The sequence below is a fragment of the Mixophyes fleayi genome, chromosome 3 (assembly GCF_038048845.1).
Source record: "Mixophyes fleayi isolate aMixFle1 chromosome 3, aMixFle1.hap1, whole genome shotgun sequence".
Classification (NCBI taxonomy): domain Eukaryota; kingdom Metazoa; phylum Chordata; class Amphibia; order Anura; family Limnodynastidae; genus Mixophyes; species Mixophyes fleayi.
In genome coordinates, this window is record NC_134404.1 from 258,381,311 (window position 1) to 258,525,489 (window position 144,179).

The 144,179-nt window shown below is 39.8% G+C and overlaps 2 protein-coding genes and 1 non-coding gene across 3 annotated transcripts; 2 read left to right on the forward strand and 1 right to left on the reverse strand.

Annotated features, from left to right (window-relative positions):
* Positions 1-454: 454 nt before the first annotated feature.
* Positions 455-86,997, reverse strand: GALNT2 (polypeptide N-acetylgalactosaminyltransferase 2). Its single transcript, XM_075203492.1, has 16 exons — positions 86,720-86,997; positions 59,654-59,747; positions 55,233-55,386; positions 45,513-45,611; positions 44,370-44,437; positions 43,195-43,260; positions 34,443-34,564; positions 20,164-20,251; positions 17,095-17,182; positions 15,707-15,810; positions 13,782-13,908; positions 12,456-12,548; positions 10,358-10,441; positions 9,279-9,405; positions 6,706-6,825; positions 455-3,869 (listed from the first exon to the last, which is right to left on the reverse strand). Exons 1-16 carry the CDS (start codon positions 86,816-86,818, stop codon positions 3,714-3,716), a joined length of 1,689 nt encoding a protein of 562 aa, XP_075059593.1. The 5' UTR covers positions 86,819-86,997; the 3' UTR covers positions 455-3,713.
* On the forward strand, positions 52,697-52,825 carry LOC142147684 (small nucleolar RNA SNORA11). The gene has a single exon (XR_012690795.1). It is a non-coding gene; the product is annotated as a small nucleolar RNA SNORA11 (small nucleolar RNA).
* A 29,747-nt stretch (positions 86,998-116,744) lies between the features above and the next one.
* Positions 116,745-132,512, forward strand: LOC142143237 (uncharacterized). The gene is made up of 5 exons (XM_075200950.1): positions 116,745-117,493; positions 117,961-118,179; positions 130,381-130,519; positions 131,994-132,106; positions 132,244-132,512. Exons 1-5 carry the CDS (start codon positions 116,806-116,808, stop codon positions 132,510-132,512), a joined length of 1,428 nt encoding a protein of 475 aa, XP_075057051.1. The 5' UTR covers positions 116,745-116,805.
* Positions 132,513-144,179: the final 11,667 nt, after the last annotated feature.

Consider the following 144,179-nt stretch of genomic DNA (forward strand, 5'->3'; position numbering starts at 1 on the left):
TACCAATGGAGGTGGCAATGTGTGGTTTTCTAACTAGACTTAAACACGATGCCTTTGATTTGACGCCTTTCTTGCAATAAATGGTATCACAGGCTATAAATATTAGATGATCCAAGGAAAAGCATCATGATATTAAATTGCCAATTTATTTTTGTCTGCCTTTGTTCGGATCAACATAACTAGAATTTAGAATAATATTAAACTTGATGGATTTGCCTCTACAAATATGTACAGTAAGTATGGAGATCTTTTCAAAGTCAGCTATAGCAAAATGGATATTGAGATGTCATTTAAGCATACTGCATGCATATATAATTTAGCTTCCAGTGTGAAAAATATTTATGCAGAACAACGAACAGAGCATTTCATATTTTTATCATATGGTATTACCTTACAAAGAAACGGATGACAGTTATTGTATCAATTTAAAGTAAAATAAGTGACCACAACAATATTTATCTATAAAGTATTTATTTAAGTTAAACAATTCTCAATGATGCTTTGCATTTATAAAATGAACAAGTACAGGCCCTGTACTGTAGACACCGTTGTATTATTGTAACCAAATTAAGAGAGAATAGTTACCAAACTATACCTTTGAATAAAAAAAATAATGTTATTACATCAGTATTATTTCAATGATAACAATGAGAATGCATTACAATAAAGACTCCTTCATTATCTGCTCACAGCAGTAGGGTCTTTTATGTGAATGACTCCTTTTTTTTTTTATTTCTTCATTAGACTGGGAATAGAATATGCTTTAAATATAACTCACAGCAATTGACTTTGGCACACCATGTCATGTAAACATACTAAGACATCAAAAGCATTTCTCTTCCTGTTACCAAACAGTGTATATCACGATAGGGATGTGCAACTCATGATAGGGATGTAGCACAGTACATTGTTGTTGAAAGAAAAAGCACCGGAAACCGATGCAAAATTGGCATTTAAAGATTCACCAAGTTTAAGACTATTCAAGCAGATGCAACTCTACTTTGCATCACCACAAGGTCATAAGATGGATAGACAGGCTGTTGCAAATATCAGCAAATTCAATGGGGTAATAATGCCCCTAACTGTATTATAGTAAACCATAAGACACTCAATAAATGTTTTATATTAACAGCAAGATTTATCAAAAGAATTGTGCGTCAATTGTGGCTACTAGAGAGAAAGTCCCATTTCTATGGCCTTCCCTGTATGAGTAAAATTTAGTGGTTCACTCTTGCAACAGTAAAATAAACTGGATACCACTTGGTACTCTAAATCAGGCCCTATGTGTGTAAACACACACACATTCACATTACTGTTAGAGTCAATAGTAGATGCAACTAAAAGGTGCAATTTTGTGACCTGACAATACCATGTTGTACTGCAGGGTGGTCAAATTTAAAATGTGAACTCAGATTTAGAGATGGACACCTTCTAGCTAAACTCTAAATCGCAGCGGTGTGCAACTTGCAAAAACAGACAGTCGAAAAGGCTTCATGCAAACAAAAAAAAAACCTGCATTTGCAGCACCCCATACAAGGCAACATGGTTGATCTAGGGGCAAGTTTCCATCCATTCACTCAATTTTCTTCTACCTCTAAAAAAGGCCCAAACTCAGTAATAACATTTATACAGCCAGGGTAAAAAATGAGTTGGTCCATTTTCATGCAGGCTGTGTTATCTCATTGGTGTAGTTACATTAAGGTTTTTTTTCCCTTTTGAAATTATTGGGATTTGCTTTATATGTCAAAATAGATTAGATGTACAACTTGGGTTTCCAGAGGCCCTGTGAACCAAATACAATATTAATTATTATTCAATAATTTTAGATTCCGAATAACAAAATCAAAAGTTTTTTTTGCCATCATAAAGATAAATAAATGCTGATAATGTGCACAAAAAGTGGAGGGAGTGGCTTACTATCACAGCATTCACTTGGGAGCATAGATCTGATAATTTTCCTTTATAGTGCTATACTGCATTTTCAGCAACCTGTTCTTTTCCAGTTATTGAACTAAAGTAACAGTGGCTGGCATGATAGGAGTTGTAGCTCAATACACGGTGAACAACCACAGGTTGCCTACAACTGTTCTACTATAAGCTGTAGATATTCAACAGTTGACCAATTAGAATGTGTAACTTTATCAGATGTAACGGACTGCTCCGGAAATTGAGAAACTTGCTACTCAATTGGAAGCAAGGCACTGTGGGTATTATTTGCCTTGTTGATACTAATAAATAAAGAATCGTTAATTTTTCAGTGCTTCTGGCAACAGGCACTTTACTAGAAACAGTCTGGAAAAGGGTTACCACAAATAAAACGGAGCATTTAATGTAATCATGGTGTGTAATCACTACTGGTCTGTATAGTTCCCCTTCTTTTCTTCACATTGACCTAATTAGAATAGATTATAATTATAAAACATACATCATGATGGTACGATAGAGAATAGTCGCTGTGCTCACGGATGGTAATGCAAACTACTGCACCCCAAATGACTTCACATTTTTTATATATATATATATATATATATATATATATATATATATATATATATATATATATATATATATATATATATATATATATATATATATATTACTGAAAATCACTCCTCAAGCTTAATTTGACCAAATGTGTACTAAAAATGCCTTTGATAAACCAAATAAACTCTCCAAAATGTCATGACGACTCTTCTTGGCCAAAGGACATTAAAAAGGGAGTGGAGGGAAGAGGAATCACTTAAGATTTCAATATCTGAAAGAGAAAGTTAAATTATAGCCATGGGAATTACATTTACAATGGATTGTTACTTTGCTCCATAGTCGCACCTTAAAAATACAATTTTACTGTAGTCCATGATTAATATCAATAAAAAATAAAAATAAAATCACTAACACAATCAAATGCACACACATACACTCAAAGCTCAACTGAAGAAATACAAAACTTCTTCTGGCAGCAATTGAACTGAGTACTCTTGATCGTCTTCATAATCAATACCATGATGTGGACTAGCAAGTTTAAAATCTCCTTACCAAACATAAAAATGGTTCCACTGTACATATTTTCAATCATGTCCCACCTAGAAAGTATTGCATTGATTCAGTCTTTTGATAAGTTGCACATAAATCCTGCGTTACCATGTTAAGATCAAGGGATCTGGACATGAACAGAAAGAAATGATACACAAACAATTTTAGAACATCTTGTAGTGAAATATAGAAATGGGAGAATGCAAACAAACCATGCAACCAGCCCAGAATTCAGACCATTTGTCTCCATGAAAGAAGAAAAAATTCCTGAATAGAAATCGAAAATTAACCGGGAAAAAAAAAAAATGTATACATGCGCACACAAATGCCAGATATGATCTTCCACTTCATTTGATCTTTCCACGCGTCAATCTATACCTCCACTCTTGCAAATTCATAAGAAAGTTTTCATCTAATTGATCGTCTTTGAGAGCCTATGTGCAACAATGCAATACTTTTAAGCAATCACAATAGAGCTGCAGATGGCCCTTTGCCTTGTTTCTTTTATCCCAAGCCACCTCACACATTCATTGTACTCCTGAAATCCAATGCCAAGATGGAATACTGAGGTATATAATTCCGCAGAATGTTGAACAAATACATCTGCAATGCATTCAGAACTGATGTCCATGAAATGATGCTCATTTCCCCCCGCCCCTTTAGCCCAACTCTTCAGACTTCTACTGTTGTAGATTGAGTGAAAATTTCCACTGCTGTGATAAAGATGGACTGCAAGGTTCCACCGTTAGGCCACCACTTTTGGCATTCCGACTGTCTAGGCAGAAGTTGCTCCCCACATGCCTCAGCTTGGAGTTATTCTCAATTTGTTCCCATTTCTAAAGTAAAAGAACACAGTGGGAAAACATCAGCACAAATAACAAATAAATAAATAGTAATTTCTAAATGCACATTCATTTTTGGTAGGTTGATGAAAACCATAATTGTGAAGAATACAATAAATTATTACATTACTAGATATAGGCATCAGTTTGTGTTAATCCAAACAAGGACTTTCTGGAATTCATTTAGCTGCTAAGCACCAAGCGATTGGAAGAACATCTACTTTAGTCAGATCAATCCTAGTAGCACTGAAGATTGTTAGAGCCATCAGAAGATGACTGGTAAATGCAAGCCGGATTAGGTTAATTTTCCGATTGTATTTTCCAACTTGCCTGATAATATTGACAATTCCTATAGTCTTATAGTTCAACCACATATAAAGATTCAGCATCTACTGTACCCTGTTGTGTATACACAGCAGAAAATCATTCACAAGAAAACAGATTTGTAATAACACAATACACTTAGCAAGGATTTTCCTGAGATTGGTTAAATATATGTAAGATAAAAGCCAGTGGGAAAAAATCTTAATTTTTTTTTTTATTGACCTGTTTGTTAATTAATTTTGAAGTTTTCAAAAGGGACATTATCCACTTCCTGGCCTTAATGAAAGATACCAGACCTGGGAGCGTCTCTCGTACTACCGCAGGAACCAGTTTGTCAGTAAAAGCAAACACTCCAGCACTATATAGATATCTGCATTGGGAGTTAGGCGTTGTCGTTAACGTAACTTTCTTGAGTCTGCATTGGGGGGGCATGTTAGGGCACGGTAGAGTTGCTTGAGCTCTCCCATGTAGCTCGCTTTGTATTAATGGATCCCTGATAAAAATGATCTATATTTCGGCACACAAGTCAGCTAGCATTACTATCACTTGTACAGCACTGGCCAAAAGTTTTGAGAATGACACTAGTATTAGTTTTCACAAAGTTTGCTGCTTCAGTGTTTTAGACCTTTTCGTCAGATGTTGCTATGGTATACGGAAGTAAAATAACAAGCATTTCATAAGTGTCAAAGGCTTTTATTGACAATTGCATTAGGTTTATGCAAAGAGTCAATATTTGCAGTGTTGACCCTTCTTTTTGAAGTCCTCTGCAATCTGCCCTGGCATGCTGTCAATCAAATTCTGGGCCACATACTGACTGATGGCCGCCCATTCTTGCCCAATCAATGCTTGGAGTTTGCCAGAATTTGTGGGTGTTTGTTTGTCCACCCATCTCTTGAGGATTGACCACAAATTCTTAATGGGATCAAGGGCTGGGGAGTTTCCTGGCCATAGGCCCAAAATGTCGATGTTTTGATCCCTGAGCCACTTAGTTATCACTTTTGCCTTATGACAAGGTGCTCCATCATGCTAGAAGAGGCATTGTTCGTCACCAAACTGTTCTTGGATGGTTGGTACAAAAACATCCTCCAAGAGCAACTGCTCCCATTCTTTCTTCATGGCTGTGTTCTTAGGCAAAATTGCGAGTGAGCCCACTTTCTTGGCTGAGAAGCAAACCCACACATGAATGACCTCACTTTACTGTTGGCATAACACAAGACTGATGGTAGCGCTCACGTTTCCTTCTCCGGACAAGTGTCTTTTCTTCAAAGAAAATGACTTTACCCCAGTCCTCAGCGGTCCAATCCCTGTACCTTTTGCAGAATATCAGTCTGTCCTTGATGCTTTTCCTGAAGAGAAGTAGCTTCCTTGACAGCAGGCCATCCTCCAAAAGTCTTTGCCTCACTGTGCGTGGAGATGCACTCACACCTGCCTGCTGTCAATACTGAGCAAGCTATGCACTGGTGGTGCACCGATCCCGCAACTTTAGGAGACAATCCTGGTGCTTGCTGGACGTTCTTGTGCACCCTGAAGCCTTCTTCACAACTATTGAACCTCTCTCCCCTTGAAGTTCTTGATGATCTGATAAATAGTTGATTTAGGTGCAATCTTACTAGCAGCAATATCCGTACCTGTGAAGCCCTTTTTGTGCAGAACAATGATAACCGCACATGTTTCCTTACAGATAACCAAGGTTAACAGAGGAAGAACAATGATTTCAAGCACAACCCTCCTTTTAAAGCTTCCAGTCTGTTATTCTAAATCAATCAGCAGTGATCTCCAGCCTTGTCCTCCTCAACACTCACCTGTGTTAACGGGAGAATCACTGACCTGCTGTTATCTGATCATTTTGTGGCAGGGCTGAAATGCAGTGGAAATGTTGTTGGGATAAAGTTCATTGTCAAGGCAAAGAGGGACTTTGAAGTTTATTGCAATTCATCTGATAACTCTTCATGACATTCTGGTCTATATGCAAAATGCCATCATAAAAACTGAGGCAGCAGACTTTGTGAAATATAATATTTGTGTCATTCTCAAAACTTTTGGCCATGACTGTATAATTGACCTATAGCTGCAGAGATTCATGGGAGATATGCATCAGGTGTGCCCTACCCAAGTACAAAATAAAGTTAGTTTTATTTTAATATTTTTTTTTTAAAAAAATGCCCTGTTACTTTTCTAAGTTACACATCATTCTCTGTGACACTGATGGCATTATGTTTGAGCCACCTTTTACTGGCCCCTTAAACGGTATCAAACTTTGTATAAAGTAGGCACACTTGTGTATCCTGGCTAAATTTCAGGAGATGCACTAATGACTTATATGTGTGTGTATGAGGATGGGGGAATACACAAAAAACAAATAACATTTGTTTGTTTAGACTAAATATAGAAAGGTTATTCCCAGTGAAAAATATCTCCAAAACATAAAAGCTAGTATGGTCAATTACTAACTAAACTGAAACCTTATGGGAAGAAAATGAAAAAAATAAATAAAAATAAAACTTACTTGTCGACTGTCATTTTCCCTGCAGCCCTGAAGTTTTATAAGCGAGGCTGGAGCTCTGTCCACAACAGTAAGGCAGAGATCCATGTGTTTAACGGATTTGTCCTTTGTCAGAGCCCATTCCTACAATTAGAGGATTACAATAATCACTTTTTAACTTCTTTCTTGCTTTGTTTGTCATTCATTTTTTAAATTCTACACATGGGTATATGAATCGTATCACGCAATTAAACCAGAATAATAATAATTTCTGACTGCTGTACATTGCTCTGTGTATTTGGGAAGTAAGCATAGACTAGAACAGACTATGGCTATTAACACTCTTACTAATTCTTAATATCTTAATAGAGTTTTTGCATCTTATTCGAGAGATGACCTTCATACATATTGCTGAAAGTGGTTTTATAAGCTTGCTTTTCTTTTTTAGACTAGTCTTGTGACCACCGCACAGATCATAGGACAATGGCAACATGATCATAACACTATAACAGTCATCTTGACCAACCTCATATGTGTTTGCATTTTATTTACTGGAAATTGTTTAATTAAGAGTTTCAATAGTATTGGATAATCACTTAATGTTTGAATGTCACTGGATCAATTCAGGTGTGTATCTGTAATTCTAGTCTACATAAAAATCCTGGTCAGTGGCAGCATCCTCTCGCGTTCCTGTGTGAATACTCGGTACACAGCGGTGGTAGCCTTCAGAGCAACGCTGAAAACCCTGACAGCACATAGCACAACATGAAGACAGCGATTGTGTCATCCCCGGCACACTTCAGACCGACTGCTTGAAAACCAGACTTGAAAGGAGTCCGACCAATACAGATGCTGGGCACCTATGCTGACGTCACTTTGAAGCCAGACTGTATTCTTGTTGCTGTTAAGGTGGTAATTTAAGGAGGCCACGCCTGTACAATGTACTTTACAAAGGCTTGTACATTGTACAGCCGAGGCTAATCAGCTTGAATTGTATTCTGGATTGAATGGGAAGCCAATGGAGGGCTTTGGAGAGAGACACAGCAGAAGAGGAACGTTGAGAGATGAAGATTAGGCGTGATGATGCATTCAGGACAGAATGCAGGAGAAAGACTGATTGCGATAATCAAGGTGGGAAATGACAAGAGTGTGGACATTTGTCTTGGTAACAACCAGGGAGAGTTAAGTGTGAACCTTGGTAATGCTGCGAGGGTGACAGCACTGCACAAGGGACTGGATGTGGGGAGTGAAGTTGAGGGCGGTCAATCATTACTCCAAGGCAACATGCATGGGGAATGGGAAAAGGCCACATTATGAACTTTGAGAGAAACGGGAGGGGACGTGATAATGGAAAGATGACAGGGTCAGTTTTGGTCACATTTGAATGCTACCTCAATCTTAAACATCAAAGTGGAGAGGTCAGGGTGAGAAAAATAGATTACAGTGTCTAGCAGAACCAAATACCCACCACTTATTAATCCAAATCAGATTTGTATTGATATTATAGTGTTTATGGAATTTTATTACAGTGATAAAATTATTCATATGGAATGTATGCATTCATTATCTAGGTTATGGTTTTAAATTATTAATGAAATGTAGGATTTAAAATATTAATTACAGGGAATCGATTGCATTTACACAGATTGGCAATGTTTTTGAAATTCGTATATGACTGACAATATACTATGCTAACCTATAAAGGAGGTATAAAAACATTAATATGTTGAGGGAATATAAATCCTTATATATGTAAGAGCATCACAATTCCTCGTAGATAACTGATACTTTGCATCAAAGTGCTGCTTTTTATCCATTTTTGAAATGGTCTTATATTTATAGGAAATTTCAAGAAATCCCTGATTGCATCTGCTTGGCCTGAATGCTCTCCCTAATTATTAACGCCAAGAAGAGTTTTTTTGGTTTAAATAATTGCAAACATAACCTTGAGCAACACGTGCCTTCCAAATGATGTAGGATGTAAGTAGTGAGGTTCAGGCGTTGGCCCCACAGTGCCATACCACAGCTAATTAGGATAATAGCTCACATTCATCTATATAAAATAAGGCTTATATAGCTACAACTTCGATGTGCATGTAAGTCTAGAACTTGACAGCTTTCTGTTTCTCATTTAAAAAACAAATAAAAAAATATAAAATATTACTCGCATAATGCAAAGAAAAAAGCACCACTGTGAATTCTAAAGATAATTCAAGGCACATTACACATCACTGCCCTATAAAAAACAAAAACAAAAACAAACATCTTGTCCCTTGCCTTTATATGGTAACAGGAATTCTCTGTGACGTCTAAAATCTTTATATTACACAGTAGCTATAAGTATTTAATAGAAACTGCTTTGATTGTTATCCAATACATTGAATTAAAACACTATTATAGTTGAACTCATGGGGTTTCAATAGGTTTAAAATAATGTGCATACGTGGGCGTAATTTGCAGCACCTGCATTAACGTCGGCAACCATGATTATTTACATATAATTGTTTAATGCTCATTGTGTAGAAGATGTGGTAGATTAATGACATCCTCCTATCATGCATTTTGCATTATTTTATTTTTTCATTTTAAACACCTACCTGGTTACCTCCAGCATTATGACATTCATAGACACCAACTACTCCATCTGCAAAATGGCCCAATGTGTCGAGGCAGTTTGTACCTTGCTGCAAAGCTCCAAATGCAATATCTTGATGGTCAGGAACTCTGTAATAAATAGTCAATATTGTAAACTGCTATAATTCCATACATATTTTGAATGCTGTAATAATTTCATACAAACATTTATACATTCCGTCTCACCTGACTAGTTTTCTTATCTATTTTCAAATGGCTTCAAACAGCTACACTATCATATACCCGTCGGAACAGAACACAGATACACCTTTAGGTGATGTGCCAGTTTCACCCTTTTTTTTTCATGACAGGTAGAATTTTGGGTGGCATAAACATAAATTAATTTTATAAGCATTATAAAAAGGGAAGAACGGGATTTATAAAAATTAGAATACTTTTTTGGAGGCTTCCTGTAGGTCATTTCAAGTAACACCAATATTTTTTTTATTATTAAATTGATGGCTAATTTCTGTTCTAATCTGTGTTAACCACCAATATTTGCAAGCCCCTGCCCAAAGTGGTTCTAAACATAACCTAGAGGACTCCCAGCTCTGTTACATAAGTGGGGCAAATTATTGGTAGTCTGGATTACGGTCAAAAGCTTTCTTTTGTCTTTGTGCAAATTACAGATTTTCAATTTAAAAAAGGACCCTTTTAACAACTTGCACCCCATGAGTAAATGCATTTTTAAACTGAGAATGCAAAAATAAGGTTGAGCCTATTTGTAAAGTGGTCGCTCTTTTTTTCTATATTTTTATCATTCACATTCAATTTTATTAATAGTAAAATAAGCCTATTTTCATTTGGGTTTATTTTATGCGATTCTGTTTTCTAAGTAATAAATGTATTACTGTGTTTGTTTATAAACACTGTAGTACTTTAAATATATCTTCGTTTGTTTATTGAATGCATTAGATACAGCATTTCACACAATACTTAATCCTGTCCTGCACTACTTTATATTCGTTTTATAATCAAAAGTGAACATGTATAGTTGATAAAGTTAAAAAGGAACACATTTCTAAAGGACCAAAAACCTCACCTCAATTCAGGATAAACATTTTCCAAATACCACTTAAAGGGTTTGCAGCCCAATTTTTTTTTCAGGTCAGTGCGACTCTGAATGCTAGAATCAAGGAACAAAAAACAGTTAGCAGGCAGGAATTTAAACATTTTTACCTCAAATAGTGCATTTATTCCCTTTTGCCATTTTATAAGGGCAAGTCCCATTCAATGTTTTGCTCGTCAGATCAAGAGGTGTGAATGGTTAAGGAACTCCCACATAGTGATGAGCATTTATGAAGAACTCAGAATCAGAATACATATATGTGCACACCTTTTATGGAGACAGGGAATGGTGCTTTTACCTACAAATAAATGTAATGGATAGGAGCTGGCACAACCATAGCTGCCAAACTCCTGGGATTTAATGCAATATAAACATAAAAAAATACAATTTCTTTGTATGCACTACACTTGCTTGGCTCTGCATAAGATTGGGTGACCACAGACCAGTTTGATCAGATTGAGGGAGTATATGGGGGACAATATTTATTTGTTTGGTTTTTCTATAAAAGAAAATGTATAATGTAATAATGTGGAACTGCCAAGAAGCTGCCAGCGATTCTGAAGGAAATTTAACAATGTTTTATTAAACTTAACTGCAAAAACTATAATTCAAAGACGACGTATTCGCTTTCTTTGCTGCACAATTTATAATATCTTATGGAAGGCTCGTCTCTGGCTTCACAAGCCAGTAGACCCGATAGAGTTGCCTCTGGTTTGCACGCAAAATAAACATGTTGTTATCTCTATATCCAGCAACACTGAAACCTTTTTTTTTTTCTTTTTAGCAAATACAAAGAGTACCAGAGGCAATACATGCTTCAAAAATTTCAGATTTAGAGTAGATTGGTGTGACAGAATGGACTATTACAGGCCTGATCTTCCAGTGTTGACCACCGGGACAAAGGAATGCATGTAACCAAGATTGCTATTACCCAGCAGTCACTCAGAGTATAGGATTGAGTAGTTAGCTATTGTTCTTACGCAGAGCCAGGTGTGAGGTTTTATTCTGGGCCAGTGACTTCCTGTAAAGACACTAAGGACAGCTGGTGAAGCCCCTCTGACATCACAAATAAGTAGAATGGGAATTCCCATTCTACTGAATGACTGGCTATCATACACCATCACCAAGGGATTAATTACATCAAAGATCCCATTGTTCTCACCTAGGACTGGGTCAGACATATTGGTATGAAAACAGCAGGATGGGCTCATCTTGGCCCTAAGACATGACTGCTCTCTTGTACAGCACCTCATTGAACTCCATCAATCGGGGGAGCCATTTTCCTAAGACCTTTGCAGGATGGACTTTGGTCGTGGGACTTGGAACCCCTTTTAAAAGGATGCAAGGCAGCTCCGAGTGTGTGTCATTGCTTCTGAAAGCTACTGTTGTTGGAGTCTCAGATTCTGCCAGTGTGCTAAAAATTTTATTGAGATTGCAGACTTGTTTGCTCTGCCAGGCTTATTCTATAACTGTGGACTTGTGGACTTGTAGACTTGCTGGCTGTACTAAACAGTAACTTCATCAGACTTTCCTGATCCTACAAAATCATATCGCATCCGGATTGGAATCTAGCGGTAAACTGATGTTTCTTTGGACCTATTGGTCTGATTTAGATTCAAATGTTTTTATCCTCTTGCTGATTTAGGGAACTTGCATTAGGCAAATGATAATCTGATAACTGATAAAGATATTGCTGTATCTTTCTAAGTCTCCGTTCTGCATGACTTGACTCAGAAGTCCTGAGGTATACCATGTGAGCTAGGCTCTAACACCCCGGGCCTTCACAAATGGGTATCCTTATTTTTAATTTGTATAAAAATATAGTACTTTTCATTTATGAATATGCAGTATTGTTTAAACCTATAAATCAGATCATAATAATAATAATAATATTATTAATAATGTTATTTCTTAGAAAAATTATTGGATACAATGGTGCAACGTTAGACAAAGGAATTGTATATGTTCCTGCAGTGACTTCCCAATTAAAGTTTATAATTAAACTGCAAAATCTAAAATGTAAAAAAGAAATCCCCACAGGAAAAAAAAGAAGCGTAAAGTCAACACTTACTTTCCATACGGTACATTTCGAGCAGAAGGTACAGCTGCATAGTAGAAATTCTTATATTCATCCATCCAAACCTCTGCAGCTCTCCGTGTGTTTCTAGACCAGAAAAACAGACATCACAAGTGCACTTAACATGTAAACCTGAAGTATTACGGTGTTGATATTGAGAAATAAGGAAATGTGTAATGATTAAGCTAAAATTCCAAACGGCATCCAACGACCACAATGTAGCAGTGATGGTTGTTTATTTAACTAACTGCAATTTATAACTATAATTTTCTGTGAAAGACTAGTATAGATTTCAGTGACTAGATAATGCTAAAGTAACAGACTTCTATATTGCTGAAATGTTCTCCCCAGCACCTATCTCCCTGGTGCTCCACTTGGCTCCCGGTTCTTGGACCACAACAGAATCCTATTATACTAGGAGAAACAATGGGTTATTCTATTATAACAGGCAATATGTGAGCACTACAGCCAGCAGTGTGTGATAGACCACTGACCACCAGTCTTCAGTCCTAGCAGGTGTGGGCAATAAACGCCAACATTTTTCAATATTATTGTAAAGTATTACACTGCCCTCACCTGGCTACTAAATGCCACCCAGCTGGCAACATTTTCAGGGGAAAACACTACTGGTATATGATAAATATGCTACAATAAATGATGTTTAGCAATTTGTGTCTCAATGTCCTCTCTCGACTTAATTAAGTTCACGTGAAAAAAACCCACAATAGTTTTGATGATCTTTTTCTGTGATGATGTGGGTGCTCTTTAGTATGGTTAGCACTTTGAAGGGATTAATATGAATATTTTAATATTTGTTCATCCCAAAATCATATTTATAGATGGCAACAACAAAACAGACAAGCAATTTATAGAAATAAAACATACTCTGAAACATTTTATGTGGTCATCACTAGGATAAAAAAAAAAATAAAAAAAAAAAATTCCTGCACAAAATGTATACATAAAAGTCCTGCAGCTAAGCATTGTGAGTGGAGGCATACCTCTATACAAACAAGTGCACAGCTACTGCACCATTTAAAAATACAGCCAAATGTGACTTATAGACAGTGAGGAGCGAAGACTTGGGGACAACTTAGACATAGATGGGATAGGCAACACCTATTTGTCATGGTAGATTGGTCAGTAATGTTAAATTGTATGCCATATATTTTAATAAAAGAATTGTTACTCTGCCAACTGAAGATTGATTACAATGAAATCAGAAAATCTAAAAAGAAGCATAACCTTAGATGTGTATTGACACACTGTTTATAAAATATATTTTCCAATCTACTACTATATATTGTCAGAGCTCCTTACCTGGCAAACACTGTCCCACTGCCACCTGGAAATGTGTATGGGTGTTGTTTGCGAAACACATGGCCCACCCTACTGCAGGGGATTATTTCAAGACTTCCACCACACTGCCACACGCGGAATGAAATCTCTAATTAAGATTAAAGAGTGGAATCCATGAGTTAGAAAGAAAACACCAACATGTTTGTGCATTTTATCTCCCAGAGAGGTACAGATCTAAGTAGATTACCTTTTTATTACAATGAAAAATAAAAAAAAAAAGTGCTATATAAATAACTGGGGATAAAAAGTGTTGGGAATAGATTCAGACCAGTGTTTTTTTTTTTCTTACTTTGTTTCATAACAATTAAAAATGAAAAACAGTGGATATAAACCCAAGAAATTAAGCTCTACAAAATAAATATTTCACACATTTGGAATCGCAAAAAAATATTTTTCTATATAGTGTCTCAAAATATTTCAGAAATGTAATGGTTAGGTTTTCATTTTAATGTCACAAGCCCTTCAAGCTGTTGATCTCCTAATGTATGCCATCACATTCTTGTTTTGCAACCCGATATACTGTAGAGTTTTATTTCTGGCACACATATAACTTGTAATTAATCTTTTTAACATAAATTCTTTGTTCTTTTGCACTGGATATTGCTCTGCGTCTCTTAAATGCTAGATTTGTTTCACTGTTGTGAAGCAAACACATTTTAGACACCATAATTGCAGATGGCGTATTCCGCATAATGTTTCACATTCATTCTGCACATAAGTGGATGTGAAATACATATTGTGCACTGAAATGGACAAAGGTGCATGTTTCATGTCTGCAACTCTGCATATGTTAAACATGCATCTAAATTCATTTTATTTACAATAAAGATATACAAAAAATTACACATACACTAAATAAGAACAGTACATGCATAGTTAGCATATGACCACTTTATAATATATATATATATATATATATATATATATATATATATATATATATATATATATATATATATATATATATATATATATATATATTATTTTCATATTATTTCCATAGGAAACCTATAGAGTGGACTTTATCTGCTGCATATTTTGATTCATCAACAGGGTGGAAGTTGCCATATTACCTAGTGGCTCGAAGTAAAATCAAATATTATTCAGAAACTCCAATTGGATAGTGCCATCAGTCATCAAATTATCATATAAAGTAGAGAATATATTTGCTAGCTTTTGCTCAGCAGTAAGAAACGAATCCTTGGCATAGGATTAGCATTACTTTGTTCAGAAGTGGCTCATCCACATGGTTCCAATGTTCGGGCACCCCACAGTTCCCAATATATGTACCATTGCCTCTGTCTACAATAGACTACCAGTAAATACCACCGCTTGTTCTTAATGTATATGAAAGAACCATACATTTCTATCTTGCTTGTAACATTCATGGCAAGACAGTACATTTATATTGATTTAGTTGCAGATTTAATGTACATGCAAGTTATGTAACCTATAAAATAAGCATGTGACTGTCAAGAAAGCCAGATAACAGTGACATCACTAAATTTGAAGTTCGTGCAGCAAACACCAAGCTATTTATAGCAGTAGACTGAAGTGCAGTATTGCTTTAGAATGCTTCAATATTCATTTGAAATGTCACTGATTTTGCAGTCTGTTTCTACATGTAGGGCTAGTGCAAGTAAAACCTTTTTTATGGTTCCATGAAAAGTGGTCCAACAGTGCTGTTACTATACAGAGGAAGATGATGTTGTGCCGTCTCCATTACCTATTGCTTTGCATGTAATTTTGGTGCTAAAAGACATTTAAATAGAAATATATTACAGCATGCCTTATAGAATAGAATATCATTTTAATGCTATATTTTGCTATGGAATAAAGGCAAGAAGGAATGCACATGTTTCTTTTCTATAAAGTTTAATACATACCTAAATTTTCACCACCCCAAACATCCATCATCATATCATACTTTCCCAGTTCTTCAAAATATGCTTTATCCATGACAAACAGCCCTCCAGCAATCATTGGGGTTCTACAGATAAAAGTGAAACACATATGATAAGGATTAATAACACATAAGACAAAATAAAAATGTATATATCAAAAAAATAAAATCAGACCAGTTTAAAAAGTATACATCTTAACCAGTAAATATACAAATGTCTCTCTAAAAATTTGGTAGCATACTGTTAAATTCTCAGTGATTTCTAGAAAAGTACAGATTGGTATAACATATTTACTAAGTACAGCCAGTGGTCTTCTGAGGACCTATTTCTCGGGTGATGCACCCAGCAGTTATTACTTATAATAGACTCCCTATTAGACTATTATAATAGGACAAACCATTGTTTGTCCTATTATAATAGGCACTATGTGAGCTCTGCAGCCAGCAGAGTGTGTTAGACCACTAACCATCAATCTGACCAGTCCTGGCAGTCAGTCCAGGCAACCAGAGACTCAGCGGCCAGGCATAAATAAAATTGAATTCTAACAAAATATAAATGTGGACAGTCCAGCGAGCAATAACCTCCAGAGTCTTTATAAATAATATAAGCGCTAGCAATAAGCTCCAATATAATTCATTATTATTATTGCAAAGCATTACACTGTCCCCAACCGGCTACTTCTTAATGCCATCCAGCTGGCAAAACGTTGTGGGGAGAACACCAACAGCATACATTAGCGGATGGAAAAACTAGCTGTGTATGTGTGCTTCAGAAAATAAGTTATACAATGAGCAATGTGTGGTGACGACAGGCCTTGTGTTGTGTGGACTTGATATACAGCCCTCAAGTATGTAAAATATGCAAGTTTGTCACTATACTAATCTAAAGAATTGGCCTTTGCAACGGTTTTACTGCCCCACTGAAGATGACCACATTCTCTGTGCTCTATGTGGATAGCAGGAGACAAATACTATCAAAGCATCACAGCGATGACTGACTGCACTCATTACCGGATACTATGCTACCTGCACACCTCTATGGGGTGTTTCACCGCCACGCAGTGCCTTTTCAACCGGTCAGTGTGCCCTCTACGGCGCATTGAGGAAACTGAATTGCCCCCCATGTGCATTTCACACTCCTGCCTGTAAACCTGGCAATTCCATCTATGCGTGTGGCCAAATAGGTACTTTATCCTGTTGCCTGGCACTCGTGCCAAGCGGCAGGATCGACCTTTGTATCTGGCTTACATGTTAACAGATCACTATGAATGAATTATTAATTTTTACTTTTTCATTTTACTCTACGGGAATTGTGCAAATAAAAATTCATTAGTTTTTCATTTAAGAATGTAGTTAAGTGAAAAGACTTACTTAATTGGTGCTACAGGGTTTCCTTGTCTGGCTCTTCTTTGTTCTGGTGTCATATAGTCCCACTTAAAAACCAAGTTCCAGTCAAATCCTAGTAACAAAAACAAAGCAATATGGAACTGCACAAAAATCACCATATAACTTTCATGGTACTAGGGTGCTATATAAATCGTTATAGTAGAAAGCTGCACTGTAGAATAAACTAGGAACAAGCACTTATGGAAAACAAATTTATAAGCATTTATAATAATGTTGCATGCTTTTATATCTACAGGACCTGCTGCAATACTCAGGTGTCAAATGTTTTAGAATACATATCTGCAAATAAAATTGGTGCACAACCCTAGTTATCTCCTACTAGCAAAATGAACCAGTTTGTTTAAAGGTAATGTGAAAAGCAAGAATTAAGAGAGTCTGCTCTTTAAAATCAACATTTGTTACTATACTGCCGTCTTTATTATTACATGGCTATGCACAATGTGGTGTACTAGCAATATAGGAAAAAAAGTAGAGAAAATGTTAGGGAAATCACATAGTCAACAAAACAAATTCATCACTGTGTATCATGTCATAAAACAGTATATAGTAAAAATTGTGTAAGCAGGGTCAGAGTTGTCATATGCAACATCCTAGGTAAAACCATATAATCCCGTGAGAACCCAATTTTCCACAAATCCATGTGATTCATACGGCTCAAATTCATAGCATGAATGAAGCACCTGAATAAATAGCAAAAGCCTCTGTTGATCTGGGGGGGTTTCAATTAAATTGGGGCTGGTTTATATATCATATTAATTGTAAAGAGAAGGAGTGGTCTCCCCACTGCAGAGTACATAGTACACGTGGTGATACAAAATCTCAATGTTAATTTGTTATTGGATTATTTACAGATATAAATAAAAATAAATTGTAGCGCTCTAAAACTCTCAGGCTACAATAAATAAATTGAGACATTATATAAATAATTATGAAAAGTTGTCACGAATCACCGTAAAAATGTTTATTAACAGCAATATAAAACCAAAGATTATTATAGAATGGATGTTGATATACATGCAATAAACCAGCTATAAACACATAGATATTATATAATATAAAATACTTCAAACAAATAGCCACTACTATAGTGGTAATGACAGTGCACTGTGATCGAACTAGTCCCATATCATATAAATACATTGATCCCCTCTAATCTCTACCATATAACATTCATGTTAGACAGCGGTCAGAAAAAGTAGCAAAAAAAGGTTGGCCAATGGAAAAAGGGAAAAATGTTCCATTCATGTCGCTATAGTAAATCCGATCCAGTAACCACAGGATGTATGGACGTAGACGTTAACACTATATAATATAGTATTAACATTTACCCCCTTAAAAGATAAAGACCTCTTGGTCAGGTTCTGTTCTAGTTATCTTGTCTGGGGTGGAAAGGAATTAGAATTTAAATAGGTAAGAAAATCATCATCATCATCATCATCATCATCATCATATGTACCCTCCCATATAAATAGGATGTCATAGGTGCAAAAACAAGGATTAATCCAAATGTATACACACACTTTAATAATTTCCAATTACTTTATTTATAATTTTTTTTTAACAAAGTTATAATAAATTGGAAGATTTTGTTTATGGACAGTGTTCTCTGACCTGCTTTAAATTACACTCCTATCTATAAAGTAAAGCTGGCAGTCTTAAGGATAAACTAGCACTGACAGTTTAAATGCAGAATATACAAATAAAAGCATTAATGGTACAGATGTGGTCCTTCTTTATATTGTCCTAGCAGTGTATCTGAATTTAAAGTAAAAGGACTCATTACCTGTTCCTCCACTTTTGCACTTATTAAACTGTCCATGCGGGAAACAATATGTTGGGTGCACAATGAGGAAATTTAAAGTAAGACTATATAAAGACTAAAACACATATTAAACTAACTGCCAATACCGCAAGTTATATGGACATTTTTCAGACACATAACAGTGATCCTCCTTTTTTGAACAGTTTTGACAAACAATGTTAAATTGGGATTTAGTGGTGAAGATAAGTACTCTTTACTTTGCAAAAGTGAAACTTATTGCATATAACAAGGACATCCTGAATCCCAGTGGTTTTAATAATGGATAGGATTTTAATTTTTCTTGATCAACAATTAGGTGCATCTATTGATCTGAATAATTGTTTACATGCACATTTGCTTATAATATCTTTATATGACATTATTGAATTATATGCTAATAATTTTAAAAGTGTTAACCACATTCTCTTTCTCTCACATACACTGATACACATGTTTACAAGCCTGTAGAAGAGGGTATTCCATTCCTTGAAATGCAGAGCAAAGGTTACATGCTTCTGATAGACTGCAACATATTATTATTGTGGCACTTAAGGGCACCTTGAAAATGCTAAAATTCATTGCATTATTTACTTTATTACATCTTCCCTTAAACACTCAGTTGATCTATTTACAGTTTTTATTATACTTTGTCAGGCAGCCTCCAACCATCATTAACTACTGGTAAAAACAATTATATTGCATTCTAAAAGGGGGAAATTTAATACTCAAAATATCAGAGCAAGGTGCGTTCGGAACGGCCACGAGACACCTCTCGCAGATTGTTTTTTTATTTACAGAAGAGGTGCGAGCAAATAAAAAAAATTGGAGTGTTACTTTTAATTGCAATAATGGTAAAAAAAAAAGCGTGTCCGCAATGTTCTTAGGAACATCGTGGACAAATGAATCAGCCCCTAACAGTCATTTGAAAAGCTTTTCCAAAATACCCTCCCAGAGATTTGATTGTGCAAAACAACAACTTACTCAAAAAAAGAACAAAATGTTACGCTGCATTCTAGCCTAATTAAAACCTTTTTATTAATGCAGTATCTAACTCATTATTGCTAATGTGACCCAGCAGATGCTAGCAATGGGGGGGAAAATACTCTATTTTATTTTTATATATTATGTTCCATCCATGAAATGGTCTCTTACACGGTCATAATATAATGTTACCCATAAATATATTCTTTTAAAATTGAGTTTAAAACACCAAGGCTCGAAGTGCGGCATACCTCCTTTTAAATCTGCTGATGCTCCAACATACTGGAAGTTGTCCATATTAATCACATCAATTATGGGAGATACAACTCTAGTTTTGTCCTAAAATAAAAAAAAAATAAAAAAATTTTTATTAAAAATAAATACAGTATTGAACATAAAAGCCAAAAGTATTTCATGTTTTAAGAACATGTTCAGCAGCTTAGTATTGATAGCTGAAATGTTAAGTAGATCAAAAACTTCAACATATTCATGAAATATAGGACTGTTTCAAGAAAATATGTACAAACCTATATAGGAAAAACCCCAACAAAATGCAAAAGGTTTACTAATCTTTAAAATCTGAAGAGAAAGGGTGAACAGGTAAAGAAACCTAGACAGTAGATCAGGGGCGGATCTAGAGAATTCTTCTACCCGGGGCGATTTAGGGGGGGGGGGGGGGGGGGGATTTAGGCCCCGCCCCCTTTTTTACATCTGAGGCTGCCGGTGGCTGCATACTATGTGCAGGTCCGTTCAGCAGTGACAGGTGGGGACAGTGTGCTGCCCGGATGCTCTGATTGTGTTTAAAACACAATCAGAGCAGCCGGGCAGCACACTATCCCTGCCTGTCACTGCCGAACGGAACTGCACATAGTGTGCAGCCGCCGGCAGCAAGCCTCCCCCTGGATCCGCCACTGCAGTAGATCAATCTTCATGTAATTTCAGGTATATCATTTGCAATGCTGGGAGCTGTTTGGACATTTTCTACCACCACATAACTCAAATCTGGGTTGTTGAACAACAATTTTTTAAACTAAATATTGCTCACAAACATTTTTATATAAGTCAGTGGTTCTCAAACTTTTGCAGTTAGCGGCACCCTTAGAGTCTCCATAATTTGTTCAAGGCACCCGTCCAAAATAATTAGTGAGCAGTCCCGTTTTATAAGCAGTTGGGTCAAAAAAACGTAATAAGTATTTAGGTCAGGACAGAAATACTTATTTAGTTGTATGCAAAAATACTACACATACATCTCAGGGAAAAGAATATTTTCATATATTTTTTTCAATTGTATTTCTGTCAAAGAATAATTTACAGCCAACTCCCTTTGCATCTCCCCACTCAGCCCCTCCTCCGCATCCCCCCCCACTCAGCCCCCTCCTCTGCAACCCGGGGGCCAGGAAGAGAAAAAAAAAAAAATAAAACAAAAAACAAACTTCCTAATCCTGCGGCGCCCGGGACAGAGCATCCTCCTCTCTCCTGCCACTTGTCACTGAATGTCGGGTGTGATGGCGTCACACCCGACATGCAGTGAGAAACGAGGAGGGAGGAGAATGCTGGGTCCCGTGCGCCGCCAGATTGGTAAGTTTTTTGTTTTTCTCTTCTTGGCGGTGGCACCCCTGTGACAGCGCCGCGGCGCTCACTTTGGGAACCGCTGTGTTATGCAATACTTCTCAGAGTGGAAGATCGTGCAGAGGATTCAGTTGAAAAAAAAAAACCCCAAAAAAACACCTACTGTTTTGTCTCCATACACATACAAAAGTTTTACTGTAGCAAAATTCAGGTGATACTTTGAAAATTTAGTTGAGCATTACATACCCCTAAATAGCAAATAAGGATGTGGTCACAATGGTAGCAGCTTAGAACACTAAGGGAGCAAGTACAATCCAAGGTAGGATTTACAGACAAGGTCTTCTTAGTGTCGGACAGGTATCACCATACATCCTGCAGCAATGACACTAAAATGGGTTAAATTGGGACTGGCAGATTTATAGACATGGGATAAAAATACATGGTGGCTGTATTGAGGGCCAAATAACACCCAAACTGTTGAGATTGTGGTCTACGGTTATCCCTAGCCACCATGGAAAATGAGATCAGGGAAGGAAGTAGTTCCAGTGATGGACTGGTGTTATAAACACCCCACTGATATATCGAGTGATGTTAAACTTTCACGCAACATGATCATTTTATTATAATTAGTGAAAATCAGTGCAGATTAAACAGTAAGAAAAAAATCTACTTTTTTTGTCTCCTTCCACATACAAAGTTCATCACATTTTTACAGACTCGAATTTTATTGTTTCATGTGATACTTTCAAAATTTAGTTCAACATTACATACCCCTGAATAAAATTCACATTATGTGAACACAACAGAAACAGCTTAGAACACGAAGGACATTAGAGTTTGATGTATTTTGCATCAAGTGTACAAATGTGTAAACTTACGCCCCACGTTAGCGTATCGATACAGCTCGACAGTATTCGTACCAAATACAAAAGTCACATTACCCTATTCATACACAATATAACAGAATACAGCGATTACCACAACAGGAGAAATCATTTTAAATATAGTGTAAATCAAGACACCACAACAGTAACACCTCATTAAGTAATTTAATATCTCATTGCATTTACAGAAGTGGTCATTCCAGCACTATATGTATTCAAATTTGTTTGTACTCATTTGAACTTTTATCTTTTGCATTTTGTAAATTGTGTATTCTTAAGCTTTAAAAAATGTAATTATTCTTTTCATTTCCATATTTTCACATGTTGTTGTTACCTATAGTTACACTATAAGGACAACAGTATTTTGCCAAAACTAAAATTGAATTGAGGTGTTTCAATCAGAGGTCCCAGAGGTGTATAAAATCAAGCACCTAGAAATGCAGTCTCTATTTGTCAAACATTTGTGCTACAAAATGAGTTGTTCTGAAGAGTTCAGTGACTTAAAGCATGGTACAGTGATAGGATGCCACCTTTGCAATAAAACGGTTCACAAAATTTCATCACTGCTGGATATTCCACAGTCAACTGTAAGTGATATTAGAAAGTGGAAGCGTTTAGGATCAACAGCAACTCAGCCATGAAGTGAAAGACCACATAAAATCACAGAACGGGGTCAAGGACTGCTAAGGCGCATGGTGCGTAAAAGACGGCAACGCTCTGCTGATTCAATAGCTGAAGAGTTCCAAATTTCCACTGGAATTCACGTAAGCACAAAAACTGTGCTTAATGGAATGGGTTTCCATGGGCGAGCAGCTGCATGCAAGCCTCATATCACCAAGACCAATGCCAAGCGTCAGATGGAGTGGTGTCAAGACACAGACACTGGACTGGGAGCAGTGGAAACATCTTCTGTGGAGTGACGAATCATGAATCTCTGCTTTGCTTTCAGATGGCGAGTCTGGGTTTGGCGGATGCCGGGAGAACATTATCTGCCTGACTGCATTATGTGAACTGTGAAGTCTGGTGGAGGAGGGATTATGGTATGGGGCTGTTTTGTTAGGGTTTGGGATAGATCCCTCATCTCCAGTGAAGGGCAATCTTAATGCTTCAGCATACCAAGTCATTTTGGACAACGCTACCAACTTTGTGGCAACAGTTTGGGGAAGGACCTTTTTTATTCCAACATGACTGTGCCCCAGTGTACAAAGAAAGGACTACAAAAACATGGTTTGAGGAGTTTGGTGTGGAAGAACTTGACTGGCCCGTACAGAGCCCTGCCCTCAACACCATCGAACACCTTTGGGATGAACTGGAACGGAGATTGCGAGCCAGGCCTTCTCGTCAAACATCAGTTCATGACCTCAAATGCTCTACCGAATGAATAAGCACAAATTCCCACAGAAAACACTCCAAAATCTTGTGGAAAGCCTTCCAAGAAGAGTGGAAGCTGCGATTGCTGCAAAAATGGGACCAACTCCATATTAAAGTATATGTATTTGAATACAGTGTCATTACAGTCCCTGTTGGAGTAATGGTCAAGCATACAAATACATTGGTCCATATAGTGTATATACTACTGACCACTACTTGCGCCAGTATCTTATATTTCAAATGGTTGTGTAAATCCTACTCACATTTATAGTTGCTCTTGAGGAAGGCAACCAAACATCGGGCAGAAGAGAATTATTAGCACTGTTGCCCTAAAGTATGATGCTTCAAGAACACCTTGATAAGCATTCTAAGTTCCAGTGGATTGTGAATGCTGTATGTTCCCAAGGGAGACACCCAGTGGTCCAATTCCATTCGGGGAATGTGAGATATACCTCCATATATTAAAAAACATACATAGAATACGGAAAAGGAAGATCATCATTGATAGGTAATTTTTGCATGTACATGTAAACTTAAATAAAAGGACCAGCATAACTTTAGCAAAACCAGACAGAACCTACCTAATCAAAGTGTTTCAGTCTTTATCTCAAAAATAAATACTCCTAGGTTGTTAAAAGCTACAATTCAGGATTAGATGGAATTTAAAAAAATAAATAAAAAAAATATAAATATAAATATAAATATATATATATATATATATATATAACTCACACAGGGGTGTTACTTTAAGTATGCTACACTAGATGTTCCAACTTCGTATATGAGAAGTAGTTTGGGATTCTCTTTCAAAGTAATTGCAAGTCACTTTGGATGTAGAAGATGGTTTCTTCTGGTAATCGGATGTTCAGAGACTTCATTGCCCATCAAACGGTCCTTGACAATGTAATTTGCCGATTACTTTATACTTCCTTTTGCTTAATGGAGTAGGACTCTTGTCATTCATTCTCAAATCCCACAATCCCAGCCAGTAATATAATCACAAAATCCAGGTCTATCCTGCACAACTCCCATAAACTTGTTATGACTCTGTACACAGAGATCCAGCAAAGCATATCATCTGCTTCCTGTCACGCAAGACCTTTAAAGTGATATTAACCTTCACAGCTGAACGCAGTCCAAGATCTCCCTTCCTACTTTAAAGACAATCTTGGCGAAATTAAATTTAAAAAAATGGTATCCTCTTGCCAGAGTAACAACCTGATAACTTCTTTTCCTGAAACTTCTTGCAGATTCTCTTAATTTGATCCATCAAGACGAAGGTCCTACACTCTTTCTCCTCCCACACAACTACCTGTTCCCTTTCAATGGTTCATGTGCTCATTCCAGCCTTATAACTAGCATTTGTAATCATTCCGTCTTTACTGCGATATTTCCATCATTAGTTAAGCAATATTTTTTCCTATTTCAGGGGAAAAACAAATCTTAACTCATATTCTCTATGACTACCCATCATATCTCTCAACTCTCATGCCTCTTCAAGTATCCATCTCACATGCCTCCTGTCCTCACTTAACCAACAGGACCCTCTTCAGTTTTTTTTATTCCTAACACTCCACATACACTACACTAAATAAGGTGGTCAAAAATTTGATCATTGCTAAATGTGAAGGCTGCTACTCTTTTCTAATCTCTCTGCTGCATTAGACACCATCAATCACTCACTTCTCATACAAACGTTGCATTCCCCACGTCTTCAAGACACTGTCCTATCCTGGTTCTCACACTACTGATTAAACTGCTCCTTCAATGTTCATTGCTCTAGATCCACCTCTTTTCAGTTCTCTCTATCAGTTGGAGTACCAGAGAGCTCAGCCCTAGGCGTTCTGCTCTTCTCTATCTATACCACTCTTGTAAATCTAATAAAGCTACTTTGTATTTCAGTACCACCTCTATGTGGATCCCACCCAAATTTAGTTATCCTTGTTTGATATTTTACCATCACAATTCCAATTCTATTTATGTTGACAACATGAAAATAAACCCTAACCCCAAAGCTTGCTGCCATCCAGTCTCCAAGTCCTGATACATGCATCTAAGAAACATTCTCCAGAATATGGACTTGTCACACAATAAAGTACAAATGCTAATTCATACACTTATAATCTCATTGACTATTGCAATTATTTTCCTATTGGTCTAACCCTAATCAAATATTCATAATTAAAATCTATCTGAATCCAGATTCTAAACTTGTTTTCTTCACCAAAACCTTTTTACTGCGCTCAGCCAGTCCCTGCATAAGTTGCTTGTACTTTACTGAATCCAATATAAAAATACTTCTATTAACAAATAAGATAAATTACATCACACAACTCTTCAGTTCTCTCAAAATATCTCCCAACTCAGCCCACTCTGCTCAAAATATAGGTCTTTCATCCTCTCTCTTAAATTGCTTACATTTCTGGTTACTGGACTCTTTTTTTGGGGTGAACGAATGCTGTGGGATTCCGTGTGTTATACTAGACTTTGCTCTAGCCTCTAAACTTGCGAGCGTTCCCTGAAAACATTACCTTCCATACAATTCCCTACCAGATTACCACCCCTGTACATCTTTCACACAAAACTTACATTTACTTTCTATCTATACTCAAACATACTGATCCCCAAAACAACATTGTTGTGTGATTGGATCATATAACCCCACTAAGATTTTTTTTTTTTTTTTAATGGCCCAATCTGATTCAACCAGTATTATAAAAATTGAGACAAATGCCCAAATGCCACAGATTGCACACTTATTTTCCTAAAAATAGTACTAGTGGGCAAGGCTCTCTTTATTTTGCTAATAACCAGTCTAGTTTTATTACTGTAGATATTTACAATTGTAAAGCATTGCTGGGTATGCTGGTGCTTTATAAATAAATGTAAATCACTTATAAAAATAGGCAGACCATTTGCTTTGGTGATTTGCACAACTGGAGCCCACAATATTCTGATATTCCAGCAAAATAGAAAAACAAAAACATATCCCATCACTTCCACAAAAAAAGAAAAAAAGCATATATAGTTACTACACAGTCCATTTCATTATCAATCTCAGTCTGGCATTAACCCCACATTAAAATTTGGTCACGGTGACCTATAGTCCCTTCTATCTTTCATCACAGGAGACCAGAGGAGTCTAAGTAGCAACAGATGTAATTTATCAGTCGTGGAAGTCCAATTAAAATATAAGCCAGGATTGGTAATGTAATTAATACAATTATGTAACAGGATTAGCTGGACAAATCCTCTAATCTGCTCCAACTATGACCAACTTGCTGTTACATATATTTAAAATGAAAAAGGGATAGTATGTTCATAAATTCATGCAATAACAAAGCGTGCGCACGCGTACGTACGTACGTACGTACGTACGTACGTACGTACACACACACACACACACACACACACGAATCTAGAAATAGAAAAGGGTATACTTTCTAAAACACAGGCAGAAAATATTCCCAAAGAACACTTGCACAAAGATATGTTATTTTCTATTGACGGTACATTACAAAGCACCACCGTCCTAGGAAAGAATAAAAGTATCAGAGGCTATGTCAAAATGATTGATTTACCTCTTCTTCCTGTTTTATCACTTGATATTTGATATATATGCTGTATTATATTAGTGTGTTTTGCTATAAGTAACTAAGTAATTTAAAGACTGTCCAATGCAGGAACACAAAAAAAAAAAAAAAATGGTATGAACAGCCAATTGAGGAGAGCAGATGAGCAGAGAAATGCGTGGTACTAAACACCCTGGCTGCAGGTTCCCCTGCTATAGTGCCACCAGCCCCGGTTGACAAAGCCTAGTGCTAGTAAAATCGGGAGGCTAGCCGCACTATGGATGAGGTTGAGATTTGTATTGCTGAAGACCAGGCTTGTCCAACCCGTGGCCCGCTTGCAGCCCAGAACGTCTGTAAATGTGGCCCAGCAGTAGTTTTGGTTGTGGCAAGGCGACAGCGCTGTTAATGGCGCTCCGGCTCCCTCCCTGGTCTCCTCCTCCGTGCTGCGCTCGCAGTGAATGTCAGCGTGACGTCATCACGCCAGACAACCATTACGGTGCGCAGCACAGAGGAGTCACCTGCGCCAACTATCAGCAGCAGTGAAAGGTTATCCAGTATCTTATGGTTGTTACTCTGAATTTGGACTTTCTGCACCATGCAATTATAAACTAGCTGTGTTCTCTGTATGTTTCCAATATAAATATTAAGATGATTGTATTTTTAATATTTTAAACCATTTTAAATGTGCAGTGCTGAATAGGGTGAAAATATCACCCACTATTACCCTCATCGGAGGCTGCTCCATTGAGCCATTTTTCCTGCCACCCTATCTTTAAATCTCTGTACATTTCTATTGGTCCTCCTGATGATACCTATATCGGTGACCATTTCAAACTGGTCAATGAAAAAAAATGATTCATGGGTGCAGAAAGAGAGGAAAAAACGTTTTTTGACATTTAATTCCCCGAACCCCAGTAAGGGGCAGATGCAGGTAAGTTAAATTGTAGCTGTTAATGGGACTACTGCTTTAATCATGATTCTGCAACAGGTTTCCTAACTCTATGCAAAATGCATACAAGAACCACTGCTTTTATGTCACATAATTCCTTAATTACATAGAAAAGCCTTCCTGTAAGACCATCAATTGCCAATTCTCCCAGAAATCCCGGGAGACTCCTGAAATCCGGGTAGGTCTCCCGAACTTCCAGGAGAGCAGACAAGTCTCCCGCATACTGTAATTTGCTAACCAAAATGACGCGATCTGCTGTGAATCGCCTCATTTTGTCACCCCACCCCCCGCAACAAAATGACGCCAAACTGACGTGATTGACCCCGCCTCGCCCGATGTCCGGGATCTCCCAGACTTCACTATGTAACAGTCGGCAAGTATGTGTAAGACTTATAGAAGATTTTTTATTATTATTTCAAGGGACGCTGACCAGTGCATATAAAATCACCTGGTCCTGGAGCATCACAGACCTTATCTCCCAGTCTTAATGGCTACTGTGTTGAAGCCCTTCATAAAATGTTGTAACAATATCACGTGAAATTTGACAGCAGCCATTAGCATGTCATTGAAGCACTGAGCAACAACAAGGGAGCATTACCAAGAAATGAAACCTTTTTCCTTATCATAATAGGCACATACCTACACACAACAGGAGGCAGCATCCTTAACGGCAGCTCTCATTCCAGCATCCATAAAGGCAGAAAGCCCTCAATTCCAGCATCCATAAAGGCAGACCGTCCTCATTCCAGCATCCATAAAGGCAGAGACAGTACTCGTTCCAGCCTTCATAAAGGCAGACAGTCCTCGTTCCAGCATCCATAAAAGGCAGACAGTCCTCATTCCAGCATCCATAAAAGGCAGACAGTTCTCATTCCAGCATCCATAAAGGCAGACAGTCCTCGTTCCAGCCTTCATAAAGGCAGACAGTCCTCGTTCCAGCATCCATAAAGGCAGACAGTCCTCGTTCCAGCATCCATAAAGGCAGACAGCCCTCGTTCCAGCATCCATAAAGGCAGACAGCCCTCGTTCCAGCATTCATAAAGGCAGACAGCCCTCGTTCCAGCATTCATAAAGGCAGACAGCCCTCGTTCCAGCATCCATAAATGCAGACAGCCCTCATTCCAGCAACCGTACTCCCAGTTAAGCCACTTTCTGGTAGTCTCCTGTCGCTCACCTCCATCCACATAGCTCCCTATTTAACCAAGATCCTCTCTCACTCCAGGCCTCCATTACTGAAGCCCTCATTCCAGCATCCATAAAGGCAGACAGTCCTCACTCCAGCATCCTTACTTCCAGGTAAGCCACTGTCTGGTAGCCTCCTGTCGCTCGCCTCCATCCACATAACTCCATTAATTTGAAAGGGAAATCGGCAACATAGTGCACATAGTAATCACATTGATTATTAAACTGTGGTTTCTAAAAGTTATTTAATTTTTTTAAATTCCAGCATGGCTTCTGACATGTCAAAAAAGAAAACCAAACCCCAAAAAAGAAAAATTTATAGAGGAAGGAAGAGTGTTCTAACAAAAGTGGACAGATGAATACTTCTTTGTTGAGGCAAATAGTAAGGCAATCTGCTTAATTTGCAAGGAATTCGTGCCAGTTTTCCAAGACTACAATTTGAAAAGACATTACCTGACAAGACATGCTGAGAAATTTAGTGTGTATGAAGGAATGTGTCGTAAAGACAAAATCACTGAACTGAAAAAAAAAAAATAAAAAAAAAATCGAAACCATATTGCGATGGCGAGTTTATTAAGCAATGTATTGAAGCGTAGCGGATATAATTTGCCCCGATAAAAAAGGGGAATTTTCAAAAATCAGCTGGTCTCACCAGGCTATAGGCAGGCGAATTGATGATATAGGAAAATCCATCGAAAAGGTTTTGAAGAGTAGAGCTGCTAATTTTAAATTTTATACTATGGCGATAGACGAAAGTACAGATGCAACGGATACAGCTCAATTGGCAATTTTTATTAGAGGCATTGGTGACGAATAAAATATCACTGAAGAAATGGCTACTTTAGTTCCATTAAAAGATACAACTAAAGCAAGATATTTATAAGAAGCATTGAAAAATACATTACAACAATTTTCTTTGTCATTTGACAACATATCTGGCATAGCTACTGATGGTGCTACTGCAATGATAGGTAACAGAGATAGACTTGCAAAATTGATAGAAGATGATGCAATTGCCTCCCAAAATTTCCATATGATGAAATATCACTGCATAGTACACCAAGAAAATTTATGTGCAAAAGCTTTAAAGATGGCCAACGTCGTGCAGATTGTCATCAAGGCTGTAAATTTCATAAGGTCCAAGGGATTGAATCATCGCCAATTCCAGGAATTCTTAAAATGTATGGATGCTGAGTATGGGGACATAATTTACTTTTCTGAAGTAAGATGGCTAAGTTGAGGGAAAATGTGGGCAAAATTTTATGATTTGCGAAATGAAATCAAGTTGTTTATTAAATAAAAAAAAAAAAAAAAATGTGTGTCCAGACTGGACGATGAAAACTGGATCACAGATTTGGCATTTTTAGTCGACTTGAAGACGCATGTTTAACTCATTTAAATGAGTGGTCAAGTACACTAAATTGAAGTTACACTTTAATTTATGGACTGAGCCGACAGGCTCTTCTGTGATTTGGCAACTGCCAATTTGTTTATATTCATTTTGATTGCTATTGTAGAGTGATCACTCTTGTGTATTTTGTAATTGCTTTTTTTACAATACATGTATTTGCTTCTGTGTCAACATTATTTACATCCACTATATCCCCCACCTCCCCACCCTCTGCGCCGTGGAATCCTTTATTTAATTATTCCTAGGGGTTTGGGACCATTCCCCCACCACTCTCACCCCTGGCTGCATATATACCTACTCTGGGAAGCGCAGGTCTTCCGTTTCTGTCCATTGACTCTAATGGACAGCAATAAACAATTCACAGCAACCTACTTACAAAAATTACCTACCATTAAAATCAATGATGGCCACACCTTCTCAGTCATGAGGGCGGAAATGGCACCTCTATTTGATGTGTTTGTGTGTCTTGCTAAAAATCATACCACTACTTCTTCTATCTATCCATTAAAGTGTATTTATATTGCTGTGCAGCAGGCACCTTTAGGCCAAGTACATAAACATGGGTAAAACAAGAGCGTATGCTTAATAACAGATATACACTGAGTAAAACACTTTTACGAGGCCTCACATACATGCGAAACGAAGTACAACATATATCCCTCTTTGCCAAGAGGAATTGCGCCTAATTTATGAGATTCTGATTACCCCAGGTACACGTTTCATTCTCTGGCTTCAATTCAGTATTTATCTGAGCAATATCAGAATATGTGGATAGAAAACCCAGAAAATTTCCAACTCATCCCTGTAGTAAGTTATCCACCTGCCCACTTAACCCTGTAGAATCACATTCACTACCTCCCCCTTCCCTGTATGAACACATTCACCTGCCCTCACCCCTATAGTAACACATTCAGCCGCCCTTCCCCCAAAATCACAGTGAGAGTGTGAGACGAAGAAAATACATGACAGAAATGGTGCTGTAGTATTTCTATCCCGACATCCCACATCCCCTGTATACAATAAGCTTCCGCCAGTACATGGCCCCGTGTTGTGCACCACTTATCCATATGAACAGATATACACCAATCAGCCACAACATTAAAAACACTGACAAGTGAAGTGAATAGCATTGATTATCTTGTTACAATGACACCTGTCAAGGGGTGGGATATATTAGGCAGGTGGACAGTCAGTTCTTGAAGTTGATGTGGTGGAAGCAGGAAAAGTGGGCAAGCGTAAAGATCTACGCTACGGAATTTGCTGGCGCTATAAATGTTGATGATGATTGTTAGACGACTGGGTCAGGGCATCTCCAAAACGGCAGGTCTTGTGGGATGTGTGTAGTGGTTAGTACCTACAAAAAGTGGTTCACAGAAGGACAACTGGTGAACTGAAAAGGTCATGGTTGTCCAATGCTACACATAGGAAGCGAAGGCTAGCCAATCTGGTCAAATCCCACAAAAGAGCTACGGTAGCACAAATTGCTGAAAAAGTAAATGCTGGATGAGAGTAAGGTGTCTGACTGGTCTACAGCAATGCAGCAAGCTGCGATGCATTTTGTGTTCTGAGTGCCCATCCCAAACCCTGTCGAAGGCCCTCACAATGGGCATGCAAGCACCAGAACTGGTCATAAAGGACTGGAAGAAAGTGACCTGGTCTGATGAATCACGTTTTCTTTTACATCATGTGGATGGCCGAGTGTGTGCGTGTCGTTTACCAGGGTAAGAGATGGCACCGGGATGCACTAATGGAAGAAGGCAAATCGGTGGAGGCAGTATGATGCTCTGGCCAATGTTCTGCTGGGTCCTGGCATTCATGTGGATACTACTTTGACATGTACCACCTAAACATTGTTGCAGGCAAGGGTATTCTCTCATGGCAGTGGCTTCTTACAGAAGGATAATGCGCCCTGCCACTCTTGTCATTTTCCTCAAACCATTCCTGAACAATTTTTGCAAAGCGTTTAAGGTGTTGACATAGCCTCAAAATTCCCCAGACCTCAATCTGATCGAGCATCTGTGGAATACGCTGGAAAAGGAAGACCGAGCTATGGAGGAGCCACATTGCAACTTACAGGACTCAAAAGGACCTGTTTCCAACGTCTTGGTGCCAGATACCACAGGACACCTTTAGAGGTCTTGTGGAGTCTATGCCTCGACGGGTCAAAGCTGATCTGCCGGCACAAAGGGGACCTACACAACATTAGGCAGGTGATTTTAGTGTTGTGGCTGTTCAGTGTATATGTCTTTAAAACACAGCATTTATGTCCACTTAAAAAGAAAACAAATGAACATAAAAAAATAAAAAAAATGATATAGTGGCCACTGGATCAGTATTGAAGAATTATGTGTACATACTTGACCAAAAATATTCTTTTAAGAAACAAAACAGACAATGCAATTGATAAAACTTAATTTAAACAAACACAAAATCTCATTATGAAGTTCCAAATTTTTTTAGTCATTAGAATCATTGTGCTTAAACAGTGTGAGAAAGCTGTATGTCATTTCTTTATATGTATAGGAGAAGACGTCCCAGCACAATTCAGTGAAATATCATTTGGTTAATGAAATAATGATTACACTTTTCGGCAATTCGTGCAGCTCCAGAAATTTACCCCAAAGTTTAATAAAATAGTCTTCCCAAGTATACACATTGTCCAAGGTCTTATGCAGTTATAGGGGCAAAAAAACAAAACAAAAAAAGTATACATTTTGCTTTAGGAGGCATTAGAGAAAAGAAATCTTCATACAGTGTAGCAAACCGTTTACTCCAATAAGGAAACACTAAAAAATGCTGTATGATTTATAAACAAAACAAAACAGTAACAGTAAGCAAAAGTCCACCTACAGCAGTTTCAAACACTTTATTTAGGTATGAAACAACTTCCTGCCTAGAAGAAAAAAAGCATTGGCAGTTGATTTTAGACTAACTTTTCAGCTAGTGTATAGTTTAGATAGGAAATACCATCAGACTGGACAGATTATCTTTAAGAACAAGGGGAGATCTTTGAAACAAAAAAGTTATTATTTTATAGTTCCATTTTACCAAGTGCAAACACAATCAAACCCCCATTTTACATATTGTTTTTGTTTATAGCCCCCTTGTTTCTAAATGTTACAATACGCCTATTTCACAGATTTTATACTACCATTTCCCAAAATTACCTAGGTACAGCATTCTGTACTGTGTCTAATCATGGCAAAATTTTATTGTGTATCCGAGCAGGTGCTCAGTACAGTAGTTCATGTTTTACTCATGCAAAAGTTAAAAAGTATTGTGCAGTGTACAAAGATAAGGCTTTGGTTTCTTTTGTCTCAAGTTATCATTTTATTTACTATACCGATGTGACATAGTAACTTCTTTTCATGATCAATTCACAATGTGTAAATATTTGACATGTTGTAACAAACTATTTAATATAATGAACCACCATACTCAACTTCAAATGGCTTTATGTGAATGTTTCCTTATGCTACTTAATGTTTTGGATGTTCCCTTATATAGTCTCCTACGTAAATATAGAATGGGAGTTTGCCTGTAGTTACACAGAAAAGTTATTTGCATCCAGTCATCACATCGAGCTGGTTACCTCAGCAACTCTCTCAAGTAGGGGTTCCAACCAATGCTCGTTACATTCACAGTGGCTATCAAGGAACGTGAGTACTTTAGATTGTGCTGCATCTGCTCCCTTAACACGAGAACGCATAAGACCTGTTATAAAAGACAACAGTTTCATTATTAAACCTGTATACACAACAATTCACTAAGTGAAGATTTAACATAATTAAATGTAGAAAAGATATAACACATGGAATTAAAAAATGAAGAAATCAGCCAAAAAAAATCTAAAAATGCAGGCACAAAAAATAGCATACTTAAAGAAAAATTGTGTAGTAGTAGTAGTACAATTATCTGTTAACAACAAACCATGCTAATAAAAAATGGCTTGGTATTCATCCAACAGTTCTGGATATAGGAGATGATTTAGAATTGGACAAGTGCATTTGCCCTGTGTGTCCAATCGCATTGGCTCATTCGGTTCATATGCAAATGCAGTACAGGAAAGGTGTGCAGACAATCATGCCCCTCCCTGTGAGACAAGTCTTATTTTGGGTTACACATATTTTAAATATCTTCCTTATTAAATGTAATTCTGTGCCTACCCAAGACAGGTGCAGTTTTTCAAGTGGATGATGACGATGACTGCTGCACGTGTGCCCCAAACATAGAGAGCACTAAATCGAAATTGATATGTTTAGATAAATGTAACTCAAAATACAGACATGGAAAAATAAGTGTACTGGCATATGCAAACGTCCATCTTTTATACTGTTTAGTTCCTATCTCACCGATATCTAAACCCTTATGTATTTATTTATGACGATGTCTTTGGGTAAGTCCATATAATAATATAGAGGTTTGGTATACACTTATGTTTAAATTACCACTACACTTGTTTTACTAGTATTAATATAAGAATATAGAATAACCTCCAATACTCTGTGTCAGGATTTGCATAATGGAAAATATACCGCTATCTACAACACAACCTCTGTTCCATTATATACTATATAGTATTTTAATATTCAACATCAACATAAACAATTATGTGTGTGTCTGTGTAGTAAAGATAAATAGCAGGAGTGGCTTTAGGTGGTGTCTGAAAGAATATTTAAAAACAGCCCCCAACACTAGAATGCATATATTTATGTGACTGCATAATAGAGCACATTACACTTAAAAAATGACTACCATGACAAATAACCGTCCATCTTCTACACAGCAAATAGCTATTATTAAAAGATATAAAATTGTAAAAATAACGAGTATAATATTGTACAGGGATCACCAACTACCAGTCATTGAAACTGAAAAATAATATTGTATTGTGCGCTCACTGAAATTAATGAGTCTCTGTGTATTATCATTTATATTAATAGCCAACAGGCTCTTGGATTAAATAGTTAGGCAAGATGTATTAAAAGTCCCCTCTCACCCACCATGGGGGTCTCATGACCCCTTAGCTTGCTGTTTAACTCCTACCGGACCAGTCCAGTGAGGTTTACATGCGCAGTTAAGATTAAAACAGAGTAAGACCTATAAACCCCTCATCCAATTACATTTAACCCAAGAGCTTGCAATCTCACATGCACGCACACAATACAGGCAGCCATACACCCTCAGATAGTAGGGCAATGACAATCCAACTTTTCGCTCAATGTAGCTACCACTTTTGAGATTTAGCATAGATCGAGAGAGGGAGAGATCGAGAGAGGAAGAGATCGAGAGAGGGAGTGATCGAGAGAGGGAGTGATCGAGAGAGGGAGTGATCGAGAGAGGGAGTGATCGAGAGAGGGAGTGATCGAGAGAGGGAGTGATCGAGAGAGGGAGTGATCGAGAGAGGGAGTGATCGAGAGAGGGAGTGATCGAGAGAGGGAGTGATCGAGAGAGGGAGTGATCGAGAGAGGGAGTGATCGAGAGAGGGAGTGATCGAGAGAGGGAGTGATCGAGAGAGGGAGTGATCGAGAGAGGGAGTGATCGAGAGAGATTTACATCTATCTATAAACTTATACACACACACACACACACACACACACACACACACACACACACACACACAATACTGTGCAAATGTTTTAGGCAGGCGTAGAAAAAATGCTGCAAAGTAACAATGAAGTGTTACTAGTTTATTTTTATCAATTAACAAAATGCAAAGTGAATGAACAAATGAGAAATCACATCAAATATTGATTTGAGTTAGACTACCCTTTGCTTTCAAAACAGCATCAATTCTTCTAAATACACTTGCACATAGTTTTTGAATGAAGTCGGCAGGGATGTTGTTCCAAACATCTTGGAGAACGAACCACAGATCATATGTGGATGTAGGCTTGCTCAAATCCTTCTGTCTCTTCATGCAATCTCAGACAGATTAGATAATATGGAGATCAGGGCTCTGTGGAGGCCGTAACATCACTTCCAGGACTCCTCGTTATTGTTTACGATGAAGATAGTTCTTAATGACATTGGCTGTATATTTGGGGTCCTTGTCCTGCTGCAGAATAAAATTGGAGCCAATCAGATGCCTCCCTGATGGTATTGCATGATGGATAAGTACCTGCCTGACTCTGACCAAATCCTCAACTTCATTTGCTGAAATGCAGCCCCAAACTTGCAATGAACCTCCACCATGCTTCAATGTTGCCTGCAGATACTCATTGTACCGCTCTTCAGCCTTTCGGCGAACAAACTGCCTTCTGTTACAAATATTTAACATTTTGGCTCATCGGTCCAGAGCACCTGCTGACATTTTTCTGCACCCCAGTTCATCATCATCTATTTATTTATATAGCGCCACTAATTCCGCAGAGAACTCATTCACATCAGTCCCTGCCCCATTGGAGCTTACAATCTAAATCCCCTAACTTACACAGACAGACAGAGAGACTAAGGGCAATTTAATAGCAGACAATTAACCTACCAGTATGTTTTTGGAGTGTGGGAGGAAACTGGAGCACCCAGAGGAAACCCACGCAAACACAGGGAGAACATACAAACTCCACACAGATAAGGCCATGGTCAGGAATGGAACTCATGAACCAAGTGCTGAGGCAAAAGTGCTAACCACTAAGCCATCGTGCCCACAGACGTCTAACTGCCTGATGTGAGTGGCTATGTTTTTGTGCATTGTCGAGTTGCTTGGTCTAGTTACCACATCGAATATAGAATTGAGGCCAAATAAAAAACCTTCCATGAAGACCACTTCTGGCCAGACTTCTCCGAACAGTAGGTGGGTGTACCTGGGTCCCACTGTTTTTTCCAGTTCTGAGCTGATGGCACTGTTGCACATTTTATTTCGAAAGAAAATAAGCATGATGTGTCTTTCATCTGATGCACTAAGTTTTTTTGGCTGACCACTGCGGCTATGGCCCTCAACGTTGCCCGTTTCTTTGTGCTTTTTCAAAAGAGCTTTAACAGCGCACATCTTGAAACCGCAGTCAGCTTTGAAATCCCTGACTTTGTGCAAGCATACCTAGAAGAACTGATGCTGTTTTAAAAGCAAAGGTTGGTCACAACAAATATGGATTTGATCCAGATTTCCCTTCTGTTCTTTCACTTTATAGTTTATTTTTATCAATTAAAAAATGCAAACACTTCTATTTTAGTACACACCAAACCCAGAACAACATTTACACAGTACGCAAGAATAAATAATAATACATATAAGATATATGTATATCTATCATAATACATTTTTCTACAAAAAATTGTTGGCTCCTGAGGTTTTACCCGTGTGTGTGGTCCACCCAGCTATTGTCCAACATTAAATCACTACCAATGCCTCATATAACAGTTTGTGCACCCAGACATAGCATCAATAGATTACATGAAAAGTAATAAAGGAAGCATCTAGCGCTGTGTATCTTTCATCTATAAATGTATATTTATAGATGAGATACACAGCACTAGATAGTTCTTTTATTACTTTTCATGTTTTATGTATTCACAAATTGGTGTATATTGTATTTTGGTTCTGTTTAGTTGCAATGGCCAGTGAAGTGCTTATTCGAAATTCTCTTTGTTTTGCACTTGAGCAATAGATTACAGCCATCCAATACAAATTGGTGTCTGTTTTACGCTAGTGTTCCCACAAACCAATTTGTACTGCAACAGTAAACCAGCAACACACACCAGCCAACACCCCCACATTCCAGCCCCTAACCAAATATGCTAGTGACAGCACTCACCAACTAATGTCCATACAGCATTCATTATGCCACATGCCATCGTGTGCCAAGACATAATAGCAGCACCAATGCCTTCCACATACCAGCGCGAGGCCCCACCATATACCTGCAACAGTGTCCCTAGCAAGCCATCCTGCACCACCCAAAGAATATTAGCAGCAATGACTCAATATGCCGCCACAATTTAACAAAGCCAGTACCCCAAAGCATGTCAACAAATGCCAGAGTACCAACAGTGCCCACAAATACCAACAAGTGCTAGCACAGCCCCAGTGCCTATAGTGCTCTAGCCACTGTCCTCACATACCAGTGTGCTGCACTTTGGTCCTTGTGTGCCATTTAAGGGACACCCTTCATTATTTAAATGGAAGTCACACAAAGCCACTACCAGCTCTTAAGTAAGGTATTTGGCATAAATAGGTTAAATAATCTCACATCCAATCGGAGTGAGGCCTTTTCGTTAAAGTGTTCACCTATTACCACTGTAGGACAGGCTCAGGGTGACCATGGAAACATAAGCGATGTTTGGATCAAAAACTGTCATTTGTAACAGAGAGTGATCACGAATGATGTATCTTCCATTAAAATTCAGGATGTAGATGTGAACACTGACACAGACTACAAAGTGGCTCCCTCTTATACTAGAAAGCAAAGTCATGAGAGTCAAGAAGTTTCACACGAAGTATCTTGAATTGTATTTTGCTGTAAGAAACAGTTTAGCAATCTCCATCTCTACTTCCCATAATTTGATTGATGACATAAAGATCCAATTTTTCCAGGTGCAAGCAGAAGCTAAACCAGGAGAAGCTTCTCCAGTTAAGATCGGAGAGCAACTTCAGCCAACCTCAAAGCTTCAGAAAGTTTTTTGATATAATGAGTCATTGGTAAAGTAAAGATGAACAGGTGAAGCCTTGCCTGTACCAATTTTTTTTAAGCATAGCCTACTTCTTTGATCCACTCCCACTACTTCTCAGAGTGATCAAAAAATGAATATGCTATTGATCAGTAGCAATGCTCATCATTGCTCATATAACCTTTTCTTTTCTAAGATTTAAGTCATATAGTGTCATAGATATCAAGCTTCATTCGATTTAAGGAAATAGAACACCATTTGCAACTCTGAATCCCAAGAGGAGGAGCCTAAAGTGGCCTGATGTTGCAGACGGGCTCATATTACCAGTTGGATGTGGTATTTTGGCAGGCATCAGGTTAACACATACGCCATCAGTCAACTAGTGTGGGTGCCACCACACAACAGGAACAGACGTTGCCATAATGCAAGAGGTGTGTCTATCACTTTAGACAGTGCTAAGCCACCTTCCAACCCCTTGATATAAACTGGCAAAGCTATATTCCATAGTTAGGTGCACGCACGCAGCAAAAACTCCTCCACAATATATTAAGAAATCACGATATCGCTATATATCTCAATATCTATCCAACTACAACACAGAGAGCATCCTAGTGACTAACGAACAATACAGAGAGCACCCTAGTAACAGCCATAGAAAACAAAGAGCATCCTGAGTAGGGCAGGTCAGCCCAAATGAGTTTGTCTTCCTAGCCCCCTCACTCCTCTGGGGTTAAAATATAAAAGTTACAAAAAAAAAAAAAAATACCTTTTATCAAAAGCTACTTCCACCAATCTGCATTATCCAAATATTTTAGTATATACATCTTATGTAACTAAAAATACAAATTATATAACAAACACCAGTCATCATGATCATCAGACCTGATTAAATAGCATGTGTCACTGAATCTCTAAGTGACAATCTCTGCGAGGTGCAAAAATAAATATGACTTTTCTGCATTTTTAAGCACATTTTGCTAAATTTAACTTATTGAAAGAAAACAAAAAAGTAAATGTGGCGCGTGAAGCAACAGAAATATCTTTTTTTTTTTTTACTTAGTGTCTACACACCACTCAACCAACTCTGGTTCAGGGGCTAGTTAAGTAGAAATAAATGACCATTATTTAGCTGGGTGGAGAAGGTAGTCTCTTTTGATTTAACTAGACGAAAACAAACAAAGACAAAAAAAAAACATGACTTGGTAGAGTGGTGTCCCCATGTGCACATGTGTTTTTCAGCTGCTTTTACTTCTGGTCTAAGTTGCTACAAGGGTGCTAGAAAGTTTGTGAACCCTTTAGAATTTTCTGAATTTCTGATAGTCCGCTTTGAAGGACAGATTCTTACAGCCTTTAACATGCCGTCCAAATATGGTACGATTGTTACGCCCTGCGAATGCAGGAGACTTACTATGATGGCCAGAATTTTAGTGAAGACCCTTGGGGCAGTAGCTAGGCCAAAGGTTAAAGCCCGAAACTGATAGTGAGTGTCGTTCATTGCAAATCGAAGTAGATCCTGATGCCCCTTCCAGGGCAAGAGCCCAAAAGAAACATGCCCCACTGCCAAGGCACTAAAATAAAACAGAGAATGGCTCCTGATAGGAGGGGCATAGTAGGGGGCTAGAAGTATCCATTCATCAATTTAAGATTTGAAGTGCCAAACTATACCCGTTTGTCACAATGTCCCCAAATGAGAAGTACATTTTACAGTGAGTAAAAAATACTCTTCTTAGGCTCATCCACCCACAGAATATTGGCAGGAAAGAAATAAAACATTTTGGCTTAAATGAGAAACTAGGTTTGGAGAAAAAAAAAAAAACAAGCATTCAAACATCTAAATTCTGGACTCAGATCTCTGAGCTTAAGCTTAGCATTAGGTGGGTCTTGCAGCAAGACATTGACCCTAAACACACAAATCAGTCGACAAAAAAAAAAAGTTCAAGCACAAGAAATTTTGTATTTTGGCCAAGTCACAGGCCAGACCTTAATCTAACGGAAATCTTGTGGTAGGACCTGAAGTAGGGTGTTTATGCAAGAAAGCCCACAAAAATCCACAATTTGAAGCACTTCTCTAAGGAGGAATGGGAAAAAAAATCCTCCAAGCTGATGTGCAGGACTGAGCAACAATTACCTTGAATGTTTGATCAGGGCCCTCTTAAGAACATCTTGGACACCCGGGCACAACAGTGCACCGGGGGCCCGGCTCCCTCCATGGTCTCCTCCTCCGTCGCGCTCCGCAATGGATGTCGGGCGGGCGTGATGACGTCACGCCCGACATGCACTGCGAGCGCGACGGAGGAGGAAACCAGGGAGGGAGCCAGAGCGCCAGCTGACCGCAAGGTAAGTATTTTCTTCTTTTTTTTCAGGTTTGTTTTTTTTTTTGCTGCCTCCAACGGGCCCCCCTGGGCTGCAGGGCCCCCGGGCACCTGCCCATTGTGCCCAATGAGAAAGACGGCCCTGTGTTTGATTGAAGTCATTACTGCTCAAAGGGGTCATACACCAGTTAATGAAAGCACAGCTTAAATTTGTTTGTCTGAAAAAAATATATCATTGTTGGATCATTTTGATCAATACATGAATAAAAAAGTATATCCTGTGTTTGTGTGTGTTATTTAATTTATTGGGTTCTCTATCGATTTTTATGACTTTATAAAGAAATTCTCAAGGGTCCATAAACTTCCCAGCACCACTGTATAAGCATGGATTTCAAAACACTTTTGAGTGGCAAAACAATACGGTTAAAATGCTCAGTAGACAGCTTATTTCCACTATTTCCTTACTTCCCAGAGTTGTAAATATATAACAAAATGTGTCAAACAAGTAGTCAAACTACAATATTTGGGTCGAGTTTCTTTAATGTACTTTGTTGGGAGAGCAATAGAACAAAAGAAGGCAGCAAAGCTCACAAGTGCAAATGATGTGCCCCCATAGTACACTTCTAATTGCACAAATCTTCTCATGTATCAGGCTCACACTTACATTGTCTTCTTTTGCAGGTCTGCAGTCTCTAACTACTCATATGGTGGAAGTAGTAGGCAGGACTATCAAGTGACATGTTTACTAACAATCACATTGATTTCATTCAACCTCATTTAGGTCTTAAATTAATCATGAGAGAGGAGACAATGGGACTGTGTTTAGTATGTGTCACTTATGTGTGTTCAACAGTTGCATTAGATGAGTATTTGAGCACATATAATTGCCAGAGCTGTATAGGAGGCACTATGCTCACTATACTAAAACTACAGTGAACTTGAGTGACGATATGTGAAGTGGCCATAAAAATTCAACTTCTACCAAGCTACTTTAAAACTGAAAATATAACATGTTTTTAAGCAAACAAGTACGATATAAATTAAAGTAATTGTATTAAAAGCAGCATAAACTGATCCTTTGGGACAGCCAGTTTGTGCCTTTCAAACAGAGGGGTGTGACATCTAGTACACGTTTCCTCTATCAACCTTCAGGAGATTTTAGCACGTTACTGCACAAAAATAACGGGAAGAAAACCAGTAAAGCACAGTGTAAGTTTCTTACAGATAGATCAATGTTTACTGAACAGATCCCATAGAAAAGGCATACTATAGGATATGTGAAGAGTCTCAGGGACCCCCTAGACACCACAATACAGTCTGCCAGGTGTTAACTTCACCTTCAGACCACAAATGCATAAAGTTTTGATCTTTTTATTTTATTTTCAGACTGTAATTAGAAAATGCCTCCCTTATATATAACCAGCATACCTTCTCGTCTGTAGTTTCTGAGTACCCGGACTTTTTCTATCCTGCCAAGAAGAGCACCATCTTCAGCTACAAAAAATTGAAATGGACAAATCACAAAAAAAATAAAAATATGTAACTTTCCTTTTGTTGATTATCTAATTATATAGCACAACAAATCAACAGAAAGTTTGAAGCAGATGAACATAAGTACAGAGACTTTAGGCTATATATTAGAATAAGGAACAATCATAGAAACCTATACAAACATAAAGATAACTATCCTTTAACCCTAGGAGCCATCCCATATCACAAAACTTCTAACTGGAGAATTTTGTTCAGTAGAATATCTGATCTTGTTTATGCTCATTGAGCCGTCTATAAAGATCATAATTAGCAAATAACCAGCGTTTGAAGGTAATTTGGGTGTCCAAATACCTATGAACTTGGTGTATAATTGAAGTGTAATGTTCTCTGGTATTATTGTCATTTTCTTTCCTTAGCCTCAACCTAGTGTAAAATATGCTGTACAGTAGATTCTTCATGGCTCCTATTCTACAAAACTGAAGTGTAATGTCTTGTTTGGTAGTATTTTGAATTTAATATGGGGCTGTGTGGATTAAATATTCTGCACATGCCGCAGCTGGTAAGTGTGCCGCTGTAAAAATGCTGTTAACGGTAGAAATGCTGTTAACAGCTGAATTTTGACATACTGGGTAAATTGTAATAAAAATGCAGATACAACAAAGCTTACTGCCATCAACACTGCACCATGGCTAGGGGTTAAGTGGAAGAGCTTATCAATCTTATGACAGATCTCTGATTAGCTTGCTTATCTGTGAATAGCTCAGGTTATTTAAGTTAACTTAAAATAACATTCTATTCTATGTAATGTCCTTCAATGCAGTAAACTATGCTCCATAGGTATCACTGTTGCTTAAGAGGAAGTAATAACATTTAAAAAAAAAAAATAATAATAATTAAGTAACACTTATCCAAAGGCTAAAAGGTTAATTGGTACACTACAAGAACTAAACTGCTGCACAAAGTAATTGTTGGTTTACAAGGTTTATAAACAATTCGTTAATGTCTGATATACATAGTAATGATACAAATATTAAGTTAAGTTTACAATTTGTAGTAATGTTACTATTCCAAGTGACCATTTAAGTCAATCATTTATAAAGATATATACTCACCACTGTCACTGTAATCATCAACTAGTATAATTTCTTTTATTAGGTGAACAGGACTTTTTTTTAATACACTGAAATTAGAAAAGAAAACATTGCCATGTGAAAAAAAGTCAGTTAAATATAAAGCAATGATGTGGAACATCAAAAGAAAATATTAGCAGCCTTTGGTGTTCAAGTATATTGGAAACTATTTAGCGTGTTTCCCTTACCAACATTTATTAAACAATGCTAACTTATCAGTAATCGTGTTCACTCGGATTTGATCTAGTGAACGTGGAAACAAAATATTTGTTGTCCATTGCTTTTCTACACACCTCTGCTAGACGAGAACAATTTATTTGTTTCTATGCGAGATTCATAATGGCCTCCTTCAGCTGTCCTACCCCTGTACATTTCCACTTAGAGCCAACAACAAAATATGTATCCAGTGTCGTGGTTTATATTTATTCAATGAGCAAGTTTTTAGCGAAAAGAGGAACCTGATTGAATCACAGTAAGATGGGAGTATGTGGATCAGGAGCTGCTTTTAATGTGCGTTCCCCTTTCAAAATTGTGAATCATAACACAGCGGCTCCTACTCCAACAACTATAGGGCTCAGAAGACTGCTGCAGCAGCTTAAATAATGATCATATCATAACAAAAGCATTTTGAGATCTCAACAAGAGTTCTACAGGTTACTTAATGGAAGAAACTCCATTTTTCGAGTAAAGGACTTTCGGTTTCTCTACAGACAACATATATACATAATACATAACCTACTATAGTTAGCAGTACAAACCATTCAGCTTGATCTACAAATGATCTGAGGCAGATTTACTTACACTGTGGACAGACTGGTTCTGGACAGTCAGCCTTCCTATTAAACCAGGGGTCCAAGTCTTTAATCGCTTTGAGATACTGCCAAACAGGCACCAGCAATTGTACTACTAGATTCCAATTCAATCTGATTTTGTTCACTAAGGCAAAACAATCTGATCAGCCATCAACGGCAATAGCACACAAACATTTTAGACCACTTTGCTTAAAAAACAAAACAAAGAAAAAAACAAACCACCAGGCTGGCCAACTATATTGCACTATGTGTAGAAATATATGCTTGCAAACAGATTTGCTATCCTAATTCTAGAAAAGGTAAACACACTCACCTGATAACAGTACGTAGTAAGGCAGACCTGGCCTCATTATGAAAGGTGATCACTACACTGGTTGCTGGTAAATCAGTTAGCCAATGTTTCCTACGACATCTGTAAAAACAAGACATTTTAGTTTAACAGCTTAGCAGAGTCATGTATAGGAAGCAGATTTTAAACTAAAAGGAAACAAGATTGACATTGTCACACCTTAAATTTTCCTTCCATAAGTAAGACAAAATCATGAGATAGTTATATTCTGTGGGTGGGAGGTATGGAGACAAACATTATTATATTTAAATTAAAAAAAAACAAAAAACTGTTGCATTAAGGATGGAAAAACCCATATAATTAGCTTAACTTTGCTTGCATTAATGTTCTAGTAAAACAATTACCAAGCCTACTGAAATCTATAGATTGCACACAATTCACTGACAACTAATATTTACATACACTTAAATTCAGTGTTTTTCCCAGCACCAATTTCCCAGGTGCTCCACCCGGCTGTTTTAACTTGCTATCCGGCTTTTAGGGCCCAACAGAGTCCTATTATAATAGAAGAAAAACATTGTTTCTCTTATTATAACATGCACTCTGTGAGCACTACAGCCAGCAGCATGTGTTAGAAAACGAACCACCAGTTTACAAGTCCTGGCAGGTGTGGGCAATAACCTCCAACATTTTCATTATTATTGCAAATTATTACATCTACCCCAACCCGGCTGGCAAAGTTTTCTGGGGAGAAACAGACAGTCTCAATAGCATTTATGGGATCTCTTACGTAAAAACCCAATAACCAAACAATGGATTTGTGAGATTGTCACACACAGAACAGGTCAATAAGAGTCTTCTCTTACAGTAACTGTGAGGAGCCCTACTCAACAATTTAATGAGGTTAGTAAACATTAATAATTAACAGTCACCGTGTGAAACACAAAAAAATAAGCAGACCACATAAATATATTAACAGTTTACCAGTACAGAAACAACAAATGTAAAATGTCATGGTCTCAACATGAAAGTTGATAGTTACATGGAAGTGAAAGGCTAACCAGCGAATACTTTACTGTTCAAGCAACAGCAGCTATGTGACTCAGATGAAAGAGTTCCTTAGTCATGTGCACTAATTGAAAAGACCAAATTGCATTAAGGAATGAAGGATCTTACGTAAGAAGTCAGCTGGACTCTCTAAACATCCAGACCCATAAAACTGAAACACCCACGTGAAGAATGTCGAGCACCTTGGACCATAATATAATATAATATATATATTTTTTTTTTTAAATCAGACATCAGAGGACTTTGCCCCCTCAATATCCTTAATTCTTCCATTGGTGGCTATTTGCCTCTAAACTTTTGTGGGCGAACTGATGTTTGCTAGAGCGGTTGGACATGCTCTGCTTTTTTCCCCACTTTAGGTATGATCCATGTTTCACAAAATTATGTATGCATGTGTATGTTTCCCACAAGAGTGCATGAATGTATTTATGGGATAGTTTCCTTAAAGTACTTTTAAATAAAAAATGTGACCGTTTCTGTAGGACAGTAGGATTTACTAAAGGGCAGTTGGTAAAAACGCCTATTTTAGGCGACTATTGACTACCAACAAAATGCTAGAAAAACGCCTGAAAGACAGTTTAACAAAGCACCATATTACACGTTGCCCTCCCAATTTTTAACATAAGAAAACAGTGATATTTATTAAGTTGTGGTTTGACAAGTCACTGGAAAAACATCCGGGGGAGGCGGGATAGGTGGCTGTGAAAAGAGATTGCTATAACTGCATGCCATCTGTTCTCTTACTGTACAGAACATATGAGGAAACATCATTGCCTTATGAATTATGGGAGCAATCATTTTTTATTAAGGGGACAAAAATTAATTTATAATTAACTTATGGGGACAAATTAAATTGTTCATTATATTATAGTTTTGCACCTTAATGTGATTTATAAATTAATAATTAATGGGTGCAAAAGAAAAAAATATAATTGCATAACAGCTAGCGATATGGATAAGAGGGAAATTAGATAGAATGGAATTCTACACTAGATGAGTAAAGTAATTGAGTTTATACTCTTAGGGCTAGATTTACTAAGCTGCGTGTTTGAAAAAGTGGGGATGTTGCCTATAGCAACCAATCAGATTCTAGCTTTCATTTATTTAGTACCTTCTACAAAATGATAGCTAGAATCTGATTGGTTGCTATAGGCAACATCCCCACTTTTTCAAACCCGCAGCTTAGTAAATCTAGCACTTAATGTGCATACAGAAACTGCACTTTGCTTTTGATTGTAGATAAAAAAGGGCTGTTATAATTGTCCCTAAGTATGCTCATAGAACATACAAATCAGTAAGGTTGCATAATACTAACAGATAAGATGCGCATAAACTTATGTAGAAGCAATGTACTATACTGACTTATTGATGAAGAATCAAGACGAATCAATAAAACCATCATAACAATACACAAGATCTACTCACAATTTTCAAGTAATGGAGTTGTACTATTAATTTAGAGGACACAAAATATTTCTCTGCGCATTTCACTCATAATTTTGCACAGTAATTGAACATAAGGAACATCAATGTAGGCTTGATGTATGTTGAGCGACATTCTTTGATGCACCTATTAAGATAATATATTTATACCTACACCTATTAGGATAATATATAGACATTTACTACTCTAACGTACTCAATCTGGCCTCTCTTTGAATGAGAAGATTTGCTATGAATATGAGTGCGATATGATTATTCTGATTTTTCATGGAGGATAACTATAATAAGGGATAGACACCTTTAATGTTCAACATTTCATAGCAAAAGAGAAACTTCCCCTTGAAGGACTATCTGTGATCCCACTGTTAAGGAAATAGCAATGGAACAATAAATAAACTATCATATTACACCGTTACAATATTATATGTAAACAAATTGTCTTATGAGATACGATTATTATTAACATCAACACTAATACTGTGAAAAGACATCTATACTTTGAAAATGAGAAAATATTCAAACATCTTTTAAAAAACTATAATGACTCAGCAAAACACCCTAGGTAATATACTAAATGACACATATTGATCTAGGAATATGTGAAACCATGTTGTGCTACTGATAAGCTATACCTTCGAAAAATACTACCTTTAGAGAAACAATAAATGCAATATGCAAAAGCTATAACAAATAACTTTATTGACCAACACATAAGTCACTGCCGGCTCTACTAAAGGGTCAATAAAGATTTTTAACTACACTATTTTTCACTTTCTATAATAGTTTTAAGATATTCGCCTGTAACCTGGTTAAGAAAATAATTTTAATTGTAGATATTCCTAATAAAAACGTATTTTAATTATAATAAGAATACCATTGGAATTAATGGACTGGAGTGCACATACATTCAACTCTTTCCCTTCTTTCTCTTTGTAAACAGTTTTGACTAAACCACCAGTGATCTAGACGTTTTGAAAACACCAGACATTGCTGGCAGTTCAAACAGCCCTTTAGTATATGTAGCCTGCAGTTTTTGTAAAGTACAGATGGCACAATGGCTACCTTTTTTCAATCCATTTCCCTGCTGCCCTCATGTGTGTATCATATGGGCAGTAGGGTGGCTTACCGAAACATTTCTGCCTCACAGCGCTGGGTTCATGATTTCGATTCCAAACCACGGTCTTATCTGTGTGGAGTTTGCATGTTCTCCCCATGTTTGTGTGGATTTCCTCCGGGTGCTCTGGTTTCCTCTCACACTCCAAAAACATACTGGTAGGTTAATTGGCTGCTATCAAATTGACCCTAGCCTCTCTCTCGGTCTATGTGTGTATGTTAGGGGATTTAGATTGTTAGCTCCATTGGGGCAGCGACTGATGTGTGCAAGTTCTCTGTACAACATTGCAGAATTAGTGACTCTATATACATAGCTGATGATGATGATGATGATGATGATGAAGAAAGTGTCCCAAAAAGTAGTGGGTGATGGGAAACATTTAAAATAAGCTAACTATAGGCATTTGGGAATTATATTGGAGCCTAATTTGTATACAAAACAAGGAACTTCTAAGAGAGACAAGGAAGCTGTCAACGAAATAACAAACCACTTCCTTATTAGAAAGTTCCCTTTTCCTTTTCTCTGCTACCTGTAATATCCCAGTTCAGTTTTTTGATATAGGATATATACTGACACTATGCATTTGCAGTATTAAAAAAAATTACCAACTAAAATACAATGACAGCTTTGCTATATTTGTAAGAAACGTATATCCTATAGTCAAAGAATAACTTATTTTGTGAACAGATATTTCTGCATGTTTTACTCACTCCCTGTTACAATGCTGGAATTGTTTTGAGTCCGTTTCTGATGCAGCGAGTTTGAGCACGCTCAGATATGCCTTTCTACTTACTAGTGGCTCATATAACTAGAAAGCCAAGAAACAAAAAAAGAGAAAGAAAAAAAAAAAATCAGTTGCTCAGTTCTTATGGAATCCTGTTGGACACAAGTGGGACAGCAGTGTTTGGTGTCAGTGGCTATGAAATACGATTTGAACCATAGATTACCAGAAAGGGTGCTGTACGGGGCCGAAATGGCCATCTGGCACTTCTGACAAGTGCATCGACACTTCCTGGTCACATGTGCCGCACGCAGCATATTCCAATCTGTACAGGTCCTGGAAGGCAGCTGACGAAGAGCGGGCAGAAGACAAGAAGCTGAGAAGGTAAGTACACAAAACGGGGGATAGTAGGATGTGTGGGCCACTACTGTGTGGCATAACAGGATGTGTGGGCCACTACTGTTTGGCATAACAGGATGTGTGGGCCACTACTGTGTGGCATAACAGGATGTGTGGGCCACTACTGTGTGGCATAACAGGATGTGTGGGCCACTACTGTGTGGCATAACAGGATGTGTGGGCCACTACTGTGTGGCATAATATCAATTGGGGGCATTTACTCAGGCATGAGGGAGGCAGGAGAATGTTAATATAATGTGGGAGGTAGGCTATTAATTTAATGGTGGAGTTTAGGTGGGGGCTAATTATTTCATTGGTGCTATTTTATTTGTGGGGTGATGTGGGTTAATTTAATATTGGGGCCTAGCAATTTAAGATGGGGTGACTGGATCTTTAATTTAATTCTGAGGTGGTTTGGGGGCTATTAATTGAAAGTGGGGCTGTTTGGGGAAAAATGTCTATTTATTAAATGTGAATATGAATTATTTAATGGCAGTGATGGTTGCAGGAAATAGGTATATTTATTAAACGTAAATGCTATTTATTGCTGGGGTTGTTTGGAGGGAGGGAAATAGGTTTATTTATCATCAGCAGCAGCTATATATATTAAATGTGAATACTAGTATTTTAATGTTGGGGCTGGAGGGAGGCCCAATTATAAAACATGGGTTGTATTGATTAAACACCAGGGCTGGTTGGAGTTTTCTAAATTACATGTAACCATTTTTTTTTCCAAATAAGGCCTCCAACATTCCCGACAAGCAGCAACCGAACTAGCAGCCACAGGTGGTGTAAGTGAAAAGACAGGTAGGAGGGAGCAGGACAGTCTGCCAACTGTCCTCAATCTGGTGGGGAAGTCCCGAATTTTGTGAGATTTGGTCAGACTACAAGGACAGTTGGGAGGTATGTCCCACTTCATACTGTACTGCTTGTGAAGTCAAAGCTGCGTGCAACTAACAGTAGTGCACACAGGATTGCCTGTGTATTTGTCTAAAATGATAACCATTTTACATAATAGGGGCTCCTTGTCTTAAATACCCTGGGCCCCCCGAGCGTTAATCCAGTTCTGGTTAGCAGGAGGAAGCGGATAACTGCTCCCAGTCTCTGAATAGGACACAGTCTGCAGAACAAGCCGAGGAGCTCTAAATCTCACATGATTTGGTAATCTCATGAGACTAAGAGCTTCCCTGCTCACTCTACAGGAAGTTCCCACCCTGATGGATGTCAGCAGAACCAGAAGCATAGATAAGTACAGTAGGCCTTGGGGGATGGCGTGATAAATAGGTTTTATTTTAATGTATGTATCATTGCCCCATGTTTGCCATACCCACAACACAATGTGATCACGCCCTTTTCGGTGCCGATTCTTTCCTGCTAGAACTGAAGTTTAATACCAGGGCTGATTTTTAGTCCCAGTCCAGCCCTGGTGTTGTAATAAAGGTTTTCTATAGAACAAGTGTGGTTCTAGATGCTGTATTATCATATGCATGTCCAGCACCCCTTCTATGACTTGTGTCTTATCCCTAGCAGCTGTACTGTAAAGCTGCTAAACAGTTTAAGTCAACATGGTTAAATATACTATGCTTTCAAGACAGATGGATAGATTCATTTGCCTATGTCAACTATCATCTAATCCAAATAGCAGTGATCCACGTTGCAAGTTAATCAGGGCAGGTGCACAGAGTTTTTCTAATCCTGGATTAGTAGTTGACAAGCAGCTCAAGGTATCACGTAATCTTTAATATTTATATAGGAATAGTGCGTGAAATGGAAGTATATGTATTCTGTACAAACAAAAAGAATTAAAATCCATTGTTACAGCTCGGTAGTAGCAGTTTGGTGAATTTGAAAGCAGCTTGAACACAAATTAAAATGCAGTTTGGGTGTAAATCAGTAATAAGTAATAGTCCTTACAAGAAAAAAAATTGAGGTTTACTAAAAAAAGTAAACTAATTTGTATACAAAACAAGGAACTTCTAAGTGACGACAAGAAAGGTGCAAATAATTTTTTACGCTTTAAACACAGATATAAGATATATCAGGAAAAAAGGGTCATGCCACATCAAATCAACACAGTGTTTTAAAGTGACCGTTTCAGATTGCAATGAAATTTGGTATAATAAATGCTGTCATGTGTATAAAGAAAACCCCAAAATATTAGGCTGATATGTACACTGGTTTTGAAGTTATATTCTTTTAAAGTTGCACTTAAACAAAAAAAAAATCAGTTCTTTAGGTTTTTTTAAACTGCATTTTTAGCTCACCTGATTGAACTAGAGAGCTGGGCAATGTCTCATTTTAAACCTATTTTTATGGGCTTTCATAGGCTTCTTTCCAGCAACTCTTCTCCAAGTTGCTGTTCCTCCCTGCTCCCAGCACACATTCTCCCAGTCTGATACTCCAATGAAATTAAACACTCCGCTTTTCAAATATGACACAAATGGTCCAGGATCAGATAATGTTTGGGTGGGCTTAAATTAGTGACCAAGAAGCTTTTCTTCACTAATTAAAACCCACCCAAACCTAACCTGTCCCTGTAAAAGGTGGGCCTATTCAACACAATTGAAGTGTCTTTCCACATAGAGTACCTTTCCACTTAAATTTACACACCTGCACAGAAGTGGGAGCAGGTGCTGTCTGTAAAATCTTGTTCCCAAACACACCTGAAGAGGAACGTGCATTCCCCTAATGAAGTGAACAATTTATGAAACCTTTAAAAAACATGGCTTTATGAGAAAATCTAAATTTTGATATTGAAAACATTCCATTTTAATTTTTTATTGAAACATACTGCGTTATATATTATATGACAGACCATAAAAGGGGTTTAAAATGAGACCTTGTCCAACTCTCTAGCTCAATCAGGTGAGCTACAAATGCAATTTAAAAAAATTGTTAAAAGCAAGTTATTAAAAAATTGCAGCTTTAATGGCACATAACTTCAAAAACTAGTGTAGATAGCCCAAGATTTAGAGGGTTTTTTTTTTACACGCATAGCAGCATTTATTATACAAAATTTAATTGAAATTAGAGAATGTAAGGTAGAAATTTTAAAAATTATGTTGATTTGATGTGGAATGACTCAAAAACCGATGTGTGCTCTTCTATACACATACAAACGCAAAGTGATAAATGCATTCAAATGGACACATACACATAGACACACAAATATTCATACACAAAGTCAAACAAGCATGCACACACATACGTATGTTTACACCCTTCTCCCAGGACATCTACATTGGCACCAGCAGGCGCTGGGAGACTGTGTATCATGTTTTACATTATAAATCTTCAAAGGTAAAGTACATAAGCACAGGTCTATGTACATTAGTGGGTGTGGCAAAAAACAAAAATAACTAGCATATTATAAGACCCATATTCACCAATAATATGCCAGCCCTGAGCTACCATGAAGTATTTACCACCTTGTAAACCTCAGATATCCCAGCTATATAACCCTACTTATTATGCTGCACAAAGCCAGCCAAGTACCTACTCTATTATAACAAGCAACCAGGTGTGGACAGTGTAATACTTTGCAATAATAATGAAAAATGTTGGAAGTTATTGCTCACACCTGCCAGGACTGGTTAGAGTGGTGGTCAGTGATCTAACACACACAGAGCTGACTGTAGTGCTCACATAGTGTCTGTTATAATAGAGCAAACAATGGTTTATACTATTATAGTAGGATACTGTTGGGCTCCAAGAGCTGGGTGGCAAGAAAAAACAGGCGGGCGGAGCACCCAGGAAATAGGTGCAGGGGAGAATACTGCACTGTATCACTCACTTTGCACTAATTTCACTACACAGTATGACATCTCCATTTTTGGCATCCAAATGACGGTTTTTCATCCATAAACCTATGTATTATTTATCTGCACTGCCTCCAAAACTATACAGCACCCATTCTATATGAAAGCCATTCAAATATCATTTGGTCACTGTTCATATTCTATGACCCCTTCTCAACAGGCATATTATGTATTGTAACATCCACAGCACTTCCATTATTAAGCCTTAATCCCACCTTCATGTACTATAACAAGCACTATACAGTAAGGAAACAAAGCATGCCAATACTGAGTCAAGAAGTGAGAGCCTACAATCTAGATGAAACGCATGGGAAAGGACTAAGAAACAATTTCAGGGTAATCAAATGGACCAACAAATTAGCTAGTTTCTGCCTAAATAAGGGGTTAATGGGACTAATAAAATACACAACTTTAAGAATCTTACTTTGTATGCTATTGCAGATTTCAGCATGTCCCTATTTCCTATGCACCTTTTTATGTACTGGAAAGAATTTCCAGTATCTGTTGTAATGTACGAATGGACAACTGCAGAGTTGTAGTTTTCTTCTGTATACATTTCTTGCTTCCTGTTTTTATTCTGTACAATTGTAGGAAGACAGGGATTGCTTCATTATCAGGTGGCAAAATGAAGGGAATTAATTTAAAAATGCAAATTTTATTTTGCCAGAGATGAAATTAGTGGTTTTAACAATCTTGATTTATCTGATAAGTAGTGACAATATTTGTGTTTTATATCTAAATACACTATTTAATACACTAGTAAAAATTGATATATGGGAAGAGGCAGATGAAATTTCATTTGCTACTACAGTAAAATAAATAATGGCTTATTTATAGTGCCCATGCCATATATTCAAGGAGTCTGTTTAATAACCTATCTTTTTTCCCCAAAAAACGGTGGGCTGTCCAATGTGTTTGCAGTGCTATAGATTTCAATTTAAGATAAATCATGAAAAGACAAAGAAAGATTGAGTCCATTAAATTTACTAACATGATAACATGTTGGAATAAGTTCAATCAATTATTGATATCAGTAATCCTATTTATAAATCTTAAAACAAAAAATAAAAAAAAATAATCATGTACAAATAAACATAAACATCATGTGCAATGGTACTTTGGCCACTTACACACAAGATTATTTTCACAGGCTTAGAAGGACTAATTGTTTAAATGCTTACTGGTCATGTCTTGTATCAGGAATGCTTCTGTCCATACGTAATTTGTCACTTTCCACTTGATTGAATTTGTTACGAGCATAAGCATCCTGACCAGGCCGAACTACAGTGACTCCAACATATGCGTCTTGGTCAAAGTCTTGCCACCGTACTTTACCTAAGAACAGAGAGATCATCAGTGTTCTCAGCAGCTATGCATCATTATGTAAAATATTAGTAAAAAATATGTATATAAACAAGATAAAATTCTTCATGTTTGGTCATTTTAATGCACAACAGTGTAAAAAGTGAAAGACAGCACACACCAACTATTTTGTTTTTCCCAAATTGTGTACTTATATTTCTTCAGGGGCATTTGCAGCATGCAGGCAGTATTCTCACAGAATAACTGTTGAATCCGTCTTCCACAAAAATGGTTCATAAATGTTGTACTGCCCTGGGTAGTAGAAAACTGAGTAGAAATGCTAGTGTAATACTTACATTGTAGAATTTAGCATTTCACCAGTGAGGTAACATATGTTTGGAATCCAGAGAAGTGACACATTAAGGATAAAGCAACAATCCCTAACCCCCCCCCCCTCCCCCCAGCATGCTGCTATTATTTATGGCAACCACAGTCACATGATGTAGTGAGCAGAGAGGCTATGGAATGCCCCTCTGAGCTCTGTCTACACTGTACAGTCCTACCTCTCCTACACCCCCCTACCTTCACATGACATGCTAAGATCTGTTAGCCTGCCTGCGACTCCAAGGTGATTTTGAAAAGAATATAAATGATTTGTAGGAGGACAGCTAAGAAAAAGAACTATCGGATGCATGCTTAAAAGGTATTTAACTTTAGACTTAAAGATTCCTAAGTGAGATTGCTGCTTTAATGGTAGATTTTACAACACCTTAGTGCTTCACTTGCAAAATAATGTAACACTTTAGCAGCTGATAAAATGTAATGGCAATACGGTTTCCCTGTCACACTAGAGCAGGGGTCGGCAACCCGTGCCACGCTGACCACTTTTGTCTGGCATGCCGGCGCTGAAGCTGCTTCAGTAAAGCAGCCGATGACGGTCGAATGCACAGAAGCTCCGTTTTGGCCATCACCGGCTGTTTATTGAAGCAGTTCTCGGGTTTCTGGAGGAAGACGTGTCTCCAAAGGTAAGTAAGAGCAGCAAATTGAAGGGCACATATACTTGGCGTACTATGTATTTCTGGGGTTAACTGTGGGATACTATGAAGTGGGGGCACAACTATGAGATATGATGTGTACTGGGTCACTACTGTGCGGCATAACGGTTTTATGCTCGTTTGTCCCTTACTCTAAATGATATTAGCCTTATAAAATGAGATCATACATTTATATATACACACATACTATAATATATATATATATCTCTATCTATCTATCTATCTATCTATATATATATATATATATATATATATATATATATATATATATATATCTATATATCTATCTCTCTCGGGGGCACAGCTGGGGGGGACAGGAGAAATTAAAAAAAAAAAAAAAAAAAATTTGTTAGCCCCTCCTCCGACTCGCGGCACCCCCCCCTCCCACGACTCGGGGGAGTGGGGGTTCGGGTGCCGCGAGTCGGGGGAGGGGCCACATGGGGCTAGTGTGGTGGCTGGTCTCCTCCCTCCCTCCTCTGTGTGACCTGCTGTGTGTCACATGGGACATGCACTACATCACAAGTGCCGTCCCATGTGTGAAGGGGATGAATACTCCACAGCTCCTACAAGGAAAAAGGTAAGTTGAGGGAGGGGTGGGGTAGTATATTAAGTGTGTGTGTGTCCCCACTGCGTCCGTGTATCATGTGTGTGTGTCCCCACTGCGTCCGTGTATCATGTGTGTGTGTCCCCACTGCGTCCGTGTATCATGTGTGTGTGTCCCCACTGCGTCCGTGTATTATGCGTGTGTGTGTCCCCACTGCGTCCGTGTATTATGCGTGTGTGTGTCCCCACTGCGTGCGTGTATTATGTGTGTGTGTGTGTGTGTGTGTGTGTGTGTGAAGGGGGGGGCCCCAAAGCGATATCTTGCCTAGGGCCCCATGAGGTGTAAATCCGGCTCTGCATACATACATACAACTTTGACTAGAGTTTAGCCAGCACTGATAGAAAAAGGTTGCCAACCCCTGCACTAGAGCATGTGTTTCACAGAGTTTTTTTCAAACTAGTAAAATAGAGCACCGAGAAGCCACTGTTCAAAACTGCAATTTGAGATTCTATGCAAAGAATACAGTAGATAGTCTAGTAAAAAAATGTATTATTATTTTTTTTATTTTTTAAGATGACTCCTACCACAGTGATTTGAGAAGATAAACCGTAATTACAGTATACATTAATACGCTGTTTTCATCTCCTCAATTTTTGTTCAACATTTCTAATTAAATTATGCGCTATTGTTCAATTACTAAATTACTCTTGGACTTTTATCTGGCCAGTCTGTGAGCCTGTGTGACTCATGTTTGTCTTAGTCAGAATAAGAGAGGACAGTCAGCAAGTACAGTGTTCCCTCAGTACAGCCACAGCTTTAAACACAGGCCAACACTGGCATTATAGCCAGGTCAGCTTAAAAAAAAAAATGAAGGTTACAGAATGGAATGAATACATTTTAAAGTGCTGTTGTGCAGATAATATACCTGGTTGGCATTATATAAACAGTGCACTGCATACTGTGCAATAACAGGAATCTCGTATAGAACAGCAATGGTGACCCATGCCTTGGATATATCTTTTTTGATCTACAATAGAGGGCTTCTAAGAGTAGGAAATACAGTGGGTTAGAGGTGGGAAGCAACTATTTGCAATTAATATATATATCAAAAAAGGCTGTGTATTATGGAACTGTATAATATATAAGAAATAACTGTAGTGTTTATACTTAACTAAATATGTCCATCAAGCTTTATTTCCCTCCTCTGCAGAAGGTTCCTGTGTTAGTAAGGATGTGCTTTTTTAAGCAGGCAGTTTCTATGTAACAACTTTCCAGGGATGCTGTGCAGAAATGGCCTTAATGGATTAGTGGATTCATATACAGGGGTAATGTCAGTGATGTCACTATCCGGCATTATCCGGTTTTTGACTTGTATGAGATCCTATATACCTGCCCTAAAGATGTGGCATAAGTTTCAGCCTATGCAGAAGGGACGTAGTTCTGTCCAGTAAAGGAAATGAGCCACTGAAATGTTATGTCTTTACAGAACAGTCTTCCTACTGTATGTCATTTCTCTCTTCATTTGTTCCTGGTCTGCTCTGCAGGAGCAGCGACATGCAGGAGGGAAAGAGACACCGGAGGGCAAGTGGTCATATCATATTAACAGAATGGCATGCTGACTTTGGGAACGTTGTGAGGGTATATTTAGGAATTCGACATTGGGGGGTAAATTTATGAAGCTGAGGGTTTGAAAAGTGGACATGTTGCCTATAGCAACCAATCAGATTCTAGCTGTCATTTATTTAGTATATTCTACAAAATGACAGTTAGGATATGAATGGTTGCTATAGGCAACATTTCTACTTTTTCAAACCCGCAGCTCCATAAATTTATCCTCAGGCCATTTTTTCTAATATTACATGAAACTGGATTTCTGATGGAGGGCGGGGGTCAATAATAGGGTTGTATATGAATTCCAGTAGAATACATGTATGGCTTTTATGAAGACAGGAAATTGTAGAGGCTGGGGCACGGAGCTCTGAGGCATTGTAGGGTGTTATGGCATAGTGATCTTGGTGATCTGCAGGGGGAAGGGGGGGGGGGGGGGGGAGGTAACAAAGTATAAACCATACCTGATAATAGTGGATAAAACAAAAAGTGACTAAAACACGTAAACCCACATAATACAGGTGACGTCATTTGGGGACATTATTCAAGTACTGAATGTATTTTCAGCTTTCAATCTGCAGACTTCTTCTTGCAGAAACAGGAGTTTATTTATTACTTACAACAGAGATCCTCAATACTTTGGTAATAGTATCCAACATTGAATTGATGTACCATTAAGGCTAAGGACCATCTATTAATATGGTTACTGTGTCTTACTCGTTAACATTACATTTCAGACACAGTGGTCTTTCAGTGTACTATAGTGTGAACGGTTGAGGTTCACAGGCCTAGGGGTCGCTTTACAAGTGGCCAGAAAAATACACAAGGATTCCTGACCGCTTGTAAGGTGGATACAAAAACCTAATGTGAATGAATCCCAATTTCTGCCAAAAAAAAATAAAAATGCCAGTATTACAGTTTTATTATGTTAGAATTCCATTAGTGATTCTAGCAATGTATGCATGATACTAATGATATATACATATCTCTCCTTGAGACAAATCCAGCCTGTTTCGGAGATAGATAAATGTGTCCCAACACAATGGTTGGACCCACTGCCAGCTTTAAAATCAAAACGTGTAAATAAGTGTACCTGGTGGGAGAGTTTCTAAGTTTTGAGTCTTCTCTTCTTCACCGATACTGTGTGGGTCCCTTTTTTTAAGTGCATCAATTTCATTCCAATCCTCCTGTAAGGAGAAAGCAAAATGGTAAATTCCACTTTTCATGGTTTTTATTTCACAAATCACTTCATCATTTAATTGATGTAGATCATAAAGGTGGAAAATTATCTCCATCTCTTAGGATAGCCCGATTCCTTCTGCATATTTTACCCCTGTAACCCCAACACACACGTATGCCAGCCATGTGCACACACAGCCTATTGCACCAGCCTGGTCCTCTTATTTTATCTCATATGCTCCTCTACACACTGACATAGTACTCATGTACCTACACTACTCTAATGTGTACTTCTATAGTATATTCAGCCATTTATAATCCCATACACCATGTTTAAATGGTAGCAGTGCGAGGGTGATGTATACTGGATGCTAGTGGGTTTCCACCTGGAAATCCCTGTGCTGACACACTGAAGCAAACAACCCGCCAAATAGGACAATTAGGCTGCAAAAACACTTTCTGAGAGTGAGCGCTACAGTGTGACAGGGCATGAGCATTTCACATACCCTTCAATGTGTTATCGCTAATAGCGCTCTAACACTCTCATTCTAACACTTTCATAGCTTCAGCCTTAAGCTGCATATAAGGGGGGAAAGAATAGAAAATGTCCGTCATGAACAGAACTCTTTTGTTTACATTCCTCAGCAATGCTTGCGCAAATCTGAAGACAAAGAAGTAACTTCAAACCCAAGACATTTCCACTCCTCCTTTTCTTAAGATTCTGTGTGCCAGATAGTGTATTGCATTTGTTTTATTGACACAATGTAGTTGAATAAAGAATAAGCATATTAACATGAGTTAAGGAAATCTGTTTATTCCGACGTTTCTGGACACAATGTCCCTAATCAAACCTGTCCAGTACGTCGGAATAAACAACAACAAATTTGCTGAATTCACCGTAGTTCGGAGCTGTAGCAGCTGTTGAGAGCCATGTACCCACATCAGTATATTTAAGGAGTGCTGGCTGAATGTGATTTTATTTTTATGCTACACACATTCCATTAGAGATAAGCAACATTTTCAAAGAATTTTATATTTCATTTAGAATAAAAGGTTAGATAAAAGCATAGCATATTGTTATTCCAAGGTTGCACACATACAAAAGAGCTCCAGTCTTTCCATAAATATTATACATATACTATAAAAGGAAAAGACTATATATGAAAATTGAAAATGCACATTTTCAATATACTGGAATTTATATCATCATCTGATACTGTAGTATTAAAAAAGATGGGTTTGGTAACAAATGCTACACATAGTGTTAATGCAACACTATGTTCTGAAGAGGCTTTATCATCTATGACAAACATGAGCTGGTGGCAATTTCATAGATTTGATGAAAACAACGTTGATAAAACTCATGGAAATGTTGCAGCATGTTGTTGGGAGGTTCGTTGGAAGTGCAGCTACAAAACTTTTGTCCTATAATCCTACACAGAAATGAGGGAAGATGCTAGTGCAAGCGCCATCACCCATAGCAAAATAGCATGGCAACAATCATGTCTAACTAGTTAAATGTATGATGATTAACACTTGTACTACATGATTAATGCTCCAAAATTCCATAGCCCTATAATCTTCAATTGCTGGGTAGAAAAAGATAGACCAGACTGATGGTGCAAACAGATGTATGCACTTCACCTACACCTTCTTCATTAACTTATGAGCTAAGCAACTGCTAAATAATGGCCAGGGATTGGGTTCTACATATATACAACTAATTTTTCTATTACATGCTAATATCTAATTCTAATGTGACTAAAGAACAACAGCTGGGAACACTATGCACAAATAACATCTCCTAAATATGCAGCACCCAAGCTATCATTTAATGTAAAACTACTGAAGATTTATCTGCATGGACATACACCTTGTGACGGGACTAGCCTTTTAACAAGACCTGACATTTGAGGTTTGCTCTCCCATGTATCCTAAGATGGAAGTGACATGTTTCTCCCTGGGCACTATGAAATATTTCTAAGCATAAATCCATGCACCACCTATTGTTCTGTAGACCTGTAATGGATACCTTATTTACTTAAAGGTCATCACCAATTTAATCGATGTCATTCAAGCAATCAAGATCTCCTTCCTTGTCATTTGGCTGACAGACTAGAACATGTTAGGCCAGTGAAAGGATTCACACATTGAGGATTGGTATGCTGTCATTTCATACCACATGTAAATGGCAGAGGGGAGAACAACAACTCGTGTTTTGTAAAGTGAAGGATTGGGGAGGGCACAAATGTGATCTTAGCCTGGGGCGCACAAATGCCTAAAATCCACTCTATAGTACTGAATTGAACATTTGTAACACAATACAATTGTACACTGTAGTCTTTTTTTCCGCTGAATTTAATTCCCGTCAGGGCACCAGTGACCAGATCTTGTTGATTTAAGCACAGGGCGGAAGCAGGCACTGTTACAGAAAGAGAGTACATGTGTTCCTACACAATTCTGCTCTGAGGTAATGGGACAAGGAGGAGAAAGGAAGGTGAGTGATTGAAGAGGACAGCCAGTTGCTAGTTTCTGCAGAGTTGAAAATTACTTAAAACAGCATGTAGGTTGCAAATTTGAGGCTGTTTTTTCACTTTTTTTAAAAAAAATTGGGCTCGATTTTTCAAGAAAAACATTTTATACGCATGTATAGAATTATTTGACTATAAAACAGTTGGAAAAGAAAGAACAAGGAAATCATTGCTGCTGCTCTGTCATTTCATATCGCCAGACATCAAAAGGTAAAGTCAGATGTAGTGTTTAGGCAAGTATTTCAGGGCACTACATGATTTGCCCAGAACATGCATCCCCTTTCTTTCTTCTGTGGCACATTCAGATCTCTGGATCTGTCTACACTTTCAATAATGCCTAAGCCCACTCTATGTACTAAATCAGAGTAAGATTAACAGGAGACTTTGGGAGAGAATAAAAAGAGAAAACAATGGCATTATGCTAGCAGAGGTTATGGTTAGTAACAATAGATAAAGCCCGTCAACTTAAACACTCATTCCTTGATAATTACATTAAACAAACACAAAAAGGAAAAAAACAAATTGTGACTTTAACTGAAACTTTAAAAACACATCTTAAATAAAAAAGATGTATAGGACTTCTAGCAGCCAAATATGACAAACATATTGGTTAACGAGTTTCATTCATGCAGATATCATGTGTGCGCGAGGGTTTGGTCCAATGAAAGGATTAAATGTTCTCACTAAAACAAATAAAACGCAATAAGACATTAAAAGGGGTTGTCCCAGAGTGGACAACCACTTCTAAGAGATTATCTCTTAAAAGTTTGTTTTATACATAGTATGTACGTGTTGAAAGCAAGACAACAACAGGAGTGTGCATATTTTATTGTGGGTGTTCTGTATGCAAGTGCATATGTCAGCTTCAATATCACCATGCTAGTTTCCAGGCACCTTCTTCATCATCATCATCATCATCATCAACATTTATTTATATAGCGCCAGCAAATTCCGTAGCGCTTTACAATTGGGAACAAACATTAATAAGACAATGCTGGGTAATACATACAGACAGAGAGGTAGGAGAACCCTGCTCGAAAGCTTACAATCTATAGGACAATGGGAGTTAGAAACACAAGGGCATGTGCTACATCATATTGCACAATGGACCAGCCAGACTGCAAAGGTAAAAGTACTGAGTGGGCTGTGTGTGTTGCAATGTTGGTCAGAAGGTTGTTGTCTTGCGTTAGCAGTGTAGAGGATGGCAATAGGGTAATCTAGGGAAATTAAGATGATGGTTGAGGAATATCATAACCTTGTCTGAAGAGGTGGGTTTTCAGTGAACGCTTGAAGGTTTGAAGACTAGAGGAAAGTCTTACTGTGCGAGGGAGGGAATTCCACAAAGTAGGTGCAGCCCGGAAAAAATCCTGTAATCGAGAATGGGAGGATGTGATGAGAGTGGAGGAGAGACGTAGATCTTGTGCAGAACGGAGGTGTCGAGTAGGGAGATATTTCGAGACAAGTGAGGAAATGTATGTCGGTGCAATTTTGTTGATGGCCTTGTATGTTAGTAGAAGAATTTTATATTGGATTCGTTGAAATACAGGCAGCCAATGTAGAGACTGACAGAGTGGCTCAGCAGAGGAATAACGGTTTGTAAGGAAAATCAGTCTAGCCGCTGCGTGCAAAATAGATTGTAGGGGTTCAAGTCTGACTTTGGGAAGACCAGTAAGGAGGGAATTGCAATAGTCGATGCGGGAGATGATGAGTGCATGAATTAATGTTTTTGCGGTGTCTTGTGTCAGATATGTGCATATTCTGGAAATGTTCTTTAGGTGTATGTAACAGGATTTAGATATAGAGTTGATGTGGGGAATAAACGACAGTTGTGAATCAAGGATTACACCTAGGCAACGAGCTTGCGGGGTGGGATTTATGGTCATGTTCTCGACAGAAATAGAAATGTCAGGCAGGAAGCTTCTGTTCTTGGGTGGGAATATTATTAATTCAGTTTTTGAAAGATTGAGTTTGAGTTGGCGAGAAGACATCCAAGATGAAATGGCAGAAAGACAGTCAGTAACTCGAGACAACACAGATGGTGAAAGATCAGGAGAGGATAGATAAATTTGTGTATAATCCACTTAGAGAGGATACTGAAATCCAAAGGAGCTTATTAGTTTTCCAAGAGAAGTGGTGTAGATAGAGAATAGCAGAGGACCTAGGACTGAGCCTTGTGGAACTCCAACTGATAAAGGAAGCGGAGCAGAGGTGGATCCAGAGAAATTAACACTGAAAGAGCGATTAGATAGGTAGGATGAGAACCAGGATAGGACAGTGCCTTCAAGACCTAGGGATTGCAGCGTTTGCATGAGGAGAGAGTGGTCAACAGTGTCAAATGCAGCAGAGAGATCCAGGAGAATTAGAAGAGAGTATTGGTTATTATTTTTTGCAGTGATCAAATCATTGACAACTTTGGTCAGCGCCGTCTCTGTGGAGTGTTGAGAGCGAAAGCCTGACTGAAGAGGATCCAAAAGGTTGTTTGCTGTAAGAAAATGTGTGAGGCGTGTGTAGGCAATTCTCTCGAAAAAGCTTGGAGGGGCATGGGAGCTGGGGTGGTAATTTATGAGAGCGTTAGGGTCAGAATTCTGTTTTTTTTAAAATCACTGCATGCTTGAATATAGATGGAAAAATACCAGTAGAAAGAGATAGATTACAGATTTTAGTTAGAGGGGGAATGAGCACAGGAGATAGAGACATACCCATTTGTGAGGGAATGGGATCAAAAGGACAGGAGGTAGAGTAGGAAGATGAGAAGAGAGTAGAAACTTCCTCTTCATTTGTGGGATCAAATGAAGAGAGTGTCAGAGGGTGCTACAAAGGAATTGAGCAGATTGCTTGTCAAGGGAGATACCATTTCAAGCCTGATCTTATCTATTTTGTCCTTGAAATAGGAAGCAAGGTCCTGTGCACTGATGTTAGTTGGAGGATTTGATGCTACATTTCTTGTGTCTTCACCAATCAGGGAAGCTGCGAAATAAGAGCAAGCATGACTGCAACACCAAATATGGAATGTAGCAACGTCATATAGTGCACGCCAATAAACTATGCTCTCACAAATCTGACAGCTCCCTTAAACTCGGACGAGGTCTTATTGCAGAGTAAAACAAAAGTACTTTCATATCCGAAAGATATTTTGTTCCAAAGAAATGAAAGTAAACTACAATTATAAATTGCAATGTCTTCTTAAACTGTATGGATGAAACATATTAACACCTTGATCAAAAATCATTATGGAAAGCCTTTATTAATAAATAAATTAATAAATGTCACTTTTCTTTGTACAGACTTTTTCTTTTGTATTTTTTATTTATTTATTTTTACACGCACCATTTTTGGCAAACTGTGAAATTAAATTCAGCTTGTAAATGAGGAATTATTGTTACTTAAAGCAACATTTTCCATATTTATATACCCAATTGCTGCTCCTTAAATATTTCAACATAGAAAGAACTAAAAAAAAAAAACAAAAAAACCCCCCAAATATCGTAGGCACTCAAGAGTTAAAATGCCCAATGCTACAAGTCAGCTCCTAATAGAGGGGAAAATTAAGTGTATAGTTATATATCTATATATTTATCTCATGACCTAACCATATACAAACAAAACAATAAAAAATAAAAACAATGGCTAAGTAACAATTAAACAAATTTTGGAGTACAGATTAAATGCAACATTATCAAACAATGTTAGAGTATCCAAAGCTGTGTAGTTAATGAACTGAGAGCGTTCTATAAGCAAATAAAGTTAGAAAGGAGGCGAGTGGCCAGCTCACCTCACTACTTGTAGATTTTGTTCTGTAAAACAGCGATTGATGTAGAATGTATTTAACGGAGCACCTCACCCCGTTATGATAATTCGAGCAGAATACAGGGTCTGCTTGCTGAGCCACAATTTTTAGTAGCACCATCTCATGCCCCTTACAAAAGTATGGAGTTTAATGACTCACTTTGCCTGTAGCAGATGATAATGGTGTAAACAGCAGCTATTCCTTCCCTTTCTGCAGGAGTATTCCTTAAGCAGGTATGAGCTCCGCTGATTTAACACATAGCTGGATAGCGAGTCCCTCGTCACATTGCTGTAACATTCCAGGCCAAATAATTCTTGTGCAAGTTAATACAGCAGATGATTCCTCATACAGGGAGACTCCTATATTCTGTGTCTCAGCAGTCAGTTGTAATAGTACATACTGAATTAAACTCCACAATCCCAGTCCTCTGACAGTGGGTACTAATGGTTAAAGTGCACTTAAAGGGTAAATATAAAAGCACAGTATATTGTTAATCTCCAGCAAATGTTCTGCTGACACGTTTTGTCACATATAGTGACTTTATCAAAGATCCTAAAGGTTCTAAATGAGTACCCGAGAGGCGAGACTGAGGCATGGAACCTGAATTTTAAGCCTAGAGTGAGCTCGAAACGCTAATAATAATGTTGGTAACAAACACTTGTGAAACCAGTTTACACCGGCAGACTTTTTCATTAGCGTTAAAAAATGCTAACGCAACATCAGGTGTGCTGGATTAATTTCATTGTGAAATTAATCCAGTACCACTTGATGTTGCGTATGTATAAAATGTGTTCAATGTGAACACATTGTGTACATACCCACGTTAATAAGTGTTAACATATACATTTTTCACATGCGTTTAGCTAAAGGAAGCTGAAAACTTCCTGTGCTGTCAAGCATATCTTAAAAAAAACATAAAACAAAAAAAAACAAAACAAAAAACACTAAATGAAGACATATGAACTGCATATAAAAAGTGGATCGAACACACACAAAAAAATGCCAAAGGGAACGAGTTCTTAAGGGCTTTGCCCAGCCAAACCTCTTCACACAACTAGAAAAATGGCAGGGGTCTAATGCCATGTTTGAAGAGCACAGAGTGGACGGCTATTGCAGCTATCTAATCAGTGCTCTCAACAATGTATTGGGTGTACTCAAGATCAAAATTCTCATTAAGCAGGAGAAAATCCCTTGTTGCCTGTGTATGGACTAGAGTATCTTCAAGTCAACAGGGGTTCTGGAAATGTTCTGCTAGTTGGAGACTGGGAAGGGATTCGAGGAGTCGCATGTTTAACATTTAATATATACTTTGGGTGGACACTATTTAATAAAATAGTATAATATTATATTGTAATTCTGCACAGCATTGTAAAAAGGAGCAGTTAAGTAAGATACCATTACCGTCTACTGCGTGCCACAAAGGAACACATAATATGCAATATTATTCATACTGTTACTGTAGGTCTTAATGTAAGCATAATCCATGTTCATGCAGATCATTCCTTCTATGTAAAATATTTCAGACACACATAATAGCTAGGTGTACAATTCTTTATGTAAGACAGGAAACCAGTAATAACACCCATAACCTGTCACTACCACAGTTACAATGAAATGCCAGTCAGCTTTTTAGAACAGAGCTGTCTGCAGTTTCATGAGGCGTGCATAATATTCAGTTTTAAATCAAGTTATATAATTAAAGATCTCAGGACTATTACATGCTAAAGAAAGAAATGTCTGTAGACCGCATCTTAACTGTCCTAATACAAGGTTAACCCAATTAGAAATGGATACAGACAGCACATTTAGTCTCGATTGGAAAACAGAAATGACTAAGCTGTGTTAATACTTCTCATCTGTTAATCTTCTTAGGGATAATAAAAACATGCATACAAAGCTCCCGAATAATACGTTGCCTTATAATTATACACCGATTGTACCCAATGCCACAGTGCATGCCAGAAACATTTTTGAACATCCTCAAGCAGCCAAATTGCACATAGTAAATGGTTTCCCGATGGCAAAAAACAAAACAAAAACCAACATCTCCCATACACATATACCTTATTTAGAACACTACAGAAATCCAGCTATCCTCAAACACATCACCTGTCTTTCATATCTTTCAAAGTTCTTTAAATGTGATCTATGGAATGCATGCTATGTTTGTAACAAACTTGGCTCATCTCAAGCAACCTCAACCTTCTGGCAATAACAGAAACATGGCTTACACAATCAGACATTGCCTCGCCTGCAGCCCTTTCACATGGTGGCCTTCATTTCATCTACACCTTCAAACCAAGGAGACAAGGAGGTGGGGTTGGATACTTCTTTCCCCACATTTTCAGTTCTACCAAATGTCACATTACTCACGTTCACATCTTTTGAAGTATATGCTATTCGGATTTTCAACGCATTTTCTATGTATGTTGCTGTGATCTATTGCTCCCCCACCCCTGGACCACATCAACAATTTCTTGAAGATTTCTCTGCCTCACTCCCTCATTTCTTGTCATCCGACATCCCCACCATCATTCTGAGCGATTACATTCTACTTGTGCCTCCAAACTACTCTCTTTAACCTACTCCCTCAACCTTTCCCAGTGGACGGACTCCTTTACTCAATGGGATGGCCACTGCCTTGATCTGGTTTTCTCTAGACTATGCTCAGTTAGTGATTTCCTTAACATTCCTTTCCCTCTCTTGGATGAGCACTTTATCAGCCACAAGCTGTCCGCGATTACTTTAATCTTTCTGCTGTCAAACTGTATCCAGCCTCATCATATTGGCAAAAACCTTAACTCTACTACTAGTTTTCAACAGTTTTCTATCTCTCTGAAACACCTTCACTCCCTAATTCTATAGTCTCCTCTCCCGAAATGGCAGAACAACATTTTCACCAAACCATAGCAACAGCCCTTGATCAAGTGGCTTCAACTACTCTTCATACTCCATGTCAACACACTAAAGAAACATAACATTTTCAAGAACTTTTTCACAAAGCAGAACATCATTTTCTCGTACCTCTAATGATTTTGTCACATATAATTCAATCACTCCTATCAAAATGCAAACACACTCACAATTGGTCATCTCTGCTCCGACTTCTAACCCTAGGGGGTAAATGTATGAAAGTCCGATTTCTGCAAGTCGTCGGAAATCGGCGAGTTTGCAGCTAAAATTTAAAGCAGCGATGGCTTGTAAAGGCAAACTTCCTTTTACAAACCATCGCCGCTTTAAATTTTACCTGCAAACTCGCCGATTTCCGACGACTTGCAGAAATCGGACTTTCATACATTTACCCCTAAATGTCTTTTTAATATATTTAAATCTCTTCTCAACCTTCCAACTACTATAAGTGACCAATATCTTGCTTCATACATCAAGGACAAAATTGAGAAAATACAGTATACAATGGTACCCTTTTCCTCGACAGACAACCAGCTCAATTCCTTCCCTACACCATCTGGCACCTTCTCTTCATTTGATCCCACAAATGAAAATGAAGTATTTACTCTCTTATCTTCCAACTCTATGACCTGTCCTCTTGATCTTATACCCCTCTCTTGTGCCCATCCCAACCTTAACTAAAATCTGTAATCTATCTCTACTGGTATCTTTCGGTCCTTATTCAAGCACGCAGTGATTACTCCTGTTTTGAAAAGACAAAATTCTGACCACAATTAACATCCCATCTCTCAGCTCCCATGCCTCACCAATCTGCTTGAGAGAATGGTCTACACTCTTCTCACACAACTTTTGGACCACCTTCAATCAGACTATCGTTCTCAAAACTCCACAGAGACTGCTTTGACTAAAGATGTCAATGATTTGATCACTGCTAAATGTAAAGGCAATTACTCATTTCTAATTCACCTGGATCTCTCTGCTGCATTTGACACTGTTGACCACTCTCTGCTTATACAAACAAGTTAATCCTTTGGTCTACAGGACACTGTCCTATCCTGGTTCTCATGCTACCTCTCCAATTGCTCTTTCAGGGTTAATTTCTCTGGATCCACCTCAGGCTCAGTCCTAGGCCCTTTGCACATCTCTATACCACTTCTCTTGGAAACTATTAACATGATTTGGATTTCATCATCATTTATATAGCGCCAACATATTCCGTAGCGCTTTACAATTGGGGACAAACATAGTAACCTAATAAACAAACTGGGTAAAACAGACAAAGAGGTGAGAAGGCCCTGCTCGCAAGCTTACAATCTATTGGACACTGGGAGATTGACACGAGGTTAAGTCTACATTTGCAGTCGGCCCAGCCAGACTGCAAAGGTAAAAGTGACTCATAAGCTAAATGATCCTGTCACACAATGTTGGTCGAGTAGTTGTATAACAGGTGGTAATAGGGTAATGTAGTGAGGTTAAGAGGGTGGTTGAGGAATATTATAAGCTTGTCTGAAGAGGTGGGTTTTCAGAGAACACTTGAAAGCTTGTAGACTAGAGGAGTCTTATTGTGCGAGGGAGAGAATTCCATAGAGCGGGTGCAGCCCGGAAAAAGTCCTGTAATCGGGAATGGGAGGATGTAATGAGTATGGATGAGAGACGCAGATCTTGTGCAGAACGGAGTTGCCGAGTTGGGAGATATTTTGTGACAAGAGTGGAGATGTATGATGGTACAGCTTTGTTGATGGCCTTTTAGGTTAGCAAGAGTATTTTATATTGGCTTCGGTAGAAAACAGGCAACCAGTGTAGAGACATACACAGTGATTCAACAAAAGAATAACGACTTGCAAGGAAAATCAATCTTGCCGCAGCGTGCAAAATAGATTGTAGGGGTTTGAGTCTGTTTTTGGGAAGGCCAGTAAGGAGGGAATTGCAATAGTCAATGTGGGAGAGGATAAGTGCATGAATTAAGGTTTTTGCAGTATCTTGTGTGAGATATGTGCGAATTCTGGAAATGTTTAGATGTATGAAACATGATTTAGATATAAAGTCAATGTAGGGAACAAAGGATAGGTGCGAGTCAAGGATTACACCTAGGCAGCGAGCTTGTTGGATGGGATTTATGGTCATGTTATCAACAGAGATAGAAATGTCAGGTATACTCTTGTTGGTGGGTGGGAATATTATTAAGTCTGTTTTAGAAAGATTAAGGGCTAGATTTACTAAGCTGCGGGTTTGAAAAAGTGGGGATGTTGCCTATAGCAACCAATCAGATTCTAGCTGTCATTTTGTAGAAGGTACTAAATAAATGAAAGCTAGAATCTGATTGGTTGCTATAGGCAACATCCCCAGTTTTTCAAACCCGCAGCTTAGTAAATCTAGCCCTAAGTTTGAGTTGGCGAGAGGACATCCAGGATGATATGGCAGAAAGACATTCAGTTACACGGGACAACACAGATGTCGAGAGATCAGGAGAGGATAGATAAATCCGCATAGAGATGATACTGAAATCCAAAGGAATTTATTAAATTTCCAAGAGAAGTGGTATAGATAGAGAACAGCAGAGGACCTAGCACTGAGCCTTGTGGTACTCCAACTGATAAAGGAAGAGGAGCAGAGGTGGAGCCAGAGAAATTAACACTGAAAGAGCGATTAGAAAGGTAGGATGCGAACTAGCATAGAGCAGTGTCTTGAAGCCCTAGGGATTGCAGCGTTTGTATGAGAAGAGAGTGGTTAACGGTGTCAAATGCAGCCGAGAGATTCAGGAGAATTAGGAGAGAGTAATGGCGTTTAGTTTTAGCAGTGATCAGATCATTGACAACTTTAGTCAACGCAGTCTCTGTCGAGTGTTGAGAACGAAAGCCAGACTGAAGAGGATCCAACAGGTTGTTTGCGGAAAATAAGCGTGTGAGGAGAGTGTAGGCAAGTCTCTCTAGAAGCTTGGAGGGGCACGGCAGCTGAGAGATGGGGCGGTAATTTGAGAGAGTTTGGTCGGAATCTTGTTTTTTTTAGAATAGGAGTAATCACTGCATGCTTGTATAGTGACGGAAAGATACCAGTAGAGAGCGAGATATTACATATTTCAGTATAATCTCTATCCGGATCTCAAGTGTTTGTCCGAGTTACTGACTGTCTTTCTTCTTGGATGTCTTGTCACCAACTCAAATTTTCAATGGTTCAAAAACAGAGCTAATCATTTTTTCACCAGCCAATTGAAGTTACCTACCTTATAGCAAGCTCACTGCCTGGGTGTGATACTTGACTCAGAAATATCCTTTGTTCCCCACATCGACTATATTTAAACCATGTTGCATACATTTAAAAAACATTTCCAGAATATGCACATATCTTACACAAGGCACTGCAAAAACTGTAATTCGTGCACGCATCATCTCTCGCATTAAGTACTGCAACTCCCTCCTTACTGGTCTTCCCCAAAACAAACTAGACTCTCTTCAATCTATCTTGCACACAGCAGCTAGATTGACTTTCCATTAGTCTTCAAAATTTCAAGCAATCAAATTCTCCAACCACTCTCTTGACCTCCCTAACTGACCTCCCTAGGGTACCCTACTGCCACCCTTTACACGACACATGGCCAATGTGTAGCTTTCCAGGTGTTAAGAAACTATAAGCCTCAGCATGCTCTGCTAACCAATACCCAGACAGTAACTGGCAAGGAATGCTGGGACTTGTAGTTTCACAATACCTGGAGAGGCACAGGTTGGCCAGGCCTGCTCTACACAATTCACACAAACTAACTCTCTGACCACTAACCAACATTGCTGGATCACATAGCCCACCTAAACACTTTCTACCTTTGCAATCTGGATGGATCAATATGCAACATATAGCACTTAACTTCATGGATCAGACTCCTATTGTCCTATAGATTGTAAACCTGCAAACAGGACCCTCCTACCTCTCGGTCTGTCTGTAATACCCAGTCTCATTGTATTACTGCATTTGTTCCTATTTGTAAAGTGCTACAGAATATGCTGGCGGTATATAAATAAATGCTAATAATGATCATGTTATTTCGAACGTCACGCGACAGGGGTGCCCCCTCTCGCCGCTTATTTTTGCCCTTATGATAGAGCCTTTGGCTGCCAGGATTCAAGGTAACCAGCAGATTTCTGGTATCAATGTAGGCACCACGAAGCATAAGCTGGCGCTGTAAGCAGATGACGTCCTACTTCTTTTGCCAACACGGTTACGTCCATCCCCTCCCTTCTGGCCGAACTTGATTTTATATGGCTACAGGATCAACCGAGATAAAACAGAGGTTCTGGTCTTTTATATAATCGAACCAGACAAATCTCACTTTGAAAGGATTTTCCTTTTAATTACCAACTCCAAAAGATAAGATGCCTAGTAATATATATTACTAAGCACTCACTTTTCTAAGCCAATTGCCCTCGCATACTCTTCAAATTTAACCACGTGGTCCCATTATCTCATCTCTTGGTTGTTCGATCAAAATGAACATTCTCGCCAGGCTCTTTCACCTCATTCAGACCCTCCCTTGTCCACGTCCCTTCCTATGTATTTAAATTCCTCCAATTCTCAACCTTACAGTTTATCTTGTCGGGTAGGCGTCCTCAGGTTTGACTTAAAGTTCTACAGAGGTCCTCACAGGGGGCAGTGGACTATCTTTCTGCTCACCTTGCTCAGTGTCTCCCGTGGTGTAGCTCTAACTCCCCTAAGATGTGGGCCAGCATTGAGGCAGAAAGGCTGGGTTTGCTTTCTCCTACGTCTCTCCTCTGGCTCCCACAGGCCTGCCACCCAAAACGGGTTTTGCTCCACGCCATTGTCTCCCGCTCCCAGGAAATCTGGGACTTGGTCTCTGAGAAATATGTCATCACACCGCTCCCCGGTCATTCCAACAGGTCTCACACCTGCAGTGTTCACTCCCTGGTACTCCTGATGGGTTTGATTTTCATGTGACCTCACGCGCACTGACCCCTTCCCTCAATTCTCTGATACCCAGTTTAAAATTAATGTCCCTGTCAAATTTTCTATCAACATCTACAAATTTGGAATTTTCACAACACAATCATGCATCGTCTCTCTGCACGTCCATTCACCTTTTTTGAATCCCTGTCTATGTCAGTCCTCCACAGCAGTTTTGATATCTACACTATATGCGAAACTCTCCCCTACCACACAGGGTCAGAGTGGCCCCCATGAACTGGCCTGGGAAAGAGACATCGGGGAGGCTCTTCATTTAGATGACTAGTCTGAGATTGGCTACATTGCTTCTAGTTCCATATGCATAAAAATTTAAGAAAACGTTGACAAAGTCTTATATCGCTAGTATTACGTGCCAACTCACTTCAAAAAAATTCTACCTGAAGCTTCGGACTGGTGCTGGAGGGGCTGCTCCCTAGAAGCAATGTTCTTTTTGGTGGAGTTGTCTGCAGCTGGCAAGTTTCTGGCTCAATGTGGCTAATTTGATAACCGCTGTCTTACAGATTAGTGTCCCAAATAGGGATCCCCGTGGCTACGCACCTACAGAATAAACTCATCTGACTTATCTTTGCTGCGTCCGTATACCAGCTCGCAGCTGATTGGAAGCAATAACACCCACCCTGCCCCTAACCTATAATCAGTCATGTATGGCATGTACAGCGTATGGAATTTATGACGAGCATTCTCAACAATTCCTCCAAATCTTTCAACAAAATAGGGAAACCATGGTTATCCTTTTTTCAACTTGTGCTCTCCCTTTAGTTGACCGGGAGTAGCTCCCCCTCTTTCGACCTCTCCTTTAGCCTTGATCCCTCTTACTACTAAAACCTGAATCACTCCATCATCAGCAACAGCAGCTATTTATATAGTGCCACTAATTACTCAGCGCTGTATAGAGAACTCGCTCATATCATACTTATACGTTACATCCCCTTGTTGGATATATACTTTGCTATGTTGTTGTGATAACAGATACTATCGCACCAGTCTTCTGTAACTTTAAACTGTTTATTTTTGAAGAGTCAAAACGGTACAAAGAAAAAATAAATAATTATAGTGTTAATAATCCTAAGAACAGTTACACTGCCTTGTGCAGTTACCATACCTTTTTCCATTTGATAACATTTGTGATTTTTTTTTTCAAGGATACAAAGTAAACTAACCATTTTACTCTTGTATCTCTTCTAAGGTCATAATCCTTTTCATATTTCTATCTCTTACCCACCACCCTCACCCTGAAAACTACATCTAACCCCAACCCCAGAAGACGAGTGCCTTTACCTGAGCAGGAAAGCAATGGCAAAGAAGATGCAGTGTCATCAAGGAGCCACCTAGAAATCTCTGTGGGATGCAACGTCCCCAAGGGAGCAAGTACTGACAGTGGGTAGCAGTGTCCATAGAGGAGCAGGTCTGTCAGTGGACTGCAGTCTCAGTAGGGAGATGCAGAGAAGTGTCAATGGGGAGCCCTGTCTGAAGTGAGTGGTAATCAGCGATGAACTACTTATCAGCATAATCATCTGGGAGTGAAAATATATTCTTTATCTGCATACGCTACCTACACCAAATAATTGTAATAGGTGACTTAAGTTTCCTTTCCAGTGTACCTGAAAAATACTCAGTGACGGGGCACGACTTACACACAAAGTGTAGGGTGCTATAGGGTTGATTATTGGAAACATAACAGGGGTTCCATAGCAGGGATTCCCGCAGTTTAACTAGCTGAGGGGAAGAAGCTTACATAAAATATTTCTATCGAAAATACATTTTTCATTGAAAGTGCATAGAATGACTGCCATAAGTCAGCAACAGTACATACAGCATGTCCTCTTTAAATCATGCTTTAATTAAGCAAACATACCAGCATGGTCAGTGACATGTATAAAAATACTCAACTGCAATCTGTTTCCAATAATAATTTCTAGCATGGCTGCAAAAGGAGATCTTTGAAAGAGGCGATTGCTGGGGACACACGTGTCAGGAGTTTCAGTTACCAAGACAGTTCCACTTGCAAACATTTCACAACCAACGATGTCTAAGGTGTTGTCAGCATGGAACGGAGGGAGCATATTTTGGATCGCAATATCTGTGCATTTATTCAAACTGCAAAACAAAATAGATGAGCAACTGCAGATCAACTAACCGTTAATATCAACCTGTGAAGCGAGCATTCAGTTTCAAAAATGGTCAAATGAGAACTGCACAGAGCAGTATACAGCAGTTGGGTCTGCATGCATAAACAGCTCATCACTGGCAATGCATGTTTGTGAGTTCAACGGAGCAAAGTGCACAGACAATATATACGGAGCACCAGAGGAAGGCGATATGGTCCAATGAATGATCCTTAAAAGAAACACACAAAATCCCCCAGTCAGCTAGTAAAAACAACTGGATAAGCTATAAGCCACTTCATATGATTCTCTAAATAGGCTGGTCCAAACACTAAACAGTGAGTATTCAACGTGTCACACATTCATGTGTTTTAAAATTAAGAACAAACTAACTGGGAGAAACCCCAAATCCTCGAACCAGCACTCCCTGACAACTACCTATCTCATACAGGCCTCACAAACCACAATACACACAAGTTGTTTATTCAATTTCTAAGTATCAACAGATGCTCAAAAGGGAGGGGTTATCTAGCAAAGAGTCGCAAAATCCCCCATCACACTGCTGTCAGCAATTAAATAAAACTGCCTTCTACTTCTAAAGAGAATGCAGAAATCTTAGTTACACATACAGTCAAGTCCATAAATATTGGGACATCGACACAATTCTCATATTTTGGGCTCTATACACCATCACAATGGATTTGAAATGAAACAAAAAAGATGTGCTTTAACTGCAGACTTTCAGCTTTGGTTTGAGGGTATTTACATCCAAATCAGGTGAACGGTGTAGGAATTACAACGGTTTCTATATGTGCCTCCCACTTTTTAAGGGACCAAAAGTACTGCGACAATCGACTCAAAAGCTATTTCATGGACATGTGTGGGCTATTCCCTCGTTATTTCATCATTAATTAAGCAGGTAAAAAGGTCTGGAGTTGATCCTTTAACTGCATTCTCAGCTTTTTGACAAGATACTGTTCCAACAAGAGGTGGTTTCAGCAGATGTTGGGTTAGAGTACAGAATACTAAGAATCAGTTTTCCATTTTTGTTTTTTTCACGCATGCATATATGTTTGCTTTGGGAAACTCTCTCTTCAATGTGTTTACATATTCTATCAATGCTGTGTAGTCATAAGAAGAAGCACATTAGCAATTCAATCATTTTGGAAAGTGTGAGCACAAATCCCATAGGAATTAATGTATATGGTTTTATTCATCACTATATGATGGATTTAAAACACCACACTGTAAATGCTTTGCAAAAAAACGCACATTCAAAAAAGCAATGGGTGTAGATAGGCCTATTGAAATACCATTAGAAATATTTTGTTTTCCTTGAGATTCAAAACAACACAGAAAATGCAGAAGTAGCAACGCACTCAAACCATAATTTTTAATACAAAAATAAAGGCACTAACAGTGCCATAAATACATAACAAAGGTTGTGTATCACCAAGTTAAATACTATTTATGAAATACCTTAAATGTTTATATGTAACTACATATGTCTACCATGCTCTCTTCCACTACTCTGCAGGTAGATACCATGTTAGGAGGAAGATGCCTCTACCACTAAATAGACAGACAGTGGCTTACAGCTAGGCAGAAATGAACTGAGTGGATTGGTTGACTCATACACATGGCCTAGGCTAATGACATCACAGGAACTCAATCCCAGCTTTTACACCTGTATTAGATTCCATCAGGACACCAAAGTCATACGGATGTGTTGCAGTGGTCTGTAATAGAGTGCAAATGGAGTGCTTTACTTTTTACCAGAGCTGCAGTGGAATGTCAGGTTAACAGTGAATGTTAATGCATTATATCTTCTCATATCTAATATTTTAATTTTGGCTACATTGTATTTTAATCTACATGTAGATGATAGTACTGGATTGGGTAGCAGGGGGGCTTTAAACTAGTTTAAGTGCCAGAAAGGAGATTTGGACACTGAAGTTTTCTGAACGAATACAAAGCTGCTTAGGCGACCTAGCTAGGAGCCTAGAACAGGTGGATCCACCAACTGCTGTCTGCATTAAGTTTTATTTATTTATTTATTTTTTTTAACATTACATTGAAGCCCTCACTCGCTATGGGTGGGGATAGGGAGCAAACCTGCCATTTCACTTTGTTTGCTCCTCCTCTACTCTGCATTTTAATTAATGTTAAGCAAATCATACAAACATAAAAAAAAGTACATGATAAAAATAAGCTCTCAATATTTTCCCCAAGGGTTACATTTTCATAAACTCATTAATTATCCCAAATTTTAAAATTTGTTTTTGCAAGTAGAAAATTTGATGCTATTCTAGTGCCACAAACCATGTAGAACTTTTAAACCAGAGTTACAGGTATCCCCTCTCCTCCCCAAACTGCTAATGCTTCTAGATCCATCTTATAAATTCAATGCAAATTGGATCTAACCGTAATCGGCAAGCCTACTGCTAGATCCAATTTGCCTGAAAGCACATACCCAATGGCATTTTACATGCATTTTTAACCCTAGTAAAAAAAGCATCTAAATGCAAATGTGCTTGATATGCACTTTTATTAGCATTTTAGAACTCATTGTAGTCTTCCCACTTCTAATAAATGCTCCAAACATAACAAAAAGGAATAAGTAACATTGACAAAAAAAAAAAAAAAATACCGCAAGGTGAGTGAAAATGCTAGTGGGCATGGCAACAGGCTGCTAGTGTCAGACTATTTTACAAATGTTAAAAAACACAAACTTTGAGTAGGAGGCCTTACTTCAGGCTGGCAGATTCTTTTTTCTGGGCTTGTCCTTTAGAAGGGGTTACGTTTGAATATGGTGTGCAGCATACAGACATTGACAGCAACCAGCCACTAATGGCCATGTGCTCTGTAGACAGTGGCTGCCATCTTTAGTGATAAACAGTCAGGGGACATTTAAAAATGATTTACTGTGAAAAGGGGTTAAAAGAAAGATTATTATAAAGTAATTCAACATATATAAATATTAGGGGGAAATAAAATCATGTAGGAGAGGAGGAAAGACTTTTTAAAATAGTATGAGTGACATGTACATTTTTCTGGCTTTTTAGAGAGAGTGTAATTGGCTGCCAGTAACGGTGCAACTGGCTGTGAGAGCAAGTGTGTGACATTCCCAGTCCCTAGAAACATGCTCACACAAACACCCACACATTACTTTTAACATACTACATTGTACTTTATTCCCTATACACTTAAACACTAAAAACACTTATCCTTAACATATTAAATCATTCCCTACACTTTTACACTCACACATCACTAAAACAAAACACGGATTACCACCGCAAAGCGACACACATCACTTAGGCTGGGTACACACTACAGAATTTTCCAAACAATGCTAATGTGCAACGATTGTACTACAGACTGGAAAAAAATAAAAATCCAGATCAGCATGCCGATTATCCGTACACACTATACATGTATTACAAGATATACCCTCAGATCTGTGCTCTTCATCCGTCATAATTGTCAGCTGAAAAGATCATGCCTCTGTAAACTCTATGGAGATCCTGATCGTGAGTGCATACACACAGCAGGACTGGAAGGACGACGTTCCATAGATGAAGATTTATGGTTCTGCTGAACAATCAAATGATGTTCAGTGCTTTGGAATAACAATCGCTCATCGTCTAAGTGTATACACTAGTGCGATATCGGGCTGAATGGTCGTTTATAGTTTGATTGACCCAATACTCGGCTGAAAACACTAGTGTGTACTCAGCCTTAATCACACAACACATTTTGTCAAGCACAAATTCATGAGTTAGATTCCAAACCATGGCCTTATCTGTGTGGCGTTTGTATGTTCTCCCTGTATTTGCGTGGGTTTCCTCTGTGGGCTCAGGTTTCCTCCCACACTCCAAAAACATACTGGTAGGTGAATTGGCCGATATAAAAAATTGACCCGTGTGTGTGTAAATTTAGACTGTAAGCTCCAAAGGGGCAGGGACTGATATGAGCGAGTTCTCTGTATAGCGCTGCGGAATTAGTGGTGCTATATAAATATCTGCTGCTATGATAAATTCTCTCCTGTGATAACCTGCAGCAAACAGGATGTAATACAACAGAATAACAAAAAAACAACAAATAAAATCAAATAATAGTAAGTTGAACAAATCTCATAGTTCACAAGACTAATATATGAAAGACAAAAAAAAAAAAATCTGTCTGAAAGGAAAGTACATATTATCTGTACAGGTATTGCAAAATTCAGCACCTTCCTGATTTAGAACAAGTTATACCAGAATTACAGTGGAGGGGGAGGGTAAGCTAAAAAACTGACCGGGTGAGAGTTAAAGTGTGCATTGTGAGACAAGTAGTAAAGGTTTTTTCTTATTTTTAATAGCATCAAGATGTCAATGTAACCAATAGAAGCACTGAAGATACTGTAAGGCACAGTATTCCCCATTCACATACGTAGTTGAAATAAGTAGCAAGTGGTGACTTAATACGTCTGAAAACGTCTCTTGATTACCAGAAGTGCAACAAGAAAAATATAATTATTTTTAGAGACACCCTTTAATCGATATGCTAAGGTAAACCAAGGCATAATTAAACATGTTTCCATGAGTTCATTACAGTAAACACTAAACAAATCGTGCCTGCTATTCAAGAATTATTGAAGGAACAAAACCAAAATAAAATACATTTGAAAGGCTAAAGTGCAAGGTGAACTGCACCTTTTTACATTCTCTTTAATGTCTGAACTATCTATTTAAAATGTATTCACTACACAGAGCAATGTTACATGTCACAAAGCCCAAGTCACAATGTTCAACCATTTTCAGAAAAGCATCATTTGTAAACAATAGTCATTAATGTGAGAATGCCTTTTCTCATAGTTCTATCTACACTGTGAGTGGTCCTCATGGCCGCTTCCAATCAGGTTGCAGAACTCTTGTCACTATATATTATCCATGTATCACTATCTAAAAGCAAGTTGCTTTAACATGTTTCTTTTTAAGTCATCTGAAAATGACAGACAACTAGTGGCTACATTATCTAGCCGCTAAAATATCCAACTGCGTATTGTAACATGCTTTTCAATACAAAAAAACACGATGACTATGCTAGTTGCAATTTGGTGATGAAGCATCTCTGTCTTCTCGTAAAAATATAGCTTTTTTTTTATCTTATTAACAGCCTGGCTATGGTCTTGCTACACATTGTTGGTTACAATAAACAGTTACATCTTTCTTCTATCATGTACAGTGAGTCAGGGCCAATGACACATACAATTGTAATTCTGGCTCTGCATAACAGAGTGAGCAAAATCATATTGTACTTTGTGCAACATCTAATACACCTACACAAATCTATGACATTTTGACATAATGTAACAAATACTCAAATTTAACCTGTTAAAGAATCATGTCCGCCTGTTCCCCACACTAATTTTTTCAAGCTAAGTATCACCAAGACTATAAGTCTGGATATCACAACACTAACCTACACCTCTAGAAAAGGAATGCGTTTATTGGATATATTTGCTTTCATGTCCATTGTAGGTTGAAGAGCAATTGATTGGTGTAGTTGTCTGGAAGAGGAACAACAAAGTGTAGTGACCAGAGGTGTGAATAACATCAGGGTGGTGTAATAAAAGCCACTTGACTAATGGGATATTACAGGAGATCAAAAAAGAATTACATTTTTTTTTTAAATGACAGACAGGGGGGATAATGGAAGGAAATAGTAACATATTTTGAGCCTCAGCAGAAATAAAATTGAAAAATAACTGTGATGCTCAAGAGACATTAGATAGTTGCCAGCTGGTGGTACATGGGATGGATAGAGCAGCTACAATTGCAGCCAGTTTAAACTAGCGATTACTGTTAAAGTGCAGGAAACAGCTGACTCAGTGCTTCATTCACCTACAAAATATTTTTTTTTCTTCCGTAAAAAAATAAATAAATCCAGAGTTTATCTTTATGCCAAAATGAGATCAATATGCAGTTTATTAGCAACACAATGCTAAATGATTAGCATCATTAACTCTCTAGAATGTTTAGGCGCTTCTACCTTACACTAGATGCACCAGCATCCCCATCTGAATAATTTGTCATAAATGCTGACAAACAATTTATTCAATACATACATATGTGCCTTTTACCCCTAGGGACTACCATTCTGCTTCAGAGGATGTCATTCATTCACCTGCTAGCTTTTAGTGAACAAGAGTCCTCTGTGATGTAAGGGAAACGTTTGCAATAAGGCTAAATGGAACTAGTCGCCTAAGTAAAAAAACTATTAAATTAACAATATCACCAATTAATGAAAAAAAAACAAAAAACATAGCAAAGCAAATCTTGCAAAACAAAGATAGGTCTGCCAAATTCCAAGTGTTGAACTGTGAAAAGACATCAATCTAAAATACAAACCTCTGTGCATGAAATAACTACAAACATGCACACAAATATATATTCAGATGTTGAGCCTGAAATGGCAGATAACAAATGACAAAATATGGCAGTGAGTTACAAGGCAGTCAACTGATGAACTCTTGTTATGGTAAGGTAAATGCCCCATATCAAAGAGTTATTAGCAACATTCACAAGTTAAGCTGACCAGTTTTGGCTGCCAACATGATGATTTTGGGCTTGGTTTGTATAAAATTATTATGTGTGAAACTGTAAATCAAAACATGATTTGATAAGGAAAGTTCAAACATATGGTTGACCAATATCCATATCTACATGTACCAAACTCCAAGAGGGCCCTGGAGATGTAGCAGTTTAACTCAATGTCAGATGGAAAAAAGGCCAAATTAGACATATTCTAAGTTTCCAATGAAAAACTGTAAACTCTGGTTGACCAATTAGTCACACGTATAGACAGCTTTCATATGCAGAAGAGTTTTGAAACATTAAGATATTTAGTACAAACACGTGACCTGTGTAATCTCCCCTTCCAGCATATGAATAAGGGGTAAATGTATCAATCAGTGGTTACTTAAAACAGTAATTTGCCATCATTTTTTTTAAAATGGCAAAGACTTGCATATAATAAAATTGCCATTTTAATAAAGGACAGCAAAACGCTGTGAATCAGCGGCTTTAAGTAAGCACCGATTGATATATTGTTTACCGCTTAGTGTCTAAAATGGCTGATAACAGAAAAGAAATTGCTTGCACTGAGCTGAATAGCAACTGTAACTATGTCAAACTCTTCAATGTTCTGTCAAGCTAGAGAAAATACACATACATATTTTTGAATCTTACAAGATGTCCTTTAATATAGTAACTTGTAAATCTCTGCAATACACTTCATCCACCAACACAAGGACTGTACGGGATTCTGGGAAAATAAATAGTGATCAAAGTCCTTGGAAGTTGTCTCTAGTAGGTAACACATGAATTTTTATTACTCTAATATAGTTGTATTTGATTTAGCATTATCTCATTGCTCAAATGCTGTTGTGGTGTTAAGTGGAAATTGTGCCAAATTGACTATCCAATTGTATGACCGGTGGGTTCCGATTAGGAAAATTATACACTGTTAGTCAATTAAAATGAAAATTTCTTCATGAATTCATATGGTTATACAGAAATATAACAAAGTATGGAGCTTTGCAGATATGTAGTCATGTGGATGTGTTAGATATTTAAAAATATATTGTTGTTATTTTTGCCAAAGGACATCTAGCACTGTAGACGAGTCCACTAAAGCCTCTGCCAATGTAGAGGATGGCTCAACAATTGCCTCAGAAGCACAGCAATTCTCCTGATGAAATCCTAATTATACAAGTTTTAAGAATCACTTCTAAACCATTCACTAGTGCTTATTCAAAAACAATCTTGAAAGGGACACCATACCTAATAAACCCTGTGTGCATGACACTGCCTATCTTTGAAATTAAAATCCTCGTCTACTGCAATCACAAAGTTGACTTTACCAATAACCTGCTCTGTAGCACCCACTTTCTTGCTACAGTGGATCAAAACATGTTTTTCATGCTTGTTAACACCCCTGCCTCATTAAGTAAATGCACAGTTGAAGACATTCAACCGTCTTCCAATTACTGGCTAAAAACATGGCACAACACTAACACAAATCACACAGAGTAGATATAGGTTCACAGGAACTGCTAATCAGCTATATGATTAGCATGAACACTAAGGGGGGTATTCAATTGTTAGCCAGAACCGCTAAAATCCCATGCTCGAAAAATATTACCGTTAATACGGTAATAGCTCGCTGGATTCCAGCTCGCAGCTCCCTGAGCTGCGAGCTGAAATCCAGCGAGTAAATTACCGTATTAATGGTATTTATTATTATTTTTCGAGCGCAGGATTTTACCGGTTCTCGCTAACAATTGAACACCCCCCTAAAACCTCTAAACACATTAGATGTGTAACACACTCTGCACTAATATCATTACACAGTTATAGCAGACACACATAATACTACATCTTTTTTACACCCAAAACCACACTTTTCTTTGTGCTACCTCAAGCACTATACAGCACCCATACTTCAGTTGTGTAAAGAACAATCAACTGTCATGTTTTGTCACTGTCCATATTTCAAGAACCTTTAACACAATTATGGTATGTAATATTCACAACACTACAGTTATGATGCATTACGGTCCAACAATTAGATACACATCTAGAACCACCACCAAATTGTCATGCCTTGGGCAACAAATAGCTCGGTTTTGCTAGTTATCGACTTTAACTCTGGGCCAGTAAGGCTGGAGCAGCAGAGTATCACTCAGCTATCTCTGTGTTCATTAGTACAACAGTCAGGGAAATTTTTTATAAATGTGCCCCTTGGTTATTTATCATGGAACAATCGTTCTTTAAATAAAAAAAAAAAAAAAAAAAAACCTACATTACTACAGCTACAGTAACAATGCTGTTATAAAGCTACAGTATGCTGTATGTGTGAATTTGCTATGCCATCTCTCTCCAATGAACAGCTCAGTGGACATGCTGCACTCTCACAACTAAGCAATAAAAGCAAAAATAAGCATTATAAGAGGACCTGAACTGGTTAATAGAAACTCCTTTAACAAAAAATACTATTTGTGGTGTAACAATTCAAGTAGATTTATCACCTACACTTATGGTTTTCAAGTGTAGTCACCAGACATTTACAGCATTAACAAAATACTGTATGGCATAGACGCTGGAAAGAGCACCCACCCTGTCATTGATGGCAATTGCTGCTTTGTTGAACTTCAAAAGCCAGGGCTCATAGGTTCAGCAAATTTACTAGAGGAGAAGCAAACAATTAAAGCAATTGTAGTCAGTAAGTGATGTATCTAATGGGTCCACATAATGGCAAAGTAGGTAGCTGGTCAGATGGACAATATAACAATCCAGCACAAGAGATCAGCATAACAATTTTACAGCATGCAGGCTCTTCATATTTTAGCAACTACACAATTTCTACTAGACTGCAAACTTATATTTAAAAGGCCTACTAACCGTTCTGGAACAGATGATATATTGTTAACAAAAAATTAAAAAGTTGTGCTTTCAATTAAAATTCCGATTAACTCCTATTTTCTTAAACATTGTTGGCTTGTAAGCATGACAGTTGTTCCACTTTGCCTGTCTGTTAATACCCAGTCTTATTTTATTACTCTTTGTCCTCTAATATAAAGCACTGTGGAGTATGCTGGCACTATATAAATAAATATTAATAAGATTCAAATAAACTGACAAAAGAATAAACAATTGAGTAGTGTAATTTCTTATAAGCCATGCTCTGAATTTTCAGTATATCAAATGTTAAAATAACTTAATACAAAGATTGGGAACAGAAGATGCAACAAGGTACCCTGCAGCAACATTTCAATCTACCAAGTGCCCTTTTAGAGAAGCCCAACAATGATTGGAAAGTGCATTCAGGGACAATTTCAAGTATCCACAAAGCAATCTGTGTCTTTTCTGTAAACAAAGTTTAACTTATTTTTTCCTATCTTAACAGTTTTTTTTAATGCCAACAGCATGTTCATTTCTATCTGAGCATAATCTAAACAAGCTATGAGGCAGGCAGCAATGACAAATAACATGTGTTTTGGGTGTGGGGAGAAAACAAATTAGTGGGGATTAATAACACTGTTAAACATCTTTCACATAATGCTAATATTACTTGACTTTATAATGTAAATCAAAGTAAACATTTGGAACATGAGGAATAATTGAAATATGGATATTAAAGTAAGTCAGCCACCAATACAATCAAGAAACAGTCAATGTGCTGGATTTGATAAAGTATAATATAATGGCAACAAATACCACCCAAGAGTGTGAAAGTGTGTAATATATTACTGGTGCATGCAAATCTATTACAGCAACTTGAACTGGATTATCTGAAATAAATGTTTATATTTAGACAGAAAAGAAACCATACATATATATATATATATATATATATATATATATATATATATATATATATATAATTATTTCTTTCCAAAATCCATCTCTTTCGTTGGTTAATTGTAAATTAATTAGTTTTCCATTTTTTTTCATTCTCCATCAATATCCAAAGCAAAGGCAATAGGTAAGAAGTTGCCACACATTTGACTGTATAATATGAATCCACCTCTCTCTTCACCATCTACGACCTGACAGTTACCGTGTCACACGGACATTTGTTGCATGGAAGGTTGTACTGCAAATGACAGTAGCCGCACCGTGGGCTGTTACCTTTCGGTTGCTGACAGAAGTGCCCGAGTACATATAATAGGCGATCCCGAGCAGCCAGAGAAAGGCGAAGCACAGCAAGATGCGAGATCTCCTCCTCATTGTTGTGGAGTAAAAGAAAAGAGAGCGGCGGATATAGATGATCACAACGTCCTAGGCAGCTGGAGAGGCTACGCTGGCTGACGCTTCCTCCGCCTCCGTGCTCTGTCCCTGCCTGCAGCGCCGATCCCTCCCTCTCTCCCTCTGCCACCGACTCGCTGACTGCAACAAGGCCAATGAACAGGAAACAACGAACATCACCAGGTCATGGGGCAAAGGTTGAGCTTTGCTTGGCCAACCAATCGGAGATCGCTAAGGGGGTGCCGGTAGAGATGGGTGGGATCAGAATGGTCTCCATGGTTACTGCACGCCGTTTGTCTGTGGCTCCCAGTCCCCTCTACCTGTGAGAGCTGTCTCCTTATACTGATGGGAGTAAAGAAATAGGCACTGTGTCTACCAAGTGTGGGGAGAAACAGGAATTAAGAGATTTTCTGGCTGCAATCCCAGAACTATTCATGTGTTCGGGTTTTTTCTTGACGAAAACGGATTTTGTTCGAGCTTTTTTTCCCCCAACAACAGATTGTGCAATTTCAGTTTTCACCAGGTTTATTTTTCTTCCAAGCTTTAAAGGAGAATTAATTGATAGTCAAGATACTCATTTAATATGCCGTATAACTTACAATACAATAGAGTTAGAAATTTAAATTAATGACGTTTTCAAGGGGAGAATAGCAACCTGTCTAAGTCTGCTGTTTAGTGCTCTTACATTTTCCAAATGGCAAAACCGGATAGTGCACAGTTTTAACCTCCTAAATGTAATTGCTTGGGCATACAATAAAGTGAATGAAGGGTGTTTGCGGAAGGGGACACGTGTGAAGAGAAAAAGGGAATTTTGTGTCTAGTGGAATAGAAATAAAAAAACAAGTTGATAATAAACCTTGGTGTAAGGCTTGGGGTTTTGCATTTTCTCAGTGGTTTCTACTGAATGAAGCAATTGCCTACCAGGGACTGACTGGCCAGAGGGGCATCTGCAACCCAGGCCAGACCCATTGTGGACTACCTTGGGCTGGGTCACTGGACTAACTGCATTTTTTTTTCATCTAATATTCCTAATAGGATGTTGAGCCGAGTATTGTCCCCTGGGCTAAAATTTGCCAACCAGTCCTGTTGCCTACCCAATGATTTTATGTATGACATATAAATGTATTGGTCTATGCGGTGTGGGATATGTGTGTGTATTATTAATATTAAAATCTAAATTGAAGGTGGTCACAATCCATATAACCCAGCTATAGGTGCGCGAGAGATAGTGTGCTATTCATTGAATCACTGGATGACTTGACATCCATATCAGATAACCCTATTCACTGTAACTTAAAATATCTTTATCATTGAATAGAATACCCATACAGAGTATTTTTGACAACATTTCAGCATAGCATTAGAATGCGGCATAGTCTGTGAGGGATAGTTAGCCTTATATAACAGTTCATAACTCTGTGACTGGCTGTGTGACTCACTGTTAGAGAAATATCCGATTCATGCATTTGAGGCTATTGTGTGTAACATTATTAGAAACACACAATTAGTATATAATAATCTAGCAGTAAGTGAGCATAATCCACAATTCTTCTTTTGGTACCATATAATTTGTGTCTTACGGTTGATGTAGTATAATTAGTAACTTATTTGTAGAACACCAATAGAAAAATTAGTAATTACCCAACAACTTTATGATTTAAGACCATAACTATTAGCTCCTTAATTGATGATCACTAAGGATCTCATAGCACTATAATTAACCCACACGGATTCTTACCTGGAGGTCATATTCAAACATTTAACTCAAACCAATATTATAATAATGAGACTACTTCCAAAATAAATTTGCTGAAACAATATTTTTCATTTCAAAATGAGTTCATATTTTTATTAAAGATAAATAAAGTTGTGTTTTTAAATTGTAAGCTTCATGAAATAAAAGTCAAATTGTTTAGTGTTTTTGATCCACAATATCACTTGCTCTTTTCTCTCTTGGCTACATGGGTATATCAGGTGTATAGATATAAGAATGATAAATGCCTTGCCATTTTTTAGTCAACATGCCTTTTTATGTCCTTTTGACCACACACAAGCTAGTATGAATAGTTTGTTATGCAGGCCACAGTGACCACCATCATATAGTCTCACTTCACCAGTGTGCAATGCGGCACAACTTGACAAGTAAACTGACCCCCAAAATACTCATTGCTGAAGAAGACTGTTCACATCGGTCCTGTCCTTGTGTGGCTGCACTAAAATCCTAAAAGCATAAGTGACCACAGCAAAATCTGTCAGCCGTATTTGAGAACTGATGTACTACAGTAGTTATTAGAGATGCTCAGGCTCGGTTCCTCGAGAACCAAACTCACCCGAACTTAGGGGATCCAAGTAATGAGCCGAGTCAGCTCGGTACTTTCGCGCTTTTTCGGAAGCGACGGGGCAAAACGTCATTGTTACGTCGTTGGATCTCGGGAGTTTTGGAATCTATAAATACCGCCCTCCACAGTGATGTAGCGCCATTTCAATGAGGGACACAGAAGGGGTAGCATAGAGTGTAAAGCAGTTGGTCAGCCAAGTATATAGAATTGAAAGAGGAGGGGGTAGCAGTGTTCAAGAAAGTCTGCAGTGACTTTCAGGAGAGCTTCATTGCTAATTATCATTGCAGAAATATACAAATACTAGTGCTGTCAAGGTTGGTGTAATTCTGCAGTCAAATTATACTGTGTTATATAGGTAACACAAAAATGAGAGCTCCATTGGTAATTCCATACTTGCCTACTTTCAGTAGGCGACGTCCAGGAGAGGGGCGTGACTAATGGGCGGAGGGGGCAAGGCCAAAATGCAGCGATTTGATGCGCCCCGCCCCCTCCCGCTCATTAGTCACGAGTAAAATGATGTTTTGCCGCGGGGGTCTGGGCCAAAATGACACGATTCAAGGTGAATCGCATCATTTTAACAACGGAATTTCGGGATGCGGGAGAAATGCCAACTCTCGCGGGAGTCTGGGAGAGTGACCCGAATTTCGGGAGTCTCCCGGTCTTTCCAGGAGAGTTGGCAAGTATGGGTAATTCTCATTGCAGAAAAATACAAATACTAGAGATGTCAGGGTTGGTGTAATTCTGCAGTCAAATTCTACTGTGTTATATAGGTAACACACAAAAAGGAGAGCTGCGTTGCTAATTCTCATTGCAGAAAAATACAAATACTAGTGCTGTCAGGGTTGGTGTAATTCTGCAGTCAAATTCTACTGTGTTATATAGGTAACACACAAAAAGGAGAGCTGCGTTGCTAATTCTCATTGCAGAAAAATACAAATACTAGTGCTGTCAGGGTTGCTGTAATTCTGCAGTCAAATTCTACTATGTTATTGTTATGGCTCATGCCCCAGGTATCAACTCCTGGAACTGCTTCAGAGGTCTTCGCCTATAGCAGCCGCCTTTCCCATAGAGCTAGATGTGCTCACAGGTACTCAGATGCCCCCAGGTCTTGTTCTCTAGTAGTAGGAGCTGATAACCTGAGATTATAGTGCAGGTGATTACAAAGAGGAGGAATCAAGTATCCAGACAAAGGTTTCAGGGTCACAAGCAAATCAGCGGAGTCAATATTCAAGAAAGAGGTCAGGGTCACAGGCAAATCAGCAATATCAAAATCCAGGCCAGGGGTCAGTAACAGAAATACGGAAGACAGCAGGAACACAAACAGCAGGAGAAGTATGCTTGGGAGCAGGTACTATAACCGTCAGTGAGGCCCAGTCCTCACTAACTTAAATACTTTGATGGACAAATCAGAAAGGAGGAGAACAGGGCTGACAATCAGCCTCAGGAGGCTGCTAATTAATGACTAACTTAGAACTAGCATAGGTCATATTATAAACCAGGAACATGTATAAATATATAAATGAACAAATAGAATCATACGAGAGCTCCTCCTGGAGTTGGAGGATGTCCCTACACCCTCCTACTCTATGCCACAAAGATAACAGTGCATTGTAACTAATACACGTGCTCGGCTGCTACATCACGCCAGGAAGCAGCGTACCGCCGCGGCACGTGACAGTTATATAGGTAACACACAAAAAAAGAGAGCTGCGTTGCTAATTCTCATTGCAGAAAATTACAAATACTAGTGCTGTTAGGATTGGTGTAATTCTGCAGACAAATTCTACTGTGTTATATAGGTAACACACAAAAAGGAGAGCTCCATTGGTAATTCTCATTGCAGAAAAATACAAATACTAGTGCTGTCAGGGTTGGTGTAATTCTATTGCTAATTGTCATTGCTGAAATACAAATACTAGGCCTTGCAGACTTTTATTCTGAATTTGCAGTCAAGTGTACGGTGTTATATACACCAAAAGAGAATTGCTCCATTGCTGAAATAAAAATACTAGGCCTTGCAGGCTTTTCTTCTGAATTTGCAATCAAAGTGTACGGTGTTATATACACCCAAAGAGAAGAGTTCCATTGCTCCATTGGTAATTGTCATTGCGGAAATTCAAATACTAGGCCTTGCAGTCTTTTCTTCTGAATTTGGAGTCAAAGTATATGGTGTTATATACACCCAAAGAAAAGAGCTCCATTGCTAATTGTCATTTCTGAAATACAGATAGAGGCCTTAAAGGCTTTTCTTCTGAATTTGCAGTCAAAGTGTACGGTGTTATCAAAATGGATTCACAGCAGTACACAGAAGATCAGGAGCACCAAGCAGCTGCTGCCACCAGTCATGATGATAGTAATCCCTGTACGTCATCTAGTAAAGCCTATGTAAAAGTACATAGTGCTTTTAAGTCAGGGAAACAAAAATATCAAAAACCACCTTTTACCTTGGTCAAGAAAAAAAGAGCTGTAATCCAGGCCAAGTTATCTGCAGAAAAAAATAAAATTCCCAACATGCCATTCTGCACATGCAGTGGCAAAGAAAGAATGAGGCCTTCGCCTTTCTCTATGAGTGCTAGATCTGTAACTGTTACTGAGGCATCTTCTTGTAAGGTCAGTCGTGACCAGGCAAGACCTTGTCATTCGAACTCCAAAAGTGGTGTCCAAATGCTTTTACGTGTAAAAGCCGAGCTGGAAGAAAACAGTAAGGCATTAGAGGAAATTGTATGTTCAGATTCAGAAATGACACCAATCCCTGAGGAGAGTCCATCCACTAGTGCTATGTGTAATCGTGACCATTCTGATAGTGTACCCATAAAGAAGGCCCCTTTTAGCATTTCTGCAGATGTGTGCCTGAACAGCCCGAGTGTAGCCGGTGATACACCAATTGAGGATGTCACTTTTAAATTGCAACAGGATGAGGGGGATATTTGTGTAGCCAAAGAGGGCGCTAATGAGGATGTTGATGAGGATGGTGTTGTTTGTGTAAGTCCTGCACCGCTGGAAGCAGTTCTGGCACATGATAAGAAGAAGGCCATTGTAATGCCTGGACATAAGATCAAAAAATCCACTTCTTATGTGTGGCATTATTCAACAGTTGTCTAGCCATTTGTAGTGTATGTAAAGCCACACTCAGTCAAGGGAGGGACCTTAACCATCTAGGAACCTCATCCATGTTACGCCATTTGACGCGAGTTCATGGCAAGGTGTTAGGAAAATCAGAAAGTTATGGTAAAAAAATAACAACAAGCAGTCCATCATCAGCTAGGATCCTTCTCTCACCTACATCCCGACGCCTGCAATCTACACCCACAACACCGTCCTCAATATCCTCAGTAGCGATCGGAGTTAGTCCTGCATCCAAGTTGCTAAGGCTAGATGACTCCTTCACTATCCATGATTCCTCTGAAGAATTATTGAGCGTTAGTAACGCTGCTACTGCTGCTGCCGGGGGTGAATCTTTAACCCAGAAGAATACTACTAGTAGTTTACAACAATTGACTGTTAAACAATCCTTTGCAAGAAGAAGCAAGTATGAAAGCTGTCACCCAGTCGCAAAGCGGATCACAAACGCCATGGCGACTATGCTAGTATTAGATCTGCATCCAATATCCACTATTAATGTAGCTGGTTTTAGACAGTTACTTGACTTAAGGAGAGGTATGAATATAATGCTGGGCACAGCTGTGTTGTCGGTTGTGCTCTCCATCGGCTACAGACACCTTTGTTTCACGGGCACTAGGAGTCTTTGCCCAGGATATCACCAGATGATGATCTTACCAGAGTAGTGTGGGTTACACAGTGGTCCTCTGGTAGCAGGGTGACTTGCGGAACATATGACTCAGCAGATGGTGAGAGGATGCAAATAGAAAAGTCAATGACTAGCAGCAATCTGGTTAATGATTAGGTAGATATGAACACGAGGATCTTGATGGACGTGAAGAAGTGCAGGAAGGTAACAGGGAAGTCAGTGGTCTGCGTACAGCAAGTTGTACCACTGCTTATGGTGAAGAGACTTGTCCAGGTGCAGGTAGGTAGCGGGGAAGTCAGTGGTCTGCGTTTAGCAAGTTGTACCACTGCTTATGGTGAGAGGACTTGTCCAGGTGCAGGTAGGTAGCGGGGAAGTCAGTGGTCTGCGTATAGCAAGTTGTACCACTGCTTATGGTGAGAAGACTTGTCCAGGTGCAGGTAGGTAGCGGGGAAGTCAGTGGTCTGCGTTTAGCAAGTTGTACCACTGCTTATGGTGAGAGGACTTGTCCAGGTGCAGGTAGGTAGCGGGGAAGTCAGTGGTCTGCGTATAGCAAGTTGTACCACTGCTTATGGTGAGAAGACTTGTCCAGGTGCAGGTAGGTAGCGGGGAAGTCAGTGGTCTGCGTATAGCAAGTTTTACCACTGCTTAATAGGTGAGGAGGTGTACAAGTGTTGATGAGTGGAAACATAGAATGTAGACACTGAGAGCACAAGGAACTTGATCCCAAACAATATAAAGAAGTCTATGTTGGTGTGGCAGGCGCTGCTTGACAGAGACAAATTCACTACTGGAATCCAGGCTAATAGCAGAAGGTCAATTAGCATATGTATCTCACGACTAAACAAAGAGGTAAACCTCCCAGCAGATATGCGGAGTAATAACACAGTCTCAAGGAGATAGAGGATTCCGTGGGTAAGTGGAGAACAGTCCAAGCGGATATGCAGTAAACGAATACAGTCAATAGAAAGTAAGCATACCGCGGTTCAGTTGAGCAGGCTGTCCACGAGAGGATACAGGAACAGCTGAGTGGCTGCACGCCAGCACGAGTAAAGAAACCACGGGTGAGTGGTAGCGGTAATCAGGGTCCGGGTCAGCACACAGGCAGAGAACTTGACACGGGTAGAACACCGATGAGCAATGCAGGAATCACTGGAGATAGCGAACATGAGTAGAACACTGTAGGTAATAGCGGACTGGAAGCCGCAGATGATTAGAGCAGGAATCAGCAGGGAACTGAAGACATAGTAGAACACGGGAGACTTGTAGCGGTCTTGAAACCGGCAGGAATCAGCAGGGAACTGAAGACATAGTCGAACACAGGAGACTTGAAGCGGTCTGGAAACCGGCAATGAGTTGAGCAGGAATCAGCAGGAAGCTGAAGACACGGAGAAGTACACAGGAACACCTTCAAAGACTCACAGGGAATGAGACTCCAAGATCAGGCCATGAGGTAATGAACACAGGTGCTTTAAATAGGGAGCGTTGCCTGATCAACCAATTAACTAAAAGCAAAGGTCAGAAGAGTTCTTTAGGAACTGCGCATGCGCAGACCATCAGGATGGCGGGCGGCCACGGTTCAGGATATGTGCTGGCAGGAATACTGGAGAGCCACGCACCAGTGAAGAGGCACTCACGGTCCGGTGAGTGACAGTACCTCCCCTTTTAAAGGTGGGCACAGAACACATGGAGCCGGGTTTGCCCGGATACTTAGAATAAAATTTTCTTAGAAGAGCTGGGGCGTTGAGATCTTCTGCCCGAATCCACGAACGTTCTTCGGGACCAAAGCCCTTCCAATGAATGAGGAAACGAAGAACTCCTCGCAAAATTTTTGCATCTAATATATGAGTGATCTCAAACTCCTCCTCTTGATGAACTTGAACTGGCCGAGGTGCTGAAGGAGGAACAGAGAAACGGTTGATGATAAGAGGCTTGAGTAATGACACATGGAAGGCGTTGGAAATACGAAGGTTCTTAGGTAGTAGAAGTTTGAAACAAACTGGATTTATCACTTGAGTGATCCTATATGGACCAATAAAACGAGGAACGAACTTCATAGATGGAACCTTCAACGAATATTTTTGGTTGATAGCCATACACGATCTCCAATTTTAAGTGGTGGAATAGCTCGTCTATTTTTATCTGCAAAGGACTTATATCTGGCCGATGTCTTCTTTAAACAGGTTTTAACCTGAGACCAAATATTTTTGAAGGTCTGACAAACAGTCTCTACCGCAGGAACTTGGGTGGGAGGGAGGGCAGGAAATTCCGGGAAAGACGGATGGTGACCGTAAACCACAAAGAATGGACTTCTTGAAGATGACTCATGATACATGTTGTTATGGGCGAATTCAGCCCATGGGAGCAAATCTACCCAGTTGTCTTGGTTGGCTGAGGAGAACATCCTTATGAAAGTCTTGAGATATTGATTTACTCTCTCAGTCTGTCCATTTGATTGAGGATGGTAGGAAGATGAGAGTGATAATCGAATACCCAAGGTCTTACAAAGGGCTCGCCAGAATCTGGAGACGAATTGCACTCCTCTATCTGAAACAATCTCAGAAGGACATCCATGAATTCGGAAAATCTCTTTGATGAAATGATCAGCCAGAGTAGATGAAGACGGTAAACCGGTCAAAGGAACGAAATGTTCCATTTTCTATCTACCCAAATGGTATTACACTTTTTACTAGGAGGAAGATCTGTAACAAAGTCCATACTAATATGGGTCCAAGGCTTGGAAGGAATGGGTAGTGGTTGAAGTAAACCCGCTGGTGTTCTGCGGGGAGTTTTAAACTGGGAACATATCTCACAGGCAGCCACAAAGTCTTTGACATCTCTCCTCATAGAGGGCCACTAGTAGCTTCGAGAAAGGATTTCGAAAGTCTTGCGTTCACCAGAATGTCCAGAAAAACGTGAAGAATGAAACCAAGACAAAATTCTCTTCCTAAGAGATGGAGGCACGAGAGTTCTCCCAAATGGTAGCACCTTGGTGGATGAAGCGGCCAGAGAAACACATTTGGGAACTAATATAGAATGGTTAGGACCATCTTCAACGTCTGAGGACGTCTCGAATGCCCGGGATAGGGCGTCTGCTTTTTTATTTTTTGCAGCTGGTTTGAAGGTTATAATAAGTTCAAACCGAGAAAAGAAAAGAGACCATCTTGCTTGACGAGGATTCAAACATTGAGCTGACTGTAGATATGACAAATTTTTATGGTCTGTAAAAAATGTTACAGGATGACGAGCTCCCTCCAGCAAATATCTCCACTCCTCTAATGCTGCTTTTATGGCCAGCAACTCCTTGTCCCCGATGGTATAATTCTTCTCCGCGGGTAGAAGACCCCGGGAATAAAAGGCACAAGGATGGAATTTTTGTTGCTCCGATCTTTGGGATAAAATGGCTCCTAAGCCAACATTAGAGGCGTCTACCTCTAGGAAGAAGGGAAGCGTCACATCAGGCTGTCGAAGAACAGGAGCGGAGGAGAAGGACTCTTTAAGACACTGGAAATCTTGAAGGGCCACGGAGGACCATTGTTTAGTGTTGGCCCCCTTGCGAGTTAGGGCCACTATAGGAGATGCAATAGACGAAAAATCTTGAATGAAGCGTCTGTAATAATTAGCAAAACCTAAAAAACGTTGGATTGCACGAAGAGTAGTTGGCTGGGGCCAATGTAATACAGCATTCACCTTTTCTGGATCCATCTGAAGGCCAACTCTGGAGACAATATATCCCAGAAATGGAATCTGGGGCAACTCGAATGAACATTTTTCTAATTTGCAAAATAAAGAATTTCTTCGGAGTCTGGAAAGGACCTCTGCAACGTGTTGATGATGAGAGGGCAGATCCTGAGAAAAAATGAATATGTCGTCCGGATAGACGACAACACAAACATATAACAGATCTCGGAAGATCTCATTCACGAAACCCTGGAAGACAGCGGGAGCGTTACACAACCCGAAGGGCATAACTAAGTACTCATAATGCCCATCTCTGGTGTTGAAAGCTGCCTTCCATTCGTCTCCGGACCTGATCCAAATTAAATTATAGGCACCTCGAAGATCCAGCTTGGTAAAGATCCGGGCTCCCTTGATACGATCGAAGAGCTCAGTAATTAACGGAATGGGATACCGATTTTTGATGGGAATGGCATTGAGTCCATGAAAATCTATACAGGGACGTAATGACCCATCCTTCTTTTTCACGAAGAAGAATCCCGCTCCAGCGGGAGAGGAAGAAGGTCGAATAAATCCTCGCTGGAGGTTCTCCTTAATGTACTCAGATGTAGCTTGAGTCTCAGGTAAACAAAGTGGATACACACGGCCCCTAGGAGGAGTCTTGCCTGGTTGTAGATCAATCGGACAGTCCCAAGAAGGATGAGGAGGGAGGCGTTCAGACTAAAGCTTATCGAATACATCGGCAAAGGAAGCATACTGTGGAGGAAGACCCGGTGGACACGATGAAATGGAGGATTGCTGTATCTTGAGTGGAACAACTTGAGAAAGGCAACGATGATGACATTCAGACCCCCAGGACGTGACTTGAGGAGTGTTCCAGTCAATCTCAGGGGAATGAAGTTGAAGCCATGGAAGGCTTAGTACGATAGGACTGGTAGTAACAGGAAGAATTAGAAATGAAATTTTTTCCTGGTGTAAGGCTCCAATTTGAAGAGTCAATGGAGACGTACTCTGAGTAATGAGACCATTAATTATACGTGATCCATCGATAGCAGTAACGGTAATGGGTACCTTTAAAGAAATCACTGGTAGGGACCATTGATTCACTAGGGAACTAGAGATAAAATTTCCTGCAGCTCCAGAATCTATAAGTGCTTGAGTGTCAAAGGATTTGGTAGCAAAGGAAACGGTAACATCAAAAGCACAAACTTTCACTTTCGTGGAACATGGAGAGGACTCCAGGGACCCTAACTTTACCTCTCCAGAACTGGTTAGGGCCTGGCATTTCCCGACTTCCTAGGACATGAGTTGAGCATGTGAGTAGAATCAGCACAATAGATACAGAGTCTATTTTTTACTCTTCGTTCCTTCTCCTCTGATGTTAATTTGGAGCGACCTACCTCCATAGGTACTACTGGAGATGGAGCATGACGAACTTGAGGTACTGAGCGAAGAGGTGCTTTATAGGAAGTTACTTTTTCGGAATCTCTCTCACAAAATCTCATGTCTACACGATGGCAAAGAGAAATCAACTCATCCAAGGAGGAGGGTAGTTCTTGTGAGGTCAGTGCGTCTTTAATCTTATCAAAAAGCCACTGCCAGAAGGCGGGAATCAAGGCTTCAGTGTTCCACTGAAGTTCAGAGGCAAGTATCCGAAATTGAATGACATACTGAGCTACGGTGCGAGATCCTTGGCGTAGTCGGAGGATGCTGGAAGCTGCAGAGATAACACGACCAGGTTCGGCAAACACACTTCGAAACGTGGAAATAAACTTGGCACTATCTTGCAACAAAGGGTCATTTCTTTCCCACAGAGGGGAGGCCCATGCGAGAGCCTGTCCGGAAAACAAAGAGATGAGGTAGGCCACTTTGGAACGATGAGTAGAGAAGTTATGAGGTTGAAGTTCAAAATGAACGGAGCATTGATTAAGAAAGCCCCTACAGGTTTTGGGATCTCCATCATATTTAGAAGGAGTAGGCAGGTGTAGCGTGGAAGCGATGGACACCTGGGATGGCACTGGGGAAGGAGATGGAGACACTGGAAGCTCAACGGTTGCTGCTACATTTTGCAAAGGGGTTCCTTGGTAGGCTAAAGCCTGACAAAATTTCAACAACTGTTGTTGGCGAACATCTTGTTGTTCGATACGGGTGACCAGATACTGCAGCATCTCTTTAGCTGTTGGTTCCGATCCTGGGTCTGTCATGGCCTGATCTTACTGTCACGGGCACTAGGAGTCTTTGCCCAGGATATCACCAGATGATGATCTTACCAGAGTAGTGTGGGTTACACAGTAGTCCTCTGGTAGCAGGGTGACTAGCGGAACATATGACTCAGCAGATGGTGAGAGGATGCAAATAGAAAAGTCAATGACTAGCAGCAATCTGGTTAATGATTAGGTAGATATAAACACGAGGATCTTGATGGACGTGAAGAAGTGCAGGAAGGTAACAGGGAAGTCAGTGGTCTGCGTACAGCAAGTTGTACCACTGCTTATGGTGAAGAGACTTGTCCAGGTGCAGGTAGGTAGCGGGGAAGTCAGTGGTCTGTGTATAGCAAGTTGTACCACTGCTTAATAGGTGAGGAGGTGTACAAGTGTTGATGAGTGGAAACATAGAATGTAGACACTGAGAGCACAAGGAACTTGATCCCAAACAATATGCAGAAGTCTATGTTGGTGTGGCAGGCGCTGCTTGACAGAGACGAATTCACTACTGGAATCCAGGCTAATAGCAGAAGGTCAATTAGCATATGTATCTCACGACTGAACAAAGAGGTAAACCTCCCAGCAGATATGCGGAGTAATAACACAGTCTCAGGGAGATAGAGGATTCCGTGGGTAAGTGGAGAACAGTCCAAGCGGATATGCAGTAAACGAATACAGTCAATAGAAAGTAAGCATACCGTGGTTCAGTTGAGCAGGCTGTCCACGAGAGGATACAGGAACAGCTGAGCGGCTGCACGCCAGCACGAGTAAAGAAACCACAGGTGAGTGGTAGCGGTAATCAGGGACCGGGTCAGCACACAGGCAGAGAACTTGACATGGGTAGAACACCGATGAGCAATGCAGGAATCACTGGAGATAGCGAACACGAGTAGAACACTGGAGGTAATAGCGGACTGGAAGCCGCTGATGATTAGAGCAGGAATCAGCAGGGAACTGAAGACATAGTAGAACACGGGAGACTTGTAGCGGTCTGGAAACCGGCAGGAATCAGCAGGGAACTGAAGACATAGTCGAACACAGGAGACTTGAAGCGGTCTGGAAACCGGTAATGAGTTGAGCAGGAATCAGCAGGAAGCTGAAGACACGGAGAAGTACACAGGAACACCTTCAGAGACTCACAGGGAATGAGACTCCAAGATCAGGCCATGAGGTAATGAACACAGGTGCTTTAAATAGGGAGCGTTGCCTGATCAACCAATTAACTAAAAGCAAAGGTCAGAAGAGTTCTTTAGGAACTGCGCATGCGCAGACCATCAGGATGGCGGGCGGACACGGTTCAGGATATGTGCTGGCAGGAATACTGGAGAGCCACGCACCAGTGAAGAGGCACTCACGGTCCGGTGAGTGACACTTTGTTCACTCTTGATAATTTGCACACAGTCTCCAAGTACAACAGTATATTACTCACAATAGATTTCTGTTCCCAAGTGGAAAAAAGATAAAGTACCGGATCCACTTCTTCAGATGTTGGTGTTTTTTTCTCATGAAATCCACATTCTAAAAGGCACATTGATCTTAATTGCAGACACCAACGCGTTTCTTCACCAACATTATGATTTTATAAGAGATCTAGGGCTAGATTTACTAAGCTGCGGGTTTGAAAAAGTGGGGATGTTGCCTATAGCAACCAATCAGATTCTAGCTTTCATTTATTTAGTACCTTCTACAAAATGACAGCTAGAATCTGATTGGTTGCTATAGGCAACATCCCCACTTTTTCAAAGCTGCAGCTTAGTAAATCTAGCCCCTAGACTGGTTAGTATTTGTATTGGAGATGATAGCTCAGGGATGAATTCAACCCGTAGTTAAGGTCACAACCAAATGTCTGGTACACTGGAGAATCAGGATGACATCAAAGAGCATATTCAAGGTGAAAGCCAAGGGTCTGGAACAGATTAGTCAGGTGTTTAGGCACTGCAAGAGTTAAACCCTAAATTTTACAGGTGAACACAAGGGAAGTGTAATTGTCACGGTCAAAGCATAGCCGAGGATGTGTTACACAGAAAATCGGTAACTGCAAATCAGGGATGAGACACTGATGATAAGGATTCACACTCAATAATCTGGGAACTCTGTAATCAGGATGCGAGTAAATAAAGCCTCTGTGGCGTAGCAGGAGACGATGATGATGTAGTTACAGAGTCCATAAGAGACCCCCAGCCACTCTATCACCTGTTTGTTATGTGCAGTGGAACCGCTAGTTGTTGCTATTGGAGCTACAGCCCCCTCTCCTCTTACATATTAGGTTAGACATCAGTCTCTCAAGGGTATGTGACCCATACCTGGATGCTAGTGCTTTATAGGAGCAAGCCCTAACAATATACGAGGTATGTCTATTAAATAACGAGACTGTGATTCCACCTAGTAAACAAAGCCGTCTGAATTGGTTATAACTGCATAAGTAGTAACCTTGAACCTATCTGAACCTACATGACAAGCTGCAACACTTTATGATGGTCAGTTGATTATAAGTCGCCATTTAGTTTGGTTGTGTTTTCTGTAGAGTGTCAAAAAAATGCTAAGTTTAAAAGTTGAACAACGTGTCAATTTGAAATTTTTAGTAAAACTGCACAAAACACCAACAGAATTTTTTTTCAAATGCATACTGCGGCCTATAGGAATGACTAAAAAACAAAGCGCAGTGGACTAACAGATCCTCCACAGAACTGGAAGCGCAATGTGAATTGATTAAAACAGATTTATTAAAACAGTATCATCAATATTTTAAAACATGGATATTTCTCAATGTGTATACAAAACAAGCAGATCTCTATTCATAGGGAGTAGCGAGTAATAGGTGCACCTATATTAATTGATTCTCATCTGATGGTTCTTGTTCCCTTTAGACCATACTTGTCAGCTATCATTCAAACACTGAGTCGGCAGTCTTTTTGAACACACTGACTGATTTTTTCTACATTTTCTTTGGTTCTGAAAGTGCAAGGTCGTCCAGAGCGTGGAAGGTCGTCCCGATTGTGAAACAACTATACCACTCCAAATGGTCCTCTAATATGTACACACGTCTCAGTGTCTAAGAGTGACATTTAAGCCGGTGGACCCGTTGATCGTGGTCATACGAACTGTGTTATTATACAGACTCACTGACAAGGTTGAAAACTCTCCCCGTCCCGGGTATATACACAATTTGGTTATCCATTGTATTGAACACATGGCAACCAATTATATGAGCTTCTAACAAGTATGGTTGCAAGGAATGTTGTGTTGACATTCTGCAGCAACTTGACACAGATCCAAATCTGTTTCATAAAGTAATCATTTGTCATGAAACCTGGATCTTCCAGTACGATCCTGAAACCAAAAGACAATCAATGCACCAGAAAACACTGTCATCACCAAGAATGAAAAGAGCTTGTCAAAGCAAGTCAAAATTCAAGGGATATCAAGGGTGTAATTTTGGAAGAATGGGTTCCAGAAGGCAAAACAGTTAATCAGCATTATTATAATGAAGTTTTGCAAATGCCGTGAGAAAGAGTCAGAAAGAAACGGCCGCAACTGTGGAAAAATAGTTTCTTTCTTCGCCAGGACAATGTGCCTGCTCACACAGCACTTTCTGTGAAGCAGTTTTTGACCAACAAACACATTACTACTCTTGAACATCCTCCATATTCGCCCGATTTATCACCTTTCGATTTTCATCTTGTGCCAAAAGTTAAATCAGTGCTTAAAGGGACACATTTTGAGTCAGTTGATGCTGTAATGAAGAAAACGGCAGATATGTTGAAACAAGTGACATAAATTGATTTGCTCCATGCCTTCGACCAGTGGAAAACAAGACTACAGCAATGTATTAGTGCAAATGGGGAGTATATTGAAGGGGACAAACATTAAATTTGTAACACCAATAAATAAAGGTGAGTTATTTAATCAGTCTCGTTATTTAATAGACATACCTCGTATATGATCTGATGTTGGGACAGAGCAGAAGATTATAGCTTCATCAGTTTCCAGGCTATTCCATGCACAGATTATTACGACATGTAATAACGTTAGGTCCCATATATCCCCTCCCTCTTATAATTAATTTAAACTTTAAGTGAAGCTAAACCAAACAGTACCAAGTCATATGAGGTTTGATATGGTGTTTACACTTTTTCAGTGCACCTCTGCAAATGTTTCTGCCTCTGCACACTGATTGTGAAGGCATCTCCCAAGAGTGGAGGGTATGTGGGCAAGTTAATGTGAGCTGGTCGGGCAATCAAGATGCACCTTTGCAAAACCAAGGCCTTATACGGTGAGCACCAGGTGCACTTGGTAAATGTTCTTCTGTATATACTATAGTATACTGTTCTTCCTGAGATAATGATGTGAAGTCTCATTGCTTCCCATGATTTTTTAATTTTAGTAGTGCAGACTTGATGTCATGAACTGTGTCAGCTGAGAGAACATCTGAGGCTCGAGGCCTAGAGTAACGTACAAAACTAAGATTGCACAATATAAGAACTTTCTTGTGGTTCACAGGCATTTGCTAGCTTGGCGGCTGGTCTAAGCCTTATTAGTGACATCATGCAGGTCTCGGGGTGCATTATTATTATTACCATTTATTTATATAGCGCCACTGATTCTGCAGCGCTGTACAGAGAACTCACTCACATCAGTCCCTGCTCTATTGAGGCTTACAGTCTAAATTCCCTAACACACACACAGACAGACTAGGGTCAATTTTTGTTAGCAGCCAATTAACCTGCTAGTAAGTTTTTGGAGTGTGGGAGGAAACCAGAGCACCTGGAGGAAACCCACACAAACATGGCGAGAACATACAAACTCCTCACAGATAAGGCCATGGTTGGAAATTGAACTCATGACCTCAGTGCTGTAAAGCAGAAGTGCTAACCACTTAGCCACCGTGCTGCCCGAAGCTTTACATCCTGTCAGATTATTATTAGAGATGAGCGGGCTCGGATTTCGCTAATCCGAGCCCACCCGAACAATGCGGATCCGACGGGATCCGAGCACTGTTCGGGAACTTCCGGGCGCCAAATGAAGCCAAACCGAGGCTATGACATCCAAGTCTCGTGTCGGATTTCGCGAGACTCGGATCTCATAAATGCCCCGCTCGTGGCCGCCATCTTCATTCTCCCTGTGGTTAGTGAAGAGGGAGATTGATGTGCTCTGTCCTGCTGATAACTTTACTAAAGTGGTGCTTTGTCCTGCTGAGTGAATTAGTAGTTTGTCCAGTGCTCTGTCCTGCTGATTTATTTAGTCTAGTGGTGCTTTGTCCTGCTGAGTGCAGTAGTACTTTTTCCAGTGCTCTGTCCTGCTGATTCCAGTGATGCTTTGGCCAGTGTCTGTGCTGCTGAGTCCAGTGGTGCTTTTGTCCTGTATTTGTTTCTGATAAGTCCATATCAATTTGTTAATTAGCCAAAAATCTTTTAAAAAATAAAAAAAAAATCTCCAAAAAAAATTATTTTTTTTTTAAAAAAAAATATAAAAAAATAATTGAAAAAGTATAAAAAATATTATAGAGCAATATATTCTTGCAGTCCCAAAATAGAGGACCTACCATTTCTATTACTATGTTCATTATTTCTGTAGTTCCAAAAAATAGGAACTGCCAGTTCTATTACTACGGTCATTGTTTGTGTAGTTCCAAAAAATAGGAATTGCCAGTTCTATTACCACGGTCATTGTTTGTGTAGTTCCAAAAAATAGGAACTGCCAGTTCTATTACTACGGTCATTGTTTGTGTAGTTCCAAAAAATAGGAACTGCCAAGTTCTATTACTACAGTCATTGTTTGTGTAGTTCCAAAAAATAGGAACTGCCAGTTCTATTACTACGGTCATTGTGTAGTTTCAAAAAATAGGAACTGCCAGTTCTATTACTACGGTCATTGTTTGTCTAGTTCCAAAAATAGGAACTGCCAGTTCTTTTACTACGGTCATTGTTTGTGTAGTTCCAAAAAATAGGAACTGCCAGTTATATTACTACGGTCATTGTTTGTGTAGTTCCAAAAAATAGGAACTGCCAGTTCTATTACTACGGTCATTGTTTGTGTAGTTCCAAAAAATAGGAACTGCCAGTTCTATTACTACGGTCATTGCTTGTGTAGTTCCAAAAAATAGGAACTGCCAGTTCTATTACTACGGTCATTGTTTGTGTAGTTCCAAAAAATAGGAACTGCCAGTTCTATTACTATGTTCTTTGTTTTTGTAGTTCCATAAAAGAGGAACTGCCATTTATATTACTACGTTCTTTTTTTCTGTAGTTCCAAAAAAGGGGAACAGTCATTTCTATTACTATGTTCTTTGTTTTTATAGTTCCAAAAAAGGGGAACTGCCATTTCTATTACTATGTTCTTTGTTTTTATAGTTCCATAAAAGAGGAACTGCCATTTCTATTACTACGTTCTTTTTTTCTGTAGTTCCAAAAAAGGGGAACTGCCATTTCTATTACTATGTTCTTTGTTTTTATAGTTCCAAAAAAGAGGAACTGCCATTTCTATTACTATGTTCTTTGTTTTTATAGTTCCATAAAAGAGGAACTGCCATTTCTATTACTACGTTCTTTTTTTCTGTAGTTCCAAAAAAGGGGAACTGCCACTTCTATTACTATGTTCTTTGTTTTTATAGTTCCATAAAAGAGGAACTGCCATTTCTATTACTACGTTCTTTTTTTCTATAGTTCCAAAAAAGGGGAACTGCCATTTCTATTACTATGTTCTTTGTTTTTATAGTTCCAAAAAAGAGGAACTGCCATTTCTATTACTACGTTCTTTGTTTCTGTAGTTCCAAAAAAGGGGAACTGCCATTTTTAATACTATGTTCTTTGTTTTAATCTGTGCAGTGGAATTCAGACCAGTTGAGGGTGATATATTGTGGCCCTGGTACCAAATTGGGTACCGGGGCCACTCCACTACGCAGTCCAGATAGATGCGTATCAACTACATTCAGTGTTGGGTCCAAATCCAAAATAAATGAAAATGACCTGTCATCGTCAAAAACAAGAGGTAATGACGCGCTCGAACTACACCCTGTATATGCTGCAGAGGATGTAGGAGCAGGCAGCTGTGCAGTGGGATTCAGAACAGTTGAGGGTGATATATTGTGGCCCCGGTACCAAATTGGGTACCGGGGCCACTCCACTACGCAGTCCAGATAGATGCGTATCAACTACATTCAGTGTTGGGGGCAAATCCAAAATTAATGAAAATGACCTGTCATCGTCAAAAACAAGAGGCATTGACACACTCGAACTACACCCTGTATATGCTTCAGAGGATGTAGGAGCAGGCAGCTGTGCAGTGGAATTGAGACCATTTAAAGGCGGAGGTATTGTGCCCCCGGTACCAAATTGGGTACCGGGCCCACTCCACTACGCAGTCCAGAAAGTTAACTCGGTGCAACGTTTTGGACTAAAAAGAATATTGTGAGGTGTGAGGTGTTCAGAATAGACTGGAAATTAGTGGAAATGATTGTTATTGAATGTTATTGAGGTTAATAATAGCGTAGGAGTGGAAAACAACCAAAAAACAGGATTTTAGTGCTTTTTAGGCTTTTTAAAAAATAAATCAGAACCCAAAACCCGAAATCAGAACCAAAACCTTTCGTCAGGTGTTTTGGCAAAACAAATCAGAACCCAAAACCTCAAGCTAATCAGAACCCAAAACCCAAAACACTAAAAGTGCCCAGTGCACACCCTTAATTATTATCTACCTGACCAGAGCACTGATCCAGCATCATTTATATTCATTACTTATTAGCTGCCTACCATCCTGATCCTGCTATTCATTCTGACACCCACTTGCCTCTAGACCTATTTGTTTCGGTTACTAACTGCTGATAATCATTTCTGTTTGGTGATCATTTTTGCTTGCTTATTCTGGTGTGGTAGCAGAAGCTGAGCTGATTTTGATTATGTTACCTGATTACTTGCTATTTGCACTTTCGCTGCTCTAGCACTGTATTCCATGAACTTGAATGCTGCAAAGAACCTTCTTGTTAATCCTTCTGATGTGGAGTGTATGCTGCATATAATCTTATCATGCTTCTTGATCATCTGTTGCTTGCACCACGGCCTGTCTGGTGCTATAGTCCTTTGCTGACTCAGCACATGTGTACCTGTTTCCTGGGTTCTGTGAGTCTACTGTGCTTATTATTGATTAATCCATAGTGAAGCACATTTGTAGTTGTTTTCAAAGCATTGGTTGTTCACCATTTGCATAGCAGTTTATCCTGAGCTAAACGCTAGCCGACAAGTGGAAGTTTAATGATATTGTGCTGGATTCAGATGCTATAACTGGTACATGTATTTGTTCTGAGAACTTTGTGACTGTGACTTTAGCTCAAGGCAACCACCGGCACGCATGCCAGACATGGAAGGCGGCACAGTTTAATCTGGGATGCAGGAGCTTCAGAGATGCTTAACTTAAACAGCCGAAGATGGCATCAAGGGCCTCACTGGTTCTGTTGTGGAACTGAAGACGTGTGTGCTGACTCCAAACGTGAGTAGCACGTAAGAAAACAGCTGTCTACTTATGTTTGAAGTTGATATGGGGTCACAACTATGTGGCATAATATGATTTGGGGGCACTGCTATGTGGAATAATTTGAAATGGAGGCATTACTGTGGCATAATATGAATGGTTATTTGTTGGTTCCATTACTATCAATATCTATATATATCTATATATATTTAACTATATATATATATATATATATATATATATATATATATATATATATATATATCTGGCACACCTGAAAACAATGTCTTTAAAGCCATTTGCCGCTCTAAATTTTTACTGCCAACTCGCCGATAAGCAGCAACTTGCAAAAATCACAAGTTACTACATATACCCCCTGGTCTTGACCAGATTTTATACTGCACACTGATAGAAAAAGGTTGCCGACCCCTGCTTTAGCTCGTACTCTGGGCCTAGTCTGTCCTAGAATCCTCTGTGAAATGTATTTGAAAGCTGCTTGCTCCTATTCCTTCTTATGAACATTTTGGGCCTGATACATTAAGGAAAGTAAAGCAAATAAAATGAGTACCTTTGAACCTTAGCAAAACCATGTTGCATTGGAGGGGGAGGCAAATTTAAAATGTGATGTAGATTTATAGGTGGGGTAAGGCATTTTCTAGATCAACTTTAAGTTTCAGTGTACAAATAAAGCTATCAAGTATTTGTGTGCTACATGAAAAAAACAGCCAGTATTTAACTTATGTCCAAATTAATAAACTAATATGTACCCCTTGCATTGTAACATGGTTTTGTCCAGGAGAAAACTTACTAATTTTTTCCCTTACTTTCCTTAATAATCAGGCCATTTATCTATTTATTTATTTATTTATTGATTGATTGATTGATGTCGCTACTTATAAATCAGGCTGTCAATCTGTGATAGCTGATGAAGATATTGTCAAATGTATTCCTGCATTCATTGAGACTAGTTAGTAGGTCTTATCTTGCATGTATATATCCTACAAGTCCTGACATTCAGTATAATACAATTGCTCTTTTCTCCTTACAGCTTGACATGGCCTGATCAGGAATTCACTCCGTGCCGCTGACCTTCCTGGAGCTCCAATTACTACCAGATTACACCTGCAAGTTAGTGGTATGAAGATACAATCTCAAAGGAAGAAACTAGAGCACTATGAGTCAGTAAGAATTATCTATTACATAATAAAAAATGTACACATACTTTTATAGCCAGTAGTTAGAAGTTATACTGTATTGTCGGGAGATCCAAGGATGTTAAAGGAACGTCCAGCAATAAGGGGAAGTTCTCATATTCACCCACAATCCTATAGATGTTTCACACATAGCCATTCTTTCTTTTAGTAAGGGTTTGTTGGAAATGCCATTTACCTCACACTTTATCCTGAGATCATCCAATAAATGGCTGATATTAACTCCATTTTATTGTTGACCCATTGGTTATCCATTATATGTGTAAGCATTTGCACTTATTATTTGAACATAATTCTAAATATGTCTTATATATAGAGTAACATCTGTGTGTGTGTCTGTATATAATATAAATTGTGAAAAGCATGCCAAACGAATGCTGCTGACATAGGTTTGTTGAACCACTTTGCTATAGTTTTATTCAGGAGTGCCAGGATGGTACAGACAGCAACTCTGGTAGTTCCAGCAAGCAAACAAACAAAAGTATTTACAATTCAATGTGACCTTGTTGCTGCCTAGACTCACAGTCCCCTCACTAGTCACCGGCCACAGGCTGGCGTCGGTCGCCCTGGCCACAGCACAAACCCAGCTTGTAAGCTTCCTCCCCAGCACTAACTAGCTAAACCAGGGTTTCCCAAACCCAGTCCTCAGGGCTCCCCAACAGTGCAGGTTTTCCATATCTCCTTGCTGGAGCACAGGTGTATTCATTACTGACTGACACATTGTAACAAATCCACAGGTGGTCCTAATTACGTCACATGTGATCCAGAAAACCTGCACTGTTGGGGAGCCCTGAGGACTGAGTTTGGGAAACCCTGAGCTAAACCCTCATTTAATCACACCCATGTGCTCCACCTGTGAGCCTGTGGGTGGGAGATTTAACCCTGTCTGCAGCATGAGCCTGCAAACTGCCAGAGAAATAATTAGTCTCTTGATTAACGGCCTGTTGAGAGTCATCTTATATAATGGTGTGTACATATATATATATGTATAAATTATATATATATATATATATATATATATATATATATATATATATATATATGTGTATAAATTATATATATGTATAAATTATATATATATATATATATATATATATATATATATATATATATATATATATATATATATATACCGTTATATAAGATGATTCTCAACACACCAACACAACCAACACACCCAGTGATTGTGCTTCAGTGTACCGAATAAAATAATATTTAGGCTTATCTGTATCTTTCCTGGATGCTACTGTGCAGCTTGATATTTCTTGATGCCTCCAATAGGAAGAATATAAACCATATAGTGTACTATTTTAATAAAGAAATATATTTTAATCAAGAACTTCATATATATTATGCACTCACAAAATAATTAAAATATATCAACTTTTCTGAGGTCCTTAGATTTTGACAGGAGATGTACATATTGTTGCATCTGAATCAATGCCAGCAGTTTCTGCAATCCAGAAGTTCACCAAACACATGTTAATAAACAGGAATGGAGGTAGTATACTACCTCCATTCCTGTTTCTTAACATGTGTGTTAAGAGTGATTCGTTTGTCGGTATCATATGCAATAAAGATTCTCCAATGCAATCGCTATGGTTCCAAAGCACAAAGGTTTTATTTGCAAAATAAAATACAGGGCAATGTTTGGTATGCATACTGTTATGAGCGTCTAGTTGCTATCCAATAACAATTGTCCACTTCCAGTGATGTGGTTCCAAAGCACAATTCGATTTAGCAGAGTAACAAGTGAGAATAAAATAAGTACAGCCTTTACTTATCACAGGTGCTCTGGATCCAGTGTCCAGTCATTCAGGTCTGAAGGTTGTGTTCAAGTAGACTTACCCTCTGCTCCCAGAGCCCCCACTTATATACAGTCAGTGATACAGTGAAAACAATACAGATGATGTGGCTTGCTTCCATAGGTTCAGGCTTCAGGAGGGTCATTGGCCAGTTCAAACGAAAATATCCAAGGGTGGGGGTCAGCTCTCCTGGAGGTGCATTCCAATCTTCCCGCCAAGAACCAGTTTAAACTAGTCTATTTACATAACACAGACAATATCATTCTAATCATTTATTCCCTAAAATCTATAACTACCATACGCAAGGTGCGATCTGTTTGGCGATTGAACAGGACGTCTGTGAATAAATTGGGGATTAGAATGATACCAGACATGATATGTTTCCTGTAACCTGAACCTTAGATTTCACTAACATGTATATAACCTTATAATATCAACCATAAACTCTGCTACATTTATACGCAAATATATATGTGTTGTAACTACATTTAATATGAGCTAATTAAAAGTGCGTGTAAATGCGTGTATAAGAGTTTGCCACGTGTTGCGGTTAGTTATGCTCCTCCACGCCGTAGCGTGCTATTCGCATAACTTCAGACAAAGACAAACAAGTTGTTAGATATTAAATTAAAATGACTATATCCAATTATCTGACTTCGACAATGCACATGCACGTCTTAGAACTAACACAAGCTTCTATGAGAACACTCTGGTTTCCAAAGCCAGAGGTGAACAATTTATACACAGTACAGTTGTAAAAAGCAGTGACATCACAAAGATACCCAGTTACAGTATTAAGATCTTTATTCATAGTTGGATGGGTCCTGACCTCCCAAGAACTCGACGTGCCATTGGTGGATCCTCTTGACATTGTTCCTTGAGGTGGCCAGGTGTCCTTCTTCAGGCTTCCGCCTCTAGACCTATATAATTTGGTTCTTTTATGAAATCTCTGGACTTACTATTTGATATATGAAAAGCGATATTATTTATAACTAGTGTTTGCAATGTGCGAACGATACTTAAATAATACAGGAAACATTCTCATGTAATTGCGAACAGAATTATACCAAACCCGATGCTATTTAAATGTTAGCCTCTTAATTAGCCTCTTCACTACTTTATATTTGATATTAAAAGATAGAAAATACATCAAACATATTTAAATGTTTCTACGATATTAATTACGTTGCATTTTAATTGCATCGCCACTGATTGGGGTGTATAGAATTCATTGATTACCACCTTTGTCCAATTATTAAACTTCAACAAGAGTTACCTATATCAGGTACTACACTATTACCGGTTTTCACATTTCTTTATATGTCCTGGAGCCTTTGAAGACACCTGATTGGAGATGTGGGGACCCTAACATTGATAACATTGACACTCCCGAGGAAGTGGAGAGAGAAAGTGTGCCACACAGAAAATGGGAGGAGAAGAGGGAGGGTGCCACACAGAAAACGGGGGGGGGGGGGGGGGCGGAGAAGAGAAAGGATGCCACATAGAAAACAGAATAATATGATTTGGGCCAGTACTGTGTGGCATAATATGATTTGGGGGCACTATTGTGGCATAATATCAACTGGGGGCACTATTGTGGCATAATATCAACTGGGGGCACTATTGTGGCATAAAGTCAACTGGGGGCACTATTGTGGCATAATATCAACTTGGGGCACTACTGTGTGCTATAATATGATTTGGGGCAATACTGTGTGGCATAATATGAATTTGGGGCACTACTGTGTGGCATAATATGCTTTTGGGGCACTACGGTGTGGCATAATATGATTTGTGGGCACTACTGTGGCATAATATCAATTGGGGGCATGTACTCAGGCATGAGGGAGGCAGGAGAATGTTAATATAATGTGGGAGGTAGGCTATTAATTTAATGGTCGAGTTTAGGTGGGGGCTAATTATTTAATTGGTGCTATTTTATTTGTGGGGTGATGTGGGTTAATTTAATATTGGGACCTAGCAGTTTAAGATGGGGTGATTGGATCTTTAATTTAATGCTGGGGCTGTTTGGGGGCTATTAAATGAAAGTGAGGCTGCTTGGGAAAAAATGTCTATTTATTAAATGTGAATATGAATTGTTTTTATGGCAGTGATGGTTGCGGGAAATAGGTATAGTTATTAAACGTAAATGCTATTTAATTTATTGCTGGGGTTGTTTGGAGTAAGGGGAAAAGGTTTATTTATCAGCAGCAGCTATTTATATTAAATGTGAATACTAGTATTTTAATGTTGGGGCTGGAGGGAAGCCTAATTATAAAATATGGGATGTATTGATTAAACACCAGGGGGTAAATGTATGAACATGCGGGTTGTACAACACCCGCGTGTTCAGCATGTTCAGCGATTAAATTTCAAGCGGCGCTGCACTGTAAAGGAAGTTTCCCTTTACAATGCAGCGCCGCTTGAAATTTAATCGCCGAACACGCTTAACACGCGGGTGTTGAAGAACCCGCATGTTCATACATTTACCCCCAGGGCTGGTTGGAGTATTCTGAATTACATGTAACCATTTTTTTTTCCAAATAGGGCCTCCAACATTCCAGTATCCAGACAAACAGTAACTGAACTAAAGACACCAGCAGCCACAGGTGGTTAAAGTGACAAGACAGGTAGGAGAGAGCAGGACAGTCTACTAACTGTCCTGAATCTGGTGGGGAAGTCCCGAATTTTGTTGACTGTCTCGATTTCGTCTGACTACAAGGACAGTTGGGAGGTATGTCCCACTTCACACTGTACTGCTTGTGAAGGCAGAGCTACGTGCAACTAAAAGGATTGCACACAGTATTGTCTGTGTATTTGTCTAACATTTGTCTAAAATGATAACCATGTTACATAATAAGGGCTCCCTGTCTTAAATACCCCGGACCCCCGAGCGTTAATCCAGTTCTGGTTAGCAGGAGGGAGCGGATAGCTGCTCCCATTCTCTGAATAGGATACAGTCAGCAGAGCAAGCCGTGGAGCTCTAAGTCTCACAATTTGGTAATCTCGTGAGACTAGGAGGTTCCCTGCTCACTCTACAGGAAGTTCCCACCCTGATGGATGTCAGCAGCACCAGAAGCATAGATAAGTACAGTGGGCTGGGGATGTTATAATGTGCCTCAGGGGTTGGCGTAATAAATGTAATGTTTTATTTTAATGTATGTATCATTGCTCCATTTTGGCCACACCCACAACACAATGTGATCACGCGGCAGCACAAAGATTCTTTCCTGCTGGAACTGAGGTGGGCCCACCCAAGAGAAAAAAATATACTGTCGTCCCATAGTGAAGTTGGTACCTTGCTTTGAGACTACACAATTATCCACTGAAGAGCCTATGCAATTGGAGCAATATTGCCTCACCTCTAAAGAACAATAATATTCAAGGTTCAAAAATAATCTTTGTGTTTATTGTATAGAAAGAGTGCATGTACTTGGATCCTGTAGCAAAATTCCAGGAAACTCCAAAAGTCTAACTAGTACCAGAGACAGAGCTGGATTAAGAGGGGGAGGGGGGTACCGGGGGCACTTTCCCTATGCCCCCTCTCTCAGGGAGTCCCCCTGACCAGGTTCTGTCTGGCTTTTTTTTGCTTTTTTTTAAGCCTTGTTGTCTTCCATTGCTGCCACGCTGATGATAGTGTGAAGAGGAGCCATGCTGCCTACCAGGCATAAGGTAAGTGAAAACCTGGTGTGTGTGTGTGTGTGTGTGTGTCAGCCAGTGTATCAGTCAGCGTGTGTGTGTGTCAGAGTCAGCATGAGTGTGAGTCAGCGTGTGTGTGTGTCATAGTCAGTGTGTGTCAGTCTGAGGAGGAAGTGATTATGAACATGGAGGGGGTGATTTTTGGACATGGAGCGGGTGATTATGAACATAGCGAGGGGTGATTATGAACATGGAGGAGGTGAATATGTACATGGATGGTGTGATTTATGGACATGGAGGGGGTGATCATTGACATGGAGGGGGTGAGTATGGACATAGAGCGGGTGAGTATGGATCTGGAGGAGGCGATCATGGAGGGGGTGAACCTGGACATGGAGGAGGTGAGTATGGACATGGAGGAGGTGATTATGCACATAGAGGGGGTGATTATGCCCATGGAGGGGGTAAGGATGGACATGGAGGGGTTGATTAAGAACATGGAGGTGGTGATTAAGGACATGGAGGGGGTGATCATAGAGGGGTTGATCACGGACATGGAAGGGGTAAGTATGGACATGAAGGAGGTGATCATGGAGAGAGTGATCACTAACATGGAGTGGGTGAGCATGGTCATGGAGGGGGGTGATTATAGACATGAAGGGGGTGATCATGGACCTAGAGAGAGTGATCATGGACATGGAGGGGGTTGCAGAGTGACATCCCAGGAAGGCAAATCACACTGATGAGAAGTGGGTTGAGGATGTTAAGTAGGTGGAGAATAAAGAGTGAGAGGAAAGATAGAGAATGTGCTTATGGGGAATAGAGAATTTAGATGAAGAAGGGGATTGAGGAGTTGGATGTGGGGATCTAAATGGAGAACAGAGAATATGATGTGCTCAGACCTGGATTTTCTATTTATTGTGGACCCTCTCTCCCTTCCTTAGGGAAGTAACATTTCTAAAAGTGGGCATTATGGAAAATTGAAAAAAATTACCACCACTGATTCCATTTGCTCTCCTCCTCTGGGCACTTACTTTATATGGAAATGCATAACAATTCCATGTAAAAATGTTAATATACCTTCATGCTAGCTTTGTTGCCTTTCCACAAATCCAGGTGTGCTAATGCTTAGCTGGACTAGGCTGGTAGGGATAACATATACTAAGGTAATTTGATAAGTATATGTGTCACTTGACATGAAGGAGGACGCGCTGTCCAGGTGCAGGTTGCAAGTGAGGCCAAAAGAAGAGTCTGCCTCTCTCAACACAGCTCAGATGTGTTAGAATAAGATTCTTAAAGTAATGTGGGTAGGAGGTATGCTATTAATTTAATGGTGAAGTTTTGGTGGAGGCTAATTATTAAATGGTGGGTGCTATTAATTTATTTGTGGGGTGATGGTGCGATATTTAATTTAATGTAGGGCTGAGTTTGGGGAGAAGGAGGTCTATTTATTAAATGTGAATATGAATTATTTAATGCCGGCATTGGTTTTGGGAAATGGGTTTACTTATAACTTGTAAATGTATAAATTTATTGTCGGACCTTTCGGTGGGGAGGGAAATTACTTTATTTATTAATTGTGTACACTATTAATTTAATATCTAGGCTGCTTGGGGAAATAGTTCTATTATTAAATATGAATACTATTAATATTATTTAATTTCATATTTGGGGCTGATTGCAGGATGGGAGGCCTAATTATTAAAGGAGGGTGCTATTGATTTAATCCCAGGGTTGTTTGGGGATTCCTAAATTTTACGTACCTGCCTTTTTTACACATAGGGCCCAGATATTCCAGCAGCCGCAGGTGGTGAAAGTGACAACAACAGGTAGGAGAGAGCAGGACAGTCTCACAACTGTCCTAAAACAATAAGAAAGGTGCGCTAAAAGCCATAAAGAATCTTCAGAAATATGACCAAAATCGTGTGCTTCTATATATTAAAAAGTTTTTTTATTTCACAAATAATCATTAAAAAATATTGATATAGATATCAGTATCTGGAAAATAACTTATAATAAATAACTTGATTCAAATACTACTGAATAGATATACAAGAGTCAACAAGCAGATTCAGAAACTAAAACATACTCATGCATGCACCTTTAACAAAAATATATCTTAGTTGTGGAAACAATAATCTGTATCTCTATTAATGTGCTTTTCAAAGATTATAATCATAAAGGGTAAGTGGCCAGTCCACTCCTGTCTTAAAAACAATTAATGTCCACTGCATGCATGTCCTTTTTAAACACAATGACTTTATTCTATATCGGGTGCTCCAACCTACTTGAATCTGTACAAACAGCTTTATTCACAGGATTGTTAGAAATAGAAAAAATAGAAAAAAAAAAATCTCACCCAATGTAACAGTTAGGCTGTTAGGGAAAGGAAATCCTCTCTTCACTTTTTTAATACAGCCACAGTTGTAGTGATTCCAAAAGGAAGGGTGTAATGATCCTCATACATGTCCAATAGATCCTGTTACACTGTCTCGCATAGTAGCCAGAGCAGACTTTGAACTCGAGTAACCAACCGAAGAAATAGTATATTACAGTGTTGAGCCACAGCTCAATCTATTATATCCCATTCATACTGCACCAAAATCCCAGGTTTTTCCTGGGTCTAGCTGAAACGACCCGGGTCTTGGTGCAGTATGAATGGTACAAGTCCAAAATCCCGGGTCTAAAAACCCGGGTCTTCAACCCGGGATTTATCGAGGGGTAATTCCCGGGTCGGACCCGGGTCGCCTGCACTATGAATGGTGCAACCCGGGTTTTTTAACCCGGGTTGCACAGAAAACATGCTGATTAGCTGTCTGCCTGTCTCTGGAGGATGATGTCATCGTTGGAAGCCCGTGGAACATTGTAGAAGCTTTTTAGGAGAGATGGTGGATGGTGTACTGAACATAAAGCTGAAGCAGAAACGTTTTTCTAGGGAGAAAATTGCTTTTATTAGTTTGCAAAAACAGTGTTTATTTACAGCAATAATGACACACTGGATGGAGGAAGAGGTGCGTGAGCTGCTGAATGTCAGAGGGGAGGAAGAAATTAGAAGGCAAGTGACTGGGACTGTGAAGGATGCCACAGTGTACTACAACATCGCCAAAATACTCACACAACATGGCATAAAGAGGACACAGCAACAAGTCCTGAACAAATTGAAGTCCCTGAAGAAGCAGTACACTAAAGTCCATGACCACAACAGGCGCAAAAGTGGCGCTGAAAGAATGGACTGGCCCTTTTATGACCAGTGCAATATGGTCTTTGGACATTCTCCTCTGACAAATCCAATTGCACTGTCATCTTCTAGCAATGTGGATGCGGCTATACCAACACCACCAGAGAGCACACAGACAAGCGAGACCGCAACGATAATAATAGAAGATTCTATTGAAGACACCCCAGAACTGGAGTGCTCTGCCACAACAGATGACACCAACATGTCTTGGGAGGAATTGAACGATTCACAGCCATTCCCTGCTGCGCAAGTCGTTACAGAGACTTCGCAAGAAACGCAGCCAGAACCAGTGCCGGTGTCAAAGTCTACGCCAGGTCCCAGTTTACGCTCCAACAGTAAGTATCTTTAATAATCTCACATAATAACCAACCATATATACATACATATATATCTACATAATTGAAAAAAAAATGAACTGTATAAACAAAAGTCCCAAAAACAGAGAACTATATCAACCGAAATGCAAGCCAAATACCAATAAATATATCTACATAACTTAAAAAAAAATAAAAAAAATGTTTGAACATAACTGTCAAAAAAAGAGAAGTATATCAACATAAATGCAAACCAAACACCAATGTTTCTACGTAACTTAAAAAAGAGAACTATATCAACAAAAAGCCCAAAAGACAAATATAATACACTCCAAAGTATTAAAACATTAACACGCATAAGTTGCAGTGCAAAACTACTGGGCAAGAGGGAGGAGGCCTCAAGCACATATCAGCTTACAACACTGCTTTTTTGTTCTGCCACATTATATATTCTAATGTATGTTTAACTGTGTTTTTTCTACGTACAGTTTACAACGTTCCAAAAAAACGCAAAAGGCCCAACAAAATGGACCAAGCAACTAAAACAATGACAACTGTCATGATGGATCAACTGCGGGAGATGGACAGCACCATGAGGGAACACGAGAATACACAACTACAGCGTTTCATGGACAATGAGCGGGAACTGCAGAACTCTTTCCTCATGCAAATCATGAACATGCAGGAACGCGTGTTACGCGAAAATCGTGAGTGTATTATGGGATTCATGGACAGACTCCTCTCACGGGTGCAAGCACCTCCTCCAAGTCCTTACTATTATGACGGACATTATCCTATGTACCAGCGGGGGCAACCCATGTTAGGCAACAATAACCCTCCAAACCCGGTACAGAATACACAACATGCTCAACCTATGGGTAACCCCAACATAGAATACCCACCGGGTTATCCACTCCAAACCACTCCACCACCAGAAATGCCACAATATAGGCAATTGTAATAATTATGTTTTATGGTCAAATGTTTCACTGTTAATTGTTATCATGTATGTTACGTGTGATCTGGAATCACACCGTTAGCTTCTCATATATATATATATATAACCTGAAAAGCAAATTTGCACTTACTGTTTGGGCACATTTGTGTCTTGGGTTTACTACTTATGTATATATTTTATTTTTTTCTACATGCAAGTAAGCACTTTTATATTGAGTCATTTTATATTTTGTTGTGAAGAGACATATGAGGAAATATGTACAAAACAAAATACAATATGTGAAATAAACATATATTTTTTAATTTTACATTTGTGTGGTACATTCAAACAAGTGAGGTCAAATTGGCAGTGAGGGTGGTCCTAATACGTTCAACAGAGGTATTGGTGCGCTCTCCTTCAAAGTACTGGAGTCCACTGACAGCACTGGCATTTCAGATTCCTGCACATTCCACTTAGGTAGAAATTGGTCTTTTTGAATTTCACAAATGTTATGTAAAATACAGCAAGCAGCAACCACGTGGGGCACAAGCTTGGTGTCAATGTCAATGCGCTTCAATAGACAGCGCCAACGTCCTTTCTAGAGATGAGCGCACTCGGATTTATGAAATCCGAGCCCACCCGAACGTTGCCGATCCGAGTCGGATCCGAGACAGATCCGGGTATTGGCGCCAAATTCAAATCTGAAACTGAGGCTCTGACTCATAATCCCGTTGTCGGATCTCGCGATACTCGGTTCCTATAAATTCCCCGCTAGTCGCCGCCATCTTCACTCGTGCATTGATCAGGGTAGAGGGAGGGTGTGTTAGGTGGTCCTCTGTCCTGCTATATCTCGTGCTGTTCAGTTCTGTTCAGTTCAGTTCTGTGCTGTGCTGTGCTTAGTCCAGTGGTGCTGTGTCCTGTGCTCTGTCCTTCTGAGGTCAGTGGTGCTGCTGGGTCCTGTGCTGTGTCCTGTTCAGTCCAGTGGTGCTGTGCTCTGTGCTCTGTGCTTCTAAGGGCATAGTTATTTCCCCAATATTCCCAAGTGTTTAAAAAAATTAAAAAAAGTTATTTAAAAAAATACAAAAAACTAATTTAATTTTTTTTTAATTACAACAAAATTTGCACAACCAATCCTGCAGTATAAGCCCATTGGTACTGCAATATTACCAAGTTCACACATTCAGCAGTAAAAGTCCAGTGGTACTGCAATATTACAAAGTTCACACATTCTGCAGTATCAGTCCAGTGGTGCTGTGTGCTGTGCTCTGTCCTGTTCAGTCCAGTGGTGCTGTGTGCTGTGCTCTGTGCTTCTAAGGGCATAGTTATTTCCCCATTATTCCAAAGTTTTTAAAAAATAAAAAAAAAGCAATAAAAAAAATTAAAATATAAAAAAAATAATTATAACCAAATTTGCAAAACCAATCCAGCAGTATAAGTCCATTGGTACTGCAATATTACCAAGTTCACACATTCAGCAGTAAAAGTCCAGTGGTACTGCAATATTACAAAGTTCACACATTCTGCAGTATCAGTCCAGTGGTGCTGTGTGCTGTGCTCTGTCCTGCTGAGTTCAGTAGTGCTGCTGGGTCCTGTGCTGTGTCCTGTTCAGTCCAGTGGTGCTGTGTCCTGTGCTCTGTGCTTCTAAGGGCATAGTTATTTCCTCATTATTCCCAAGTTTTTAAAAAATAAAAAAAAAGTAATAAAAAAAATTAAAATAAAAAAATATAAAAAAAAATAATTATAACCAAATTTGCAAAACCAATCCAGCAGTATAAGTCCATTGGTACTGCAATATTACCAAGTTCACACATTCAGCAGTAAAAGTCCATTGGTACTGCAATATTACCAAGTTCACACATTCTGCAGTATCTTGTGCTACATATAATGGAGACCAAAAATTTGGAGGATAAAGTAGGGAAAGATCAACTTCCTCCTAATGCTGAAGCTGCTGCCACTAGTCATGACATAGACGATGAAATGCCATCAACGTCGTCTTCCAAGCCCGATGCCCAATCTCGTAGTACCGGGCATGTAAAATCCAAAAAGCCCAAGTTAAGAAAAAGTAGCAAAAAGAGAAACTTAAAATCATCTGAGGAGAAACGTAAAGTTGCCAATATGCCATTTACGACACGGAGTGGCAAGGAACGGCTTAGGCCCTGGCCCGTGTTCATGACTAGTGGTTCAGCTTCACCCACGGATCTTAGCCCTCCTCCTCCTCCCCCCCTACAAAAAATTGAAGAGAGTTATGCTGTCAGCAACAAAACAGCAAACAACTCTGCCTTCTAAAGAGAAATTATCACAAATCCCCAAGGTGAGTCCAAGGGTGTTGGTGGTTGTCAAGCCTGACCTTCCCATCACTGTACGGGTAGAGGTGGCTCGGGAGGAGGCTATTGATGATGTAGCTGGCGCTGTGGAGGAACTTGATGATGAGGATGGTGATGTGGTTATTGTAAATGAGGCACCAGGGGGGGAAACAGCTGATGTCCATGGGATGAAAAAGCCCATCGTCATGCCTGGTCAGAAGACCAAAAAATGCACCTCTTCGGTCTGGAGTTATTTTTATCCAAATCCAGACAACCAATGTATGGCCATATGTAGCTTATGTAAAGCTCAAATAAGCAGGGATAAGGATCTTGCCCACCTAGGAACATCCTCCCTTATACGTCACCTGAATAACCTTCATAGTTCAGTGGTTAGTTCAGGAACTGGGGCTAGGACCCTCATCGGTACAGGGACACCTAAATACCGTGGTCCAGTTGGATACACACCAGCAACACCCTCCTCGTCAACTTCCTCCACAATCTCCATCAGATTCAGTCCTGCAGCCCAAGTCAGCAGCCAGACTGAGTCCTCCTCAATACGGGATTCATCCGAGGAATCCTGCAGCGGTACGACTAATACTGCCACTGCTGCTGTTGCTGCTGTTAGTCGGTCATCTTCCCAGAGGGGAAGTCGTAAGACCGCTAAGTCTTTCACAAAACAATTGACCGTCCAACAGTCGTTTGCCATGACCACAAAATACGATAGTAGTCACCCTATTGCAAAGCGTATAACTGCGGCTGTAACTGCAATGTTGGTGTTAGACGTGCGCCCGGTGTCCGCCATCAGTGGAGTGGGATTTAGAGGGTTGATGGAGGTATTGTGTCCCCGGTACCAAATCCCGTTGAGATTCCACTTCACTAGGCAGGCGATACCAAAAATGTACAGAGAAGTACGATCAAGTGTCCTCACTGCTCTAAAAAATGCAGTTGTACCCACTATCCACTTAACCACGGACATGTGGACAAGTGGTTCTGGGCAAACAAAGGACTATATGACTGTGACAGCCCACTGGGTAGATGCATCCCCTTCCGCAGCAACAGCAACAGCTGCATCAGTAGCAGCATCTACAAAATGGCTGCTCGTGCAAAGGCAGGCAACATTGTGTATTACAGGCTTTAATAAGAGGCACAACGCTGACAACATATTAGAGAAACTGAGGGAAATTATCTCCCAGTGGCTTACCCCACTTAGACTCTCATGGGGATTTGTGGTGTCAGACAATGCCAGTAACATTGTGCGGGCATTAAATATGGACAATTTCCAGCACGTCCCATGTTTTGCCCACACCATTAATTTGGTGGTGCAGCATTACCTCAAGAGTGACAGGGGTGTGCAGGAGATGCTTGCGGTGGCGCGCAAAATTGCTGGACACTTTCGGCATTCAGCCAGTGCCTACCGCAGACTAGAGGCACATCAAAAAAGCATGAACCTGCCCTGCCATCACCTTAAACAAGAGGTTGTGACGCGCTGGAACTCCACCCTCTATATGCTGCAGAGGATGGAGGAGCAGCGAAAGGCCATTCAGGCCTACACAGCCACCTACGACATAGGCAAAGGAGTGGGGATGCGCCTCAGTCAAGCGCAGTGGAGACTGATTTCCGTGTTGTGCAAGGTTCTGCAGCCATTTGAACTTGCCACACGAGAAGTCAGTTCCGACACTGCCAGCTTGAGTCAGGTCATTCCCCTGATCAGGCTGTTGCAGAAGCAGCTGGAGAAAGTGAGGGAGGAGCTGGTAAGCCATTGCGATTACACCAAGCATGTAGCTGTTGTGGATGTAGCCCTTCGTACGCTTTGCCAGGATCCGAGGGTGGTCACTCTTTTAAAGTCAGAGGAATACATTCTGGCCACCGTTCTCGATCCTCGGTTTAAAGCGTATGTTGTGTCTCTGTTTCCGGCGGACACAAGTCTACAGCGGTGCAAAGACCTGCTGGTCAGGAGATTGTCCTCTGAAGAGGACCGTGACATGCCAACAGCTCCACCCTCATTTTCTTCCACATCTATGGCTGCGAGGAAAAAGCTCAGTTTTCCTAAAAGAGGCGCTGGCGGGGATGCTGATAACATCTGGTCCGGACTGAAGGACCTGCCAACCATTGCAGACATGTCTACTCTCGCTGCATTGGATGCTGTCACAATAGAAAAAATTGTGGATGATTACTTTGCTTACACCATCCAAGTAGACATGTCAGACAGTCCATATTGTTACTGGCAGGAAAAAAAGGCAGTTTGGAAGCCCCTGTACAGGCTCTATTTTACCTGAGTTGTCCCCCCTCCAGTGTGTACTCGGAAAGAGTTTTTAGTGCAGCGGGGAACCTGGTCAGTGAGCGGCGAAGGAGGTTGCTTCCTCAGAACGCTGAAAAAATGATGTTTATAAAAATGAATAATCAATTCCTCAATGAAGTGCAGCACTGCCCTCCAGATAGTACAGAGGGACCTGTGGTTGTGGAGTCCAGCGGGGACGAATTGATAATGTGTGATGAGGAGGAAGTTCACACTGTAGGGGGAGAGGAATCAGAGGCTGAGGATGAGGACGACATCTTGCCTCAGTAGAGCCTGTTTAGTCTGTACAGGGAGAGATGAATAGCTTTTTTGGTGTGGGGGCCCAAACAAACCAATCATTTCAGCCAAAGTTGTTTGGTAGGCCCTGTCGCTGAAATGATTGGTTTGTTAAAGTGTGCATGTCCTATTTCAACAACATAAGGGTGGGTGTGAGGGCCCAAGGACAATTCAACAGTCGTTTGCCATGTTCAAAAAGTAAAACCAAATTTAAACAAATTCAAGAAATTAAACCAAAAGTAAAATGCCCTGTCATAATTTAAAACAAGAGGTATTGACGTGCTCTAAAACTACTGTATTGTTGTTTATATTTTATAAACACTACACTTGAAAGCTTGAGTCTTTCAATGAAAAAGTAACTCTCCATTGCACGAATATTTGAAACAGGGACAATTTTAGGGTTAAGAAAGTCAACCAATAACACTTCAACGCTGTCTGTCTTTATAAACACTACAGTTGGAAGTTGGAGGAGGTATTGTAGCCCCGGCACCAAATTTACTACCGGGGCCACTCCACTGTGCAGTCCATATTTAGGTGTATTAGATATTAAACAACGGTGACAGTTGATGTCCAATTTTTTTATATTGTTGGCGCTGTAAAAAATTGTGTTCCGGGCACACCACACTACGCAGTCCATACCCTTTTTTGGTGGAATTCTGACCCGTGGAGGGTTTTTTAATTATATTGTGGCCTCGGTACCAAATTGTGTACCGGGGCCACCACACTACGCAGTCAAGAAAGATAGATGCGTATCATAGATAAAGTACATTCAGTGTTGTGGGGAAAATTGAAAAATATTCAAAATGCACTGACATTATCAAAAACAAGAGGTTTTCACACGCTGAAACTCCAACATGTATATGATGGAGAGGATGGAGGAGCAGCCGTATGTGCAGTGTAATGCAGACCTGTTGAAGGTTTTCTATATATTTTTTATTGTGGTGCCCAGTGCCCACTACTCTACGCAGTCCAGATACTATTTTTGGGTGTAATGCAGACCTGTTGAAGGTTTTCTATATATTATATTGTGGTGGCCAGTGGCCAGTCCGCTACGCAGTCCAGATACTCTTTTTGGGTGTAATTCAGACCTGTTGAAGGTTTTCTATATATTATATTGTGGTGGCCAGTGGCCAGTCCTCTACGCAGTCCAGATACTATTTTTGGGTGTAATGCAGACCTGTTGAAGGTTTTCTATATATTATATTGTGGTGGCCAGTGGCCAGTCCTCTACGCAGTCCAGATACTATTTTTGGGTGTAATTCAGACCAGTTGATGGGTTTTTAATTATATTGTGGGGAACACTCCTCTACGCAGTCCAGAAAGATACCTCGTTGCAACGTTTTGTACTAAAAAAAAAAAAAAATTGTGAGGTGTTAGGTGTTCAGAATAGCCTTTAAAAAAGTGGAAATTATTGTTATTGAATGTTATTGAGGTTAATAATAGCGTAGGAGTGAAAATAAGCCCAAAAACTTGATTTTTACACTTTTTAGTTTTTTTTCAAAAAAAATCCGAATCCAAAACCTTAAATCCGAACCAAAACCTTTCGGCAGGTGTTTTGCGAAACAAATCCGAACCCAAAACATTGAGAAAATCTGGATCCAAAACACAAAACACGAGACCTCAAAAGTCACCGGTGCACATCCCTAGTGCTTTCAAGCGCCCAAAAGCATTTTCCACCACCATCCGAGCAGAGCTGAGGGTATGTGTAAAACGGATCTGTTCCTGAGACAGGTGATGTTGCTGAGTTAACCCCTTCATCAGCCAGCGCCTCAAAGGGTAAGCAGCATCCCTAATGATGTGTACCGGTATCTCCACACCATCAACAAACGTAGATTTCTGTAAATAAAAACATGCAGTTTCACGTCACCATGTTTAAAATATTGGTCAAATAACGCAGTACACTTGGTACTATATGGGGAAAATGCATTTTGCAAGTGTTACATCTGTATATAAAAAGGGGCAGTAAATACATACAATATTGATAGCAAACAATAGTATATAAGCTTCAATTACAAATACATCATACAACATTACACCTATATTTACCTCTCTAGGGAACAGCCAGCCATCTTGTCTTTCCTCAGAAATTTGGTAAAGGTCCGAATTTGCTAGAACTCTGGAGTCATGGGAACGTCCAGGCCACCCGATGAAAACATCTGTGAAACTAACATTAAAAAAACCCCATATATAAATATGTTTTACAATACGCATTACACATGGCACAGTCACATAAAAAAAACCCCATAAAAAATGCTTGCCAATAGTTGTGGTCAACCACAGCCTGCAGAATGATGGAATGCCAGCCTTTGCGGTAGTAGTAATCCGCATGGTTGTCTGTGGGGGCAATGATGGGGATGTGTGTCCCGTCTATGGCTCCAGCACACTGTGGAAACCCACGCTTCAGGAATCCTGCAATTGTATCATCCAGGCGCTGACCTTGTGGTAAGGAGATGAAGCGATGATACAGGGCTTCCAGCAATGCCTTGGTGACTTCATGCACTAGAGTGCACACCGTGGATATCCCCACTCCAAACAAGCAGGAGATTGTCCGGTATTCTCCAGCGGTAGCATACCACCACAACACAATAGAAAGGCGCCTACATGGTGGAATAGGTTTCCCAAAAATAAGGTCCAGCACATAGTTAAATGTCCAACGTGACATTCAGAAGTGTTGCATCCACTGCTGTTCCTCAAACGCTTCCACAGTAGACCAGAAAGCTTCTCCGTGGCTACACTCTCTGGCACGCATGGTTCGGTTACTGGCAGCACTGAATCTCAAAATTGAGGCAATGCTGGCCCTGAGAAACGCTCTCCTCCTGCGCATATACAGACACCGAGTTTTCTTCTGTTATGCCATAAACTTCGCCTTCCTCCTCCTGAACTGGGACTGTGCAAGAGTGCACAGTGTCAGCAGCTGCAGCAAACTCTCATTTGCTGCATAAAACATCAAAAAAATACTAGTAAACATGAACTCTGGGCTACACAAAAGTGAGTCGTCGGCCATGATGAAAAGTAATGTGGTAAACAATCACCACCGACTTTAGCATCATCTTTATGCGTCAACAAACCAGTCACCTTTCAATGACATCACCGTTTTTCAGCCAATGAAAACTGCTCTGGTGATGACTCCCAGAAATTGCCAGGGCACAGACTTGTGCAGTATGAATGGGGTCAACCCGGGAAATTCCCGGGTCCGAGGGGGTCCGAGGTGCAGTATGAATGGTGTTTCTGAGCTGGGACACTCCGAGACCCTGCAAAAACCCGGCTTCAAAAACCCGGGATATTGCAGGGGCGGCAGTATGAAAGTGGTATAAGATAGTCCAATGTGGCAGGTTGGCTGTTAGGGAAAAGGAATTTCCTTGTCTGTTTTTCAATACAGCCTCAGTTGCAGTGATTCCAAAAAAGAGGGTGTAATGGTCCTCATAGAAGTCTAATAGACCCTGTTACACTGTCTAACATAGTGGCTGCTAGGGAAATCCCCTCTTCCGATTAGCAATACAGTCGTAATTGCAATGGTTTCAAAGCAGGGAGTAGGAATCCTTATACACCATCCCGAAAAAGGACAAAAGAGGTGAGCACCATAGGAATCCTAATTAGTCCTGGTTCATCTCTGTTATATAAATATCAGTAGCAAATGCTGGAAACAAAGTATTCTGAGGCATTTCGCTGACTTTCTCAAAGATGCTGCAGCTTCTCATTGGCAGTCTATTTATACCAATGTACATTCTCAATAAGCACTTGCACCTGCGGTGACAACCAATGCACCACTATAGTTTCAACACAGGTAACAGTTTTTATTCATGATAATACAAAAAGGAACTTAAAGTCATACTAAAATATAACACCGTAAAAACTAGAACAGTTTTGAAAGATTAAATAGGAGAGAAAGCTTGAGTCTATACACTCCTTGTCACAACTCTGAATAATATTTTAGTGGATCCCTGGTCTCTGCCAAGAATGGACTCACTCAGGAGTGGCAAAAACGTGTGGGAGGTTTTCGCCAGTGACCCCCGCAAGAGGGTATGGATTTCGCTGCTCCTATCCCGCAGGTCGCGGTCTCCTAAATGAGTGCTGGCAGAGCAATAGTGGAGCTTTAAACACAATAGATGGATACAGGTGGTCACACAGAATCTGGATACAGGAGCAAATAGTTCTTGGCTCAGTGGTAACACAAGTAATAGCAATGCTGAAATGTAATAACAGCAGTATAGATAATGCGTCAGGATAATTGCAAATAGACACTGATGCAGTTGAATGAAAGAAGTAACTCAGGGCAACGGCAGACAATACTAACACGGCAACTGATCAAATAGAAGTGATGAATCACAACACGCTACTCCACACTTGGTAACTCATGGAGACTGCAAGGAATATATAGAGCAACAGTTTAACAGTGGTAATTATGGAGATAGAACTTTAGCTAGTCCGGAAATGGTAACTCAAATCACAATAGATGAATCACTGATACAGCGGTAGTTCAGACAGAGGTAATGGTAAATTAGAACTTGGCTGATCCGTAGATAATAACTCAGACATAACTCAGACATAAGGGGACCCTATAACCTTACTGTGCTGTGTTTTAGTAATTCCACCCATTATACTGGAATTATGTTGTTTTATTATTAAATGGTCTGTATGATCATTCCGATTGGTTTAATTGCATCCTTAAACCAAGGTATACACAAACATTTTGACAGTTAACACTCATACCATTGCGCCAGGGAGTACATTTGATTTATACTAACTTAGTGGGGATTGGGACATACCCCTCACAATTCTCCCACAGGCTGCAACCTCCACACTGTGAAATAGCACGGTCCCTTTTCAATACTATCTAGACATCACTGGTAGTTTCTTTTGCGCATGTGCTACCTGTTACCTTTGCTTATGACCTCCTACCTGTTTCCATTGGTTCTAAGCATTTGGAGCACTATTTAAACCTCCCATGGTTTCCTGTCCTTTGCCTGTTCTTCGAGTTACCCACTCTTAGAAAGATTTGGCTATCCTGTGGTCTATCTCACCTGTTGTCCGTTGAAACGTCTGGAGTCAGCTATTCTCCTCACTGCTGCTGCCGTCTATGAGCTGTTTCTTACACCTGGACCCAGCTCTCCTGTTCGGAATCATCACCTCCCGTCCAGCTTTATCTAACTCCTCCATTACCTTGTCATTAGGACCAATGCTGCACTACTCTTTGCTGAATCACCATGCACAGATCAGCTAAGTTCTACTCCTCCGTTGCCTTCACACATTGAACCATTATTAACAAACTGCTTGTTACACCTGTACTCATCGCTGCTGCTCAGAATCACCATCTGTGGATCAACGAGTTCAATGCCTTTGTTTTACATTGAAACTACCGCTATGCCAGTAACTCACCTGCTATTCTGAATCACCATTCACGGATCAGCTAAGTTCTATTTCTTCGTTATCTGTATCATCGAACTGCCGCTGTACCAGTAACTCCTCTTTTGCTTTGAATCATCATCTACGGATCAGCTAAGTTTCATGCTATTATTGCCGTTGTTTGAACTGTCGCTGTGCCACTCATTTAGGAGACTGCGACCTGCGGGATAGGAGCAGCGAAATCCATACCCTCTTTCGGGGTCACTGGCAAAAACCTCCTACCTGTTAAACTCCGCACTCCTGAGTGAGTTCCATCTTGGCAGAGACCAGGGATCCACTAAAATATCAGAGTCATGACAGCTAAGCTAGGAGGAGTGGAGTCTAAACACGCCAAGGACCCCGGAAGGGAGTTTGAGGTTCGCTGCTGAGACGTGCAGGTCACGGCCCTTCCAGATAGAATTTATTGAGGGTCAGTGGTTTCAGCAAAGATACGTGAAAAGTATTGTGGATCTTTAGAAAGTGTCAGAGTCACTAGGTGGAATTAATGATACCTGCCAGCTGTTAGCGCTACTGAGTACTGAGGCGCGGAGTCTAACACGGCCCTGGTTTTCACCAGGAACCCCCGCGAGGAGGTATGGATTTCGCTGCAAGGGACGTGCAGGTCGCGGCCTTTAGTATCAGTCAGCTGGCGAGGTAACAATTGAGGCCGCAGTGACAGCCCACCAGGAGGCAGGATGGAAGAGTAGTCAGCAAGCTGGGTCAAAACCAGAGGAATGGATATAACCAAATCAGAAGCAGGAGAATGGTCAGGAAGCCGGGTCAATACCAAATATCACTCTAAGCCAGAATTAGGAACCAAAGGAGAAGTCAGGAACAAGCTGGGGTCAGAATCCAAATAACAGCAACACAGGAACAAACGCTGGAGCAAGGCTGAAGACCAAATACTCTGGCACTAGACATGTGTCAGAGGCTGCTTTATATACCCTAAGGTGCCTCCTGATTGGGTTAGGGAGATTTTGGCGGTAAGACATGCTGGCTGCAGACAGGTGAGCAGAGATAGCATCCCGCTGCTAGGCAACAGGACATGGTTGCTGAGAAGGTGCAGGCGTCCGGCTCCTGCACCAAGTGTCAGTGCGGAGACGGCACCTGACAGAGAGGGAGGAAGGCACAGTCTGTAAGTTACCGGGTTGATGATCTGTATCACTGGATACGGTCCAATAAAACGTGGAGCCAATTTCATGGATGTACCTAGAGCCTAAGAATCCGTGTGGCAAGCCACACTTTATCACCCAGATGAAGAGTGGAAATCAACTTGCGATGACAGTCTGCAGCTAGTTTATACCATTGGGAAGCTTTAAATAAATTTTCTGTAGTTGAGGTCCAGATATGAGCGAAGTCTCGAACCAGAGAGTGGGTGGCAGGAATAGTAGGTGCCAAAAGAGGAGAGAAATCAGGTAGGATGGGGTGGGAGTCCTAAACCGTAAAGAAGGGGGAGGATCCAGTGGAATCATGTATGTGCTTATTATGGGCAAATTCAACCCATGGAAGTAAGTTGTACCAATCATCTTGATTACCAGAGGAAAAACAGCGGAGAAATAGTTTAAGATCTTGGTTTACACATTTCGTCTGGCCATTGGTCTGCGGATGATATCCCGAGGAGAACTTTAGATCAACTCCTAAATCTTTACAGAAGGCTCTCCAGAATCGTGATATGAATTGTATCCCACGGTCAGATATAATTTCCTGTGGACAGACATGAAGCTGGAACACCTCCTTTATAAAGACTTGAGCGAGCTTGGAAGTGGATGGAATCCCTTTCAAGGGGACGAAATGGACCATCTTCGAGAATCTGTCTATAATTACCCAAATAGTATTGAAACCCTCGATAGGAGGTAAGTCGGTGATGAAGTCCATAGAAAGACTCACCCAAGGACGTTCAGGAACTGGTAGAGGTAACAGCAAACCTAATGGTGGGTACCTCGGAATCTTGTTTTGAGCACATATTTCACAAGAATTTAACAACGCTTTAAAATCGGTCCGGAGATACGTCGGGACAACAAAGAGAAAGACTTTTTAAAACCAGTGTGACCAGCAAATATAGTAGCATGGGCCCAGTGGAGGGTTTTGTGGCGAAGGTGAGGTTCCAGACAAGAACATCCACACAAGAAGGTGTCCTGAAAGAAGCCCTGGTTAGAGCAATAATACTGGAAGGTTCCAGAATATGGGGAGGTTCAGAGGAAGGAGCTACATCAGATTCGTCAAATGACCGAGATGGAGCATCCACTCGAGAATTCTGAGTACCAGAACTAAAGGTGATTTTCAGGTTGAAGCAAGCAAAGAGAGAGGACCACCTCGCCTGACGGTGGTAGATTAAATTTTTGTGGTCAGTGAAGACCTTAACCGCATGAAGGACTCGTTCAAGGAGGTGGTGCCATTCTTCTAAAGCTGACTTGATGGCAAGTAATTCTTTGTCACCAATTCCGTAGTTGCGTTCTGAGGTGGAGAATTTTTAGAAAATAATCCACAAAGATGAAGGGTGCCAGAGTAAGATTCCTGTGAAAGGAGAGCTCCAACCCCAACGGAAGAGGTGTCTACTTCTAGAAAAAATGGTTTCCCTTGGTCAGGTTGAGTCATTACAGGTGCAGAAGAGAAAGCTTTCTTCAAGGAGGGAAATGCTGAGATGGCCTCAGGGTACCACAGCCTAGGGTTCGCAGATTTTCGGGTAAGGGTTGTGATGGTAGCAATCAGTGTGGAAAATTGATTGATGAATTGTCTATAATAACTAGTGAACTCAATAAAACGTTGGACAGCTTTCAGGCTCAGAGGTTGAGGCCAATTAGTAATATCAGAAACCTTCTCCGGATCCATCTGCAATCCAGAACCAGAGTGTAGGTAACCAAGGAAAGGAATTTGAAGTACCTAAAAAATACATTTCTCAAGTTTACAGAAGAGTTTGTTCTGACGTAGACAAGACAAGACTTCTTTTACATGAGAACGATGGGAAATGAGATCAGGAGAGAAAATGAATATATCATCCAGATATACTACCACTGATTTGTAGAGAAGGTCTCGAAAGATTTTGTTAACAAAATATTGAAACACTGCTGGGGCATTACAGAGCACGAGGGGCATGATGAGGTACTCATAGTACCTATCCCGAGTACTAAAGGCGCCCAGGAGTGTCCAGAGAAATTGAGATCAGAAAATCTGGCTTTGAGGTGGAATAGGGAGTGGATAGTCTGACTCCTAGAACGGCCTCCCTGTCGTTGACTATGAGGGAGCGTTTGGGACAGGAGGCTAAGAGATGTAAAGCCTCCCCACAATATAGACAAAGGTTCTGTTTCAGCCTTCTTTCTCTTTATTCAGGGAACAGTCTGGATCGTCCGATCTGCATGGGTTCCTCCAAAGAAACCAGATTCGGGTTCTGGAAACGAGGAGCAAGGCGGGGAGTAAAGCGTCTGGCAGAAGATCTCCTTTGGGTTCGTTCCCAGAAGCGAAGATCAATCCATTTTCATAGGGAAATAAGGTTGTCTATGTCCGTAGGAATTTCATGGGACACCGGAGTTACATTCATAATGAATTGAACATTGATTCATGAATGCCCGGCATTTTTTAGGGACTCCATCAAATTTCTCGGTGTCGGCAGCTGCAAAGAGGGGGATGAGACTGTCGCAGGAGCTGAAGAGGGTGGACCATCACCGGAAGCGGAGACAACAGCAGGCTGGGAGACAGGCAAGGAGGCCTGGAGTGAGTCCAGATGGGAGGCTATCCATTGAATACATTGGAGTAAACGGGCCTGCTCGGTGTCATGTTGTTCGACCTTATGAGCCAAGTGGAGTAGCAAATTATGGGCTGATGGTTCACCAGGGCCTTCAGAGGACATGACCAGAGTATACTGTCACAAACAGAATTGCTCTGAAGGTCTTACCTGCCAGTAATGACACTGCTAAGCTAGGAGGCGAGGAGTCTAAACACGCCTCTGGTCTTCGCCAGGGACCCCTGCAAGGGAGTTTGGGGTTCGCTGCAGAGACATGCAGGTCGCGGCCCTCCCAGATGTCTACCAACAACAAAGTGTAAGGTGAGCAAGGGTGGTTGTGAAGTCCAAGGTCAAACCGTGCGGGCAGTACAGGAACCAAAGGTACAGGCAGGAGCGGAGTCAGAATGCCAATTAATCAGTATAGGTCCGGATGGAGATCCAAAAGAATACTCAGGCAGAACCGGGTTAAAATCCAAGGAGACAAGCATGCAGGAGACAAATAAGATGCTGGAGACTAGAGACCTAGATACTCTAGCACCCTAATGGTGCCAGAGTCAGGTTTAAACAGATGATAGTGGCCTATCATTGGTGGACGTGGGATCAGCGGTCAGAACAGCTGACCGCCGTCAGGAAGCGCCAATGGCGTCCTCGTTGCCTAGCACGCTCCCGAATTTCTGAACGCAAAACTGCGTGACGTTGCTTAGCAATGGGACGCATGGGGAACAAAGCAGGCAGCAATCCCTGGCACCTAATATATGTGCTTGGATGGTGCCTGACACCCAGTAATTTAACCTCTCTGTTGTCAAAGGCTAACAAACCTCCTCAAACCCGCAGTAATCTTAAATCTATTAATTGTCAACAGTTTTCCACCTCTCTCCAACACTTCTCTTCCCAATTTCTCCATACTACTCTCTTAATATGACAGAACCACATTTTCACCAAACCCTAGCAACAGCACTTAATTAAGTGGCTCCAGCTACTCTTCATACTCCTTGTCGATTTCAATATCAGCTGTGGCACATTAGGTAACATGACATATTCAGAAACTTTCTCACAAAGAAGAACATCATTGGTCTAAATCTTGTACCTCTAATGATTTCACCACATATACTGCTATCTACCACTCCAATCAAAATACTCTCGACACTGCTAAACAAACATACTTTCAATGTCTCATCTCTGCTCAGGGTTCTAACCCCAAACACCTTTTAAACACATTTAAATCTCTTCTCAACCCTTCCACTCCAAACCCTCTACTACTATCAGTGCCCAAGATCTTGCTTCCTACTTCAAGGACAAGATTGATAAAATCTGCAATTAAATATATTCCACTTCAAGGACAAACAACCAGCTCAATTAATTCACTGGTACCCTCTCTTTATTTGATCCCACAAATGAAGATGAAGTGTCTACTTTTTTCTTATCTTCCTACTCTACTACCTGTCCTCTTGATCCTATGCCCTCACACATTAGTAGATCTTGGTCTCCTGTGCTCATCCAAACTTTATCTAAAATCTGTAATCTCTCTCTCTCTCTCTCTCTACTGGTATAATCCCATCATTATTGAAGAACGCAGTGATTACTGCTATTCTGCAAAAACAAAATTCTGACCCAAACCCTCTCTTAATTTACTGTCCCATCTCTCAACTCCCATGTCTCTCCAAGCTTCTCTAGAGAATTGTCTAATCTCACCTCATACAATTTCTTTCTTTACACAACCTTTTAGACCCTCTTCATTACCATTACTCCACAGAGACTGCACTGACAAAAGTTGTCAATGCTTTGATCAGTGCTAAAGCTAAAGGCCATTACCTGCTTCTAATTCTTCTGGATCGTTTTGCTGCATTTGACACTATTGACTACTCTCTTCTTGTACAAACAATTACTAGGTCTTCAGGGATCCACCTCCTTTCCACTTCCTTTATCAGTTGGAGTACCACAATGATCAGACCTAGGTCCTCTGCTCTTCTATATATATATACTACTACTCTTGGAAAACTAATAAGCTCCTTTGGATTTCAGTATCATCTCTATGCAGATGATACACATATTAATCTTCTGGATCTCTCACCATCTGTGTTAGTCCACGTTACTGACTGTCTGACATCTATTCTTGGATATCCTCTTGCCTCAATCTCAAACTTAAAATTGCAAAAACAGAGCTAATAATATTCCCATCAGCCAACAGAAGTTACTTACCTGACATTTCGATTTTGCGACAACGAATTTTGCTATCATCTTCGGCTGCTTTAGTGAAACAGCTCCCGTCGAACAAAGTATGCTGAGTTCAGGTAAGTATGAGGGAGAAGAGGATTTTGGAGCACAGTTATGAGGGAGAAAGGGAACTGAGGGCACAGAGGGAGAAAAGGAACTATGAGGGAGAACAGGAACTGGGGGAACAGATATGAGGGAAAAGAGGAACTGGGGGCACAGCTATGAAAGAGAAGAGGAACTGGGGGCACAGCTATTAGGGAGAAGAGGAACTGGGGAAATGGCTATGATAGAGAAGATGAACTGGGGCACAGCTATGAGGACTAGGGGAACTGGGGGGCACAGCTATGAGGGAGAAGGGGAACTGGGGTACAGCTATTATGAAGAAAAGGAACTGGGGGCACAGCTATGAGGGAGAAGATGAACTGGGAACACAGCTATGAGGAGAAGAGGAACTCGGAGCACAGCTATGAGGGAGAAGAGGAACTGGGGGCACAGCTATGAGGGAGAAGACGAACTGGGAACACAGCTATGAGGGAGATGAGGAAATGGGGGCACAGCTATGAGGGAGAAGAGGAACTGGGGGCACAGCTATGGGGGAGAAGACGAACTAGGAACACAGCTCAGCTATGAGGGAGAAGTGGAAGTGGGGGCACAGCTGTAAGGGATACCAGTAACTGGGGGCACAGCTGTGACACATAAATGAACTGGAGGCACAGCTCTGAGGAATACCAGAAACTGGGGACAGAACTATGACACATAGCATGAAGTGGGGGCACAACTATGTAGCATAATATGAATTGAGGATACAACTATGTGACGTAAAACTGGGGGGGGGGCACAGTTTTGAAGCAGAATATGATCTGGGGCACAACTATGTGGCATAATATTAACTGGGGGCACTATTGTGTGGCATAGCCTGAACATTTATTTATTAGTCCCATTACTATTAAAATTATCATGATATTAGCATGATAAAATTTAAATAATTAAATATATGTATACACAGTGGTCAAAGTAGAAATGTAGAAGTGGCAGTTTGGAAATTTAGTAGTGGTGGTATGGAAAATGTAGGTGAATAGAATTCCATAGTTTCACAATCAAAGAAGTGGCGGTATGGCATGTTACCGTATACCAGTACACTTCAAAATATCTGGCACATCTGGGCTTAAAAGGATTTTTGCCAGCACACCGATAGAATATGGTTGCCAACCCCTGCCTAGGTGTTATCCTGCACTCAAAAGTATCCTTTGTTCCTCACATCCAATCTACTGTATATCTATATCATGTTCCAAAATACTGGCATGTCTCACACATGACACTACAAAACCTTTAATTCATGCACTCATTATATCCCATATTAAGTATTGCAATTCCTTCCTTACTGGTCTTACTTACCCAAATCAAATTCTCACTGCTATTTTACATGCAGCAGTTAAATTGATTTTCCTTCTAGTTTGGTTGAATGTTTTTTACCGAATCCAATATAAAATACTTCTACTAACATACAAGACCATCAACAAAACTACACCAACATACATGTTTTGACTTGTCTCAAAATGTCTCCTGTGATGAGACCAGGCACCACAGTGGGAACATCGGGCCAAACCGATCTGTCATTCAGTGGGTCAATTGAGCTACATCAGCCCAACCACTTTATTAAATGCTGCCCAGCGGCCGGATCCAGCATTCTGTGACCAAAGAGGGAGAGGGAGGCTGCCCACAGGAAGTATGCAACAGTTGGAGACCCTAACACATCACAAAGCAGTGAAAAAATGTTTAAGATCGGGATGGCTTTGGGATTTGATTATTTATTGAGCATTGTCCCAGCACATTCCAAAACCAGACTTGATGGCTACTGCTGAGGTCATATTCTATGTTACCACCCAGAGTCCAGCCACCACCAATGAAAAGTGATCATGGCCCGGGGGAGGGCGAGGGGGAGGGTGACATTGTGGTTGTTGCTGTGGGATTTACTTGGAGAAGGACTTGGACTAATGCATAGTAGTCGTACTCTATTAGTGCCAGATAAGATTGTGTCAACCAAGAACCTGCTCAGTCAGATCGGGTGCTGTATCTTTGGGACTTATTTGCCATCACACTATTGGAAGATGCTCGTAGACTCTCGGGAAGGGTGAGCCTACATCCGTAGGGAGACTGATACCCAGAGTCCCACCAAGCAGGTGGAGAGTTGACCAAACAGTCGGAATCAGCAAGTACACAAACCCACTTACCATATCAAAACTCCATAGCCCATCTTGATTGTTCATCTGGAGACTTTGTTGCTGTGAGTTTCTGACTGTTGGCATTCTGAGCTGTGAGGTAACCTGCTGGGGACTTTTTTGTGGGTTTTGTTGACACTGGTGAATTTACTGACACTTTGTTATATTTGGTGGGGAAATATGTTTCTCTTTGGGGAGCACTGTTGCATATATTTTCTGTGTACACATTTGATAAATAAAGAGGTTATTATCTCTTTCTTGCCTCCTTACCTGTCTGATCTGGGTTCCTAGAGGGCTGGGTACCTAGAGAACAATGGTTTCAACCCTAGTGTCCTCACATCTCCCAACTTGACAACTCATAAGATCTGTGTCTCTCATCCACACTCATTAACTTCTCCCATTCCCTCTTACAGGACATTTTTCTGGCTGCACCCACCTTATTAAATGCCCTTCCTTGCACAATAAGACTTTCCCCTAGTATTCAAACTTTCAGCGTTCTCTGAAAACCCACCTCTTCAGGCTAGCTTATTAAATTCCACAATCACCTGTTTAACCTTCCTAATGTATCCTATTTTCACTCTTTACACAGTTTACACAAGCCAACAGCCTTCTGACTCCCTGACCAAAATTGTTGTGCGACTGGATCATATAGCCCACTAAGCACTTTTTTACCTGGCTGAACCAATATGAATTATGTAGCACTTAACCTCATGTATTAAATTCCCTTTGTCCAATAGATTGTTGGCTTGCAAGTAAGGCCCTCTTACCTCTCTGTCTGTCTGTATTATCCAGTTTTGTTTTATTACTGTGTTGTTCCCATTTGAAAAGCTCTATGGAATATGCTGACGCTGTATACATAGATAATGATGATGATGATTACTGAAGAAGAAGAAGGATCATACTGTTCCTATTGGGCAGCAGGGTGGCTAAGTGTTTAGCACTTCTGCCTCACAGCACTGGGGTCATGAGTTCAATTCCCGACCATGGTCTTATCTGTGTGGAGTTTGTATGTTCTCCGTGTTTGCGTGGGTTTCCTCCGGGTGCTCCGGTTTCCTCCCACACTCCAAAAACATACTAGTAGGTTAATTGGCTGCTATCAAAAATTGACCCGTGTGTGTGTGTGTGTGTGTGTGTGTGTGTGTGTGTATATGTTAGGGAATTTAGACTGTAAGCTCCAATGGGGCAGGGACTGATATGAATGAGTTCTCTGTACAGCGCTGCGGAATCAGTGGCGCTATATAAATAAATGATGATGATGATGATGATGATGATGATATTGTCACCTCTCCTGGATTGTGAAAACCAATCAACATGCATCTTAGTGTGGTGAGTTCATGTACGCTTAAATAATGTGACATGATACTGGTTTATCAGTAAATCCAGGTGACAATGTGGCTCAAATGGCTGATATGTGATTTGCCATATATTCAAAGCTGGCTGTCTCTCCTACATAATCTAGATGACCTAAGTAGATGTCATCCCATGTTTGGTCTTAGTTCAATCATGGTGGTGGGTCCCACATCTTAGCATAGTAGATAGATAGATAGATAGATAGATAGATAGTAGAATTTAGAGTTGTTATCCTCTACGTATTTATGAAAAAATGTGATGACAGCAACTAGTACCAAAACACACAACGCATGATCAAAAGTATTAAATTCAAATTCATGGGATATATATAAAATCTCTGTCTAGCCCTCCGAAGTATTATCCTACACTGTCAAAATCAATTGTTGTCACTGAGTTAGGGTCAGAGGACTGCCCATACAGCCGGCTCACATGATATTACCTCCCGAGAGGCGCTGAGTCTAACGGTGAGGGAGGTGTTCGCCAGGGATCCCACAAGGGAGTTTGGCCTTAGCTGCTCCCATACTGCAGATTGCGACCCTCTTAGGGGGTGATGAGCGAGGCTGTATTGAGAACCAAGATAATGACCGAAGATGCCACGGATGAGAAGTAGCTTAATGACTGAGAGACTAAGAAGCAGTTTCCCAGGGAAACGGTAGAGCCAATGTACTGAGAGTAAGGAACAGCAGGCGAATATGCAGGTTATACTGGAGACTGGTAGCAATGATCTGCGGGTAGATGTGCTGAGACTCATAGAACAGGTAGCAATCATCTTCAGAGCGTTATCACAGGTTAATGGAGTAGTCACAGAGGCTGTGATGATCTGCGGATAGATGTGCTGGAGACTTCAGAGAACAGGTAGGAATAATCTGCAGAGCGTTACCACAGGATAGTGGAGTAATTCCAGAGGCTGTGATGATCTGCGGATAGAAGTGCTGAAGACTTCAGAGAACAGGTAGCAATAATCTGCAGAGCGTTACCACAGGATAGTGGAATAGTTACAGAGGCTGTGATGATCTGCGGATAGATGTGCTGGATATTCAGAGAACAGGTAGCAATAATCTGCAGAGCGTTACCACAGGATAGTGGTCTGCGGATAGATGTTCTGGAGAGCAAACAGGAGCCAGGGAACAGGACATCTGAACAGGAGAGTAGACCTGTAGATTTGGCAACTTAGTAGAAAAGCAGGTGCTTTAAATAGACAGAGCTGACAGGCAATTAGCCAATCAAGAGGATGCAGGAAGTATTGAGCAAACCAGGTGTGTGCATGCTCAGTTCAGACCAACAAGTGAATGCTGGAAGAGGGAAACAGGTGAGAACAGTGACCATAATGCAGGATTAGCTGGTGCAATTTGTGACAGTGCCCCCCTTTTAAAAGTGGACACTGGACACCTAAGCGTTGGTTTCTTAGGATTTGTAGAATTGAACTTTTTCACCAAGACAGGAGCATGGACGTTAGAAGAATAAATCCACTTGCGTTCTTCAGGACCATAGCCTTTCCAATCTACGAGATATTTAAGCTTGGCCCGAGAAATCTTACTGTCCAGAATCTGATTCAATTTGAATTCCTCATCATGCGTAGCAGGCAGAGGTGCAGTAGGTACCCTGATAGTTGAGAATCGATTAATGATGAGGAGTTTAAGTAAGGACACATGAAACGTGTTGGAGATCCGAAGAGAAGCAGGCAATTTCAACTTCACTGAAGTGGGATTCAGAGTATTTTAAATGGACCGATGAATCGGGGTGCAAATTTCATGCATGGCACTCTGAGTCGCATTTTCTTTGTGGCCAGCCACACTTTATCGCTGACTTTCAATGGAGGAATTGCCGACGTTTCTTGTCAGCAAAATGTTTGTAACGAGAGGAGGATCTCCTGAGACTTTTGTGGATTGGAGCACAGATGGAGACAAAGTTCTGATAAGTGCTATCAACAGCAGGCATCTGGGTGGGTGAGAGGGATGCAAACATAGGGAGGTTTGGGTATTGCCCATAAGTAATAAAAAAAATGGTGTGGACGAGGTAGATTCATGGTACAGGTTATTATGTGCAAATTCCGCCCAGGGCATGAGATCAGACCAGCTGTTTAGAGAGGCAGATGAATAAATTCGAATAAATGTTTTCAGTTCTTGATTTGCCCTCTCTGTTTGCCCATTAGATTGTGGGTGAAAGCCCAATGAGAAGTTGAGTTGGATATTGAGAAGTTTGCACAGGGATCTCCAGAATCTGGACGTAAATTGAACCCCTCGATCTGAAACAATCTCCAAGAGAAACCTGTGTAGCCGAAAAATCTCTTTCACGAACAATTGGGCCAGCAGAGCAGCTGAGGGTAACCCTGAAGGGGTACAAAGTGAGCCATTTACTTGAAAGGAGATCCATGATAAAATCCATGGAGATGAATAACCATGGTTTGGTTGGAAGAGGCAGTGGACCTAGTGGACCAGCTGGCTTTACTCGAGGTGTCTTGTGTTGAGCACAGATATTACACGCTGACACAAACTGTTTTGTATCTGTGCGAAGAGTGGACCACCAATAACTTATGGATATGAGCTCAGTGGTTCTCCGGATTCCAGCATGACCAGAAAAACGTGAGGCTTGGTACCATTGGAGTAACTTCCTTCAGAGAGCTTGAGGCACAAAGGTAGTGAGCAAACCAGGTATGTGTATGTTCAATTCAGACCAGCAAGTGAATGCAGGAAGAGGGAAACAGGTGAGAACAGTGACCATAATGCAGGTTTAGCTGGTACAATGTGTGACAATTGTGCTGAGAAGGACATCTGAATGTTTAATTCAATGTATACATATACTCTATAAGTGTTTATCTAGGATAACATGAGAAAAATCCAGCTTTAAATGAAAGCTGTGCAACTGTGAATGTAGATGAATGAGTGTCAACACTTCCTGCGTAAACCATGGTAAGTGTGTTACTTGATCCTGCCCCTCCTTTAGGACAATTCTGGTTGTGCTCACAATGGTCATTTACAATGATGCGACAAAGTGAGTCTGCAGTTCAAATGTCATTTGTAAAAGCATGTGTCTATTTTTGTTTGAATCTATAATTAGTGCTTCACATGAGTTTTGTCTATGTAAATAGTGCAAAAGTTTTCATCTTGTGATTAAAGGAGCAACCTGAAACTTGGAAGATCATGGTGTTCCTTACTAAATGCGTTTATTTTTTTTGAAAGGAAGAGTTGGAATCCATTTTGCCAAAATCCTATCCTTGAGGCTGCAGGTAAACATCTGAGTTTTATGATGCACTGCATATGTGTGTAATATGTAAACTAATGTTTTCAAAACTATATGTATCAAACTGCAGTTTATTAAAAATAGCCATCTTAAAGTAATATTGACTGTGTTTGATCGCTCCAAAATAAATATATTTATTTTGCTGAAACTTTTATATTATGTTTTTATGTGATATAAGGATCAATCTAATACCTTGCAAAGTTGACTACTGGTATTTACAAACGGTGGTAATTGTAAAAAACGATTACCACCATTCCGACACCGAAGATACCTTCATGAAAAATGCAAAAGTTACAAAAACCATTACTATTAAAGTAGACTTCCCTTGAAAATGACTGCTTACATCTCCGATGGCAGCACCACACATCCAGCAGCTTATTCCGATACACAGATGTCCGGCAGGAAATTGTGATGTGATTGCGACCTTAGTAAATCTTAATTTAAAGCAGCAATGTGAGGTTAAGTGTTTATAGACTTAACCTGAGGGGCCCTGGCATTGCCGCTTTAATTTAAGATTTAGATCAGTCAGCACTTACACTTAACCTGTAACGGGTAGAAATGATATGGGTGACAACCAAATGTACTTAGGAGAAACCCATGATTTGAATTGGCAGCACCTGTGATGGAGCGTCCTTACTGTCAGTGTTTGACTGGGGCATGAAAGCCTCCCCTGGGGTAATGCAATGGTGTTGCCCTTCACCTCCCACCTGACCAAGATGACTGCTGTAGCATCGAATGGGTTAATACCTGATGTAGCTGTGCCGAATGGGTTAAACCTCAGCACTAAGAGATTAAAGATGTATTAAAGGGTATATTTATTCATTTAAATGTAAATATTAAATATTAGGATGCTATGGCGCTGGTTAGTAACCGGCGCACAGTGCCAGAAAGGATTAAGTCCCTGCACTGGGTGCTGAGAGTATAAATGTATTTATTTTCATATTCAAGTTTTGATTTCTGATGCAATAGACATTTCAGTGGAGGAAACTTGTTTTTGTAACCGGCTGTGGCCGGTGTGATAGGCCAGTGGGAACCATCCACAGCAACCCTGATCTAAAGGAAGAGGTCAGGTGTACCACTCCAGTTGCCCAACAAAGGGGTACAGTAGCAGTGAGAGTTACCCAGAAGGAAGCGGTTCTAGGTGCTGGCAGAGAAGCCTAGTGGTGGCAGCAGCAAACCCCTCCTACTGTGTTTAGAGCGGTGTATTTGGGATAAAGAAAAAGGACGGTGGGATGCCAAGCCCAGCCGGTCCCCAGCAACACGGACAGGGTGGCATAGGGGCTCCATTTTGCACCAATGGAAAGGGCCCAGCAGAGGTGGTGTGACCATCCACTATAGGGGATGTGGTCAGCATATGGAGGACATGGATAGTTTCATAGTGTAATATATAAACAATGCACATTCTGGCCCCAGCCCGAAGATCAGGACAAAGTCCTGATTGAGAAATCCTGTGGGGCACTTCCAAAATAGGGACTCCTCCATCAGTTTCAAAACAGTTAGACTGTCATTGTCTCTACCTGATTTTGGAGCTTTCATTGCCTGCTGCTGCTGGTGTCTTAAGCTCAGTTGCTGCTTATCCAGATCTGGGAATGTTGGGTCCTGTTTGGAAAAAAGATAGGTTCACGAAATATGGAAAGTCTAGCAATGAGTGAACTCCCTAAATCTATAGCACCCACACTTAATAATGCTGCCTTCCTCCCTGCAACCAAGCTACATGATTTAAAGAATACACCTATTTTCCCCAACGAGTTCTGACATTAAATAATTAGTATTAACATTTAATAACTAGACCTTGTTCTCCCCAAACTCAGCCCCACATTCAATTATTATCCCCCCATCTTCTCCAGCATTAAATGTTTCCATCAACCTACTTTAAATTAATAGGCACCAACATTAAATAACTCCCACCAAATGAATATCTCACAAGTAAATTAATATCTCCCACCCACTATTAAATTATCACCCTCATCGTTAAGTTAACAGCAAATAGTCTTATATTTTCATTATGTCCTCTAAAGACCCTCCTGTTATTATATTCCATGTGTACTAGCCAAACCAACATAACGTGTCCTAGTGGCAGAACTGTCATTCAATTGGAAGATCCAAAAATGATGCACCTATATTACATGAAAATCACCCCTCCCCTTCTTCCATCTGGCGCTGCAGAGTCCTCTCTTACAGCCCGCACACGTGAAACATCATGCACGTTATGTGGTGCATACCCCACATGTGATGTCCTAGGAGAGGGACCAGCCTGTCAATCAATACTAGGGTGTGGAAAAGGGCCGACAGGCAGTGAGCCCACCAGGAATCTCAACCTGCAAAAGCAGAATCTTGCATTTACATGTGGGCACAAAGTGAGGTGCTCAAATAAACATAATACACATTTCTCAACAAATACTACATACAGCCAAACAACTCCCTTTAGAACATGCCAACATTTGCACCCTTGCAGTGGCTGCAATTTTGACATGCACATCTGTGTGCTTCCTAAAAAATTTGTATTTGTGCAACATATAGGAAAATGATGTCACAAAACACAATTTGAGCTATGGACCCTAATTTCTTGCACTTAAAGTAAATTAGGCTTAATACCTGTTCTGTTTATTTTTGTACTGTGCAAACATATATCATAATTTTATAATAAATCTATAAATTATCGGAAAATACATACTAGAAAGACTATAAGCTATCCCTAACACTGCTCATTCACTTGTGAGAAAACAATAAAAATACAATAAAAGCTGATTTTTCTGTCACACAGCTTAATAA

What these genes read in the sequence shown, in the direction of transcription:
- GALNT2 (XM_075203492.1), bottom strand. Translation starts at nt 86,818, where the DNA reads ATGAGGAGGAGATCTCGCATCTTGCTGTGCTTCGCCTTTCTCTGGCTG. An exon ending in TTACTACGTACTGTTATCAG is followed by an intron (nt 44,438 to 45,512) that starts GTGAGTGTGTTT and finishes TTCTAATTTCAG; the next exon opens with TGTATTAAAAAAAAGTCCTG. An exon ending in AATGTTTATCCTGAATTGAG is followed by an intron (nt 9,406 to 10,357) that starts GTGAGGTTTTTG and finishes TATTTATTACAG; the next exon opens with AGTTCCTGACCATCAAGATA.
- LOC142143237 (XM_075200950.1), top strand. Translation starts at nt 116,806, where the DNA reads ATGGTGGATGGTGTACTGAACATAAAGCTGAAGCAGAAACGTTTTTCT. An exon ending in ACGCGTGTTACGCGAAAATC is followed by an intron (nt 118,180 to 130,380) that starts GTGAGTGTATTA and finishes TCCTGTGGACAG; the next exon opens with ACATGAAGCTGGAACACCTC. An exon ending in TGGCAGAAGATCTCCTTTGG is followed by an intron (nt 132,107 to 132,243) that starts GTTCGTTCCCAG and finishes GGCATTTTTTAG; the next exon opens with GGACTCCATCAAATTTCTCG.